The following is a 144,179-nucleotide window of genomic DNA, read 5'->3' on the forward strand; positions in this document are numbered from 1 at the left end:
TGTCAAGATCATGACCCTCTTTTTCAGTACACCACCTTGACATGAGTGAAATACTTCCCACATTCAAATAGACAGAAGCCTGTGACAATCAGCATTAGAAGTCACAGTAAGATGCCGGGCAGAGGTGGTGCATGCCTTTAATCCCAGCACTCAGGAAGCAGAAACAGACAAAGCTCTTTGAGTTGGAGGCCAGCCTGATCTACAGAGCAAGATTCAAGACAGCCTCCAAAGCTACAGGGAAACTCTGTCTTGGAAACCCCTTCCTCCCCCCCCCCAAAAGTCACAGTAAGACAGTTTCACTTAGTGTAAATTTCATCTTGTGCCATATTCATGAGATATAAAGATATATCTGATTGACCAGAATGCATCCTGTTAACGTGGAGTTCAAAGAGACAGCCTTTTACTGTCTGAGCCCAGAGCAGTTGAAGCAATACTTGTGACAACCTAAATGTTGGAGGGGAAAGAAGGCAGGGGAAGAGCTTAAATGTCCTTGGAGTCCTTCGTGGGAACCATTGTGTTGTCAGAATTCAGAAATCCCTCAACAGCTGCTTGGGATTGCCCCAGAAGTTCACTTGTAAAGCTGAGCCCTTGCTGAGGTTCGTGCATGAATTTGGAATCAAAACAAGGATGTCCTGGTATAAGTGTGGCACACAGATGGAACCAGATACTCTGTATTTTTGAAAGAGCAGAACATATGCAAGGGCCCGTGAGACTATGAGCCCCGAGGAACACAAAGCCTTGCAGGGGCCTCACTGTCAGTACACAATATTGACACCCCCCTAGAGTCCAACAAAAATGGCACAGTCAAGAGGGATACATTATGACACACCATCAAAGGTATCTCTGAGCAGAAGAGGAATATCATCACCCCAGCTGGGTCAGGCTCCTGATGTGGGGGACAGCCTCTCCCAGCCTGGGAAGCATGTCACCCTTTGGTGTCAGGTCCATCAGTCTTACCTATGATTCATGTTTACATCAGACAGTTATTGGTAGTTGCAAATGAAATGTGGAGTGGTGTGTGTGTGTGTGTGTGTGTGTGTGTAAGACAGAGGCTCTGTGACATCTGTGACCACACGGTGTTTTCTCCAATTCCAGAGGACCCAGTGTTCTAGCCTCTGGACACCAGCCACATACATGATGAACATATACACATGGAGGCAGAACATTCATACACATAAAATTAAAAGAAATCTTTAAGAAAGAAAAACATAAGAAAGACTTACATATACTGTTCAAATTCACAAGTTCCATGTGCTTCCTGTGCAAAACTGTTTGCTTGAGCAACTCATTTTGTAGTCCAGGTGTGTGTAAGCGTGCATGTGTGCATGCTCACCCAGATTGGGCCAATCATACAGGTCAGTGGCTTAGGCCATCCATGTCAGGTGTCTCCTCCTTAAATAACTTTCTCAATGGGACAGAGAATGGAATCTGAATTCCCTCTACTACGGTGGATTTTTGTTTTTAAAGTTAATTTACTCTTTACATCTGCTGCTCACCTGTAAGTAACAAAGGATGAGCACAGTAAAGCTATAGGCAGTTTTGGAAGTGCTGGTGACAAGACTTGCAGCATGGCTTCCAGGGACGCCTATGAGGATTGAAAGCCCTGCAGAGCTTGCTGGGGGCAGGGTAGGGATGTGGAAAGGAAAACACATCAAAGTGGGCTGGACTCTCCATAATGAACACTTTTTGCAGCAGGTGCTGCTGCTGTGGTCTCCATAACAAGCACTGAGCTATTAAAACAAAAGTGAATGCAAATACAACTGGCTAAAAAGCAGCCCAAACCTGTCCTGGGACATAATTTGTTTTCGCTACCACAAAGCATTTGTTGATTTTTCTGTGTTCAAGTACTAGACAAAGGAAGGGAGCCAGTGGTGGTCGTGGTGGCTCATAGGAGGCAGAGACAGGTGGATCTCGAGACCAGCTTGGTCTACAGAGTGAGTTCCAGGACAGACTCAAAAGCTACACAGAGAAATAAATCTTGTCTCAAAAAAAAAAAAAAAAAAAAAAAAAAAGGGTACACATTCGATCTCTGGTCACCCCAAAGCTTGCCAAGAGATGCAGAAGAACACAGAACAGGAAGGAAAAACAACAACAACAACAAAAAAAAAACCAAAAAAAAAAAAAAATCAGAAATACAAATCAGTGAGATAGATATTTATGGTTCACTTGGGGACCAACAATGGCCAGTTGTCAGCTGTGTGGGAGTTTCAAAAATGAGAAACGAGAGTTGCTTACTCCCAAGGAGACCACCACCCCATCCAGAGGGAGTTAGTTAGGGCATAATCAGACAGACAGTCATCAGAATTCATCTTCACAGGGCCACTCTGAGATGCTGTTACCTTTTCTGTATTAAGAAGTGATCTCAGGGCCATTTCGTGGACGCCAGGGAATGGAGAGCATCTGCTAAAGCAGATCCTGAAGTGTGGGGGTGGGCCTGACGTAGTGTTGGGGTTTGAACCTCGGTGTTTGAACCCAGGATCTCGAAATGCATCGTGATTCCTGTCCACTAGATTGTAAGGTGTATGTAGGTAATCTTGGAAACAATGGGAAGACTGAACTAGAGCGGGCTTTTGGCTATTATGGACCACTTCGAAGTGCGTGGGTTGCTCGGAACCCTCCTGGCTTTGCTTTTGTTGAATTTGAGGATCCCCGAGATGCAGCTGATGCTGTCCGAGAGCTGGATGGAAGAACACTATGTGGCTGTTGTGTGAGAGTGGAACTGTCGAATGGTGAAAAAAGAAGTCGCAATCGTGGCCCGCCGCCCTCTTGGGGCCGTCGCCCTCGAGATGATTATCGAAGGAGGAGTCCTCCACCTCGGCGAAGATCTCCAAGAAGGAGAAGCTTCTCTCGAAGCCGGAGCAGGTCACTTTCTAGAGATAGGAGAAGAGAAAGGTCTCTGTCTCGGGAGAGAAACCACAAACCATCTCGGTCTTTCTCTAGGTCTCGTAGCCGATCTAGGTCAAATGAAAGGAAATAGAAGACCAGCTTGCTAAAGAAGTGGTGTACAGGAAATAACTTCATTTGACAGGAGTATGTACAGGAAATTCAAGTTTTGTTTGAGACTTCATAATCTTGGTGCATTTTTAAGATGTTTTAGCTGTTCAAATTTGCTTTGAACTTTAGTTTTTCATAGACTGAAATAAACCTAGATCCTGCCCAGTTAAAGTGCGATGTGCTAATGATACAGAAACCACTGATAGAAATGGAATAAAGCTCTAGTTTGTCTAGTAGCTGGGATATGGTGTGGAGCTGTGGGTAAAATGATTGGCAGTCTTTAAAAACTGTTAGTGAACACCAGCTAACAGGTAAAGGATGGGAACTGCACCCTGAAGGCTTTCAGAGGTTCCTTACTGATTGCTATATATGGACGCATAGCTGCAACATTCTTTATTTGGAAATGGAAGACTTTAAGTTACCAGTGTCCTATCAGTGTAAGGGTACATTGTAGAGCTGAACCTTTGAGTTACTGTGCAAGATTTCTTTTTCATGCTGTCATTTATAATATGTTTGTGAGAATCCTTGGGATTAAAGTTTTGGTTACAAATTGTTGTTTAACTTGAAAGCTTGTTTTTCCTTGCACACTCAAAATCTGTGAGCTTGGTATCAAGTCCAAGTATAACATTCCTATTGGAAGCCATACTTATATTTTCTTGTAAAGTGCTTTTGGATTAATAAAATACTAGCATAATTGTGTAGTTAAAAAAAAAAAAGTGATCTCAGACTGGGTGGTGGTGGTCCACATCTTTAATCCCAGCACTTGGGAGGCAGAGGAAGGCAGATTTCAGTAGTTCAAGGCCAGCCTAATCAAGAGAGCTAGTTCCAGGACTCTTACACAGAGAAACCCTGTCTTGAAAAACCAAACCAAACCAAAAATCAAACAAACAAACAAAAAATTCACCATTCACCATTCACCATTCAGAAAAACACTTAAGACTAAGTTTCTAGATTACCACGATGCAAAGGAGACAACAATGTGTTGTGAGGAAATGTTCTGAGCCTACATTTCATAAAAGAATTTGTGGGAGAAATGGGCTCCAGGCTTAGCTTTGGAGATGGGCTGATTGAAACAGTAGGAAGGAAAAGACAAGGCAACCCAGATTAAGGGAACTACCCAAGCCAAGCAACAAGGGTACATTACTGGTAGAAATGAGGCAACTCTGGAAGTGTTAAGTCAAGTCATTGAGAGCCTTGAGCTAGACAAAAGGTGAACTTCAGTTATAACCAGAGATGAAATGGGTCAAGCTAGCATCCATACATAGGAACATTCTCGCTGGGCTTCTTTCTAGCTGAGCTTCTTTTCAGTTGGAGCAGACTCTGAGCACCTCTGGAGACCAGAAAGCATGACAATAGCTAATGATCCTTTAAATTATGGAAGGTGAGAATGGAAATCAAAGGAAGCTTGGAGTTTCTGTCATGTCGAATGGATTCTGAGCTCAGAGGAAGCCATGCCCATGTGACTGGTAGTGGCTCCTATATACAGGAAAGAAAAGGACAAGTGAGAGAAGGTGACAGTGGCTCTGGTGGGATCTCTTCTTCATGTCTGCTGTGGTGGCAGGAAAGAACACTAAAGATAAATAACCTATAGCAAACAGAGATGCATTTGGCCCCCTCTACAAGCCAGAAAGTCCAAGGTTGCAGGACACATGTGGTATACATACAAGATACAGGCCTAACACCTGACCACATAAAAAAATAAATAAACTCTAAGCTAGGCATGGTGGCACACACCTTTAATCCCAGCACTCAAGAGGCAGACACAGGGGATCTCTGTGTATTCAGGGCCAGTCTGGTCTACAGAACAAGACCAGCTGGTTCTACATAGTGAGATCCTCTCTCAAAAGAAAATAAAATCTTACAAATAAGATTTGGCTTTCCATATGTCTTAGTTAGGGTTTCTATTGCTGTAGAGAGACACTGTGACCACAGCAATTCTTATAAAGGAAAACATTGAATTGGGATGGCTTACGGTTCAGAGATTTAGTTCATTATCATCATGGTGGGACATGGTGGCATGCAGGCAGACATGGGGCTAGAGAAGGAGCTGAGTGGACAAGGACCTATGTCTTGATCTGCAGGCAACAGGAAATGAACTGTGGAGACCTCAAAGGCTACCTCACAGTGACACCCTTCCTCCAACAAGGTCACACCTCCTAATAGTGCACTGCCTTTTGGGGAGTGATTTTCTTTCAAACCACCATACCATCCTAGGATATTTTTTCAGCCTTTGTCCAGCTCCACCTAGTCTTATAACTGCTTTTCCAGGTAAACACCCATATACAGTTTTTCCACTGATCTTTTTCTGCAGAACCTAGTCAATGCAGATGATACATTTCTTCCTGTAAAACTAGACTGCTTTGTCCATCCACTGACTTCTAGTGACCTCAGACAACCTGAAACCTCAACACGCTTTCAAGTGAGCATGGATAAAACACTCTGTATCTGTCTCAGCTCGTTGGAAAGAAGGGAAGACAAGGCCTTTCTCTAGGTTTGAGAAGGTGGCTGAAACACCTGTGATGGTTCCTGCTTCCTGGTAACCAGGGGCACAGAGCCCTTTGTCATGATCAGTTGGTACCTTCTTCATAGAATGGTCTCTCTGGTCCTTTGTGAGGTCTGGATATTTGTTCTGCAGTTTTAATTACTGGTGCATTCTGTGTAGTCATCCATCATCAGCTATTGGCAGGAAAAACTCCTACCATCCTAAAAGTTGCCTTGTAATTTTGTTCTGCATGTTGGTACCATGCAGAAACCTTTCAGCTTAGACATAGCCTCACTTGTCTTTGGCCCCAAATACAAAATGATGTCTTTGCTCACATAGGAGAAATTAATAACCCAGCTAGCCATAGTCACAATCATCAGATATGAAACTTGTTCAGGGGAGACTTGGACCCTTGAATATGACTTTCCTTTTCTCAAAGATGTTCAAGATATGCTCTTTCCTCACTCCTGATACAGTCCTCACCTTTCAAGGAGATGATATAATATTAAAAGCATTCATTATAGTCATTACCATGTTATCAGTGTGTCCCACGCAGCTTCACAGACACACAAGGAAGTACAAAGAAGGTTGACAAAGGAAGAGAGGACAGGCAGAGTCTAGGGAAAAAAAAAAAAAAAAAAGGATGTTTAACCAATTTCAAAGCCAAGCGATTTACTGAAGATCATTCCAGAATCTTTTTGTATCTCTAAGGGAACATGGGTTGTTGAAAACAAAGGAATTTCATAGCATTTGGGGATGGCAGGAGGAAAGAGCCACTAGCTAAGTGGTCCTAGATAGACCTAAGACTTAAATATTGAAGGCTCCTTTGCAAATGGCATGAATATATAATCTACTGCCAGACAAAAACATCAGCAAAAATATTCAAAGATACTGGGTATCAGTAGTGTTGACTAACATACTTGGATATTTGTTACTGAGATTTCGCTGTGGAGAATTCTTGGCAACTCTCCTTAACACATCATCTGCAAAGCCTACATTAAAACCTGTTTTCCTTTCTTTTGAGCATAATGTCGTCAGTAGTTATAATGGTCCTGAAAGGCAGACAGAAACCAGTATCTTAGATGCAAAGGTCAGGGAAGGGTTATTGCTTTGTTTGACTAAAGATTTTCATGAGGGCCACTTTCACTGCCACAGATCAGTGTAAAGTTAGCACGAAACTATGACAGAGTAAAAAAATGCCAAGATTAAATCTGGTGGTGGTGACACATGCCTTTAATCCCAGCACGAGGGAGGCAGAGTCAGGCAGATCTCTATAAGTTCAATGCCAGCCTGGTGTACAAATCGAGTTCCAGGACAGGCTCCAAAGCTACACAGAGAAACCCTGTCTCTAAAAAAAAAAAAAAAAAAAAAAAATCCCAAGATGATATTTCAAATAAGTCACTCGAGAATCTAAAAACTGTGATGTGAATAATGAAAATTTCTCAGTATGTCCCTCATCCCCAAGGAGATGGTAGGGGAGGTCACATGGTATCTGCTGACCCTAGCAATCTTGTTGTGAACTATTAATTTGGTGTTCATATTTCTAAAGCTATGTGATGTGAAGAGATCTAGGTTGTAAGAAAGTCTCTAAATCTATTGGAAGAAAAATAGCAATAAATGTGATAGTTAAGATACAGAGGAGTTATTGTGTGACAGGTACTGCACAAAGAACCCTGGAGACTTACTTTTGTTATTCATTGAACAAAACTTTATTTAAACAATCATCTCTACCATGTCCATATTATAGACACTGAACTTGAAGCTTACAGAAGTAGCCTAGGCTGGTAAGATGGCTGAGTGGGTTAAGATACTTGTTGCCAGGCCTGGCCATGTGAGTTTGGTACCCAGGACCGACCCACACGGAGGGGACAGTGGACTCCTGAAAGTTGTTCCTTCTCCACTCAAGGTCCCTGTTAATAAAGATGGTCAAAGTGATTGCACATGCTCACTCATAAAGTCTTCAGGGCCCTGTGAAAGCAGGCAGTGGTTGGGCATGGTCCCACGAGCAGCTCCAGATTCCCTGAACCTGGTGATTAGTCAGAAACCATTAGTAAATGAACTGAAATCCAGCCAAAGCCTGTTTTAACACACTCTTGGCTCCTTGGTGACAACTTCAGCTTCTCAGAAATCATGTTTAGATAGAATAGGCAGCGGGCCATCTTGACCTCTCAAAGTTGAAAGGCAAAATGTTGTACACCAGGGCTTGTATACCATAAACAAAAGGTAAGCATCATGGATGAGCTTATGGACCCTACTTTGAGAAGATCCTCCCACCCAGCTTGACTGCGGGGCTGAGCAGGCCCTTGCTTGGGTTGAAATGGCAAGAGACACTATTCTTTTGTATGAATCCTCCAATACATTAAAAAAATGAAGATCTCCCACAAATCAATGAAGACAAACACTGGTATATTTAAATGTTCACAGTTTTGCAAGCTGACATACCATGCCTTCACAGACACCATGCAAGATAATTATGCCTGTCACAAAATAACCACTGCACTTGGAGGCACAGCTGTATTCCTAGAGGATGGTTGGTCTATGGCCTGAGTCAGGAACACAATGACTGTAGGTGAATCAGCCTTTCCTGAAGGGTGGTCACTACCAAGTGACTGACAGACCCAGTTGGATTAACTCTTTCTTCTCCTTTTAAAAATGATGTATACTTGTGTATATGTGTGTGCGTAACGGAGATGGATGCATGAGGGGGTGACCAGAAGAGGGTATCACATTCCTTGGCGCTTGAGTTACAGCTGATTGTGAGCTGTCTGATATGGGTGCTGGGAACTGAACCTGGGTCCTCTTGCAGGAGCAGCAAGCCCTCTTAAGCACTAAGTCATCTCTCCAGCACCCTGGTTAGTTCTTAAGAGGGGCAAGGAACATGTCATGATCCCAGGTAGCAAGGGAAGCAGATTCTGGCTAGATGTCAACCCAGAGGAAATGTCTTTCTCTGTGGGCCTTAAAAGAGCCCTGAAATCCCCCAAGTTCACTTTAACATTCCTTCCTCAAGGGTGGGAAACTCAGGGCAAGGCCAGATACAAATCTCTCAGCAGGTCCTGTTTGCCTTTTGCAAATTTCAGCAGGCTCTTGGGGGTGGGGTGGGGTCAATATCCCCTTAATCCAGATAGCTTCCTGTCCCTGCTGACCAGGAAGGCACCTCAACACTCCATCAGGGCCATCTCCTTTCTTAACAGAGACCCAGGCTTTCTTTAAAACACCTACTGTTTCCCCTTATTTACTGACTGTTCTTGACCCACCATTCACTATGGAAAGCGATCTTTTGTGGACTCTGGAAGTCTGGTATCTCTGCCTCTGAGAGCCAGGGATATGAATGCTTGTATTTGCTTGAGCGCCTCCTCTTTAGATCCCACACACCCTGAGCACTGCATTCCCAATTTCCTGGGGGAAAGCTGGGGGGGCGGCGGGGGGGGGGTGAGGTTGCCTCAACACCAGATCTTTTGAGCCACTGCTCAATGAAAGTCACCTGGCTGTGTAATTAGCCTTTAGACTCCTGCTTCCTCCTGCCCTCCCAAGGCTGGTGGCTTAATCAAGTGCTTCCAGGTGGAGGGAGACAGTGGGCTCTGTTTGAGAATAAGAGTGTCATTGAAACTTAGGGATGCAGAAGAGACTTTGGCCAGGACCAAAACAAAACATCTCTGAATGGGTCAATGCCAAGTGAACACGGTAGGGTCTTTTCCCAACAGAGGGACAAGGCTGGGATTGTGAGGCTCCTAAATAAATAAATGAGCTGAGAGATGAGGGCTGAGAGGGTTCTGCAACTGGAGAGTATGTCTGGAATGCATCACTGGGAAATAAATGTCACCTTTGTTCCCATGTTGAGTGAGACTTTCATAAACTCTCAGAGGCACAGAATAAACACAGAAGCCCAGGGAGGAAGTGAAGCCCATGCAAACTAAGGCATCAGGAGACATTTTAAGCATCAGAAAGTCAATTTAAGGGCATGGCTTAATCTTCAACTGGCATATAACATTTACCAACTAAACCTTCATTAGAGGAGAAACATTTGTAGGGAGTGAGCTGAAGAGGTAACCAGAGGTACCTGCTACCGTCAGTCCCAGTGTGCCTACTGCTTCCTGTTGAAAATAGCAGAAGTCAGTTAAAGTACCTGGGAAGTTAGGATATTTACTTGCTTGTGTAACTTGAAAAGCCAGAGGTGGATCAGGTTCTAGGATAGGGGGGTCCATATCAATGCTCCTGGGAATTTAGGCTTGCCCCCCCATATTAACTTTATTTATCTTAAGATAAGCAGTATAGATAGCAGGAGGAGGAATCAGCCTCCAGCATTTACTCAAAGTCTGTAGGATTTTCAATATAAAACACCGATTTGGTCTTCAGCTTAATTTGCATTTGAATTAAGTACCACAGATATTTGGGAGAATATCATTTCCACAGATGTGCACAGTAACCGGAAGGGACAGGAACATGACAGGAGTCATGTTCCTGGCTATTTCTTTTTTGGTGCAGTTAAGGCTGTTGTGCCCACCAAGAGACCCTCAAAGCTTCAAGGAGCCAGAGATGCCCGAATGCAAACACAAGAAGATATTTATTTCGAAAAACTAGCTAGCTGGGGCTTTACTCTGTCCGGAGAGTTGAAGCCCTGAACTATAAATGCAAGACGTTTCTAAAGAGCAAAGAGTGGGAAGGGGGTCGTGAGACCCCTGATCTGTCAAAAGGCTTCCATGGTTACAGAGATTTCTTAGTGCACAAGGTTACAAAGTTTCCATACAAGGTACTTGAAAGACAAAAGGTATTTAGCAAAGGAACCTTAACTCATCTGCTCCGACGGGGTTGATTAACACATCCAAGGACAGAGGATGCTGAAGGAATCTTGGCCCCAGAAGCATCTGTCCCTATTCAGCATAAACAAACAAACAAACAAACAAACAAACAAGAAAATGGAATCTTGAAATTCGCAGGCAAATGGATAAAACTAGAAGAAACCATCTTGAGTGAGTTAACCCAGTCACAAAAAGAGGAACATGGTATGTACTCACTCATATATGGATTTTAGACATAGAGCAAAGGGATTACCAGTCTACAATCCACATCACCAGAAAAGCTAGGAAACAAGGATGATCCTAAGAGAGACATACATGGTCCTGGACAAGGGGAAAGGGACAAGATCTCTCAAGCAAATTGGAGCATGGGGAGAGGGGAAAGGGAGTTAGGAGAAAGAGGAGAGAAGAGGAGGGGAGAGGAGGATATGAGGGAGCAGGAAGATTGAGTCAGGGAAAGAATAGAGGAGAGCTAGAGAAGAGATAGCATAATTAGAGGGAGACATTATAGGTTTAAAGAGAAATCTGGTACTAGACAAATGTCCAAGATCTACAAGGATGACCCCAACTAACAATCTAAGCAATACTGGAGAGGCTACCTTAATAAGTGCCCTTCCCCCATAATAACATTGATGACTATCTTATATGCCATCCTAGAGCCTAGTTGATGGAAGCAGAAGCAGACACCCACAGCTAAGCACTGAGCTGAACTCCTGGAATCCAGTTGCAGACAGGGAGGAGTGATGAGTAAAGGGGTCAAGACCAGGCTGGAGAAACCCACTGAAACAGTTGACCTGAACAGGAGGAGCTCATGGACCCCAGTCTGATAGCTGGGAAACTAGCATAGGACCAACCTAGACCCCCGAATGTGGGCGTTAGTTAAGAGGCCTGGGCAGTCTATGGGGCTTCTGCTAGTGCATCAGTATATACCCATAGTATAAGAATGAACTTTTGGAACCCTTTCCACATAGAGGGATACACTTTCAGCCAAGACACATGAGGGGAGGGCCTAGGCCCTGCCCCAAATGATATGACAGACTTTGATGATTCCCTATGGAAAGCCTCACCCTCCCTGGGGAGCACAAAGGGGATGGGATGGGGGACTGTTGGGGGCAGGGGAGGAGGGGAAGGAGAGGGTACTGGGATTGACATGTAAAACAAGCTTGTTTCAAATTTAAATATAAGAAATAGAGTAGCTGGGCAGTGGTGGCACATGCCTTCAATCCCAGCACCTAGGGGACACCATGTTGAGACCAGGAAGATAGGATGAGACAGGCGTTCTTTGTTAAGACCATGTAGAAATACATAGATTCGTCGTTTTGGGTTAATAATTAAGAGAGAGCTAGCCAGTAAGAAGCCCTAGTCATCGCCATCAGTTTATAAATTAATATAAGTCTTTGTGTGTTTATTTGGGGTTAATCGGCTGAAGGACCAGGCAGGACAGAAACCTCCATCTACAGCAGCTTCAACCCTTATCACAACCTACTGTCAGAGGCATAGTTCTAGAAGGAACCACAGGATGTACAGTAGACTGCTGAGTCACACAAAAACCCTTGACTCCTTCCTGTTCTAAGAGAAACTCGCAGTTTTTATCAATGGAGAATGGTGTTCATGACAGCTTTTCATACTTTTTTATGTTCAGACATTTCCCTTTGGTCCTAGTCTTCTGCAAGTTTTTTCCTCTGTATTGAAATCATGAAAGGGTGTGGGGTTTGTCAAATGCCTTGTTTTCAACAAGTGAGATGAGCAGGTGCTTTCTTTTTTGCTTTGTTCTACTAATCTGATGCAGTAACACTGGTTTCTTAAGATGGAGCACTTTTGATAGAGTGGAAAGGATGAGCAGGCAGAACACACAACACTTCAGGGTCTGTTACTCAATATATACAGGTTAATATCTCACATCATCTTGCTATAGCAAACCTTTTGTTAAAATATTGCCTATAATGCTTTGCACTTAAAGTCTGTTTTGTCTGAGTCAGCATGGCTGTTCTTTGGAATCCACAGAGGATTCCTTCCTAACCCCCAAGTCCATGGACACTCAAGTTCCTATCTGAAAGGCTGTGGTGTGCCCAGATCTTGTGTGGTCCCACTACACCATCTCTGTTTCCAAATACAAAGTAAATAGTACATAAATAGTTATACTTCTAAGGAAATAAAGACAAGAAATGGCTGCACACATTCAGTCCAGACACAATAAATACAGGGATGACCCACTAAGATACCTATCAAGCTTAGTTCAATGATCAGGATCTATATTAAGGTTGAGGCAGAAAGCTGTCTCTCACAAATGGTCCTCTGACAAACCACTCCCCCCCCTACAAAAAAAGAAAAAAAAGTTAAAAGAATTTTCATGTGGATTTTATTTTAGGACTTAAAGTTTTTCAATCTACTGACTTTCTAGACATTAAAGTTTCCTGAGAATCAGCTTATTGATGATTCCTTGTATATGACAGGTTACTTCTCCTTCTGTGTATTTTATATAGATATTTGAGTTAACTCTGTTTGGAAGAGGGCTTCTTGGATGCTTACATCCACATCTCTTATGAAATTTGGCAAGTTTTGGGCTCTGCTCATTTAAGTCTCTGAGGAACCATCACTAGGTGGATGAAATGGCCAAGGTAAGAGGCAGAGAGGAAGTCAGAAAGCTACATGATAGATGGCAGTGGTCAGAGAAGGCAACATTTTTTCCATTGTTTTGTCTTTGTGACATGTTTTCTCTATAAACAGCCCTGGATGTCCTGGAACTTGCTTTGTAGACCAGGCTAGCCTTGAACTCACAGAAATCTGCCTGCTTCTGTTTCCCAAGTGCTGGGATTAAAGGTGTGCACCATCATGCCTGCCTTGGGAAGGCAGATTTAAAAAAAATTATTTTACTTGGGAGGATTTGGGGACAGCTGGTGAAGAAAGTTTCGTAGCTGAAGATGTTCATTCTCTGGCTTCAATCATCTTGCCATTGACATCTGAAAGAGTCCCTTGTCCTGTGTAACTGGTGTGACCACCTCCCAAACCTGCAGGCATGTATTCTTAATGATGCCCTTTTCCCCAAATTGGTCAGGATACATGTCCCAGTGTGGGATAATGCTCACTCTGCCTCCCCTCAGCTCTCATCCACACCCACAGATTCATTCTCCTCTGGCACACAAGCTCCCATTCTTTCGCCAGTACATCCAAGCTGGATCTTGACACCTGTGCTGCTTCCGCTCACACATCAGACTTCAGGCATTTCTTACACTATTCATGTTTTTCTCAAGTCTCAAACATCACTTTCTTGGCATCTTCTGATGCTCCTTCTTAAGGCTGATTTCTAGTGGTGGTGGCACATTCCTTTAATCCCAGCACTTGATAGAGGCAGGTGATCTCTTTCAGCCTGGTCTATAGAGTGAGTGCCAAGACAGGCAAGACTATACAGAGAAACCCTGGCTCGAAAAACAGACAGACTGACTTCTGACATTTTCCTTGAGTGTTTGATAGTGCAGCACTCTTATTTGTACCATATGGTTCCATGTCATCTGTCTCCTGCAGCTTCCACAGGAAGCTGGTTCTCTGCCAAGGTCCAATGCACATGGCTATGCCCATATTGCAGCTACATAAGAAATGGAAGGAACAACTTAAGTCCTTTCTACAAATATGGAACTTTCCTGAAGTCTATCAATCATGGGGTTTATGCCCTGAAATATTAAATTGTGACACTTCAGACATAAACAGAGCTCTCATCTTCACTCAGCTTCCAGGGTTGCCATTTGGATTTTCACAGAATACCTATTCATTAGACCAACCCTCTTTGTACTGATCAACTAATTTGTGTGTTGACTGAACAAAGTGAGCGAGGATGAGCACACTTGTGTTCTGGAAACTATGCCTTGAGGCACAGAGTGACCTTTTTCATGTTCCACCTGCCTCAGCTGTTGTTCATTATCCAACTCTCCTGTCAATTATGTGTGTTGAGATTGATCACAGTTTATCTCCTTACAGCATGCCTTGTTTTAAATTTCCTATTCTTTTTGTTCGTTGGTAAGTGAAATTTTTCATACATATCTTAATGGCACCTCCACGACATTATACACACTTAGTCCTTTTTAGAAAACTGAAAACAAGAGGGAGGTCTGTATACAGCAATTTTAAAGGCGTATCTAAAGTTTGTAAACAACAGTCTCACTTTCCTGTTGTAAATTCCAAGCATTCAATACTTCAGTCCCTAAATGCAAGATCACCTTTATGTCTCCCATGGCTAGTGACAATGAGGGATTTCATTTTTAAGTAATAAATGTGGTTCAACACCATGACTTTCAAGAACTCCACTTGCAGAGTTCAAGGAGGCAGGAACACTGAATTTAGGCCCTGTAGTTGTTCAGGACATAAAAGTGGTGATAGTGGTGAGAGCCTCAGGAAACAGGGACACGACTCACTTCTGTATTTGAGTAAGTATTCAATCCTGTGTATAGCTTTTCCCATTCCACAAAAACAAACTGAAGTCTCCATGGTCAGCACAGTTCTTTTGAACAGCGTCAGTTTGAGATGCTATTTGACACCCAAAGTAGATTACCAAACAGACTGTCTCACCCCTGTAACAAGAGTGTGTGGCAGAAACAACCCAAGAGGAAGGCTTTGTCAGGTGTAAGGATGCTTTCTATCATAGTGGGAGGCATGGTGGTAGGAAAAGCTCCTACTCAGGTGTGTGATTGTGAGAGCTCAGGCCTGGAGCAGAGCAGAGCCAACTACCCTGAAGCATTGAACCTTCACCCTAAAGGCCCCATATCACCACCAATGCAGTACCGTCAGCTAGAAATCAAGTGGGGCTCCAACACGTGGGACATTGCACTTAGACTCTGGCAACTTTTAGTTGCTAGGATTAAGACTGTCCTCTGAAATTTCTCTTCTGTTGGAGAGGAAGAATATAGGGTGTGGCTGCTATTGCTATGAAACAGTCTACGGAAAAGCAAATCTGGCAATGGGAAAAGAATGCACTGAGGGCAGTAGAGGAGGACAGAATGGAGTAAAAGAAGCAAAACAAAGCAATGCATGGCAGCCCTGAGAGCTTGCAAGTTGCAGCAGGGCTGGGGTATCTGAAGACAGACACAAGAAGGAAGGCACTACGGTATGTAGGTGCTTGTCAGGTACAGTAAGGCCTTTGCTTTTACGACATGCATCGGAGGGTTATGAGCAGAGGACAGACATGGTGTCAGCATTAAAATGTTCATGTGGTCTGTTGTGTTTAGAAGCCTGTGGGAGATGAGGGAATAGGGGTAGGTTAATGGAGTAATTATCAGTTAGCCACATGGTCACAAGACAAAAGCCTTCAGTGTAGCGTCCTTGCTAAGCTAGGCTGGTTTAAGTATGGTGTGTTCAACGTGATTTCCATGTGTGTATTACTCAGGACAGCTTTATCAGGATGAAATTCAATCTGAGGGCTAGAGGCATCTTTGTTCACACTTCTATCTTTACCACTTTTACTGGGCCAGGCTACAATCACTGCTTTTCTAGATTATCCCCACTGCTGCTCAGTGCCCAGGGAGAGGGTTGTACTGTGAATAGGTAGCCTTGGAAAAGATCCAAACTTGAAATTCAGTTTTATTGAATGCTATCATAAAGCTAAACTACAGACCATACATCTGAAATAGACGTACGAGCATGTGAGGAAAAGGTAACGCTGGATTTTGTCTGGCCCTCTAGTGGGATAGACCCTGGGACATGGTTGAGTATGGAGGATGCAGAGAGTAGAGAGTGGTCTGGCATTTTTGCACTTAGCATAACTAATAGCAATGGATCAGTTAGGACAGGTGGGTTTGGCCAGAAAATGTTGGGATCACAAGCCTAACAAAGTCACAAGCCTGCATGACATTATCCAGGAGCAATATGGATGCAATGTGATAGGAACTGTTCTTAAGAAGCTTCCATTCCATGGGAAAAAGACTTGGCCAGTCAGGTGATAAATGCTACACAGCAAAATAAAACTGAGGTATGGGATACAGTGAGCTGGTATGTATGATCATAAGGAATGGTGTCATCTGTAACCGACACAATTACATAAAGGAAATGGAAGCTCAGAAAGCAAGCAGGCTGAATATGTCAACCTGGTAGCCACCACCATGTTTTAACACAAGATTGGACAAACTCACTCAGGGAGTGAGTGATGATAGGGAAATTCAGGCAATTAAGAACAGCTCCTGGGCATTCTGGCATCAGTGTAGAGCTTGTTACAAAGGTTTTGGTTCTGGAACAAGGAGAAAAAGTTGATGGGTTGTCAGTACAGAAAGCCCCTCCCTCATGTCACTTAAGTGCTGCTGTGGCTCAATCTCTTGCTCATTATGGAGATGAGTGGCTTTGCAGTAGTCTTTTTTTTAAATAAATGTTTTACCCAAGTGTACATAACATGTGTGCAGTACCCATGGAGCCCAGAAAGGGACATCTGGGACTGTAGTTATGAATGGCTGTGATCTGACTTAAGGGCGCTGGACACTGAACCTGGGTCCTCCAGAAGAGCAGCCAGTGCTCTGAACTGCTGAGTCATCTCCTCAGGCCCACAGAATGGTCATTCTTAACACACTTCTCAGACTGACATCTAAGAACTAGGGAAATTTGTTAATAAAGGAGCTGCATTTCCAATCCACCCAAGTCCTACTGAATCAGTCTCTGGAACTAGATCCTGAGGGGAATGTACAGACGGCCCTCATATCCACAGAGCTTCTAGGCCACTTAGCAGACCAAGTGGATGGGACATAAGAAGCACAGTGAGGTAAGGTGGCCAGAGCCACACCATAGTCACAGGAGGCTTTAACTCCATTGTGTACTCAAAGCATGAGATGGCTAAGGAGGGGAGCTGAGAGATCAAAGGCACACAGTGTGGGAGTGAACTGGGGTGAAAAAACTCAAAATGCCACTCCATAGGTGGTGGCGGCATACACTTAAATCCCAGCACTCAAGGATCTTTGTGATTTTAAGCCAGCCCTGGTCTACAAAGTGAGTTCCAGGACAGTGAGGGCTATACAGAGAGACCCTGTCTCGAAACAAACAAAAAGTTGTCAAAATGCCATCCCTTAAAAACCAAACCCCTTACTGTTGTGGTCAGGCATATCAATGTAGTGATTCGATTCCTCGATTGCTGAAATGTTCTATAATGTTTTTACAGGAATGGGTTCAGATTCTGAGAAAAGATCTGTTAGTTTTAAGTCCTCGTCTCTCACCTTGGCGCAGGAACAAAGGGTAAGGGGATGGAGCAGGGTTTCCTTGCATTACAGGCCGAAGCAGCTGCCCAGAGTCCATACCTCAGCCTAACCATCACTCCACAGCACAACCAGAACACAGACATCAACAATACGTAACAGGGAAGAGCCACGTTTTAAAATTACATCAAAGGCTCTTTGTGAGTGTGAAAAATATAGCTGACTCCATACATTGATTTATGAAAAATAAATTTATTACATAACACCTTGTTTTTAACAATGTTCAATTTTTTTATTCAGAATACTTGTGTCATTCATGTAAAATAGTTTGATACAGTACGTTGTATGTTATAGCTTTTTATTTTCCCCTCAAAAATTCTAAGGCTCTCCTACTCCTTTTCCTTTGCTGAAGTAAGGGCACCCTAAAAAAAAATGTGTGAACAACTTTTTAAAAAGAAAGTCAACTGAACAAAGTTTAAAGAGCACTATACTACCCAGCTTTAAATCAGAACAAAAGAATGTGAACTGGATGCCGTGCCTTTTTAAGGAGGTTACCACTCATGCTTTTTTCATCAGAAAGCATGCTCACAAATCAGCAACACCAATGAGAAAAATAAAACACTGTCTGTGACAATCATTTCAGTTTGTTTGCTGAACCAAATAGGTTTATATCAATGACAACATATTTAATTACTATCAAATAGCAGCTTTAAGACCAGTCAAGTCATAGGTTGACAATAAAAACAAACCTCTAAGTTGGAAATTAATCTTTGGGAGTTCTGAAACCTGTCAGTAGAAACTATGCGATTCTTGTGTACTTTCAAAACAATCCAAGCAATATTCTTGGTCATAAAACACTGATTTCTGTAGAAGATGAATCAACCCATTGATAAGACACTAAAAAGAAAGGTGTACCAAAATAATCTTTTAAATTCTGTTATTTTGTTAACATAATCTGTGTTTCAAGTACCAGTTAAACCTTGCGTCTTGTGTGTACTATTGGTCAGATAACGCTGTTACACTGAAAGTCACCACACACAAGGACAAATGCTTGCCTTAGCACATTTCACAGCTTCAACTGCTACAGACTGTCACTGAAAACTATGCTTGGTCAGTCTGAACCCTGTCAAGTAAACTATGGAAGTAGCAAACCCACGACACAACTGTGCTAGCACTTTCTTTTCAAGTCTAACTCCAAACTTAGGTACAACCTGGAAGCTACCATCCCAATCTGTGACACTGGTGGAACTTGGCTACTGGACATTGTGAAGATGTGGTTGTACAGTACATTCGCATGGCCCACACCAGGTTCCCGTAGAATGCTGCAGCCAGCCCCACAGCATGAGCAACAGTGCACTGACAAGACTCCAGCACAGCTCAGTACCGATGTGTCTGATGGGAGTACTGTGGAGGCTGCTGGGAGGTAGCTGAGTATCCCATGCTGCTCTGGGGCTGTGATGTGCTTGGTCCAGGGTTGGGATAAGCAGCATGTGGATTGGAACGCTGGAAAGAAGAAAGGGAAAAATGTGATTCAGGAACTTCTCATTAGCTTGGCCCCATGCCAGCAAGGCTGATGGGATTGAAGCACTGTTCCAAGGAAGCAAAGATGGAAACTTTCTGCTAAAGGTACTAGCTTTAGAATTAAAATAATAAAAGCAAATCAACAGCAACAAAAAAAAAAAAAAAAAAAAAAAAAAAAAAAACCCACAACTGGCCCATACAAAAGCAAATAAAACCTCAAGTCTTCCAACATTAGCTTCTCTTTAGGAAGGTCAAATATAGGACATAAAAGACACTAATTTATATGCTGGGGAGATTTTATCATATCTTGTGACATGAGCATGAGGACCTTAGTTTGGATATCCAGAATCCACGTAAAAGCCAGTAGGTATGGCAGCTATCTGCAATCCAGAACTTGGGAGGCAGAGATACCTCCCTTTTTACATGGAAGACATAGACAACTTCTAGATCTCCTATTCAAAGCTAACCCGAAGTGAGAAGGCTAGGAGTGAAAGTGTCTGCTCTCCATTACGCTTCTACACCATTCAGAAACAAAGTAGCCACTCATCAAGTTTGGCTTTCTGTGCTACACACATCATGTCTAAGAGGACTTTCCAATTTCATTTTACAGGTGAAAAACACTGAAGCCACGTGTTTTCGGAGGTGGGTGGTGTGCTGTGTGTACCGAAGTTGATACTAATTTGATTACTTTCCACTTTATACTGAAGCAAGGTCTCTCATTTGAACCCAGAACTCACTGACTTGACTAGGATCCTGTCTGCCTTGGGCCACCAAGCCATCAAGCACTTACATGGATGCTGGAGTCTGAATGCTCATGTGGGAGTGCTTTGCTTGATGCCCTGTCTCCCGGCCCCAGCAGACGCTCTGTAACATGCCACAGAGGTCTCAAGTTACGGGGCTTTCTACTCTCCATGTCTGTATTCTTCCATACCTGTGACACTCCATGCTGATGTACTTTAACAGGTACACCAAGACTACTTTAGGCCACACTTTAGAAGCCCAGAACAGCAGGTCAGTATGAGACAATTGTAGTACCTGATAGTCGGAGGTCATGATGAGTCCACCTGAGGTAGTGGTAGGAGGGACAACTCTCACTTTTTTCAAGGGGGGCCCTTGTGCGTGGCCGCTGTCCTGGTTCCCCGGATGGCCAGTTCCATTAGTGTGGTTATTGCCCTGCTGCTGCTGCTGGTTCTTCTCAATTGGTTAAACAGAAAACAGTTCAACTCAGAAGGAGAACCAAAGGTAGCCACATCCCAAAGGTCACAAAGGTGGCCACAAAGAAGGCACTGCAAACTGTAATTTAATACTTACTTTGTCTCCTTTGTCGTCAGGTTCTTCTTCTGTTAAAAATTCTCGTTTGGGGTAAGGGATCTGACAACCGGCAAAAACACTATTCACAAGAGAAAAGAAAAGAGCCATCTCACGTGCTGCCTGCTATTTCCCAGTGCTTCGCTTAGGTGACTTTCTAAGAAGCCAGCACTTGGTCTCCATAGCTACAGATACAAGCATCTTTCATGCAAATATGATGCAAAGAATCCTTTAATCAATGACACGCAGCAGGTGGTCTGAAGGTACTTCACTGTAACCATAATCAATAATCACCCAACAGGACAGTTTCATTGGTGCAAACAAAGTTTCTACCACTGCTCAGTGTTTTAGCAAAGACAGTAAAGAGAACATGAGTTTATTTAGGAACACCAGAGCCTGAGTGCAGCCAGTGAGTAGGAGCCACAGCAGAGTGAACCCATCACTAGTAAGTGGCTGACCAATGAAAGGAATCCATTTCAGCATTGCCTTTGAACCACAAAGACCCAAAATGGCACACTAAAGCAGTAAAGCTCAGTTTCTTCGGGTCCCTCAGAGGCAAGGCAACTTAATGTGACAACTAAGAGGAAGAACACTTTAAAAATGCCAACATTCAGGAAGTCAGCAAATCCACTACTTACTCTGACGTGGGTAGTGGGTCTTCTAGGAAGTAGGGGTCCTGCATGGCCTGCTCTGAGGTAATTCGCTTTATTGGGTCCATAGTGAGCAACTTCTGAAGCTGAAATCACAAGTCACAGAATTATCAGTGCATGCTCCCACAAAAACATTAGTGTGCTGCCCTAAGCTTACCCGTTGAGGGTGGCATGTTTCTACAAACTAACACTATAACATGAATGGTATTTATTCTCCCAAATTATCAGTAACAAAACACAATAATTAATGCAACAGCACACAAAATCATCTCATGGTGACTACACTTTCACCTCCTGACGTTCCCCAGGGCTTTCCCCCCTCATTATCCACACAATTTAGAATGACTAAACTTGCATTTCCTACTGCTTTTCTTATAAGAGGAGAAAGTGTTGCAATATAAACAATGCACAAACCACATGCAGCCAGATTTCTATCCAAATACAGCATAGCTGCATTATAATTAAAAAAAAAATTTTTTTTTTCATAGCTATACCCGGTAATCAAGTACTTAAGAGGTGTATGGAGCTCAACTGCTCATTCCAAACCCTGACTCCGAATTTACTGTTTGAGAGTACCTGGCAGGTCAGTTCACCTCTTCATAACTGTATCTGTCCAGATGGAGGAGAATAAAAATAGTACAAACTACCACAGCTTGTTTTCAGTATTAAGTGAATATATGGTTAAGCAATTGTGATAGTTCTTTATAAAGAGAGCACAATGTAAGTGAGTAATGTAGTACACTGAGTGCCGCGTCCTTGCTACATCCAGAGATACCACATTAGTATGGAAATGCAGCGCCTCTAGGTTTCATGCCTTCTGGCAATGTTTATTCCTAATGTGATATAGGAAGTCCTGAAACACCCTGATGTTCAGCAGACTTCAATGTGCCACACAATGGTTGCAAGGATTTTGTTTTTTAAATTGAGAGCTGAGCCCTGTTCTCAAAGTGCAAATGTCACCATGAACAAAACTTAAGTCCAAATGGATCAAAGACCTCAACACAAATCTATCCATCTCTTTTATGAACCTCATAAAAGAGAAAATGGGAAGTAGTCTTGAACACATTGGCACAGGAGACCAGTTCCTAAATATAATACCAGTAACACAGACACTGAGAGCAACAATAAATGGGGCCTCCTGAAACTGGAAAACTTCTGTAAAGCAAAGAACACGGTCAACAGGACAAAATGGCTTCCCACAGAAAGGCAAAATATCTTTACCAACCCCACAACTGACAGAGGGCTGATCTCCAAAATATACAAAAATTTCAAGAAACTAGAAATCAAAACACCAAATAATTCAATTAAAAAATGGGGTACAGAACTAAATAGTGAATTCCCAACAGAACTATCAAATGGCAGAAAGACACTTAAGGAACTGTTCAACAACCTTAGTCATAGATAGGGGAAATACAAATCAAAACATCTTACTCCTGTCAGAATGGCTAAGATCAAAAACCACCAATGACAGCTTATGCTGAAGGGGATGTGGAGAAAGGGGAATAAACCTCCATTGCTGGTGGGAGTGCAAACTTGTACAGCTGCTGTGGATATCAGTATGGTGATTTCTCAGAATATTAGGAATCAACCTATCTCAAGTCCTTGCAATAACATTGTTGGGCATATAACTAAAGGAAGCACATTCATATCCCAAGGACATTTGTTCAACTATGTTCATAGCAGCATGATTTGTAATAGCTAGAACGTGGAAACAACGTAGATGCCCCTCAACTGAAGAATGGATAAAGAAAATGTACATTTATACAAAGGAGTACTACTACTCAGTGGTCAGAAACAATGACATCCTAAAATTTGCAGGCAAAAGGACAGAACTAGAAAACAAAACAAACAAAACAAAAAACAAAAAAACCCATTCTGAATGAGGTAGCCCAGACCAGAAAGACAAATATATTATGTATTTATTCATAAGTGAATACCAGACATAAAGCAAAAGATACCCAGCCTACAATCCACAACACCAGGTAAGCTAGATTCCTCTTCCAGAAACAGATGGAAGAAGATGCAGAGGGCCAAGCTCCTAGAGTACAATCGAAGTGAGGGTGTAAGCAATAATATGAACAAAGGAGTCAGATCATGATGGGAAAACCCACAGAATCAGCTGACCTGAGCTAGTAAGAGATCAGTGACTGTCAGCTGGGGAACTGGCATAGGACTGAACTAAGCCCCTTAACACAGGTAACAATGGTGTGGCTTGGGCAGTGTATGAGGCCACTGGGTCCAAGATCTAACTCTAATGCACAAGCTGACTTAGTGGAGGTCATTCTATATAGAGATACCTTGCTCAACCTAGACACATGGGGTGGAGGTGGAGAGGTGCCTTGGTCCTGCCTCAGCTAGATGATAGGACAGACTTAGTAGACTTCCTTGGGGAGGCCTTACCCTCTCTGAGGAGTGGATGGGAGGAAGGAGGAGAGAGTGGGAGGAACTGGAATCAGAATATAAAATAAATTAAAAAAAAAAAAAAAAAAAAAAGCCTAACTGAAAGAGAACTGAGCCCTGTTCCCAGAGCCTGGCAGACAGAACTGGGCCCTGTTCCCACAGCCTGACAGTGGAGAGCTGAGCCCTGTGCCCAGAGCCCCACAGACAGATGTGAACAGGAACCTAACAACTTATATTTCCAACAAGTTTCCAGCTGCTTCAAGCTGGACTTGGTTTGCAAAGTAAGAAATTAATAGATTCATTGAGATTTACGTGGTGATGACTCATAAAGGATAAAAGGCCATAAAATATTTTTAAATGCAGGGACAGTAAAACTCACTTAATTTAATGATCTTTAATCATTTCCATGGAAGTATATTAGAAAGGAAGAAGTCTTTTGGGTTTGTTCTTTAAGATACCAACATTTAGTCGGGCAGTGGTGGCTCATGCCTTTAATTCCAGCACTTGGGAGACTGAGGCAGGTGAATCTCTTTGAGTTTGAGGCCAGCCTGGCCTCCAGAGAAAAGTTCCAAACAGCCAGGGCAACAGAGAGAAATCCTGTCTTGAAAGACCAAACAAACAAGCAAAACAAAAAACCACAACACTTTCAGTAGGATTAAATCAGAACTTCTGGATGAGATGGAGATTATTAATAATTATGGCAGCTCACACCAATAAAATCAGACAGAACTGGGGTATAGCCTGGAAGTAAAGCATACATACACACATGGGGCCCTGGGGTTAAAGCCCAGAATTACAATAAACAATTAAAAAAAAAAAAATCAATGCATAAGCTACAAGGACAATCTCTCAGGTTCCAGTAGTCTTAAACTGTAAGGAAGGCATGGGACTTGGGGATGAGCATGGCAATCCAATAACACCTTTCCATCCACCAATATTTTGTTAGGATCAATATATCTTGGATCTTGAAGGATTTTACTTAATTTCCCAATTTGGGTCCTGTTGCAAATACATTTGAAGAAATCATCATCATGTGGCAACATGGCAAGTTGAGCACCGCTTTGCAAAATATGATGTAACAGCCAAGGATGACAGAGAAGTAGAAATATTGGAGGGAAAAGAAAAAGCATAAGCAGATCAGGAAGAGCGGTTTGCCCCACGGTTTATAGCTGTTATGAGGAAAGTCAAGGAATCCCCATCTAAGAGTATTCCAGAACACATTTTAAAGAATCTTAGGCCAAGCAAAGCACATGCTTCCCTAAACTTTTTATATGCATTCCAGTTATAGTATCACAATGGACACTTTGCTATAAGCAAAGTGAGCAACAGCTAGATCCAACCACCCTACTAGGGTGCTGGCTTTTTTAGAGTTTAGCCTGTGACTATTTACACAACAACATGCCATCCCTTCAGAAAATGGAATAGCAAAGGGCTTTCAAGACTTAATTTGATTAGGTAACCCAGGATTAAAATTTTGACCATCTTGAAGTAGCTGACAGTATAAAACTATAGGTATTGTTCAACTAAGGAGGACAATGACTTGGATTTCATTCCCAGAAATACATTAAAAGACCTCAAGTGCAGAACAATGATTAGAATGATTTCTGAGTGGCAGGAGTGCTAAGTGACCACTGGTTTCATTCTGCTGCTTTCTCAGGCTTACCAAGTGGAATGCTTTACTATCAGGTTTAACTTTATGCTTTTCCATATACTTGATAAGGCTGCAGTTGGTGTACCTGAAAGAGAAACACCACGAAACATCCACATTAGATCAGAGCTGAGTTGTACATTGGCTGATAGCTTCCCACACACAACTAGTTTGATCATAACCAATAAGGAACACATTATCAAAGACACTTGAGCATCATAAAACAGCAGCATTAAGCCAATTTTAGACTTCATTCGATATCCACACTAGTCTTTGCATGTTTTGGATTTTGAGGTAGGGTTTCATGTAGCTCAAGCTGGCCTCCAACTCAATGTGGTATGGCCCTGAAGCTTTCACCAGCCTGCTCCCATACCAAGTGTTGAGGTTATAGGTGTGCACCACCACACCTATAACGACTTGTTAATTTTTTTCTTTTTCTTTCTCTTGAGACTGGGTAACATGTATCCCAGACTGGTCTCAAGTTCACTACAAAGCTGAGCATGACCTTGAACATCTGATGCTACTGTTGGGATTGCAGGCATGTGCCAGCAAGTCTAGTGCTGGTGCACCTTAAGCAAGCACTATACCAACTGAACCATACTAGTCACTCCAGAATGGGTACTGATGATGGAATTCAAGACAATTTCATGAATACAACGTGGATAGTATTTTTCCTATATGAATTTTATCTTAATAACTATTTTAAATAACTTTTGCACCAAAGGTTTAACTCAGCCTTAGCTGTATAAGGTTAAAATTCACTATATATATATAAATAAATACTGGATTTTGCCTACCCCTGATCTTATAGCTAAGTAAAGTGAAAAACTCACTTTTCCCTAATTAATACTTGCTTTCAATTCTATACACTTTAAATGGGTAGGCAAATGCCCACCAGCAAGGTTTGCATTTTTTTTTTTTTTTTTTTTTTTTTTTTTTAAAGCTGTGGTACTTCCTACTACTATCTGGCTTCCAGAACATAGTGAATATGGAAAGAAATGAACTGATCTTCCCTCATCTCAAAATCAGCTACTGATGAGAGTCCTCTCTCTGTCAAGTTATTATCTTACAAAATGAGAACTAACATCATAACAGTATTTATAAGTAAGTAAAATTCTTTAGTAAACTTAAGTGAGTGCTGTGGCATACTGACATTTAATTTTATTATGACTATTCTGGAAAAGTTAAAATCAACAAAGGGTCCATTTTCTTTCCAACTTACGTATTTCTTCTGAAATCTTTCATTAATGTTGAATGTTCAGGCATCTTTTTTATATCTTCCCAATCTTTATCTGTGAAATACATTGACAGATGTTTATGTTGCCTAAGATCCTAGTCTTAATGTTAACAAAGGCTACCTGACTCTGAGAGCTGCAGCTACACCCTGAGCTGTAAGGACAGCCTGAGGCCTCCCAGCTCTACACCCACTCAAGAGTCAGCCTACACTTGTGGCTCTGTTCCATCATGACCTGCCAGTACCATCCCATCACTAAAAGGAGATAAATCACAAATAAATGTTACTAAATAGTCCTATTGCTACCAGTCAACCCACATTTTTTTCCTCATTCATCAAATTTCTTGGTTCTGTCAGCAAGCACTATCTTTTACTGAGAAACTAAGATCTTTTCTCTGACCAGCTCACCACACTTTTCTAGACTACAGCCCTCTTTCAATCCTTAAAGCTCCTCCTCACATTATCAAGGCAAACAGTGGGACACAGCACAGATACAGTACCTTGGCTATTCCTAGTATTATTGTTCAACAGTGCGGGCCATGGAGACAAGAACAATGCTCCAGTTAGTCTGGGGCAGCAGAAGTGCTGTGGACACATGCTAGCTAAGCTGCCCTTTCTGAAGCTGGCAGTGGCTGTTACCAAGGATCTGCTAGGTGTACAGATTGTACCAGGCAGCTGGGAACACTAGCTATGTATCTTTCACAGACATCACCCAGTGTGAACTAAATATATACTTGAACTTTAAAATGGAATTACCTCCTCAATTCCTTATTTGATCCAGTTTCTTTCCTTTGTCAAGTTCTCAAGCTGAAAATCTTAGGGTAACCATTTAGTTTTCCTCAGTGATATACTTCTTTTAAAAGTTGTATACTTCTCCTTACTATGTCTTTATAGCTGTGGCACTGTTATATATGGCTGGTTTCCTGACTTCAGTTAGTCCACTCTCACTGAAATTTTTAATGTTCCACAGCCACACTGACCATTTTGAAGCAGAGCACAAACTCTGTCTACAATTCAAGTGTCTATTATGGATCCTAGCTAGCTGTTTTCTGGCTTCTCATTAACAGAGCCATCTGAACTATTAAACCCAGGCCAAGAATCATCCCTGACTATGGCCCTCATTACTCCCAATCAGTCCCATATCTCCTTCTCACAGGCCTCAGAAATAGTGATCTAACTTGGATACAAGGAAGAAGAAATTCCTCTTTAGCCATTGAGACATTATTCCACTCAAGCCATGTCTACTTTTGCATCATCCTAACAATGTAAATGTTTAAGTCCACTGTCTGTCTGTCTAATTTTTTTTTTTTTTTAAAAAGACAGGGTTCCTCTACTATGTCGCTTCACTCTGTCCTGAAATTTGCCATGTAGACCAGGCTGGCCAAGAACTCACAGAGATCCACCTGCCCCTGAAGTGATGGAATTAAAGGTGTGTGCCACCATATCAATATATTTTACTCAAGGTAGTAACCAGGTCACAGGAGCACCCCAATGTGTAATGAGTAAATGAAATTCTTATCCCAGTGAGGCCTTTCCAAAACTACCCAGTGATTTTGGAGAAGGGACATCTGTGTGGTTGTTTTGCCTTTGCTGATCATTAACAATCTCACAAGGAACCACTGGGTGCAAGGCCCCAGCTAACTCTTGTTAGTCTTAAGCTGTAGTGACCTAAGGAGTAGCTTCAGTAGAACATGATTTCAGTCACATGTTTGACTAGCCAACATCATTTAGGTGCTTTCCACATATTATTATTAATATTCTGGACCCCTGGGCAGTTTTTGGTGGCTGGTGAATTATTGTTCTGTGGTATAACTAGGATCTAGGATACACCCAGAGATGTTAACTCTAGAGAAGGGAACACCCATACATTTTCTCTCTGCTGTAAAAATCCATGCTGTTTAAGCAAAATGTTAAAAATAATAATAATAATGACAAGAGTGAGGGAGCAGAAGTGCTGTTATTTCACACAGTGTGGTTCTTTCTGCACAGTGCTCTACATAACCATAACCTTACACCTTTGTATTCAAGCAGCAGCTATGACGTGCTGCCAGAAAAAAACCATCCACTGCTTATTTTAGTTTACACTGGCAGGAACAAGAGGTATCAAGTGAAACTGTTAACCCAGTTATTGTAACTATCTCATCATTTCAAATACCAAACAATAAACAAAACAGCAAACCAAAATGAAACAAACAAACAAAAACCTCATCGAGTTCAAAAAACTAAGTATTTTAATGCTGATATTTGAATTATATGAGTTTTGTTCTTTCCATGATTCTTTGAAAAAATGAAAGCCATAAAAACTAAGAATCATGTAATATAAGCTCTCATAAGCCAAAAACACAACCTTTCCAAAGCAGATCCCAAACAACAGTGATTGAGAACAAACAACAAAAGCAAGTGTGTACCTGCAGGGAATCCCATTACATTGAATATTCTGTCCAGCTGGTCATGGTGGTAAGGGTTACTAGTTTTGATGTCCTCTTGTCGACAGTGAAATATTGGTTCTGACGTTAGTAGTTCTGCAAATATACACCCTATAGCCCAAATATCTTTAAAAGAAAAAGAAAAGAAAAACAAAAACAAAAACAGGAAAGAGAAAACAAAAAGGGAAAAGGAAAGGAAAAAAGAAAAAGGAGGAAAATAAAGTGCTTCTTTCCAAAAGAAAATGCATTTTTAATTTAATGGGGAATGTTCTTTTTTTCTGTTTCTTGCACATAACAGTAATCTCTGGGTGAACAAAACCACTAAATACCACAGGAGCCTGCAAATAAACCTCCCACCCACCAAGCTTTCATCCCTAGGATATCTCATCCACCCAGTGACTTCATAGAAGCCTGTTTATTTGCTGGATCTAGGTGAATTCTAAATGTTCAGGCATTATCATAGCTACACAGTCTGCATATGGAACATGGGAACCACAAATAAATGAAACTAAAGTAAAACAAACAGAAAATCCACATAACTCTTGAAATTGGGCACTTGCCAGAATACAGGAACATTTTTCATGATAAAATAACTTTATCTTGTTTCTTTACCTGCTAATTTTTAAAACCTATTAAGTATCATCTGTGCTAACACAAACAAGAAAGACATGTATTCTAGTTCACTTCTTTGCACTACAGCAGCAGCGTCACCTTTGCAAAGTTAATTAGAACACAGGAAGAAAAAAAAAAAAAAAAAAAAAAAAAAACCACAAACCCATCTTCAAAATGGGTTATGCAGGCTAAAATTTAGCAATAATGAATTACAGTAAACAAATTGCAAAGTAAGTTTCCTTCATTCTTAAGACATAAATTCAATTCCATCCATTATAAGTTTGTACCGAAAAGAACTTTTATGACGAGCTACATGCCTTCTTAGAGCATGGAGCTGAAAGCATCTTGCGTTTGGCACAGCTTGTTGGAAGGTGCTATCTTACTTATAATTAGTATAGTGCTGTGCACACTGTAAATGCTCAACAAGTGGTTTCTGAATACATGCACAAAATCTGGGGCAAACGTCAATAACCACAGGGACAAATTAAAAAAAATCACTCTGTATAAGCTGATTACTCAGGAACCTGAGAAACTATTACTTAAGCAGGAAATGAGAAAAAAGTGTTAATTATGAGAATTTCTAATCTTCAACACTGGAATATATTTATTATAACTGATGTTTTTTATATTTTCATACATAACATTTTCATTTCATATAATTATATTTATATTTCAGAATGACAAATTAACCTATTAAATTACTTGTATAAGGATTCATAATTGGACAATAAATTTTTTTAATCATAAATCATATAAGTTTTTTCCTATCAGAAAATCAAGCTGGTCAATACTATCACATGGAGAGCTCCCCACCCCCACCTCCAGACAAGGTTTCTCTGTAGCTTTGGAGGCTGTCCTGGAACTCGATCTGTAGACCAGGCTGGCCTTGAATTCACAGAGATCCTCCTGCCTCTGCCTTCCAAGTGCTGGGATTAAAGGCGTGTGCCACCACCCAGCTGAGAAATTTTTTTAAAAAACAGATTGAGCTATTTTGTTTTAGTACCAGAGGATGCATAGCACAGGAAAGCTAATAATTCTGTAAACATACATACACACATACATATCTACCTCCCCCATATAAGCCTAACCTCTGACCATCTTAATCACTGCCTGGATAGGTGAGCTAAGGAGGGCTAAAACATGGGAAATTTAAAACTCAACTCATAACACACCCAAGACACTATAATGACTCATCTGGTCAGTTACTAAAAACCCTGAAGATGAAAGGGGTAGCTTTTTGATAACAGGTTTTCTCTTTTTGAAGGAAGAGCACAGTATGTGGGAATAACAGCTACTGAATCTTGATCGACTGAACCCTGGTCATTTCTAACTTTACTGCTTTCATCTGTACCAATTTTCTATCTTTCACCTTCACAATCTTGATTTAATCATCAATCACAAACTCTATCATACAATTTCAAAATATGCCAAATCTAACTCCTCCTCTGGGAAAAGTCCACCCACTTCTGAAAATTTCCATCGGCTACATGTAGCTAATGAGATGATGTAACTGTCAACGACCCACAGATGGGGTAGAAGGGTCTGTTAAACACTTCCATCGACAGTGCTGATTCTGACAAGTCGAATGTCCTTTCCTTTCCTTGTTCTAGCTCACTTTCCACTCAGGAGAGAGCTGTGCAATCAGTACGCACTCAGCAACCAGAGGAGGAGAACTTGGGCTCAATTCTACACTTCAGGAGAACCCTGACAAGCTCACTGGGGACTGATTCCACCTCTCCTTCAGTTTTCTCCCTAATTACCAAACAAACAAAACAAAAACACAAACACTCAAGTCTTCGTCTCCTAGATAACTGCTCATTAATTTCTCTCTGATTTAATGAAGTAGCTTTCAGTGCTGTCCACTTGCAGTGGGCGGAATCTGTTTGTAGTGGAGTATAGGAATGTGAGAGTTTGTCACTGTACACTCTCCTCGAAAGTATACATAAAACGTGCCCAATTCCAGCCTTGGACCCCCTCTGAACAGCACTGTGAAGATGGCATATATGCTCTGAGAGATGTCATGTTTAACTCCAAGGGCAGTGAGCTGTTTACACTTTAGCTACCAGACAGCAAAGTCCAAGTGCTAGAGAGTTCTCAGCAGGGATCTTTAAATGGCATGGGAGATCTGAGTACTTCACTGAACACGCCTTGAAGGCTACCAATGCAGGAGTAAGGTGTAGAAATGAAACTGTGAAGTAGACCTGAAAATTTCCTCAATACTCCCTCATTCTTATTTAAAAATACTGAAAAAGGCAAGTACATGATCCCTCAGATACTAACAGCTAAGAAAGACACCTATAGCTCTTTGAGGCAATGTGTTTATAGAAATGAAGTGCTCTCCAAAAGGCATTGTGGCCAAATCAGGTATACATGGGCAGGGATCACCACCACTGAAGAAATGGGATTGGCTCTGATTCCAGTAATCTGTAACCAAGTCAGTTCCCTTTGGGACTCCTACTATAGAAGGCAAATGTTTCTATATAAAGTCAGACAACTTTTAGAGTTAATGGTGATGTAAGCATCTGACTCTAGCTGAATTCTCATTTCCCCAAATAACAGTGAAGGACTAGGTGGCATGTCTGACTGAACACATGCTCCAGGTGTCAGCAATAAACCTACTATTCCTATCAGGGGCCACCACTACTGTCTTTGCTCAAAAACTAACAAAAATCATTCTGTGTATAAATCCCTACTTTCCTCTCACGTAGATTGAAAACTCTTAGGGACAAGATCTAGAATTTGCATTTATATTCAAGTTTATACACTAGCTACTTATTTTTGTGTAGAGGAGGAGGAGAGAGGTAAATACAATAAAAGCTGTACTTTCCCAAGTTAGACTACAGAATGTGAGACACAGATGAAGCCTTAGGTGTTCAGTGCATGGGAACTAAACTTTGGTAATCACATCACAATTTGTACAGTTTATGATCCTACCAAAAGTAACAATGCTTTGAAATTATTACATTCTTTGGTAAGAAAAAATAACTTTCTCATATTAACTGAGAAAGCCATCTTAAATTTGCTTTAAGTGTATTTTCACAGAAGATTCAAATATGTTTAGATAACAGCACACTCTTAAAAACAGTAAACAGTTTAAATATTTTTTTGTTTTTTAAAAAGTAAATATTTTGGAATAATTTTAGATTTATACAAAGCTGCAGGTAGAGAGAATTTTTTCTATCTGTCTTATCTTTATATAGTTGTTTTTCTGTAAAATGTGACCTCACAGCAGACACAGACATTAGTGAACATAAAGTTTTTGCCAAGAAGAGAGTCTCGATGGATTCAAGATGGACTCAGAGGATGGTGGCAAGCATCCCCCCCTTCGACCTGGAGACCACATAGAAATACAACCAAAATCTTAACAAATATAAACCCACACTAGACAAAACAGGTTCACCTGTCAACAGAAACTAGGCACTAGCAGGCTGTGGTGGCAGTAAGGTGAGATCTGTTTGGCTTATTCTGGATACTGTTTAGGCAATGCTGACAAGAAGGTAAGAAGGTGACCCGGCAATGGTGGTGCGTGCCTTTAATCCCAGCACTCAGGAGGCAGAGGGAGGTGGATCTCTGTGAGTTTGAGGCCAGAACTGCAAGGGGGTAACTCTGTTTCAAAAACAAACAAAACACGAAACAACAAAGCAAACAACCAAAAGTTAGTAATGTGATTGGAGTGAGTTATCCCAGAAAGCATGATCCAGGAAGCCCTCTGTGAGAAGACACTATTTTGACTGAAGTTACACATACGCAGCAGACAAGTTTCTGGACCATGCAAGGCAGATGAAAGAGTGTGAAAAAAGACTTCAGTCTACAGCATGGTGCCTGAGCAGCACATTGTTCTACAAAACTCTACAGACATGTCAAACTGTGAAGGACTGCTGTTTCAACAACTAGCTGGCCCTCTCCCCACTGTCTACCAATGCCCTCAGCTGTCTGATATACAGCAATTCGGCCAGAGGCCAGAAGCCTCTTAAGTCTTACTGGCCTCAGAACAGACTCTCCTATGCTGGAGTCTGGTCTCCCTGGGGATGACAGCTGACTATTGGAGAACCTGAAAAGCATAATCACCGACTATGTACCCCATGATCTAACAGAGTACCCAGGTGGCTTTTGCAACTTAAATATGAACAAATAGAGAAAATAGGGATCACCTAAGTAATCAAGGGACACTTACAACCAGAAGAGAAATGAAGATGTAGATAGAGGCTGGAAAGAAAACATGGGTTCTTTCCTCAGGTTTCCAGGGAGATGGCTGACATTCAGACTGAGTGTGTTTAATAACAGCAGCCCATAGATTTTCAAACCATGAAGAGGGGCCTGCTGGAGGAAACTGTTGAGAAGAAGCTTCCCCACTACCCAAGAACATGGGTCTAGGTTTCAAGACACCCAAAGAAGCCACAGAGAACACCTACACAGACAAGAAATGTCTTTCACTGGTGTGGTGACCAAGATAAAGATGCAGAGGCCCGGACTACTTGCTCCATTTGCAAATAAAATCACTTCAAAAAAGTGCTACAAGAACATGCCTGTGCACCTGTAGTCTGTCCCTCAGTCCATCCATGTTCCAGCCCACAACAGACATGCAGATGGGTAAGACAAGAAAGAGCATGACCCTGAGCAAAACCGTGAACTTCAGTATGCTCAAGGCTTCAAGAAGCAGTCCCAGAAGCTCTGAAAGGACCATGGCTGATTCCCCTGAACACAGAACAATTATCTTCCAACAGGTAATAACTCAGGGCACATTGCAAACCATAAACAAATGCTGCAATCCCCGTATTCAAAGATACTAGCAAAGCTTCTCTTTCCATAAACCAATACAAGATGCCACAAAAGAGTCACGGTCACACAAGGAGCACCTAAGAAAGGCAGGAAAGCATCAGAAGAAAAAGCACAGTGGTAAATGCCAAGAGACTCAGCATCTCCTAACAGTACATTCAGGAAGAGAGAAACAGAAAACTTTGAGAAGTCAAAGGATCATATATACCTTAAGAATTGTCCAGTGACACCACATATGAGTTGAATGACTATGTCCCAGAAAAATCATTGCCAAATGTGGAAATGAGAAATGTCATTTGTCTCCAGAAAAAGGACAAGCCTAGGTGATTCACAGTAATCTGAGAAGGCTGGCCTGAGATTGGATTAGCCACAGCTACTTAACGGCAAAAGAATTATCAGAGCACAACTTGATATCTGCAACTTTAAACCACCAAGGGTCTTTTCCAGAAATACTATGGTTTAGGCAATTTACCTCTAAGATAATCTTCCAAAGAAGCCGCATGAGGAGAAAAGAAAAATACAATCGTGCGATGCAGAAAGCACAACAGTCTAGAGGAATAAAAAGGAAAATGTCTTGGGGAGAATAAAAAGGAAAATGTCTTGGGGAGGTGGTAGAATAGGCCTAGGTTATACATCACAGGAGAAGTGGCTGCAAGCCACCCTGTACAACAGAGCAAGCCAAGGGCCATCAACATAAAACAGACGGCAAAGCACACTAAGAAAACAGTACTTCACAGTAACACTCACCCCAGTACGACGAAGCAGAAAAGGACATCAGTCATGGAGAAGCAGCAGAAAAAGGGCTGTGGCTGAGTGTTCCACACACTGTACCATGGGAGCTAGCTATCAACAACTTGCAATGGTAGTCAATGGTAGCTAGCAGAGGAACTGAGAGAAAGAGAGAGAGCTGCTGGTGCCGAGTCGCCACTAACAAGGTTAACAAACGGGGACAGAAGAAAGCAAGAGTACCATGATCCTAACCTTGAAAAAGTCCCACCTACTCAAGTTTTCTTTAATTTTGGAGGTATCTTTTAGAAGTTAGCATTTCTTTTGGTGGCATAAAGAACATTTGTATGAAGTTCCAAAACTTAAAATGTTTAGTTTTCTCTTTTCATGTAAAATTTAAATTTTCATGCAAGACATTCTTAACTTTTTTTTTTTTAAAAAGAGATGTGTGTGCAATTCCATGCTCTTAGGGTGGTGGAATTCTGGGGTTTGTTCTTTTAATTTGGTCGATTATTTGATTTAAACATGTACAAAAATATTTCTCTGTCACAGAAAAAAATTTAAAGTCCTGTAACTTTAATTAGCCCTACTCACCAATTGCTTTGGTATAATGTCGTGCTCCAAGGAGTAATTCTGGAGCTCGGTACCAGAATGTTACAACCACTGGATCCAAATCTGCTAAAGGCTTCAAAGGTGAATTAAATAATCGGGCAAAGCCCATGTCAGCTGTAACAACAACAAGAAAACCACATAAGTAAACAGATAGGTCTACTTTACTTATACAGTTCCATTTGTCAGTGTTATTAACCAAGAGTGTGCTCAGACCTGGTGTAGAGGATAAAGTACCTTACTGTTTTACCTACTGAAATGTAACAAAGCTTGAGATCACAGTCTTTTTGAATAAACTGTCACTCAGCTCTTGAACTAGGTTATAACAAGCTCTGTTGCCAGATCTCCAGGTTAAGGCTGATCCTCTGACAGATCTCTTTCAGAGGGGCACACCTATGGGCCCTCTGAACAGAGTGGGGCTTTCCATTATTTGCATCAACAAGCCTACTCACTGATGTCATCAGAGCTGACAACACAGGACTTTAACACTATTTCCTCATCTACATAGCCAGAGTTTCACTAACTTAATTTTAAAACTCAAAGCACTTTTTAAATTGGAAAAGGGTTTATTTCAGTCTTAAGCTTTTTCACATGAGTCAGAAGTTCAAAAGATCACAAACCCAAGGCCCCAAGTTGGCCCTGAAGAGAATCCATGGCACAAGTACCATGCCATTAAGCTACTTAGGTATGGACTTTGCCCTGATAATCCGTAATCTGGGACTCTGTCTCTGTATGACATCATATGCAGGATCACTACACACAAGACTGGATGACCCCTATTTATCACCCACTAGGAGATATCAAGATTTACAACCATCTGGATAAGCTTAGTTCTGTTCTAACATATTTTTACTGGAGTAGATTCTCCTTTAACTGACAATTATGGATAGGGAAAGCCCAAATTTTGGCAAAGAAAAAAAACTTGAATCAGATTATCAAATGTTTCATTTGAAATGTCAGTGCTTGAAAACACAGTACCACCTAAACCTCCCAACAGCAGGCACCAATATATAGATGTATATAAAGGAGATCTTAAAGGTGCTATGGAAAAATCTTCTTAAACCAGATGGTAAAGGACACATTTAAAACTGCTCGTTAGCTGGGCCTAGTCTATTCTGCATGCCCAGAACTCATTTGAATCTGACACTGTGACATCGGACTGAAGAGGTCCATACCTTCAGAAACTCATCTAAGGCCAAAAGCATTTGGCAGCCCCAAGATAAGCACTGACAGCATCAGACACCAATGACAGGCAATGGCGTATGGTACACCAAACAGCACCACATGTTCTCACAGCTAAGAATCTGCAAAGTCTGTATCATAAAAGAGCATTTAAAAAGTATATTTAAAAGGGGAGAGTGAGCTTTAGGAACTCATGAAGGAGGATGAGGGAGTGAAGAACAGCCAAGTGTTACTGGGCCAGTGAGGAGGAGGTACACAGTTACAGGTGCCTCTCCTTCAGTGGTTTTCAACCTGTGGGTTATGACCTCTTTGTGCATTGAACCCTTTCACAGTGGTTGCCTAAGACCACAGGAAAAAAAACACAGACAGTTACATTATAACTTATAACAGTAGCACAATTACAATTATGGGGCTGGCGAGATAGCTCAGAAGTTAAGAGCAATGGTTGGTTTTCCCGAGGTCCTGAGTTCAATTCCCAGCATGCATATGATGGCTCACAACCATCTGTAAAAAGATGTGGTGCCCTCTCCTGGCATGCAGGCATACATTCAGGCAGAAAATTGAATACATAACATAAATAAATAAATCTTAAAATTTACAGTCATGAAGTAGCCATGAATATAATTTTATGGTTGGGGGTCAACAACCACATTAAAGCGCAGCATTAGGAAGTTATGAGAACCACTGCTCTACTTTGTATCAAACATTGCAACAGAAACTACAGTTGTGTTCTGTGTTCTTACAATTCTGTATCATAATTACACTAATTTATAACTTAATTATAAGTCTTCTACTCTAGAACCAAACAAGTCAAATATGTGACTAACACTGCTTGGCAAAATGACAATGAAAGCAGCAACCAGTTAGAACAGATTTAGATATCCCTACAGATTGTCACCCTGGAGAGGCCTGATGCTGAATGCCATGAATGCCTTTGCCTTCTACAAGGCCTACAGCAGCTCAGGATAAGCCTCGGTCAGCTCCTCGGCCAGAGGATGCATGCACAGAAGAATCAAAGTGGCTGGAGACAGAGGCTACCAGCTCCACAGGCTGTTTAACTAAGGCAGAGGGTAGGAGGAAGCCTGGGTGGCTTATTTTACAACTACAGCATCATTCTCTAAGGATCGCCTAACACTGGGGGGGAAGGTTTTTCCTTTTATGTACATTCTTTTGAAATGTTTTTGACATTTGAAACTAGAATATGTGCACATTGACAGAGAAAACAGTGACACTGCTGCCTACAGCATTTAAAAGTGTACTCAACTATGACTCATCAAAGATATAACATACCAATTTTCACTCTTCCTCGCTCAGGACCTTCACCCATAACTAAAATATTAGCAGGTTTCTGTGGAAACAAACAAACAAATCTTTTCAGTAGACAGTAGTTTTTCTTTAAATAGACAAATATGTCAATATAACATAAATCTACTTAAATAAAAACTTTTACTGAAAAATTAAAATTACAGAAGAAACTGCATGCACATACAGCAAAGTGCAGGTCCCAGTGCAGTGGCAGACAGCTGTGGCTGCCAATCAACGGTTTTCACTGTGGAGCACTGAAAACTTACAATGCTGAGGTTCTCTTTTTTTCTTTCTTTTTTGAGACAGGATCTCAAGATGTAGCCTTGACTAGCCTGGAAGTCACCATGTCGACAATGGACCATGGCAGCCTTAAACTCCCAGTGATCTGCTGGTGTCCATCTCCCACTTTTTGTTTTGTTTCTCATTCTTACTCTGCAGTTCTGGCTGGCCTAGAACTTGTGATGTACACAGACTGGCCTTGTGGGGGGTGACTCTCACTATGTCCTTCTGAGTGCTGGGATTCTGGTAAGAGCCACCAGTCTGACACATGCTTTCAATTATATAAAATATTCTAAGAGTTTAAGGAAAGAATCTCCACAGATCATTTAATACAAAGTGTCAAATTAATTACAGGCAAGAATTCACCTGATATTCTTTTTTGAAAGCCAGGAGATACACACCTATGTTCAACATAAAGAAATCTAACACGGTCTTTTTCTAAACAAGTTGGCATAGTAATAGTAATTTTTCATTAAACTCTTTGTTTTTCATGAGACTCTTTGTTTTTAAATAAAAAGGAAGATAAAGTTTAACATGAGATTTTGCCAAAGTAGAATTTTAGTTTTAAACTCCACAACCACATTCTTCACCTGGGGCAGCTGGCCAAGTGCCAGACATGAGTGTTACTTTAACAATGTTTCTGGTGAGTTCACTCAGTGAGCTGATGCTGCCCAGAGGGTGGAACAGTCTCCCCACACCACAGCCACCACTCAACGCTGGGTCAGTCTCTGTGGAGTCAGGCAGTGATTCCATTCAGTGAGGGAAATTCTGGCCTCAACTCATACCACAGGATATGGCCGTGAATGGAATTCTCTTCTTGGGGTTCTAAGCCTCCTGATGCTTGTCTTCTTCTTAACCTTATTTTGAGTCTCTTCCCATCAAACCCATCTTCTGTACCATTGCTAGGGTTGTCTTTCTAAAAGACAAATGTGATGTCACCTTCCCAGCCTCCCACCACACCCCATTACTGGGATCTTCTACAGCAGCATGATAAAGACTACACAAAGACTAGGAGAAACAGAACACAACACTGCAGACTGTGATTAGAATCAGATGTTATTTATTGGTTTTAGATAGGATCTCATTCGTAGGCTGTCCTCAAACTCATGTAGCTGAGGATATTATATTCCTAACCCTCCCCCCCACACACCAGGTTTATGTGGTAGTGGGCACAGAACCAGGACTTTGTGCATACTGAACACTGGGCAAGCACTCTATCAACAGAGTTACACCCCAACTCCAGAACTAAGTTTTTTTTTGTTTGTTTGTTTAAGTTTCTGTGAATAAAGATTAGAACAAAAGTGTTAAAGTAACAGAGAACATGGATCATTTTCTCAAAGAGCCCTTAAGATAATTTCATGTTGTTGCTATTACAACATTCCTGCAAGGCTACAGTTAAGAGCACTGGCCTACAAGTAGGAAGGCTGGGGTTTTGACCCTGGTACCCACAAAGCAAGCTGGGATCCCATGTACCTTAACTCTATTCCAGAGAGGCACAGACAGGCTGGGGCTTGCTGGCTTCTTATTTATCTCAGAGCAAAGCCCCAGGTTCAGCAAGAGACCCTGCCTCAAAGGAATACACAGAGAATGATAGACAAGGGTACCTACCTGCCACTCTCTTCTGGCCTGCCTCAATCACATGAGCCCACCCCCCCTTCATCAACTCCTCCCTGGATTAGATCTGCCCTTGCAATGGTACACATAACACACCTTCGAGCTGGTTTCTACTATGTATAGTCCACCGCCACCACGACCACCCTGCTCTGTATATCCTCTCTTCTCTGGGTAGACCATGATCTCTCTGATTCCTTCACTGACAGAAATAAAAACATGAATGTAAATAATTCACGCTCTAATGTCACACCGAGTTTAAGTCTCTTTTACTGCCCCTCCTCTACCCACAACAAATCCTACCAGTTTTTCCAAAGCTATAAGCAGATTAACTGCTTTGCTGTGGTGGAGTTAGACCAACCCTAGAAAATTATGTCCCTCCCTGGCGAAAGCAAAATTGTAACTATTCTCCTGTGACTTGAAGTGAAACGGGAAGCCTTCTTCTCTCCATAAACATTTTTCTCCCCGTGTTTAACAGACCTTTGAAGGCACCAGATGGGAACACTGACCTAGTCTGGCACCAAGTAAAAGGGAAAACCTCTTTGCTTCACCTTAGTTTTCTTTTATTCTTTTAAGAACAAGTGCTCTGCCAGGTGTTGGTGGCATACACCTTTAATCCCAGCACTTGGGAGGCAAAAACAGACGGATCTATCTGAGTTTGAGGCCAGATTGGTCTACAGAGCTAGTTCCAGGACAGGCTCCAAAGCAATACAGAGAAACCCTGCCTTCAGAAACCAAAACCAAACCAAAACAAAAAGCTCTCACTATATACAGGCCTGGCTGTCCTGGAACTAACTCACTCTGTAGACCACGATAACCTCGGGATCTACCAGACTCTGCCTCCTGAGTGCCCGGCCCAGCCAGCTTCTTTTTATTCTAAACTTACTGGACTGATCAAGTTTTGAACCTGAGCTTAAGGATAGCTATGGAATAGTTTCTTTTGTCAAGGTCTGACCTGGCATTTGTGTTTGTGGCCAAATTTCTAGAATTGATTTTTTAATTATTTATTTTATGTGTATGAGGATTTTATTTTTTGCTTGCATGTATATATGTGCATGACTGCTGCCCATAGAGATCAGAAGAGATCTTGGATCTTCTAGAACTGGAGTTATAGATAGTATAATCACTATGTGGGCACTGGGAATCAAACCCTGGCTCTCTCAAAGAGTAACAAGAGCTATAAACCAATTAACCATCTCTCTAGGCCCTACTATTACAATTTTCTTTGTTAGGTTATTCCCTATCTGGTTATAATCTGAAACTGCTCTTGGGGCTAAAAGCCCATTTAGTCAACATTTTAGTTTTTCTCACAACACTGTCAGGCTTTTGTGTTTGGGTGCTAGGGGATGGAGTTCTGGTCCTCAAGCCTTAAGATGGTTACTTTACCCTGGCCTGAGAAGACTTTAAACAACTACAGTGTACCTTGAAGATCAGGTTTTCTTTTGTAAATGTTTAGAAATCTGGACTATAATAAAAATCTAAGGTCTGATGACTGCTAAAGTTAGACTGGGTGGTATATTTTTTATGCCTTTTGGTAGCACACTTGAAAACATTTTTATATGCTTTTCTACAGAATGATTCAGGCAAATTTTAAATCCTATTCAGAAAAACTATTTTATGGTATTTGTCTATTATTACTTTATTTCTCTTTTGTAGTAAAGACAAAAAGTCAAGAGAAGAAAGCCTGAGAGCTTACTAATGCATCACAATAGGATCTCAGCAATCTGAGTCCCAGCAAATTCTTGTGTCTAGTAACAAGAACCCACACACACTGGTCCTGTTTTTGGAAACATTACTGACAACTTTTGTTCAAACAATGGGAGCAGTCCCCTAAATTATTTAATAATGTACTCCCACAGGTCATATGAAAAATGGAGAGAAAAATCTTTAACAGGCTGTTAAAGCTGTCACACAGCTATCTCTCCTGTAATAGGGCATGTACACATACCCACAGTTTGTAGCTCACTATGTATGTTGAATGTCAATGTTAAGTACATGTAAAGTACTGATCTAGATACCAAAGTGTTCTTCACATTCAGTCTGCAGATATAGGAGGAAACTGGCTACCTGGTCATTTAAGCAAAATCCTGTTGGCACAAGCACAATACTCATAAACTACAACCATTGCAAACCTCATATTAAGTTTGCCTTCACTATTACCATGTCTGTTTTACCCTTGTCCAAATTGTATAGAAGAACTCATGTTTTACTTGCTACCTAATTAAACAACCTAGAAATTCAGAGTGTAAATCCACGGAATCCCAAACAAATCCCAAGTAATGACTATACCTAACAATTATAGTCTTTTCCTTCCAAAAAGCTGTTTAAAGAAAATGTTTAATGCACTCCTGACAATCTCATCTGTCATAAGGTCTTAAAGGCTCATCAGTATTATATACACCAGAATTTCCCTCCCCCCTTTAGGCTGGGTAATATTCCATTATATGTACATGCTACATTGTAGTGAGGTAGTCCTTCTGTAGCACTGACCACGCCCATTGGGGGGTGGAGCGATGGGCGGAGGTGACCTGAGGAAGGAGGTCGGAGGGGGCCAGGAAGGCGCTCGCTCTTTCTGGCGTGACTCGGACAGGAGAGGATCGGGTTGAATTTCCTGGTGTTCATCTGTCTAGGTTGTAAGTTATTTCTCCCTGAATAAACATCTATTCGGCCTATTTGTTTATCCTGATCCTTATTTACCGCAATACTACATTGCTTTTATGTGCTCATCCATCAATGGACATCCATGTTGCTTCTTTGCTATTATGGATAATGGTTCTAATAAGAATTTACAGGGATGAGGAAATAGCTTAGTCACAAGAACACAAGTTCAAATCCCAGAACCCATATGAAAAGCTAAGTGTGGTGATATGTACTCTTAATTCCAGTCCCGAGATGGTGGAGACAGACCCTGGGATAGCCAAGTCCTGGGCTGATGAGGGAACCAGTCTCCAACAGCAAAGTGGATGCTGGCCTGAGGAAGAGGTAAGGTTGAATTCTGGCTTCCATGAGCACCCACACCCACATCCAGGCTGAGCTCTGGCCTCCATGAGCACCTAAATAGAGACAGGCAGACACAGAGACAGACAGCCACATGCACCCCTGCATGCATGCACAGAGTTTTAAAAAGGCATTTACGGATACCTTTCTGAAACCTCTCTTCGAGTTCTTCTGGGTACATATCCAGAAGTGCAATGGCTGTGTTTTGTGTGGTAACTGCACATTTAACTGTCACTCTTTTCCACAACAGTTAATCATTTTACATTTCCCTCCAAAGTACAAAAGGACTAAACATCCTCTGATAACTGCATGAGAAATTCCTATGAATTCCTCGTTACAGTCAGTCATGTGGAAAGTATCAACCCACACTCCTGCTATCACCAGGTAATGGGAGAGAAACATGGGAATAACTTATCCCAATGACTTCAGCCAGAGCCTCTGGGAGTTTGTTAGTATAGAATATTAACATTTCTGCTGGCTGGGTCACAGTGCCCAGGTGTTTGAGTCAAACATTATTCTAGATATGTCTATGAACTACAGACTTGGAACCTCTTCTGGGAGGTGGTAGGACCTTCCTGTGAGGCCCAGGCGAACCCTTGTCATGGCTCACTGGAAGCTTACTCTTCATGGGATTGGGAGCTCAGCTTCACTGCTTTCTGTAAAATGTTCTGCTCCATTTCTCAGTCTCTATCATTGCAGCATAAAGCCCAACCAAAGGCCCAAAGTTCTGTCTGTTATGAACCGGGAGCTCCAAAACCATGAGACATAGTACATCCTTTTTCCCAGTAAGTTAACCATGTCAACTACTTCACTACAGTGCTGCAAATCCAATACCCTCTGTCCTGTGAATAAGTGTCTAATCAAATGAAGGCTCTAGTTGAAAAAGACTGACTGTGAGCAATGTTTATTCTATGTCAAACTGGATCTCCAGTTTGCAGCCTATCCTGCATATTTGGAATAACTAGGCCTCTAAAATGCAAGAGTATTAGTTGTAAAAGCTCAATGTTCCACGTTTATTTTTGAGAGTGAATATAGCCAGGGTGGCCTCAAAATTGTGATCCTCCTGCCTCTGCTTCTTGGGTGCTGGGATCACAGACATGCTCAAACCAGTATTTGTATTAATGATAAACCTGATTTAATTAAATGGAAAGTTTTGTAAATCTTTGGCTATTATCAAAAGGGTATTTTCAGGGTGTGTATATCAGTTAACCATCTCACCAGTTTCTTGTAGTAAGCTAGAACATTCCACTGACTGGTCAAGTCCTAACATAAGGAATCTACCTACATACATGTGTTTCAGGCATCACTGTCACCATTTATCAACCTTAGTTCAAAGGCACAGAAACTATAATGGATTACGTGTTATATTTGTTCTGATCAGTGTTTCATCTGCATATAATGCTTAAGAATGTGAAGCTAAGCTGTGTGGCTTCTGAACAGCGTCTGAGAGTAAACATCTTATTACCGCATATGTCAGCATCATATGTAGCTATTTGAAGAATTATAGACCCCAAATTAAGTCCAAATTTAAGTGTTAGCTGACAGCAAGTGCTTACACTTTTAGAAATGTAGTCTTTCATTTTGAAAGCTAGGCTTGAGAGGTTGGCACCTGAGCAGTGACCAGCTTTAAGGAACCTGCCATGGTAAGTGTCCATATAACAGCTCTAAGACCAGTATGCCTGGGATACACAGGACATTGATGCTTAATAAGAATAAGGATACCACCAGAAAACACAGAAAACCAAGTGGGTTCATAGGAGCTCACAGACACTGAACTGACAACCAGGGAGCCTGCATAGACTGACCTAAGTCCTCTGTATATATGCTACAGTGGTATAGCTTGGTCTTCTTGGGGGCCTCCGAACTGTGGGAGCAGGGCCTGTCTCCCACTCTATTGCTGGCTTTTAGGACCCTACTCTTCATACTGGGTTGCTTTGTCCAGCCTGAATACAAGCGAAGTGTTTAGTCTTACTACAACTTGATATGCCATGTTTTGTTGACATCCATGGGAGGTCTGTCCTTTTCTGAATAGAAGTAGAGGAGCAGATTGGGAAAAGGTTGCAGAAGAGAGGTGGTAGGGGGAACTGGAAGAAGAGGAGGGAGGAAAACTGCAGTTGGGATGTAAAATAAATAAATATTATAAAAAAAAAAAAAAAAGAAAGAAAAAGAAAAGCAATGATACACCCAACAGAGCACAACAGGGAAATCTCACTTCAAGGAAGCCACAAGAGGAGGTGCTGCCACATGAAGAACATTCCAGATATATGACTAGCCAGGGAGTGTGGTGCATGTAGAAGGGTAATGAACAGTGCCTGGTTAATACCGCTCAACATTGCTAGCATGCAGTGACAAGACCATTAACTTTTGGTACATGTCATTAGTATTTGGACAGCATGTATAGACAATAGATGTTTTTTCTTGTCTTCTGTTAAGGTGCTCTGGTCTCCCAAACCCTTTTTTTCTTGAGATGGTATTGCCAGAACCATCTGAAAGAACCAATTCTTCATTAGCCCAAGTCAGAGAGCATTTCTACATTGCATAAAAGTTTTACCAAAAGAGAGGAGAAACCGGATCTCTAGTTTCTTTGTCACCATTTTTAGTTCATTCTATTGCAAGCAGCCCAGTGACAAACTTAAACACCGATTAAGAAAGCCACTCAAAGGCCAGGTGGAAGTGGCGCATGCCTTTAATCCCAGCACTTGGGAGGCAGAGGCAGAAGGATCTCTGTGAGTTGGAGATCAGCCTGCTCTACAGAGTGAGTTCCAGGAATCCTGTCTTGTAAACAAACAAATAGTCACTCAGAATTTCCTGAATAAACACATATTTTTTAAATGAATTACTAACTGGAATTTTCATTCATGAAGAAAGCTGGTAGTACAAAACAGACAGAAAAAACAGATGTTTTTGTCATTTAGACTATTTCTGGGGTTGAATTTATCTGAACGATTTTTCTATTTTGTCCTGTAAACCCACTGTTTATAATATAAGCACAGTATTTCAATTCTATCAGGAAAGGAGTTAGCATAAGGAAAAGGATTTAACCAAACTTCTTTGTTACTGGCCCCAAAGGTGCTGCAGGTGTGAAAGCCAGGACAAAATGACTCCTGCTCGGTGCTTTGACAGGGATTACTTCAGGCTAGAGGAAAATAGAGGCTGACTGGACACCCTCATCCAAGAAACACTGAATAAACACCACAGGACAGTGGCCCTGGGGTTGGTTCCACTTCATTCTGAATTTATTCTTATGTAACATGTGGTCAGAGACGAAATTCCTGCCCCATGCATGTAGTTGTTTAAAAGAAGAGTGTCAATTTCAGTTACCACCTTTAAAAACAAAAGAACTAAAAAAATAAACAAAACAAAACCCAATTTACTTATGCAACGAGGAAGCAATCCAAGTAATTTGAACCTATGAAGACTTAATAATAATACATCAGATGGGTTTTTTAAAAATCAGACAAGGGCTGGGGAAACAGCTCAATAGGTACATGCACATGTATGAGGATCTGACTCCCAGCACCCATTCAAACCCAAGTGTGGCTGTAATTCTACTGTAGAAAATGGTGGACTTCCCAAGGCTAGATGGGAAATAGCCAGCACTAGGTCCAGTAAGCAGCACTGTCTAAGCTAACAGTGAAGAAAGCTACAGAGGAGATAGCTGACTGCCACCTCCTGTGAGTAAATTCATCCTATGGACGGCACAAGGACAGTCCACATACACACCACCATATCCCAAGAGCTGCAGGCAAGGTTTTCTACAGAGCGGGGAAAAGTGCCCACTATAAACATATTTCCTGGTTCAACCCAGCTGTGGATCAACTCACCAAATCCCTGTGCAACACCCAGTTGGCATGGAGATAGTGAATCCCATCTAGGATCTGGTACAACAGTGACTTCACCATTCCCCGAGGTAACTGAACTGGCTTCTTGTTGGCTTTTGAAGCTCTGTGAAACTTAATTATATGCTGAAAGAAAGAGAAAACCACAAGAAGCTTTACAAATAAGAAGGGGCAGTGCTGAGATCGATCACCCAGGGTGCTGACAACACTACAGCACAGCGGAGCTGGCACGCACAGGAAGCATGTCCTAACCACCAAGGGCCAGCTCCATTCTAAGTCATGTGACGGCATCTCAGGAAATGAAAGAAGGCAGAGAGGCAGGAACTAGCATGCTCTTCCTTTCAAAATATAATTAAAACTAATTACATCTGGGGCACTATGGATCTGTTTACCTGGCAGGATTTTTTTTTCTGTAAAGATTAATTAAAAAGGTGGAAAGACAAAATTATGATTGACTGAACAGCACAGGTGTGGTACCAATTTCTGATACCCACAGGCTACGAAGAGCAAATGGATATTTCAGTAATACACATCCAGTGTATACACACTAAAGAAATGATAACAAATAGATAACCAGCTCAAGCTGGGTACACTTAGAAACATAAAGCATCCAGATGAGGAAAGAGCCTGCCTAGTATCTCGCAAAGATTTCCCTGTACAAGTGACTAGACAACTAGAGAGAAATGAAGTACAACTTTATCAATTAAAAAAGATTTCTTCCTTTCTAATTCTCAAACTCGCAATGAGCTTCTTTACCTTCTATGGAACACCCGTAAATGTGAGGAGCATCTCAGGTCAGCTGTGCCTCCTACACCACTGCACACTCATCTCTAGCACATATGGCACAGGGGCACGGCACTTCATTATACTATACAGAATAGCACACAGAAGAAATAACTAGTAAGCTGTGAACCAAAGAGCCACATTTCTCAAGAGGGAAAATGCAGTAAAACATTTGCAGTGAGAAGAAATGCATACCTGTTGGCATTTGAATAACAGCACCAGGTAACCTTAAGTTTCTTCTCAGTTTTTTACCTCAGATAGTACTTAATAGCTTAGAATATGTAACACCTATCCTAAAATGTGATATCAACTCTATTAGTAAGAAGAAAATCCAACTCTCTAAATGTAATAAAAATAGGTTTAAATAGAGTATATTAAAGAACTAAAAGCTTTCAGGTTCCCAGAATAAAAACCAAGTAGAGGAGGTAAGATAATTAAAGGTGTATTTCTTCAGGGTCACACTTCAAATATTACAGTGATTTCCCCAAAACTAGCACTTAAAGACCCATAAACAAGCAAACAAACAAACAAATAAACAAATGTCTACAGCATGGGAATTTCTTGCCTACATATTCTTCATATTCCAAGGCTAATACACAGTACACAGGCTATAAATCACACCAATGCCTAAAGATTTTCAAAACATCCCTTAATTATAACTTTTGCTGCCTTATGTCAATCAACATATAATATTCCAATTAAAGTAGGAAAAAATAATAAAGTTGTAAGTTTTTGGGAAATGAACTGTCCTGTTTTTATTAAAGTAATGCTAAAAATATTTATTTGCCTTCAGAATTAGAAAAATAATGAAGAAGGCGATGATGAATTACATATGTATGTATATATATAAAAAATTGTATCCAACATAGCTTACATGTAAAGTGCCTTCTACATCACACTAAACACAATATATAACTATTGTCTATGTCTTCAGACAACCCCTTCCTGCTTTTTCATGCCCTATACTGTGTGTGCGTGTGTGTGTGTGAGAGAGAGAGAGGAGAGAGAAAGGAGAGAGAGAGAAGAGAGATTGAGTCACTGAATTTAATTAAGGTTAGGTACATGAACATGGGTGATAGGAAGGCTAATGTTTTTTTGTTGATTTAAGATAAGATACATTTACATTTTTATCGATATAGTATGAGTCTTTCATGGTATTGGCTAAACCAGTAAACTGTAATCACTCATTTGAGAAATTATCAATACACAATTTGGGTCTAAATATGTAAAAATGGGACAGGCCATAAAAACCTAAGAAACAATCCCACAAGAAATGCTACACTCTACTTTTGTACTAATCTTGTTCTGTAATTTGGCCCCATCAGCAACCATTTTTCCCTGTGCAAAAGTATGCCAACTCAAATAGTAAAACACATTGCCAATGAAAATGGAACACATTATATTAAATATTAATTGTGAATAACTACAAAATGATTAATAAGTTTCCCATACTTAGCTCATACAGCTTGTAACAGCTTCGGGACTATTAGGAAGGAGACTTTCCTAGCATCAAAGGACAGGGGCAGGAACAGTAATTAGAGCTGTCTATCCTTTTATAGCACCCGTGCTCACCCAACAAGTACTGCTTCATTTTAAATTCCTTCATACTACAGGATAAAGGAAAATATGTCCTTTCAAAAGCTATAGCAAATAAGGTCACCTTTTAATTAATTCTGTAACTAGGAAACAATGTTCTGAGATGTTCACGTGCCTCATTTCTTTACCGTCTCTTACAAAGACCAATGTGCCAGGATCAAAAAGAAATACTGGCAGTCTCCCTAGCCTGAAGACCCAAAATGCTTCATATTCAGAGCTTTCTGAGAGTTAACATGATTCCACATCATGAAACACTGTTTCACATTCAAAACTATTCTAAATATTATATGAATCTTCCTTCAGGCTGTATGCAAAAGGTAAATATAAGATTAAAGCACAGTGAATTTCAAGGTTAGATATGAGTTCAGCCTCTAAGATGTCTCATGAAATAATGTGAATGAACAGCCCCATAGCTGAAACACTTGTGCTTCCTAGTATTTTGGTAAGGTAGCTCTACCCACTGAACAAAGCCAAAGCTTCCAGGTGAGGTGATTTCTAGTGCAGTGTAAGCTGCAGTCCAAGCTGACTGAAAATAACAGCCCTATCTACCAGCAGTCCACCTTACCCAGAGGTCATGTTCAGCATAGTCAAAGAGAAGCCATACTTTCCGATCAGCATGAGACAGAAACACCTTCTGAAGAGAGATGACATTTGGGTGCTTAAGCTCTCGAAGTAACTACAAAACAAAGGAGATTCATTTAAAATTTAACACAAATACCAAAAAAAAAAAAAAAAAAAAAAAAAAAAGAGGAAAAAAGAATCACAAATCATACATGTACGCATATACAGATTATGAGCATGCCCTGCTATGCCATGGCAGACATTTTCTATGGCTGCTAGGAACTGAACAAAGGTCTCCGATGATGAATGCTGAAACAGAGAGACCACTTGATGCCCGGGAGTCCACAGCCAACTTGGACAACAAAGCAGGGCTCAGTGTTATCATACCCGCCCACCCAGCCACCCCAGCTGCAATTCAAAGGCAACACAAAGCCAGCACTTACTGATATTAAACATTCAATAAACACCCACATAGTGTGATTGCTAAACAGGTGCTTTGTGACAGAAACACCTGCAGGGAAAAAGATACTGAGAAAAGGTAACAGTAAATCTGTCACTTGTTACTTGACTGGTGATTTTAACTTTTTTGGGTTTTTCAAGACAGGATTTCTCTGTATTGCTTTGGAGCCTGCCCTGGAACTAGCTCTGTAGACCAGGCTAAACTCTAAAACTCAGAGAGAGCCTCTGCCTCCCGAGTGCTGGGACTAAAGGTGTGCACCACTACTGCCCAGCTTTAACTTTTTAATCAAAATTACAATTATAGCCATTTTTAAATCCACAAATCGATAGCATTAAATATATTCACCATTATAAAACTTTTTCAACGTTCCCAGCAGAAATGCTGTACCAATCAATGACCCAGCTCTAGGTAAACTCTATTACCTGTCTCTAGGGGTTTCTATGGTAGGTACCTAGTGTTGACTCATAATACCTTGTCTTTCTCATTTGTGTTGACAGGTATGTACCTGTACTCCCTCCCAGTACCAAGGAACTAGCAGGAGGAAGGACAACTTTGGGTATCACTTCTGGGGTGTCATCCCTGTGATTGATTGGTTTTTATGTGTATGCATGTGTATTTGTGAGTCTACTACATGTGCAGGTAGCCAATTAGATGTGGGAGCCAGATCCCCAGGAACTGGAGTTATAAGCAGTTGTGAGCCACTGGATATGGGTGATGGTGATCAAATTCACATCCTCTAAAAGAGCAGGTGCTTAAACACTGAGCCATCTCCTCAACCCATTTAGTTATCTCTGTATCATCTACCTATCATCCATCCATCCATCCATCCATCCATCCATCCATCCATCCATCCATCCATCTTTGAGACAGGATGTATCATTGGCCTGGAATTTGCCACATGACAGGCTGGTTGGTGAGCCCCAGAGAGCCATCCATTCTCACCTCCTCTTTCATGGGATTACAAGCACTGGCAAGTACCACTATGTCTACCTTTTTTGGTAGATCCTACAGATCAAACTCAGGACCCTGAAAGCACTTTATCTACTCATACTTATCCTTTTATGTCTGGCTCATTCACTCAGTATATCTTCAGGGGCCATCCTTGTGGGAGCATGTAACAGGTATTTTTTTTTTTTCCTTTTTATAGGTGAAAACATTCCATTGTATAAGGAGACACTCCTCAGCTCACAACAGATTAACATTCTGATAAATCCTAAGCTAAAAATATCATCATCAAAAAGGCATTATTAAGCCAGATGTGGCAGTGCATGCCTGTATTCCCAGAGCTGGTCAGTGGAGATAGCTGATCCCAGAGACTAAACTGGCCTTCAGTAGAACATTTTTTAATTTTTACTTTTCTATTTGTGGAGAGATGGTTAATCTTTACAAAATAAAAGGTTTAAATGCATTCATACCCACTTTATTCATAGAAACCACTTGTTTTTCCAATTTTACCAGTAGGGGAAATTTTAATTTTTTTTTGAGTATATGTCTACTTTGAATATATTCATTATAAACCTGATTCACCCTAGTTATCATATTTAATTTAAACTTGCAAAGTACAAAAATAGTAATATTTAAAAACATATGTCAATATATGCCACTCAAGAGTGAAGAAGAAAAAGCTAGTTAAGAAAATTTCTAATATTCTAAAAATGACTCTTTTCTTAAAAAAAAAAAATGAGTTTGTACATGTGTGTGCATGCACGTGTGTGTACGGACTAGAGGACAACCTCTGATGTCATCTTCAGACACTGGAGCTTGGAGCTGTGCAATTACAGTAGATTGGATGGCCAGGAAGTCACAGGGAGCCTCCTGTCTTTACTTCCTAGGCACTGGGATTACAAGCATGCCCTGCTATGACCATGGCAGACATTTCTACTTGGATGCTAAGAACTGAATAAAGGTCTTTGTGATTGCAAGGTAAGTACTTTATCAATTAAACCATCTCCCCAACACTGTATTCTAACGTTAGCTGTTCCTAAAAGCAAAACCAAGTTCTAAGTGTACACTTTAATCATGGTAATAGTTAAACTGAACCTTAATTATTCCAAATTATTTCAAAATTTAAATTGAAGAATATTTCTTCAACCAAACTCTTAGAAACTGACTAAAAACAGAGGCTAAGGTTGGAGTGAAGTGCACTGTGAAAGTGGTCTAATCATGACCACCCCATCTATCAGATACTTTCTGGTATGCTGGTGGTGGGCAACTTACACCTACCAAACAGCCAGTACACTAAGCTAAAGGGATTCCAGTCCATAGGAACTATGGAAATGAATATGACAAACAGCTCACAGCAAAATGAGAACTTTGCAACATCCTGGCTTTGGAAGAACCTCTCAAAATTCTCTCTTCCTCTTTTATAAATGCTTCCTGAGGAATGGTTGCACCACATCTAGAACATGCTGAGGACATGTGTCACAGTCCAGCCTGGGTAGGAGTGACAACAGATCAAAGTGAACAATAGGAAGTCTAAGCTTTTTATTTGTAATAAATATTATTTAAGAAACAAACTGAGCCAGGCAGTGTTGGTACATGTTTTTAATTCCAGCACTTGGGAGGCAGAGGCAGGTGGATCTCTGTGAGTTCCAGGCTAGTCTGGTCTAAAGAGTGAGTTCTGGGATAGTCTGGGCTACACAGAGAAACCCTGTTTTGAAAAAACCCAAACCAAACAAACAAACAAACAAACAAACAAAAAAAAACTAAAACAAAAAAAATTTCTGCCCAAGTTAAAAATGTAGAATACATTGATAAGTATATTAAATAAACACTTTGTTATTTCTTTATGTGTAAATACATTTACATTTATTGAGATATGGGTAAGGGTAAGCACATCTGATCCAAAATTTAATTGAGTTTATCTACAAAAACATTTTGTAGCTGGCTATGTTGGTACAAGCCTTTAGCCCCAGAACTCAGGAGGCAGAGTTTTGAGATCAGCCTGGACTACATAGAAACTTCCAAGATTGCCAGGGCTACATAGAGACCCTGTCTTAAAATCAAACAAACAAACAAACAAACAAAAAAACGTTTTGTCATTTGTTTGGTAGGGGATATATACATAATACATACTTGATAGTGAGTGTAAAATTTAATGTGAACTTTCACACTTTCTGTTTTAAATGCCAATTCCAGCTACATGTAAGTTCATTAACTTGTATAGATTTTGGATCTGGTTAATTTTAATGTGGTGTTTTTATTTAACTAGAAGTGAATTTCTAAAATGTAATAAAAAAAAAAAAATAAATGCATGCCCATGAGATGGTTTAGCAGGTTAAAGGCACTCATCACCAACCTGAAATTGATTCCTGGGTCCCACAGTAGAAGGTTAAGAACCTAGCCCGGCATGGAACAAATAAATATGCGAACCACAAATGCCAAATTTAATCAATTTTCACATATTAAGCCCTCGGAACCAAATTCACATCAAAAAATAGCCAAAACATTATCAGCACTCTAAAAGCTCTTCTTGTTCAGTCCAGTCACTTTATTCCCATCAACAGTCGTGATTAGCCTAACTTTTTCTATCACCACAAAGGTTTGAATGAATTTTAGTTGGTTAAGATTGACCTGTGTAAATAGCAAAGAATTTGATGACTATTAATGATGCAATTAATGATGCATAAAATAAGTTATCTCAAGAGTCATGAGTGGGAAAAAATGGGCTAGAGAGGTGGTCCAGCTGTTAAGAGCAAAAGGCCACTCTTCCCGAGGTTCATGGCAGCTCACAACTGTCTATAATCCAGCTCAAAAATCATTAGAAAAAACAAACACAAAGAGTGGGGAAAATAGCTGATTAAAATACACCTAGAATGGAGAAATGGAAGCTTAGAAGCCACGGTGGAATGAGTCCCTGCACACTATCAGGGAAACAAAGGATCCAGATGGTTTATACTCTGTCAGCTGCTTCTCCAGAGTCCACATGATCCACTTGCCAACTGCCCCAACAAACTGGTGGGAGATAGGTTTTGGTGTTCCCTGTGTATTCCTCCACTGTTCCATGTTGATTACACCTGTCACATTCTCTTAGAGGTCCTCACAGCCACACTTATGGAGCTGCTTGCCTCTGCCCTAGGAGCCATTCATAGATGAAAGTACCTCCATCCTTCCACAGTTGCTTTGAGCAAGCTGCCACTGCTGCCTACTAGCTAGGTTTGTTTGGTGCCTGAAGCACTGTTTGGAGCCTGTATGTACTTGATGCTATTTCTAAGTTTCTTGTCCACATGCTGAGGACTTTGTGCTCTTTAGTAATGTAACATTTGTATACTTTTAGGAAAAGCCCTTTGGGATGGTCTGTGCCATCATCTACTGCCATCCACAGTGTCAGGACAAAGAGGGAAGGATTAACCAAAACTAAGAACGCATAAAAAAGCCATATAGAAACCTACTTTTTAGTTTTATTACAGAGTATAATTGAAACAGTTATACCCATTTGCCTATGCCCTTTGGCCTTGGGATAAGCAATTAAAGGTCAAATTAAATAGTCCAAAACTAAATTTTTTATGTTTATTATTATAAATTTCAGTCTCATGTTTAAAATGTTCATGATGCTCAGATACATTGTTAAAATATATAAATGTGTACAAATTAGTTTATTTATAATAAAATAATGTCCATGAAAATACAACTTAAAAAACCTATGTAATGGAGTCACCTTACTTGAGTGGATTAAGCTCCTCCCAGTGCCAGTGGGGGGGCTCTAAAATAATTCAGGCCATTGCTTATTGTGGAGTATTACTTCAACTATGTAAAGGTGTGTTACATTTGTTTATGCTGCATTTAATGATGTAGATGTGTTGCTTTGTCCACCTAAGGCACCTTGGTCTAATAAAAAGCTGAATGAATGGTCAATACCTAGGCAATAGAGGGACAGGCAGGGCTGGCAGGCAGAGAGAACAAGGGAGAAAGAAAGGGATATGCCTACGGCCAGCCAATTACCTACCAGTCAGCCAGATATAGAGTACATATAGAATGAAAGAAAGGTAAAAAGCCCTAAGGCAAAACGTAAATAAATGAGGAAAAACAGGTTAAAATAAATTATAAGAGCTAGAGGGACAAGCCTAAACTAAGGCTGAGTATTCATACTAATAAGAAGTCTCCATGTCTTTATTTGGGAGCTGGCTGGAGGTCCTAAAAGAGCAATTGCATTGCTCTGGGTTGCTCAAGAGAAATGGTTAGGTACTATGGCTGAAGACATGGTGGAGTTACGATGCCTTGCCAACTCTCTACTCATTCTTTCCTTTTCCCATGTATTTCTATCTTGACACCTGGTTCACTTATTTGTACTGTTATAAGATTTATGACTCCCTTTTTCTAACAGTGTAAAAATACTCAGACACAGACACTCAAATTTGTGTATCTTCATTTTTCCTGCTTTAATATCCTGTCAACAAATGGCCTGTCCTTTGAGGATAACATTAGCATGAATCTGTTAAATGAGTGTGAATATTAAATGAGCATTTCTAGATTATAGAAGCAACATTTATGTACAGACAGGAAAACTAAAGCAACAACAGAGGCAGAGACTGTGATACACACCCATGAAAGTCTGATTATAGAGTCAGGAAACAACATTTGGAACCACATTTTTTAAAAAAAGTCGTTGTCATTGTGTATGTGTTTGCATCACGGCATGTGAAGGTCAGAGGAAAATTAGCAGGAGTTGGTCCTCTCATTCTACCACGGAGTTTTGGAGACTGAACTCAGGTCATATATATAGCTTGGCAGTAAGCACCTTTACCTACAGAGCCATATCAGTAGCTCAGAGCCACAGTTTTATAAAAGTAAAAACTCAAGTCAATCTCAAGGATGCAATATTTAGTTTAAATGTATACACAATTATTAACTGTATTAATATGAGAATACTTCCTTTGGAGTAAGGAAATTCTAATCACCACATGGAAAGCTGTGCTTCCAAAATAAAATTGAACACACGGTGATAATAAAAAAACAGAATTTCAATTTTATCTGGTATACATTAAGACACCAATCCCACCCCAGACATAGAAAACTTAGCTTTATATAGTAACTGACTGTCAATGACCAGACTTGAGTAACAACAGGAATTTTAAGAATAAGTGATGTTTATTGGGGGAAGGTGTTCATATAAACAACTGAAATTAATTTTACCCAAAAAAAATGCCACTTTCACTGCTTAAATTTTTTTTCTACTTTATACTTGTTTAGAAAAATATTTTATCAGCTTTCAATTCATATGACGGCAAACATAGCAGAGACCTGCAAAGTTGACACTCCTAAGTCAGCTGACATGGTAATAACAAAAATTTCACTTACTGCTATTTCTCTGCATGCTGACATAGAGATTCCAGTTCCTTCTATCTGTTTTAAAGCGTAGTCTTTATCGTCCTTCCTGTAAAAACAAGGTTATTTTAATATACAGATAGCTCTATGTTTGCATGCACTCTAGTAGAGTACTACATAAAAACAAAACCATGTGTTTAACACCAGTGTCAGGGAGGAAAATCTTCTTAGATATGTAGGTAAAGGAAATTACTTATGGAGGGGTATTACAGCACCAGAATATAAAGACTTGCCCAGGACTCCAGTTTCTTGTTTGGGACACAGTCAGACATGGAGCTCCGAACTCCTATGGACAAGTTTCCTTCTAATTATGAAATAAAGCTTGATTTGTAAAACCAGTTTACATATCAGAGGATCAGAAAAGCTAATATACAAAAATAATGCACAAAACGATTGTAACTTTAAAAACAAAAACATGTTATAATCATACTCTCATAATGTATAACTTAGGTCACACTCAAGTACCTTCGAGAGACATTCTCTTAGCACCTACTTCCAAATATTACACATCAAGAACTGTCCTAAAAACTGGGCACACACGAGTTCTACCTACTACAGAGTTGCATGTATCTGCTGCCTTAAATGACTAATCTGCTATGATACAATTCAAGTGCTATAGCAGGCCAAGTGTAAATCCAGGGATTTTCTGACCCAAGCAGACTTCTCAGAGGTTATCATCTAGCTGGGGGAATGGCTCAGGCAACTCTACACCTTTATTTTCCTGGATGTTACTGAGACCCTGAAGAAGATCAAGATACAGAAAAGTTGAAGAATATTCCACTCTGATGACTTGTAAAATGAATATAAGGTCATACCTTAACAGGAAATGTAGGGGTGAGTACAAAGGGGGACTGATTGAATCTACCCCATGTAAAACCAGTTAAGGTTACTTAAGCCTTTTTTTTTTTTTTTTAAGTTATTATTAAAACTTACAGCTGGGAGATGGTGGTGCACACCTTTAACTCCAGCACTTGGAGACAGAGGCAGGTGGATCTCTGTGAGTTTGAGGCCATCCTGGTCTACAGTGAGTTCCAGGGTAGATTCCAAAGTTACAGAGAAACCTCGTCTCAAAAAAACAAAACCAAACAGAACAAAAGAAGACAAAGAAAAATTACATTTTTCCTTTTACAACATATTTCTACCAAGTCCTAAGATAAACAAATCTAAGTATTCAATTATGACAGTATTTCTCAGGGTGAAATTGTTTTATGATAATGAATTTTACAACATACTTTATAGTAAAAGTAGTATCAGACAGCCATCTCTTACTATTGCTGGGAGTATAAAGTTATACTTGGATCATCAAGTGCAGAAGAAGGTGCTATTCCAAGCCCTTGTGTTGTCCAAAGATTTAACACTAAGGGGCTTCACAAGTGCCTACTGGGGAAGAACAATGTGCTACTTGGAAACAAAGGGTAATTTGGAGAACTTGGTTCTCCATGCCAGTTTTGGAGCAAGTCCTGGACTAATTCTAAACTGTGTGAGATTATTAAAAAAAAAAAAAAACCAAAACAAACAAAAAAAAAAAAAAAAACAAAAAAAACAAAAACAAACAAACAAACAAACAAAAAAAAAAACAACTGAGGACTCTAGCCAGGCAGTGGTGTACACCTTTAATCCCAGTAGTCAAGAGGTAGCAGCAGATGGATCCATGTGAGTTTATGGCCAGCCTGGTCCTGAGTTCCAGGACAACCAGGGCTACACAGAGAAACCCTGTATTGAAAACCCAAAAGCCAACCAACTAAACAACAACAGAAAACCTAAGGGCTCTCCTCAGATGTAGTATGGACCTGAAGTTTTGTGCACAAATAAAGAACCATCAACTATAATGACAGACAATAGAATATTCCTTACACAAACACACACACACACACACCCTGCACAACTCCACACAGCTTTGTTCATTCTCTTGATATCAATTTCCTTATGTTTCCTTCCAAAAGAATTAAAAAGTATTAGAAAAATAATCTCTACCTGCCCCTATCTATATTAATTAGTTCATAGAAAATTTAAATACAAGACATCAGTTAAAGAAAAAATAGGAAAAGTCCATAGATTACTTGAAAAATCTTAATTTTTCTAGGAAAGCAAAGACGTTTGGAAAAGCTACAGATTTTGTGTGTAGCTTTTGGAAGATCAAGACCCACACTCTTCTATGTGAACTGCAATACTCTAATTCAAGAGTTTATTGAGGCTCTCAGGGCAGTGCTGACAACACCCTTGGACAGCATTCAGGAGCTCTTGAAGCAGATGTGGCCACACTTTCCTGTTACTTTCTGTGAAGTAATAGAAGCCAAAAATTACAGCATTCCACAAGCAAGGAAAATCCAGGCTGGAAACTGGTTTTCCAACAGGCTGCCAACAGAGCCTCCTCATTAGGCAAAATATGAACAAGCCACTGACAGCTGTATGAGTCTAACAGTGAGATACCAATGCCACAATGAGACAAACAGTACTTAGCATTAACTAAAAAGGTACAGGGGAAAAGTGACCCAATGACCTAAATGCCCCTTTAATTCTAGTATCACAAAAGAATGTCTAAAAATATTCTTCTAGTTCCTCTCCAGATAAAATCTTCAAGGTCACCCTTATTCAATAAATAGGCCATACCTAATTCAGACATTGTTTATGGATGCCTTTATTTAAATAAAATCTGACTTTTTGTAAACAAAGGGGGCATGGAGATAAAAACACAACTCTCACCTCAAAGAAGGTTAAGAGACAGTTTATTCTAGAACCAAACATTAGTGACTGTGTCTTGGGAAAAGACTCATGTGACCCTGAGTGCCAGTCCAACCCCAAATCAGTTCCATGAAGTTTTATATAACAAAACAAATTAAATAATAAACTATGGCACTTTAAAAATACATTGGTGGAAACGTCAGGGAGGAGGGTTACTGCAGAGCTGGGGAATCTCTACTATAGCTACCTGATGCTGTCTGAAGACATTCTTGGGTTTGTAGAAGCTCGGGCAGAGGTAGGCAATAAACAGCTGGGACAGAGGGTTAAAGTAGCCTGTTAACTTTGGCTTTGGATTTCTAATATTCCAACCTCTTCGCATCACTGAAGTTCTAATCAAGTCAATACTTGTAGTTACAGCTTCTTTTCTGAAACTTTTTCCAGAGGGAAAAAGATATACTAATAATTGTACATTTGTTAAGACTGAACCTAAACACCTGCCCTCTGGAAAGAGAAGCTAACAGAAGACTGCAGACAATGGAAGAGGAGCAGACTCAGATCTCAGGGCCTTGGCACCCCTGCTATCCTGTAGACTCCAAACCCAAGGTTTTTGTTTGTGGAGACAGGCCTTATGGTTGCTCATACTGTCCTAACTCACAATGGAGCTCAGACTGTTCTCAATCTCTAAGCAAGGCCCAGTCTCTTAAATGTGGAATTATAGGTTATACACCACCACGCCTGACCCACACATTCTTTACCATTTCCTGAACGCTGAAGGCTGCATGTATTTTCCCGATTATCTTCTTTGATGAGATCTCCCTTGGGGAGTGAGCAGTTCCTCAGGATAGCTCTGCTCTGAGATTATCCATAAGCACCCTCCATGTTTTCAGCAAGTCCTGGAGCAGATCCATCTCTCTGGCATCTACTCCAGTGGACCATCAGATGATGCTGTCTGAAAATAGGAATAGGCAGACCCTCACACTCGTGCACTTTTCTACCTTAGCTCAGAGAAGACACAGGCAATCTGAAAAGCTATACCCCTAGTATACATAATACATACGAGATAATCACAAAAGATCCACTGACCATCAGAGGCAGAAGGCTGCCATCATCCCATAATGAGTGGGTAGTAAAGGGCTCAGTCAAGTTCTGGATACCCAAGTCTCTTTCCTGAGACTTGATCTTTTCTAATTTAAAAGAGAATTCAGCAGTTTCCTTCTCTGAACTTGTCTAATTACCATAAGACTTTCCAGCTACTCACACACAAAATATGAACAAAGCCTTGGTCAAAGTTTTGACATTGCTTCCTGGGAATCAGAGATCAAAAGCATTATGACACAGGGGCCAATAATGTCTACCCATTTCTTCTGAGAAAGTCAGAGTACACCCAACTAACGAGGCTTCTATTGACTTGGTTTCTTTCTTTCTTTTTTTTAAATTATATTTTATTTTTAGTTACATATATGTATGCATAATGTCACATGAGTGCAGGTGCCAGCAGACCAGAAAAAAGGCATCAGATTCCCTGGAAGTGGGGTTGCAGGTAGATGTAAGCTGCCTGATGTAGGTTCTGGAAACTGAATTCCAGTCCTCTGGAAGAACAGTAAACACTCTTAACCACTGAGGCAACTCTGCAGCCTGGCTTACAGTGTTTTAACTCCAAGATGATTCATGTTTTATAGTCTTCGTTGCTCACTGAAGAAAATACGCAGCAAGGATGCCTCTCTCAGATAATACCCTATGACTTTAATTCTTTTGTATTTCCATTCAGGCCATGTGTCATGGGGCAGCAAATACAACGACTTGCCACAAATCTGCATCCTCTGAGTAGGAGCCTCAACTGAAGAAGTGTCCTGATTGCCTTAACTGATGAGGGAAGACCACATATGGGCAGCACCTTCTTATAGCAGCCCACACAAAGGAGGACTGCAGCACAAGGAAGATCATCTGTCTTGCCTTTCCCAAGCCTGGCCCTCCCTGTCACAGTGTTAACTGACCCTGTGGCTGCCACTGCAGATACTGTCACTTCAGAACCAGTACTTCCATTGTTGACTAAAGACCTGGCGCTCTCCAGGAACCTTCTGAGGCCAGATTGGAACTGCTGAGGCATCCACCATGTGAACGAAGCCAACTACTGGGTTGTTGACTTTCCCAGTGAGAGACAGCCACTGTGTGAGATGACTCTAACCACTGACACACCAAGTGTCAAGGACCAAAAAAACTACTGGTTCTCAGCCTCATATATGAGACAGCTACTGTTAATATTTTAACTTAAGCTGACTTAATAAATTCTGTATTTCTTTTTATCCTATTAATTTTGTTCCTCTAGAGAATGGTATTACAGCAAATTAGTGTTCAAGAATTAAATTCAGTACACGGCCCATTAATATACTATCCACAAGCTATGTAGGTTTTTATTTTTTTAAACAATGGCTTAAAATAAACCCACCTATTCATCCCACAAAAAAAAAAAAAAGGGAGACTACATGTGACCCACCAAATCTAAACATTTATTCTCTGGCTTTCTTCAGGAAAAGTTTGTTGATCCATGCTACTCTTCTATTTCCTAAAAAGGGAGAAACTAGTGTTGATAAACTATGCCCTAAATAGACACCAGAAACACTAGAAAATTCACACTGGGTTGGTTGATAGGTCGTAATTTAAAAACCAAGTAAGAGAGCTAAGCCTATAGCTCAGTGCTAAGTACTTGTCTAGGACAGCCCACAGCCCTGTCCCTAGCATTACAAAAAACAGCTTCTGGTGATCTCAGGGTGGGTCCTTTTTTGGCACCTGTGATTTAGAAGCTGAATCTGAAAAAAAATTTTTTGTTAAAATTATATACTCTGGCCAGGCAGTGGTGGCATACACCTTTATTCCTAGCATTTGGGAGACACTCACAAGCAAAATGACTAAGATAATAAAGGTCTCTGGGCTTTAGTGGTGCAGCACTCAGGAGGCAGAGGCAGGAGGATCTCTGTGAGTTCAAGGTCTACAGAATGCATTCTATGACAACCAGGGCAACACAGAGAAATCCTGTCTTGAAAAACAAAAACAAACAAAAAAGGATAAAGGTCATTCTGCCAAGAGTCCAAATGCCAAGGTTTTTCCCAAGACAACTTATGTTTTCATATAACTAATCACACACAGACACACACACACACACACACTTGTAGTTGTCCCGGCTACTATTTTCATTATTTTTCTGTTAGGCTTAAGTCTTCTGTTGCTGGAACTCTACAGCTCAAACAAGAAATTGTAAAAATCAAAACAAAAAACCCACTGACTCACTGGCCAGGGATGTGTGGTGCAGGGCTAGAACTAAAGAGTGTGAATAGGAAAATTTAGAGTTTGAGAATGGCCTATGTGGCACAGTGAGACTTTGTCTAAACAAAAGGGGAAGGAGGAAGAACCCTTACCCATTTTGTATTCCCACTTGAAAGGCAATCCTACCCAATCATTTTGCAAAGCACCTTCAATATTCTGGAGAAGAAGAAATAACAGGGGAATTCTGAGACAACTACTTGTCAAGTAAGTATTTAGAGGGTCAAGACTTTCTAAGGCTCAGTCACACCCCAATTAAGAGTTAGTACAGGCTAGTCACATTAGGAATGTTATCTTCAATTATAGACTCCAAGCTATCTAGGGGTTCACAATAGTCTCAGGATTGGTGCACTTCCGGGCTTGGGTGACCTATCCTGTGTTGACTGGTCAAAACTGGTTGCTATGCTCTGCTTGCCACTGATAGGCCACTACCATTAAGTACGTGCAGAGCCTGCCAGGTAACTTCTGATAGGTTCCTTGCCATTGGAGGGTATCTGACCTCCTAGTGATTAGGAGCACAGGCAAGGTCAGGAAGCTCAGAACATTTTGCTGAGTCAGAGGCCTACATCTTGCTGGCTCTTTCTGCAGCCTGTCATGGCTACTAAAACAGGGGGCTGCGTGAGGGTCTGGTCCCTTCAGGTGATCTCTATCAAGACACTATTTATGGATCCTTCCTGGGGGCTAGCTTTGTAACTTAACTCACAAAAAGAGACCTTACTGATACTGAAGACACTATCAGCAGCTCCTGCTACTCTACACTTCCCTGCCATGAAGAACTGTAACCTCAAAAAAAAAAAAAAAAAAAAAAAAAAAAAGGACTGTAACCTCAAACAAAACAAACCCTTCCTCCTTCCCCTCTTAAGATGCTTTTGCCAAGCTGGGCGTTGGTGGATCTCTGTGAGTCCAGCCTGGTCTACAGAGCTAATTCCAGGATAGGCTCCAAAGCAATACAGAGAAACCCTGTCTCAAAAAAGAGATGCTTTTGCCAGTCTATTTTATTAAAGCAACAGGAAAGTAACTAATACAATGCATATGTGTTATCCACAGTTACTTACCTTTTTATATTATGTATAGGACACCAAAGTGAATTATAAATGCTCATATAAATAAAAGTTGCTAAAGCAGTCCAAATTCCTTTTATATCATAGTGGAAATGGGTCTTAAGGGGGAAAGCCCCCATCTCCAGCAGCCCTACAGGCTAAGGTTGGCCAACTGCCCCAACATACTAATTAAGAAGACAATCAATGGAAAGAAACAAAAAGAAGAGATTGAACGAATGCAGCCACACCGAGGGAGCGGGTACACAGATCACATAGTCCTGAATCCATCTTTAGGATAAAGAGGCAGGTTTTGGACTTAGAACTGGGACAAAAGGCAAAAGACACACACCAAGCCAAAGTGTGGTCTTGTTTTATCTTTTTCTCAGTTTTGTTCTACAAGATAGTGCAAAGAAGACCCCCACTGCTCAAGGGGACAGATTGGCTCCTAGAAGATGACCATTCCTGCCAAAGATAATCTCCGCCCTGATGCGTAAATTCAAGTAGACATATAAACAAATAAAGTAATAAATGAATGCATCACATGTCTAGGCTCACCAGTGTTCAAAGGCAAAACACCCACATATACTGGTTTGGCAGAACTCCTTGTGCTTATTCTGTACTTATAGCTCATTAAGGTCAAATTGGTCCTAGACATAATGATGGTTCCTGACATTTTATTATAAAACGGAATGGGTAGGACCACATAAGTCATTCCCTTTCACAAAACACACAAGAGAAAATGTAACTAAAAAATTTTAATCCATACTTCAAGATTTGAAGCACTGTTGGAAGTATTTACTGCATCCTCCTGGCTACAAAAGTATTTATCCTACAAACAGTTACTGAGGTGACTGAGCAGTAGTTGGTTGGAGAGATCAGGTGAATATGGTAGAGAGACTTTTCTTCATAGCTCCATTTCTTTACTGCCTTTGCAAGGTGCAGCCTCCTGGGCTTGCCATGGAGAAGACCCAGCCCTTTCTGAGGATGATGCAGGCTGCATGGTCCCTTCATTCTCAGTGCAGCTCATTGATCTGCTGAGCATTCTTGCCCGATGGAATGAATGCTGGGATTCAGAAATTTGGATCAGATCAGCAAACAGAACACCAAATCATAACCATGAACCCTTTTTGGTGTACGGTTTTTGGCTCTGGGACATGTTTTACAGTTTCTTTTCAGCTCAGTCACTGAGCCATCACTGGTGGTTGTATATAATCCACATTTTGTCACACATCACAATCTAAGAGAACAGATTCATTGTTGTATATAGTAAGACAGGAAAACAGTTCAAATGACAGTAGTTTTGATTTCCGCTCAGCTCATGAGCACCCACTTATTAAGCCTTCCACTTTCTCAGTTTGCCGACTGACTGTTGACTGACTGTTGAATGGCACATGCAGAGTGAGCTCCCTGGCTACTTCTGTAGTGGCGAGAGGACCGGCTCTGGTGGCCGCTCTCACTTGCTGTCAGCTTCTGACGGCTGCCACGGTGCTCTTCGTCTTCAGGGCTCCTGCTCCTCTGTGAAGACTCTTCACCCAGCACCGCACTGTGCGCTCCATAGCAGTTCCTGGGCCACATGAGCTGCTCCTGTCGCAGGTGTCTCTCTCTGCTGGGTTTTGATCCATTTTAAACTAGAATAAGAAAATCAGTTGAGCCAGGTGATAGTGGCGCACACCTTTAATTCCAGCACATGGGAGGCAGAGGCAGAAGAATCTCTGTGAGTTCAAGACCAGCCTGGTCTACAGATCAAGTTCCAGGACAGACAGTCAAGTCTACACAGAGAGATCCTGTCCCGAAAAACCAAAAAAGGAGAAAATCAGTTGAATTTGTTTTTGTTGTCTAATACCAGATCCATAGTCTAAAATAGATACTGAATGTCATAAGCAAAAGAACAAAGTGACACATTTAAGTGACACATAATATAATGACATTAAGAATGTGTTCCAGAATCAAACAACAAATTTCACAATACAAAATCTGCAATTAGCGCTGTACAAGCCAAATGGGTAAGCATCCTATTTTGGATCAATGTCAGGAACCCAGGCACTGGTATACCAGAGTCCACGGCAGCAGCATCCACAAAATCAAAGGAGGAAGACCCAACTACCACCAACGAGTGGAAGAGTGAACAAAAAGTAGTACACACTACCCAACAGAAGGGCCTCAAAAGGGTTACACAGGGCAAGAAGATGCCAGCCAAACATCACACCATGTACTGTTTATGTGAAGTTGTCCAGATAAACAAGTAGACTGAGGGTCACCTAGTTATAGGATTAGAGAATAAGGGTTTCTGTTTTGGAGCCAAACACTTGAAAATTAGATCACAGTGATAGCAGCAGCTTTATGAGTACATGAAAAGGCATCAAACCGCACACCCTAGAGGTATTATTGAATTAAATCCCAATAAAGCTCTAGAAGAGCTTTATGAGCAATATATTTATTTAGATATAGCTTTTTTGCAGCATTTCTACAGGTAACATTTTCTCCATGGAGATATAAGATTTAGCTTCCTACTTAGTACAGCGCAACAAAAGCAAAACTATATTTTAAATACTTTAAGGTAAACTAGTAGCCAATGTTATGTTAGATCCCAAAGGGTGTCGCCCATAACTGTAGTATATCTTTCTTAAAGAACTACAGGCAGTTGTGGTACATTCTACTGTGAGACTGACAAGCACAATGAACTCGGTGAGTAGTCACTAGTGGAACACAAACAGACAACACTTGTGCTTGCTTAGGATGTGGCTGAAACATTTAAGCTTTTAAGAGCACTAAGCTGAGCGTTTAGAACTGAAAGCCCCATCAAGAGATAGGTGAGGCTTAGGTGGTCATCAACAGGAAAATGGGAAAATAAAATTCACAACAGATGGCTCAGAGGTTAGGAGCACTGACTACTCTTGCAAAGGTCCTGAGTTTAATTCCCAGCAATCACATGGTAGCTCACAACCATCTTTAATGAGATCTGGCTCCCTCTTCTGGCCTGCATGGATATATATAGGCAGAACACTTACACAATAAATACATTGAAAAAAAAAAAGAGGAAAATCCACAACAGAATTCATTCACTGGTAGAAAAATGGAATTAGTAAACAGATGGAATTAGAAATTGTCATGCTAAGTGAATAAGCCAGACTCAGACAAATATCCAAATATCTCATGTTTTCTCCTACGTGGAAAGTAAACGTGTGGTGGGGAGATTAAAGTAAAAGATGTGTGAGAGAGAAGAGATCTAAAAGAACCAACAAAGGGAGGAGGCACGAAAGAGGGTAGGGCTAAATAAGAGCAAATGATAAATAACTATATCAAAATGTCCTAACAAATCCCATTTTGATTGTTAAGCTTAATTATAAGAACCATCTGAAGTTCCTTAGAAATAGTGAACTTTCTGCTCATCAGCCAAGCTATGACATCAGAAGGGGCAAGAAAGGCTAGCACTAAATGCAACTAGGAAAGGAGATAAGAACAAGGCCAAGGCTACAAGCAATATGAATCAGAAATGTCAAGAGGAAAAGGGAGAAAATGAGCAGGTAAGTCATCACCGGACACAATCAGAGCAGAACCAAAGCCAAGCAACAGGAGAGAGAGATATGACCCAAGAGCCAGGGAACTAAGAGTCAGCATTAAATAGAAGTAGATAAAAGTGGATCACTTGGGTATCCATCGTTTATGACAGAAATGAACTATAGGTAGCAACAGTATGAAATGAACTATAGGTAGCAACAGTATGAAGTCAGAATCAGATGTGATGAAAGCAAATACAAACTAAGATGTGAAAATAATGAAATGATAATAAGTTTAGATATCAACATGGCTCTTTATCCAAAATAGTCCCCCCCCCACCCCCCACCCCCCCCCGGTCCTGCACAATGTCCCCCGGGCCTTGGTGAGGTGACATTAGCTTATCCTATTTAGGACTACACATTGGACCACTATGCCACGCCAACAGCCTCTGGCCACTGTACCTCTCTCTCTCTCCACACTGGATAGACTCTTAAGGCTGGCTCATGTAACATGGCCTGGCTCAGAACCAAGGAGGAAATGGGGTCATGCTCTCTTCTGTACCTGCCACTAGAGTCAACTCCCTGGGTCTGATAAGCCACAAACTGGCATAAGACCCAATACCTGCTCATGATCACACTTGGCTGCTGATCTGGGGGAACAGTTTCCACTCCTAGTATACTTCTTGCAGGCAGGAAATGTACACAGCACATCTCACCCTGTTCATCCTTAGGACAAGTGCAACCACTTTCACCTGCATTCTGTTTTAGCTCCACCCATCTATTAGTACACGTGATGCTCTGGGTGACCACCTGAACCCAAGGCGCACCTGCTCCTGCATCTAACCAAGCCTAAATGTTCTGCACATTAGTGCAGGACCAATAACTCCCTTGACTGAACAGTGCATACCTGCACAAACCTTGGCCACCCCATCGGGAGAGTGAATGGAGCAGCTCCTGACCCAACACAGCAGACAGAGTAGGAAACATATGTATCTCTTTCTCTTCCTGCAGCCCAGAAGCATAACACTGGAGTCTTGTCAATTTACCTAGGAACTTCAGCTACTCACATATCTGCTTTGAGTGACCTAAGCAGGACCTTTATTTCCTTTCCTTTTCTCCTCTCTGCTTGACAGCTTTAGCATTTTACTGTTCCAATTCAATGCCAGGGTAAGTCTCACAGATCCTCTCAGAACCTTCCCTTCTTTGTAAAATCAAGACCCACCATGGGCCCAAAGAGCCACAAATGTCCCCTTATGTGTATCAAGGTTCCTGCTTCATTAGCTTCCTCCTGAACTCTCAGGTATCAGGTAAACAATGTTTTTTTTTTTTTTTTTTTTTTTGATTTTCGAGACAGGATTTCTTTATGGCTTTGGAACCTGTCCTAGAACTTGCTCTGTAGACCTGGCTGGCCTCAAATTCACAGAGATTGGCTTGTCTCTGCCTCCCAAGTGCTGGGATTAAAGGCGTGGGCGACCACTGGCCAGCTTGAGAACAGTGTTCTTACTGGGTCCAGGGAACTGGGCACCACATAAAGCCTCTTTCATACTCAGGTACTCATTACCATTTTCATCTTAGCTTCTTTCTCCTCACTGCTTAAATATTCCCACTGAGGCAAGTAAGAAACACAGAAATTAATAGGGACATGAGAGGAAAGGATCTTGTCAAGCTAGAGTCTAATTAAAGGTTCCAGCCATCGGAGAAGCCGAATGTTCACGCACAATTAGATTCCTTTCATATATAGACATTTTATGTTAAAACAGCAGCTAGCCAAGGCTAAGTATTTGTGACCTTAAGTAGGGTCTCATCCCTTTCTCCAGACAGTGTTGTTAACAGTAAAGATATGCCTCCTCCCAGTATTCCTGGAGGCTAGACTTTTACCTTGTTGACTGCAATTATATCAGGTGTCCCTCAGGAACCACTCAGTAGTTAAGACAGTCCCTCTAAGCCTCACCATAATCCTATATATACATGCACTGTAAAAACAATGAGCTGCAATTCTCCCTTGAAGAGCCGCTACCCACATTTGGATATGTCTGACTTTCTTCTGAACACCCTTATTTCCCAATCCTTTTACTTAAACCTATACTACCCTATTTTTAAGCAAATCTCTAACTCTGCTTTGCTTCACACTGGCTACTCCTAAAATTATTTTCAGTATCATAACCATGAATACTAGTTTGTGTCTAAGCTGAGGGGCCTAAAGCTCTAGGCAAACTCCTTGTTCTGCTGAGTGACAGTGGCTAGCTGTGCCTCCTGTATCTCTACCCCAAAATGCTGACACTGTGTATTCCAAGTTTTTGGATCCCAGGAGGAGCTGCTCAGCAAATGTGTAAATCCTTTCTTATCCACTCTTAGCTTAAGAAATGGCTTATTGGGGCTGGAGAAGTGGCTCAGTGGTTAAGAGCACCAGCTGTTCTTCTAGGGGACCTGGGTTCAATTCCCACCATTCACATGGCAACTCACAAATGTCTGGAACTCTAGTTCCAGGGAACCTGACACCTATGGCAAAGACACCAAAGCACATAAAATAAAGTTAAATAAAAAAATAAATTAAAAAAACTCATGTTCTTGTTGATTCCTCCATTTCATGAGTAAGCTCCTTCTGACAGACAGCTGAGACTTAGTTGCATGCCTTTTCACCATTACCCATAGCTGAAGAAGCAATGCAACTGCTGCCAAGACTTCTTTAGAATCCCATCCCACACGTCCTAAGCACTTTCACTGGTTTCATGTTCTCTGGTCCACCAAGCATCACAAGCTTGACATTAAGAGGCTTGACAAAGAGGCAAAGGACCCTACCTGGTTTTCCCCGTTTCTTGACATTCATCTGCTTGTCTTCATCACTCACAGTAGGGGCTATTATTGCAGCAAGAAGGGACAGCACTGTATATCACATGGAGGAGAGACAGTGCTGTTTACTCCCTCAGATGCTCAATCCTCAAAACATCTTAGTGTTGGATGTTTCATCCCTCCAAGAAGAAAAGCCGTGATCCTCCCAAACTGACCTTGGTTTATATCCAACTCTTCTAAGCACCAAGAATGACAAGACTTTTCCTAAGAAGTCTACTTCTGTTTATTCCAGACAGAAAAGGCAACAACAAATCAAAGAAATTATCCTACCCAAGTGTAGTTTGGTAAACTAACAGTTTAATTGGGGTTATTACAGGCACACAAAGCAGTTTACCTGAAGCTGTACTGCTCAAGAGCCTACCCCCAAGGGCAGGGAGAGGCTCCAGGGCCATCAGAGCCCTCCTCTCCTACTAGGCGATCTCCAGAGTCCTGTGTCATCACAGCTGTCCTAACTTCAAGTAAGTCATATTCAGAGGACAACAAACACCATGAAAGACTGAAACACCCTGGACAAAACACAAGATGAAGATTATTATGTAAACTTTAGTGTCCAAGGATAGATTCATACTGGGTGCTTTTCTTGCTCTACTCTCTAAGCATTCCCACTGTCATTTGAGGGCCCTATCTCTGTTCTTTAATCCAAAGTCTATGTCCAGATTCCTCTTCGGGCACTGAATGCACCTTTCTAACAGATACTTCTTCTTGGATGTTTGACAGGTACCTAAAATTCAACATATTAAAACTCCACTCACTATCTTTCCTCACAAGCTTTATCCTCTTCCTATTTTGGCTAACCATACCCACAGCCTTATCCTTGATTCACCTCAATCTATCTACCAGATCTGATAAATCAATTAGTGCTACTGGTTATTCTCCCCACTCCCTACCCAAGTCATCATCTCCCCACATCTGGATTATTAGTTTCATTTTGATTGTATTACCAAACCATCTATCTCTTTAAACTGGTTATCACTCTCTGCTTAAAAGCCCACAAATGGTCCTCACTGCCTGAGAAGAAAGTACAAAGTCCAGAACACATTTTCCTTTTAAATTATTCTACTCCCATATATTACTTCCCACCTCCTCCCAGCTCTATCCCACCTCTAGCCCAGATCCAACTCTTTCTCCTTTCCCTTCAGAAAAGGCCAGGCTCCCAGGGATATCAACCAAACATGGCATATCAAGTTATAGGCACATCCCCTCATACTAAGGCTGGATGAGACAACCCAGGAGGAAAAGGATCCCAAAAGCAGGCAAAGGAGTCAGAGAGCCCAGGCTCCCACTGTCAGGAGTCCCACAGGAACACTAAGCTACACAACCATAACATATATAAAGACCTAGATTAGATCCATACAAGCTCCCTGACTCAGTCTCTTTGAGCCCCTATGAGCCCAGGTTAGTTGATTCTATGGGCTGTGTTCTTGTGGTGTCCTTGAACCCCGTTCTTCTGCAGGATTCCTTGAGCTGTGCCTAATGTTTGGCTATGGGTCTCTGCATCTGCTCCCATCAGTTGCTGGATGAAGCCTCTGATGTCAATTATGCTAGGCTCTAGTCTAGGAATTTAGCAGAGGATCATTAGAAATCATTTCATGGACTTTTTATTTTTGATGGCTGTGTTTGGTTCTATCCTAGGTCTCTGGGTTATCCAGATTCTGGTTGAACATATAAAAACACACTTATGTCTCCAACAAAACAACCCAATTCATTTATTTTGATTTTATGTGCATTTGTGTTTGGCCTGCACAAGTCTGTGTGATGGAGTAGGATTCACAAGAACTTGAGTTATAGGCAGTTTGGAGTTGCTGCATGGGTGCTGGGATTTGAAACAGAGCCATCTGGAAGAACTATCATCTCTCCAGCCTCTCCAACTTTTTTTTAATGCCTATCTTCCCACCCCTTACTCCTCTGTGGGACTGGCCTTGGGATTCTATCCATTGCTTCACTTTACCAAGCAACCCTTTCCCTCACACTTCTGCACATGCTACTTTAGCTTTCTCCCTCCTACTCGGGACTCACAAGATCCCTGAATTACCTCAAAAAAAAAAAAAAAAAAAAAAAAAGAAATCATGTAGCAACTTAACTAGTACAAAGCACTGTGCTCCCTTTCAACCAGACTGCAACTCCTTCCATGTGAAGAAATTCTGAGTGAGGCATTGCAGCACACTCCTATAATTCCAAAACTTGGGACAACAAGACTGGATGAATGAATGGGAGATTCTGGAGGACTGGGCTATGTGGCAAGACCTTGTTGGAAAGCAAAGAGTAGGTCGTTGGCAGTGTTGTACACCTTTAATCTCAGCACTCAGGAGGCAGAGGCAGGCAGATAGCTGAGAGTTCCAGGACAGCCAAGGTTGCTACACATAGAAATACTCTAACCCTCTGTCCCCCATAGAAGCAAAGAGAAAATAAGAGGAGAGGGAAAGCTAGAATAGAGAAACCAAAAAGAAAAAAAGGAGGCAATGAGGGAAAGAACTAATTCAAGGGCCACAAATGATGCCACCTGTCTAGCTACATTAACTTTCCAATCCCTATTCCCATATAGTCACTGTCCATCCACAACGATGCCACTAATGACTACTCCCCACTAGCATAATTTCTAATTACCTTCCAAGTCTCACCTGAAATGTCACCCTGAACCCCTAAGAGTAGATTGGGTACATCCATGACAACCTGTTTACTTACCTTTTTTTGCAGCTTTACCCTAATGTAATTGCCTGAACTCCTCAAAAGTCTGTAAGTTTCCTAAAGAGTTAAATCACAGGCTGTTAAAACAATAACTCTCCCGTATCTGACACATGCATAGAACCCAGCCAATAATTGAGCCTTTAAACAGCTATCAAATATATTACAGGAACCAAATTTACAGAAAGAACTATAGCCAAAGAGAAACAAAAATGAAATGCCAAATAATTAACTGATGTAATTTTACAGTTAAAATAACTGTCAGTGAGCAAAGTGTATCTGGCTCTGTGCTTGACATCTTCTTTGGGATCAGGTAGAAATGTAATTTTTGGAAACTGAGTCATCTGTTAAAGCACTAGGTAAAGCCACCACAGTGAAAACAACCATTAGCAAGTGTATCCATCCTGTAATTTGAAACCTCCATGATTCACTGACTTTCTTTAGAACACAAGCCTTCAAATCATAAAAATGCTTTACTCTACTCCCTATCTTCTTCAAATATGACTATTTAAATAGAAATCACAGTACTGACAAGTTTCCTTTCTATTAAGCTCCCTTATCACTCTAAAAAGCATATCAATTCAGGTATATGCAACATGCTAGTGGCATCACAGAGTTCCTCTTATAGCAGTAGTTGTTAATTCCAGGGCTATAATGATGTTACAGATTTTAGAGAAATGGGTAACTGAGTAGTAGTTAACGTATGAGGAAAGTAAGCCACAAATTCCATGCCAATGTGGGTTCAGAGATCAGTTATAGATATCTCTTAATTTCAGAAGTATGGGTTCAATCCTCACTTAAGCAAACTTGTTTGTAAAATGTATTTCAAATCACTAAGTTCTCAGTGGCTCCATTTCATAAAACCTGAATAACCCACTTGGATTCCACCATCTGCCTTTGCCATTGTTTCTTCCAGCTCTGTTCAGGGTACTGATCCAGCCAGCTCAGCAACCTTTGCTTCTTGTGCTATTTTTTTTAGAAGGCACTGCATATCTACTCTCCTATATTATGTATGCCTCAAGTTCTTTGTTTGAGACAGGGTTTCTCTGTGTAGCTTTGAGCCTATCCTGGCACTCGTTCTCTGTAGAAGAACAGGCTGGTCTCGAACTCAGAGACCAGCCTGCTTCCTGAAAGCTGGAATTAAAGGCGTGTGCCACCACCTCCCGGCATGCCTCAAATTTTAATTGCAGCTACATCCAATGATTTGCAACTATGAATTTCAGGTGTACACACATACACCTGTCAGCATTTGGCAATATGCCAGCAGCTGAAAGTAACTGCTGCCCTAGAAATCTATACCCTCTCAGCCATAAATACTCACCAGAAAAACCCAAAGAACATGCAAACATTAACTACAGGTACAATGAAGTAGTTACATAATAAACCAAAGCAGGACAAACTATATTTTGTGGGGTAATGAGTGAAGAGATGTTGGACTTTCATATCAAGACAAAATAGGATTTCTGAGGCTACACTTTAGAGCCATTTCAGCCAGGGGGGTAAAGTTCCAGGCTCAGAGATCAGAGTGGTCCGAACTGATAGAAGCACTTGTATAGATTTAATATTTCAGAATATTAAATGTGACAGACCATGGTGTGAACTCTGCCCTAGACTAAGCCAACCTAATACAGCCTTGCACACAAAAACATAGACACTGGTCCTAAACAAGTTACTACAGATACTTAAAAGCAGTGTTCAGCTGCTCTGGATGACTCAGAAATTCCAATCCCAGGTTTATACCTAAGAGAACTGAAAACACATCCACAGTAACTCAAACATGAACGTTTAAAATAACACCATCTGTCACAGCCCCAAAGTGAAAACAATCCAAATGTCCAACTGATGAATGTGGTATATTCACACAATGCAGTGTAACTTAACCCCAAGAAAGGCAACAGGAGTTAGAAGAGAAGAGGTGGGATAACTGGTAATGGGCACTTAGCTTCTTTATTGGATGAAATGTTCTGGAATGGACAGTGTTAACAGCTACACAGCCAGAGAATACAGTGAGAAGGTTGAATTTTATAGATTACATCAGGCAGCTTATGGCAGCAGGGGCTCATTTGGAGACCTTAAATTTTTAAATTTGTATGTGGGCATGTGTACGTGTGCGCATGCATTCATGCTTCATGTGGAGGTGAAAGGGCAATTTGAAGGAGTCCGTTGTTTCCTTCCCCTATGGTCTACAGGTTCTGGAGATGGGAGCTTAGGTCAGGCTTGCACAGCAAGCACTCTTACCTGCTCAACCATCTTTGGCCCAGTTTGGAACTTCTGATAACTGCTTTAAAGCACACTGAAAAATCACTGACACCAAAAAGTATTAAGGTCAAAATAGCAGGTGAGAGGGCTGAGAGATGAAAAGGTGAGAGTGAGTAGTGCTCCTGCAAAAGGATCTGGTACATTCCCAGCACTATATGGTGGTTCACAAACACCTACCAGCACTCATGTTTACATACTCACCTACACACATACATGTAACTTAAAAAAAAAAATTTACAACAGTAAGTGAATGCCATCAATTAGACATAGCAGACACTCCTTAGGAAGTGACAAAGGAAGTATTATAGTAACTTCCACGTGATGAGGAGATGACCAACATCTCCCTTAGCTAATATGAAGGAAAGAACAATAATAAGTATATTTAATTTCTAGCAGGAGCTAAGGACAGAAAAAAGTAAAGCAACTAGAATTGGATTCAATAATAAAAATGTACTTCAAAGAAAAGGTATTGCCAACCACAAGGAATAAAATGTCGCCAATTTGGCATATATCATTCCCATTAACATATATACTACATTTCAAATGTTTGTAAATCATAATTCACAATTAAAAGTAATTTTTATATGGTCTATAGTAATTTATCATTTTTAAAATTATTTCTAATTTCCTGGCTGAAATCCGGTATGGGAGAAATCCAGTCCCTACCTTGTCTCTCCACCCATCAGAGCACCAACCAGAGAAATTCCACTGTTTCCCAAACCTTTTCTTCACCCAATGTATAGTCACTAATGTTTCCTCAGAGCCCTAGCTCCTGCTCTCTGTGAGGCCAAGCCAAAGAGGAACAGTCAGCCAGTTGGAGCAGCAGGCAAAGTTGTGTGTGTCAGCTCCTTATGCAAAGAAATTCCTAAATCAGATGCCCTGCATCTGAGAGGCCACCTGGACTACATGGTCAACAGTGCTTTGATGGAAAGCTGCTATAAACACACAGATAAGCTGTTTGCTACATGTAGATAAATACAGCCCCACTGACAGAGAGACCTTATCATAGTACTTCACACACAGCAAGGCTCAAAAGAAACTAAGTCAGAAAGGCATGTCATTTGAGCCTATACCCACAGGGCTTTGCAGGAAACAATAAAAAGCACTTTCCTGTTCCTCACAGAATGACCTGACAAGCTCTTCTCATCTTCCAAGAGCCAATCAAATACTACCACTGTGAAGAGTTTTCCCATAAAATCCCCAAGTAATTCAGCGCTTCCTTTCCCAAATTACAACATTACTATAGTACTTATTAAAATTGCTATAATTTTTTGACAAGTTTGTTTTCCCAGGAGACACTTCCTCAAATAATGTAATGTTTCATTTACCTTTGCCTTCCCAAAGAGTGGCTAGCTCAGTGAATAAGTTTTTCCTTAGACGTCTCAAAAATAATCGCTCACATGAAAAGTTCCAAATGACTTTTTTTTTTTTGGTTTTTCTGTGTTGCTTTGGAACTCACTCTGTATGTACAGTACAGCAGGCTGACCTAGAACTCACAAAAATCAACCTGCCTCTGCCTCTCCAGTATTGGAACTAAAGGCATGTGCCACTATCCACCAGCCCCCAAATGACTTCTTAACTTGCCAAACCTACAAGTAAGAAGCAAGCAAGCCTGGTGGTGGTGATGGTGAACGCCTTTAATCCCAGCACTGGAGAGGCAGAGTCAGGTGGATCTCTGTGAGTTCGAGGCCAGCCTGGTGTACAGAGAGCTCCAGAACAGATTCCAAAGCTACACAGAGAAACCCTGTCTCCAGAAAAAAACAAAAAGAAGCAAACAAACAAAAAATAAAAGAAAAACATGGATTCTAAGCATTAAATTCAAAGCTGACCTAAAACAAGAGCTAAAAATGTACTTCTCAATGCCACATGGGCAAGACAGGCACCATAAATATTATGATTGTCCCTTCCCATTACTCTTCTTTTTTTTTTTAACCCCCTCCTGAGACAAACTCTGTGTAGCTTTGGAGCCTATTCTAGAACATGCTCTGTAGACCAGACTAGCATTGAACTCACAAAGATCTGCCAGCTTCTGTGTGTGCCAACATCACCTGACTCCCGACACGTTTTTAAAAAGGTTGTAAGGAACACTCATTAATGAACATCCAAACTATCCAAACACTGAATACTACAATAAACATTGAATCAAAAGTCCCTTGTGCTGGCTCCCCAATAACAGACAACCATGGGAGCAAGTACTAACCCAACACCAAGGTGACAAAGCCAATCTTGGGTAGTTTTTGCATCTTTGCATCTTTGAGATTTGCCCAATTTCTCCTTTCCTTCCTCTTCTTTAGACAACTGATGAGAACCAATGTTAAGCATGAGTAGGATGGAGAGAAACTCAGTGGTTAAGTTTACTTGTAGCTCTTGCAGAAGACCTGGGTTTGATTCCCAGCACCCATATTATAACTCACAACCATCCATAACTTCAATCAATCATATATGTGGTACACATTCATATACACAAAATAAAACTAAAAAACAAAAGAGGCTGAAGTAGGAGGACTGCTTAAGTTCAAGACCAGCCTAAGCTACATAGAGTGAGTTCCAGGTTATCTTGGGCCCTACGAACCAGCAGATTCAATGGTATCTGAGGTATCAATGGCAGACAGGGATGCTGTCTGGAGTCTTCATGTTAATTATATGAAGTAAAGTGGTTAAGGGCATGGGCTCCATTGTAGCCCATGCCTTTAGTCGTAGGACTCAGGAAGCAGAGGCAGGCAGAAACTCTGTGAGTTCCAAGACAGTTTGGACTACAAACCAAGTTCCTGAACAGAAAATTCTTTTGGGGAGGGGGAGGGCAAGGGATGGGCTCCTGAGTATATACACTGCAAGGACAGTCAGGTCCTACACTACTACTCATAAGACAAATCTGCTTACCTTTCAACAGCTTAGTTCCTCCTATATGAACCAAGCACAATAGGATTGAGTGTTCTTATGAAATTAAATCGATAAATGTAGAGAGCTTCAGCCAGGACCGAGGGCTTAATTATCCAGCAATTTTTGCTATCATTAGCTCTATCAACTAATTTCTAAGTTTTCCACAAACACGGCTTGAAGTTTACTGTTTCTCTCTCCCTTTCCAATACTCTTTGGCCTACTGACTGTCACTATAACAGATTAAGAATACTTTTTGAGGCCAAGTACCATGGTGTCCCAATTGCCAGCACAGAGGCGAATGGATCTCTGAGTTTGAGGCTGGTCAGTGGCCTACAGTCAAAGCTATATAGTATGACTCCTGTCTCAAAGGGGAGTGGGACCCCAATAAATCCCAAAAAACTAAAAATGAGTACGAGAGAGAATACTTCTGTGTTTTCCTCCCAGACCTCTTGCTCCAAGTTGATCGTCTTATTATAAAAGATTAAAAACAGCCACAAATTTTATTACTATAAGATCAAACAACCTCATAAATACAACGTAGCCTGGCCTTATGGACAAGCCAGACTGAAAAATATTCCTCATGGAAAACAAACTGTTCTAATTCTAAACTTCCATGACATTTGATTCACTATAAAAATTAGCAAAGTTCATCATGATAAACAGAATCATTCAAGGCTGCTGGAAAACAAACCCAAAGCATAAAAGCAAATAAATAAATAAACCCCCCAAATGCAAATATTCATCATAAGTGATTAAGAAATACTAACACCAGCCTCTTTTTTTTTTTTTTGAAACAGGGTTTCTCTCTATTGCTTTGGAGCCTGCCCTCAAACTGACTCTATAGACCAAGCTGGCTTCGAACTCAGAGATCCTCCTGCCTCTGCCTCCTGAGTGCAGGATTAAAGGCGTGCGCCACCAACAGCTGGCTACACCAGCTATTTTTAAGATATGTAATTTCTTCTGAAATTATTCTTAACATCCTAAATGAAAACCTACTATCAAGATGTAAAAGGTATTTAAAACACCCCCCTTCATACACATCATATACTTAAAAAAAAAACCCCAATCAAACACATCTGGATATTTTATTGGCTGAACTTTGCAATTTATGAAGCCAGAATTGGCTCCTCTCACAGGGATACAAAAATCACTAGCATTCTTAAAAATACGACAGATTAGTCAATGTACTACCATATCAAATGTCTTGGGAGTAGAGATGTTATGACCATGTTTCAAACTATGTGATATTGAGGGATGGAAGATGCTTTAACCATCTTGAAAAGAATTTGCAGTAAATTCTGATGATTTCTTTAAATATAATCCATTATTAAAATGTTGACAAAACAAGTCTAGTTAGACAAGAATCAGCAGCAAGGGCTCTGGATGTCACTCATTGCTATCCATTCTGCTAAAAAGTCCATTTAAAGCCATACAGCACCCAGAGCATCAAGTTTTCCACCCCTACCTTCTGACAATATCTGCATAGCTTCACTGTTGCACAAAAGCACTGAAATACATTGAAAGAAGGTTTAATAAGGAGAAGAGTTTAATAAACTAACACGTCCTTTTCCATTATCCAGACTACTAAAGTATTTATAAACAAGCTCCCTTGGAAAAGAACTCCAGGCAGCTTTACTGGTTTCACTTTGTAGTGCTAACATAGTTCTGAATATGCACGCCTGTGAATATGAAAAAACATTGTTGTCTAAGTAGCGAAATAGCAACTAGTCAAACAAGGGATGCTCAGGGAAAGCTGTTTCCAATAAATCGCCAAAATTATATAACAAGCTATGACAATCTCTCCAATAATTTCCTAGTGTCAAAGGCAAGAGGAAAACGGAAATTAATAAATTTCCTCCCCAACTAAGAATTTCCCTTTTGTTAATATTACAGAGCAGTCATCTACTGACAAAGGGGGAAAAATGAGCGCTTCTATTTACTGTTAAGAAGCCAAATTGAGAGCACTACCGGTTATAGGTTTAATTCTTGTTTCTAGGGGGTAATATTTGAAGCAAAAACATTAAAGTTCACTGACAGCTGACAAATTCTGGTTAAAGAGCTTGCACAACATAGCCCCGATTTATCTGTCACTTGTTTCCCCCCCCCCCCACACACACACACCATCCACTCTGCTCCAAATCCCCATTGTTCTATGTAAAACCTCACAGCTAATGATACCTGAAGAGCAACTGCTACATTTACATTACAGATGATCCTCCATGGAACTCTCCAGACCCACACTCACTCGCTGCCTTCTTTCTCCCATCAAATCCAAATTTGGTCATCAACTGTTCACAATTGATAAAAGGATCTTCATTTCTCTTCCAGACTGATGGATATCACTCCAGAGGTGGGTGAGTTAGTTCCCAAAAGGTTACCGTGATAAATCGCCCAATGAAAAACAGATATTTAAACTGCCATTTTATAACGATTAAAAAAAAGACATTGTATTGAAATCCATAAAAAAAGGTGCACTGCCCATGAAACTGACGGTTCTTGTCCCCTCTTGCACGCAAGGTTTCTTGTGGGTTTGGCTTCCTGGGACACCACTTCCTCCCCAAAGCAGGCTGCCCGGGACAGAGGCAGAGGTAGTGGGGACCAGGGCACCCTGGCTGGCCACCTGCCTCTCAGCCTCAGGGACACCAGCAGCGACACCCACACTCACCCATCTTTCCTCTTCGCCTTGTAGACGTGCCCGTAAGTGCCTCGACCAACTTTGCAGCCCTCGTATTCAAACAGGTCCTCGACCCGCTCCCGTTCGCTGCTCAGCTTCACTTTAAAGTCATAGTCCATTGTCACAGCCTCCGAGGCCGGGGTGCTGGGGTGGGGGGCCGAGGGCCGCGGTGGAGACTCGGCCGCGCGGCAGCCGCAGCCCCCGAGCTACACCCGCCGGCCGCAGCACCAGTCCGCCTCACGCGGCGACGGCAGGAGGCCCCGCGCGGGCGCCGGGGACATCCAGGGGAGCGCCGGGCGGTCCCCGCGGGCGCGCGACAGCCGAGGGACGCGCTGGGGGCGGGGAGCAGCGTCCGCCCTTGTCCCCGCGCTCCCGGGGCGCCGGCTCGCGCGCGGTTGGCCGCGCGTGCTGCTGCCGGCGCGGGGCGGCCACGGCTGGCTCTGCTCCTCGCCCACGCGCGCCCGCGCCTCACCTTCTCCCACACGCGCTCACGCACACTCAGGGTGCCATCAGCCCCGACAGACCAGCGACGCCACACAACAGCCGGTAGCTTCTCCGAGAGAGGAGGAGGGCGGGCGGTCGGCCGGTCGGGCGCGGAACACGGCAGCCGCTGTCGTAAAAACGTTGTGAATCCTCGCGCTGACTCCGCCCCACCTGCGAGCGGCTCAGGAGGTGGCAGCCACCCCTTCTGACGCCGGTACGCGAAAGGGCCTGGCTCAGCGGCCGTGCGGAGCTGCTGACAGACTCACCACGTGGACCAACCCAGTCGGTGGCCTGGCCAGAAACTACAAGGCTCAGAACGCACGGGCGGCTGCTGTAGCCGCCTCTTCCTCGACGCCGCGAATTCAGAGCGTTGCATGACGGGATTGGTAGTCCATCTCGCGACGAGTTTCGGCGGCATGGAGATTATTTTTTTCCCAACGCTTTATATCTACAATCTAAATTAGACCATATAAATTTAGCAAAAGACACTCGTTATTTTGTATTGGAGTCACTTCTGAACTCCAGGATTTAAACGGCATTATTGCTGATTCTCCCCCAATCCTCCAGGTTTTTCCTATAATAGCTTCTGTCTCTAATGCTACAATAAACTACGTAATTGTATTCATGGCTTGTCTTCCTTCACCTGACTGTATATTTCATGAAGTCCTCGGGGTTTGTACATGCCAGGCAAGCGTACCCTTACACCTCCAGTCAGGTAAAGCTATTTTCACTGCACTGAATGAAGATTGAACCCTAATTTTCATTTAAGTCTGCTGATAAAAATACAGTTTTCACCTCAAAGAGAATAAGAGTTTATTCTAGAACCAAATATGAGTGGCTACAGCTTAGAGACATAAATTTAAATTACCAACTTGCTAACAGTTTAATGAAAAATTTATACCAAAAGAACCAACAGTGAAGGGAGCTGGGGGGTGATGGTAGATTGACAAAATGTTTGACACATGTTGTAGTTTGATTTCTGTTACTGAGATAAACACCATGTCTGCACACAACTTGGGGATGAAATGATTTATATCAACTTACAGGTTAGTCTATGATCAAGAAGCCAATGCACCTTTTTGTTGTTGTTTTTAAGCCATACATGTTTATGTGTACTTGTAATACTAATGCTAGGGAGGCAGAAAAGGCAGGATCTCTATAGCAGGATGGCCAGCTAGTCTTACTGAAATGGTGTGCTCAAGGTTCCATGACAGGCATCAACCTCTAGCCTCCAGACACACATGCTGATACCTGTACACATATGTTCATACACAAGAACACTTACACACATTGGTAGAAACATAAAGGAAGCTGGTGATAGAAAGCAGGGATGCATCTGCTATAGGTCTTACATGTCCTCTAATGGCCAGCTCTTAGCTTTTGGATTGGTGGGAGTTAATGGTCTGTTTGTGTATCCCAGAAAGATTTAACCAATATGAAGATGCAGATTTGGGGAGAGGGGGAGGCTTCAGTTCACAGCTTCGCCTACTGGCCAAGCATCACACCTTTGTGTACGTGGAGTCCTAATTTATGATGCTACACACGGAGAGGAAGGTTTGTCTATAGAATCTGATAAGGATGAGGATGAGTAGGCAAGGAAGGCAGGATTCAGGAGAGACAAGCAGCTAGTAAAGCCATTAAGGAAGCAACAAAAACAAACAAAAAACACCTGGATAAAATCAAGTCACATCTATTATAATGATCCAAATCTGATTTCCCCCCTCCCCCTCCACATCTGACATATGTAAAATATAATAGGGATAGTATACCTACAATTGAAGTAACCCAGAATGGGACTGAAGTGGTGTCTCAGTGGTTAGGGGTACTTACTGCCCTTACAGGACCCAGGTTTAGTTCCCAGCATCCTCATGATATATCACAAATGTTTGTACTACAGTTCTAGGGTTCCAGCACCCCTTTCTGGAACTGACACACATGGTGCACTTATATAAATGCAGGCAAAACACTAATATAAAAAATGAAAATCAAAATTTTTGTTTCTTGTTTTTTCAAGACAGGGTTTCTTTGTATTGCTTTGAGTCGAAAATCAAATATTTTTTAAATAATAATTAAGAACGCAGTATGAGCTGGGCAGTGGTGGCGTACACCTTTAGTCTCAGCACTTGGGAGGCAGAAGCAGGCAGATCTCTGGAACTTCCAGGCCAATCTGGTTTACAGAGCAAGTTCCAGGCCAGCCAGGGCTACTTTGATAAAACCAAATAAATAAATAAATAGAGAAAAAGGTTAGTTCTCATTTAGGAGAGATTGGTCTTAATATCTAAGTTACTCTTTTTATTTGTGGGCAACAATTTGATCTGCCCAGTTATCATGGTATTGGAGCAAACTTTAATTTGGGGAAATGGAAAAATCACATTACAGGTGAAATTGGACAATAATATAATAGTAACTAAAATTCCAATTTAACAAAATTGTATGGAAGGCTGAGCAGTGGTGGCAAATGCATTTAATCCCAGCACTTAGGAGGCGGAGACAGGTGGATCTCTGTGAGTTTGAGGCCAGCATGAGTTCCAGGACAGCTTCCTAAGCCACAAGGAAACCCTATCTCGAAAAACAAACAAAATAATGTATGGAAGTTGGGGGATGTTGCCGCATGTCCAAAAATAATGTCAGACTTCTGAGAACTCAGGATTCCAAGGATTTTGTAAGTGTAATTAAGTACTTTTTAATTTAAAAAGTTTTATTTATATAGTCAAATCTTTCTTATTTTATACTAAAAAGAGGGAAAGATATTGTAATATTGTCCATTAACTCTGTTTTTTTTTTTTTTTTTTTTTTTTTTTTTTTTTTTTTAAAGAGACAGGGGTTTTTAGTTTAATAATGACATCCTGACACTCACTCTGTAGGCCAGGTTGGCCTGTGACTCAGAGATTTTGCCTGTCTCTGTCTCCCGAGTCCTGGGATTAAAAGCATGCACACAGTAGTGTCGATTCACTTTTTATCAGCAAAATATGTCTTGTTTAATTTTTAAAATTCCAGTTAATTTTACTATAGTGAATCTTAAATATTCACCAAGAAGCCCAGGTGCTTGGGGTAGAGAGATGGCTCTATGGAAAAGAGCACTGACTGCTCTTCTAGAGGACCCAGATTTGATTCCCATCACCCACATGGTGACTCATAACCTATAACTCCAATTCTAGGAGACCTGACACACTTTTCTGGCCACTGTGTGCACTGCAACACATATTGATTGCACATACACTCAGGTATACACACACACACACACATGCACACACACATACATACACACTATGTATGTTTATTTTAAGAATAATAAGGGTTGGAGAGTTGGTGCAGAGGCTAAGAGCACTGGCTGCTATCCAGAGGTCCTGAGTTCAATTACCAGCAATCACATAATCATGGTGGCTCACAACCATCTAGAATGAGATCTGGTGCCCTCTTCTGGCCTGCAGGCATACATACAGGCAGAATGCTATATACATAATAAATAAATAAATAATCTAATAAAAAATCATATAAAATTTTAAAAAGGACTTAAGAAATACAAAGCATGGTTATCCTTAATGTTGTCAAGAGGTTTTAAGTTTAGACACATGGGGTACTCTCCTGTCAATGCAATTGAAGATGAGAATCACCTGTTTTCTACAGTACTGAACATGCTTGCAGGAGTTGGCATTAGTGAGAAATAAGAACAGACAATTCAGCTGGGCATTGATGGAGCATGCTTTAATCCCAGCACGTGGGAGGCAGAGGCAGGCAGATCTCTGTGAGTTCGAGGCCAGCCTGGTCTACAGAGCTAGTTCCAGGAGAGGCACCAAAGCAACACAGAGAAATCCTGTCTTGAAAAACAAAAAACAATCAAACAAACAAAAAAAATAATTGACAAGTCTTCAGGCAATTTGCAGCACAGGAAGCAGTTTCAGGTTCCTGAAGGAATCCTTTTACAAAGGCTATCTTTTTTACTTTTTTTTTTTTTTTTTTTTTTTTTCCTACTTGTTCATTTCCTGGGGCCTCACTGTGGGGGAAAACAAAATAAAACAAAACAAAACACCAACTCTGTAACTAATGCTTAATTTTCAGTTATCATGTTTAAAAGTTCTCTGTAATGGTATATGGCTCACATCAATAGAGAAGGATGACACAGATTTTATTTAACTTTTTAGAGGGCACCCAGTACTTAATTCATAAGGAGATAATTGATGTTTCCTAAAAGATAGATCTCAGATTTAGAAGAATGAATGAGAATGTCTCAGGCAAAGGAAGCTAAAAGCTTTGCAAATCTTGACAGTTGTAATAATTTGTTTGTGATTTAACAATTAAAGCTTGCCAGAAGATCAGAGTCAGAGTGTGGATCTAACCACACTAGTTAGCCATAGATGACTGACACAAACATTTAATCCCAGCGCTTGAGAGGCAGAGGCAGGATGATCTCTGTGAGTTTGAGGCCAGACTGGTCTGCAGAGTGAGTTCCAGTACTGCCAGGGTTGTTACACAGAGAAACCCTGTCTTGAAAAGAAAAACAAAACAAAACAAAACCAGCAACAGCAGCAAAAAAATAGAGTTCAGAAGAGTTTGATTTCTGTTTATTTTGTTTTTGTAGACCACACTGGCCTTGTACTCAGATATCCACCTGCCTCTGCCTCCTAAAGGCAAGAACCACCACTGCCTTGCTTTCCTATTGATTAACCTCAATATAGTTTTTATAATTCATCAATGTTTGTTAATACCAATTTCATCACTTCTTTCCTACAGAAGTTTTGTTGTTGTTGTTTTGTTTTGCTTTGCTTTTCAAGACGAGAGAGGCCTCTGCCTCTCAAATGCTGGGACTAACAGTGTGTACCACCCACCACCCGACCAGAAGCTTGGTTTTTAAATCAAAGCAGATTGCCTATTCATGATTTTTGATTCTCTTCTCTAGGATTTCTAGGGGTGTGTGTGTGTGTGTGTGTGTGTGTGTGTGTGTGTGTGTGTGTATGGCAAAAAATTAGGATCAAATGTTTTCCACGAAGAAAACCATAAAACTAAGTTATCTTTAGATTTTCTCATTTTCCAAATACATATAAGTTAAATTAACACAATTATCAAACATAAAGCCAGCTGGAGGACCAAATGGCAACTTTTCTCCAAACATTTCCTCCTTCCCTGAATTAGACATGGAAGGAGTAGCAGGAGAAGCAAACAAACAAACCAAATGTCCTGAAAGCAAACAAATCAAAAAAAAAAAAAAAAAAAAAAAAAAAAAAAAAAAAAAAAAAAACAAACCGAACAACCAGAAACCAAACAAAAGGGATGACTTAAAACAAAAAAAATGCTCGATGAGCAAAGTCAAACTATAATAAAGTATCTAGACAAACCAGCTCAGAATAAACCAAACCAAGGGAGGCCCAAGCCCCAGAAAGAACTCACCAGCATTCAGGTGTGGAGTCAACCAACACCAGACAGTCTGCACAGGTGGTCTATCCTGGCACCAGTCCAGTGACACCTCCCAATGAAAGTGGATCATCCTTGGGACTCTACATTCAGAAAAACAAAACAAAACAAAACCCTCTTAATGAAAAAACAGCTCTTACCTTAAGAGAGTAAGTGATAGTGTGTTCGGGAGCCAAACATGGATGACTTTGGTTTGGAAGACAGGGTTAGATTACTCCAAATACCATGTTCTATGGTAGTTATCAGATTCATGAAGTTTTGTTTTTATAGTAACAGAACAAAGAAAATAATTCAAGACACTGTAAAAATACCTCGGTGGAAAAGCCAGGTGTGGTGGTACTTGCCTTTAATCCCAGCACAGGAGGCATCAGCAGGCAGATATCTGAGTTTGAGGCCAGCCTGGTCTACAAAGCTAGTTCCAGCATAGCCAGGGCTCCCTGTCTTGAACAAAAAGGAAGGAAGGAAGGAAGGAAGGAAGGAAGGAAGGAAGGAAGGGAGAAAAGAAGGAAGGAAGGAAGGAAAGAAGGGAAGAGGAAAGAAGGGAGGAGGGAGAAAGGAATAAAATACATTGGTAGAAACAGGCAGGTAGCTTACAGAAAAGCAGGGAAGTGTCTGCTACAGCCTACAGATGATATCTGCTAGCATTATTCATCTTCATGTTGGTGGAAGCAAGGGGCCATTTTGTACATTTCAAAAGGCCAAACCTATTAGTCACAAGGATGTTAGGTTACATGAAGTCATGGGCAATAACTGGCTATGGGGGGTGGGGGGAGATAACCGAGCATAATTTAGCTTCAACCTGTAATACAATTATGCAGTTTTTTTTTTTTTTTTTTTTTTTTTTTTTTTTGTTATTTTGAGAAAGGGTTTCTCTGTGGCTTTGGAGGCTGTCCTGGAATTAGCTCTTGTAGATCAGGCTTGTCTGAAACTCACAGAGATCATCATGTCTCTGCCTCCCAAGTGCTGGGATTAAAGGCATGTGCCACCACTGCCGGGCTACAATTATGCAAGTTTTAATCAGTCTATCAGCCTTACAGAATGTTTAACATAGGTACAACCAGAATAAGGGAAAACAGACTAAATCCCAAATTGAGACATAAAAGGAAAGCTTTGGAAGTTCACGAAGCAAAAGAATACTGGAAAAAAAAAACAAAGACAAGCTATGCAGAGAACTGAGTCTAACCCTACCCCAGCCATGAATTTTCTGGTGAGGTAGGGGTTGGGAACTCCAAAACTGCTTCCAGAAGGTTAAGTCAGAGAAAGTCAGGCAGTCTGATCCACAAAACACCAATGTAGAAGGGATATATAGACATTTTTGGACCAATAGTAAAAGAGAGGAAAAGGAATTACCAGGCAGGACACCCTAAAGCCAAATGTACCCCCCCAAAGCCTGTGGTCTCTCCAACTGGGGGGGGGGCACTTTTCTAACAGAGAAGTCTGTAACACTTGCCAATAAGCCTCACTTTTTAACTTGTGCCGTTCTCCTGTATTTTAATTATTTAACGGATGAAGAAAAAAACAAAACAAAAAACCCACCTGCTAGCCAGTATTACCTTCTACACCAGTACCTTCACCGATTGATGCTAAGGCTTGCTGCACCCTGATAACCAAACATCCTACAAAACATAGAGATCTAGCAGTCCCTCAAACACTCCCTAACACGATAGCATATTCCTGGTCAGGCCCAGTAAGTTCACCATTTAAAGGCCTGCCTGGACTATGAGACCCTGTCTCAAAACAAAACACATCCATGAGATAATAAAAGGGAAGAATCAACGAGTCACAACACTCTACGCGCATTAAAACATGACTAAGTCATTTGGCTGACGGGGGTGTCAAGAAAGAGCTCTGCTGGGACCACAAGTAATGGTTAAGTTTGGTGAAGGAGAGAGAGCAGAATGTAAGGAAGAATGAAAAGGAAGAAAGAGAAGGGGGGAAGAGACGGGGAAGGGATAGTGGGAGAGGGAGTGAGACTGGTTAATATTGGGAGTTTCAAAGTGCTTTCTAGGTACAAGCGCTTGAGTATATGGTTCCCTCGACCCAGTGAATTAACAAGGGACATGCTAGAGTTGGGTAGTAAACAGTTACACTCAAGCATTAAAGAGAGACAGTTAGGCAGATGCACTTTTCGCCAGACTTTGTCAAAGGGCACTGAAACATGGAAGGAGAAACTGGAATTTGCAAAGCGTGGAGAGATTCCACCTTCGGAACTGGGAGCAGCCATAAGCGCCCAGAGCCTAGATAGCAGCCCGAGACAGCCGGATCTGCGCACTGCGGAAGCGGAACTCATGCGCCGCGGCTCGGCTTCCGGCGGGCGCCGTTTCCAGACGCACCGGCGAGCTCTGTGCAGATGGTGGCGCGCCTCTGTTCTCCTAGGTGGTGAGAAAAGGCCCGACACCGGATGGTTCTCTCTCTTAGCTTTCTCTACGGCGGGTCGACCCTGAACAGCAGCAGAGATTCTGAGCTTCTAGCCTCAGGGGACGATTAGTGGGCGTAGCGGCCTTCGAAGGCTCGGCCGAAACCTTCCGCCTCCGCACGGCCTTGGAGAGGACAACTGCGGGTCGTCCCACTGGAGGTGGGGTCGGGGGGAGGGGGCGCCGAGTACAGGGGGAAGGGTCATCTTGTGGGTCTCACTACTACTTCCGGGAGACGCCTCGGAAAGCAGGACGTGCTAGGGTGGGTGGGTGGGAGCACTTACCTTCTATCCCATTGGTTAATTGCTTGCTGGTTGAGCTTTTCTAGTTGCTGATTGGCCCAAATGCCAATCTAGGTCGCCGGGGAAGCGTTACCCGAGGCTAGATTGAGGTCGGGTTCCCGAGTCCAGTTTGTGTATTGGAGTGGGGACTTCCTTCTACTCCCACTCCGGGGCCTCTATTAACAGGGTAAGAAAAAGAACCGGTAGCGGGATGCTTGGGGGCAGATGACAAGAAAGTGAAGGTTTAGAAGTGAACTATCCTAACTTCCTCACCTAACCCTAGCTACACCCAGCTGGGAACGCGATGGGAAGGCCTTTGGGAGAGGAGGAGGCCCAGTCCTTGGAACAGTGACGGTGTTGGAGGAGAGGCCTTCTGGAAAGTTTTTGTTACTTAATTGTATGAAGTTCTAATTTCCTAGGTGGACTTATAACAGACCTTCGGGGAATTTAGCTTTGGCCTTGCAGGGCAGTTGGGCGACTACCAGGTGTTCCCAGGTTTCAACAGTTAGTTACTGAATAAGTCACTTTTCTTTTTATTACTTCAGATGAGCTGTTCTCAAAAAAGACACAAACAACAGAAGAATGGACACAGTCTCATATGTTAAAAGAATGTTAAAAGGAAAATAAGGTATTTGCTTTGGTTACTTATAGTATTATTTATGGTTAGTTACATAAGAGTATTGCCTTGGAGGAGGTCTTGGGTTTTGAATATTATTTAAGGGGCTTGGTATATATGTATGTATTTGGTCAGGTTTCTACTTTTTAAACATCTATTAAAAAAAACCATGTGACTGCTGTAGCCCTTTGCTAATTACCCTGATTACTCTGAAAATAGAAAACAATTAGTTTTAATTTAGTGAATCTTGCCTTTTAAGTTTTTAAAGACAGAGTTTCTCTGTGTAGCCATGGCTGTCCTAGAACTCACTCTGTAGAGCAGGCTGGCCTGGAATACACAAAGATTCATTTGCCTATTTCTCCTGAGTGCTGGGAATGAATGCAGGTGCTACCATACCTACCCAGCTTTGCATTTTAAAATTAGGCTTTTTTTTCTTGTCTTTTTTGTGTTGCTTTGTTCTTTCTTTCTCTTCCCTTGAGACAGTGTTTCTCTGTGTAGCCTGGCTGTCCTGGAACTTGGGAACTTGATCTGTAGACCAGACTGGCCTTGAACTCAGATATTATATTGATCTGCCTCTGCCTCCCAAGTGCTGGGATTAAAGGCCTGTACCACCACTACCCAGCTAGTTTATTTATTTTTTAAGTGTATCCAGTACTCAAATGCATGCCAATTTTTTGTTTTGTTTTATTTATTTATTTTGGAGACAGGGTTTCTCTGTGTGACAGCCCTGACTATCCTGGAACTTACTGTGTAAACCAGGCTGGCCTCAAACTCACAGAGATCTACCTGCCTCTGCACCCCCCCCATGTCAAATTTTATGATGATGAGCTCATACACTGATACATAAATAACAATGACAACCTCACAGCTTTTAGGAGTTAATACTTTACCTAATGCTTAAAAGTTAGCGCTGAGTCAGACACAGTTTGGCACACACATTTTTCATATCTGAGTATCAAACTGAATATTAAAAAAATTTTTTTTGATTCTCAAAAAAGTTGGATATAAAAGCCATGATAGTGTTAAATTTTTATTCTTGAATTTTGTGTGTTCTTTACTTAATATGCAAAGGGTTGTTGCATGTACCCCAGGACACTTAGGAATATAGTTCACCACATTTTTCTGTCTCTGTACCAGGTACAGTCCTTCAGCCTGGAATGGTTAGTCCCAGGAGTTTTTGAATGTGGGGGCTACCTGTAAGTGCTGTTCTTGAGAAACAGAAACCTACCTTGATGAGGAGATCAGGAACGGTAACCCTGCTTCGCAATCTTAGAATATAAGTCTCTAAAGGTAGATATGAATCACAATCAAAAGGAATTTTAGTGGCCTACTTAGTGAATTCCACACCAGCCAGGGCTACATAGTAATAGCTCGTCTCAGTAAATGAACAAACAACAGCAAAAACAACAAAAAGCGCCAGCTATGTTAGCCTAAGATTAATACATTGAATTTGTGTATATTCTTTGAACAGGAAACTAGAAGTCTCAGCATGAATCCATCTAGATCTAGATCAAGTGGAAGCGGAGAAGAAATCTCATTTCAGGAAAATGAGAGAAGATGGCAGCAAGAGCGTCTCCACAGAGAAGAAGCCTATTATCAGTTTATTAATGAACTCAGTGATGAAGACTATCGGCTAATGAGAGACCATAACCTTTTAGGCACCCCTGGTAAGAAATGGGCAAAAAGGGAAACACATTTATTTCTATCATTAAAGGAGGAATTTCAAAGTAAAGAGGATGCTTCATTTTGAGCACTATTTTGTGAGTGTAAGAATTATTCAGTATAACAAAGTCACTGTCTTCTGGACATATGGATTTATATGCAGGCCAAATTTAAAGGTTAATGTACATAAGCATTAAGTGTTTTTGTGGTGCCAGGCAGTTGTACATGTCTTCAATTCCAGAATTTGGGAGGCAGAGGCAGGCAGATCTCTGTGTAGTTTGAGGTCAGCTTGTTCTACAAAGTGAGTTCCAGGACAGCCAACACTACACAGAGTAACCCTGTCTCAAGAAAAAGACCAAAACAAAACAAATGTTCCTGTGTATTATTCTCTCCTGTAATGCCATCCTCCATGTTGATTTGAGTGGAATTTGAACCTAGGGTTTTATATATGCTAGGCAGGTGTTCTACAATTGAACTGTACTACTAGCTCTCCATTTCTGTTACATAATATTTGTATAAATAAAATGTTATTTAAAACTTAATTCTTAATTTGTGGTGTAAAATTTAGCTAGATATTGACTACCCAGAAGGCTTGTGTCCTTTCTAAACTTTTTTTCTCAAATTCACTTACAGTAAACTATCTGAAATATGTGTTTGTGTGTATTTGTGTGTTGATGGCTCATAATAAAATATTGGGGTAGAATTCAAGCACAAAGACTTGAACATTTTCATAAAACTTACTCCTTTCTTAATTTCTTTTTAACTCCTAAGGGAAAAATGCATGTAATTGCCACTTATCCTTTCTTTGTTGTTTTAAAGATTCATTTTATTTTTAATTCTCTGTGTGTGGTGTGTATATTGGTTTGTGTACATCAATGTATAAGTGCAAGTGTCTGAGGAGGCCAAAAGAGGCCATCAGATCCAAGATCTCATCAGATCTGGAACTGGCAATTAGAGGTAGTTGTGAGTTTATGGGTGCTGGAAACTGCTGAGCCATCTCTCCAGCCTTAGCTTATAGGTTCTTTCTTACTGAGTTTTTTTTTAAACCAAAATAATTCAAATTATATCTCAATTTTAATGATATATTAATAAATGAAATGAACCTAGTTGGTGTATATTTTTGTCAAATATTAACTGTCCAATTTATAGATCATGTGTTCTGTAGGTTGTTAATGGTTTTTAAATATTTTTTTATTTGTTTGTTTTTTCGAGATGGGGTCTTTTTGTAGCTTTGGAGCCTGTCCTGGAACTTATTCTGTAAAACAAAATCCACCTGCCTCTGGGCCCGGCAGGTTTTTTAATCTTTAAATTACATTTTTTTTTTAAAATCCATCTTTCGTGCATGCTTGTTTTTGTATGTAAACGAAGGTGAGTGTGTGTAGGCCGGAAGAGAACCAGAAGGAATCTTCCTTCTCCTTCCACTATGTGGCTTCCTGAACTCAGGTTGTCAAGTACAGCAGTAAGTGCCTTTACCCACTGAGCTGTTTCACTGGTCCCAGCTACTTACTACAGCTTCGATTTCATGAGTTGTCCTAGAACTGGGTAATTTACATTTGTAAATTCGCACTTTTTTATTGTTTCAGGAGAAATAACATCAGAGGAGCTACAGCAGCGCTTAGACAGAGCGAAGGAACAACTGGCATCCCAGCCTGGTTCGAGGAGTGGGACAAATGACGGAGGTAGTGTGGCAGTCACTATATAAAGGCAGGCTTGACTGTTGCAGTAGCAGCAGTGGACAAACTGTCTTCCAGTGTAGACCTGTTGTCAGGGACCAGAGGTCAAAAGAATGAGTGGAGTGTTTCTGAGTGGAGTGTTGCTCACACATAGATTGCCTTCAGGAAGTTTATGTATACAAAATAGTGTATACACATTTACCCTTCCTCCAACCCCCTGAGAAGCCAGGGCTTTATATATACTTGATAAATATTTTCCCATTGCGCTACAACCCCTAGCCAAATAAAGTTCTTTTTAATCTTAGCATATACACATTACATTTTTTAAAAAATATTGATAGGACTTAAAATTTATATTCAGTATAATAGAGATTGACAGTTGGGAAACTGTTTTTGTTACTCTGTTCTGTTGGTTTGTTTGCTTGTTATTTTACAGAGCACACCATAAACCATATATAAAAATTCATGCAGTAAGCAAAGTACTAATGAAAATCACTTCAAACTAATGGAAATTGTAGAATTAAAAGCAAGCCCAAGAGACATCACTCACAGTTTTTGGCTCCAGTCAGCTGACAAAGACTTTTGCTCTATGGATAAACACTGGGTATTTTCCTAGTTTTGTGTAGAGGTAGCTAATGTGATTTTAATGTTAGATGCAGAAAGTGACATTTCTTAAGAAATCGCCTCCCTGAAGTTTTTCTGCCCCTATTATTTACTCTGCTTACATTTTACCTCTGCCCTCTTACATTCTCTGTTTTAGGCTGTCTCCCTTCACCCTCCCAATGGCTCCTTTCCAGTCTCTTGGCTAAAGAGAGCTAGGATCTACATTCATGATATTGGAGGCTCAGTAGCATGATTTACCTGTTACTCTCAATAAATAGATTTTTTTCTTTAAGTTTATGATGGTTTTTAAGTTCCATGTTTAGAGTTGAGTGGTCTTTGATTAAGCCTAAGAAAGCCATGAAGAGAAATAGTGGGAAAATTGGATTATTACTTGTTCCTTTAGCTCTTAAGGCAACTCTAGTGGTTCAGATATAGGAAAATTTTCAAGAATTCAGATATTTAACCTATTATAAATAAAAATCTTAATTTTTTTCAAATTCATCTCAGTATTCAAAGCATTATGTGAATCTTTAAAACACCTATCACTTACTTCAAGAAATAAATCAGTCTTCATAATGCAGTTCTGAAAGCTTCTCAAGGAAAAGCTGCCAGCACAGAAGGTAGCAGGAGAGGGGCCTTCTTGGGGCCTTTCTAGAGCCTCTGTTGGGAGCAAAGACCCAGCTCAGTTGTGCCTCCATCAGATACAGTGAACGTCTCTTTCTCATAATGAAACTCTTATAGCCTTGGTCTTTTCAGGTAGAGCCTTTGAAATGGTACTATTTTGTAAACCTTGGTGTTTGTTGTACCTAACAATAAGGATAGTGGAATTCAGGTTCCCAGTGTAGAAGCAGTAGCTGTGAGCACCAGCAATACACGTGATAAAAGATTAACAATTAAGATGACAAGATAAGGTTAGCAAAAGTGTTGCTCCTTCAGGTTCCTGCCCCATCAGTCAAGGCTGAGGAGAGAGACAACCTTTGCCATTATGTGTCTTTTGGGGCAGAGTCAGTCCCAGTACTGTTCTGCATTCAAATGAAGCAATTTTGGGGAAAAAAAAAAAAAAATGAATTGCTGGTCTTAACCTTCCTCGGATTCTGTCAGTGCTGTTAGCTTATCACTCTCCATAGTGCTTACTATCCTAGCAGGCGGGACATTGAGAGTGGCTTAAAGCGCTCATCCATTAAACCCAGAACACAGAGATCACCTCTGTTCAAGAACACTGTCCTCCCTGTCCCTTTGGCAAGGGACCAGATGGCCTTAGAGTAGAATGTAACCATTTTGAGTACTATTTGTGCCTTCGTTCTCTTTTGTGTGTGTCTTTTCTTCTTTTGGTATCAGAATAAACTGGCTTCATAAAGAGAGTTTGGGTGTGAATTACCTCTGTTTCCTGGAGTACTCTGAACTTTGAAGGACTGGTAGAATTCTGTAGGTCCTGGGTTTGGTTTTGGTTTTGATTTTTTAGTTGAGAGGCTTTTAATTACTACTTCAAGCTCATGGCTAGTTATATATCATTTCATATTATTTGTGTCATCCTGATTTTTCTTGGACCCATTCATTCATCACTCAGTGTCATGTTCAGTCTCCTTGAGTTTGTACTTTGTGCATTTTCCTTGCTCTTGATGCCCAGCTTTATCTTGTGGTGATATAGAACATAGATGTTATTTCAGTTTTCCTGTTTTCACTAAGGCTTGCTTTGTGTCTTACTGTCTGTACTGTTTTGTGCAAAGTACCAGGAGTTCCTGAGAGGAATGTGTGTTCTTCAAAGTTTGGTGGAATGTTCCATAGATGTCTGTTAGATCCATTTGATTTATGATGTTATTTAACGTCAGTGTCTCTGTTTATATTTTGTCTGGATGACCTGCTTGTAGATAAGAGTGCATTATTGAAGCCTCCCACTGTTAATTGTGCTGGGTTGATATGTAGCTTTACATTTAATAGTGTTTGTTTTATGCAATTGGGTACACCTGTGTTTGGTTCATGTGTTTATAATTATAGTATCTGCTTGGTAGGTTAAAGAGTATGATGTGAATTTTATCTCTTGTGCTTTGTTTCGGTTTAAAATCTATTTTGTTGTCAGGCGTTGGTGGCACACACCTTTAATCTCAGCACTCAGGCACTGAGGAGGCAGAGGCAGTGGGATCTCTGTGAGTTTGAAGCCAGCCTGGTCTACAGGGCGGGTTCCAGGACAGGCTACAAAGCTACACAGAGAAACCCTGTTCTGAACCCCCCTCCCCCAAAATCTATTTTGTCAGCTACACCTGTTTATTTTGTAGTTCCATTTTCTTGGGTTACTTTTCCCCATTGTTTTACCTTAAGGGGATGTCTATTTCTTAAGGCTAGGCATGTTTCTATGAGGAAGCAAGATGAAACCCTTCTAATTTAGTCTGGTAGTGAACTGAGACCAGTTTAACTTTATTATTGAAGGGTATATTTTAATTTTTGTCCTTTTGATGAAGTTTTGGTGTTAAACATCTTTTGATTAATTATCCTGGTATCATTTATTTATATCCTCTGACCTGTGGAATGTGTGTATCCTCCAGTCTGAAGTATTCCTTCCAGTATCCTCTGTAGATCTGACATAGTGTTTAATCTGTTTCTTTTATGGAACATTTTTATTTTTCATTTATAGGAGAGTTTTTCTGGCATTTATGACCTTTCAGAACTTTGGTAATGTTTTTCCTAGATTTACTGGCTTTGATGGTTTCTATCCAATATCCAGCTGTTACTGTGGTGGACCTGCCTTTATGTGTTGTGTCACTTGTCTTCTGCTTTTGCTGTTTAAGGCCATCTCTCAAGATCTGGGAAATTTTCTTTTGAGATTTCACTGAAAATGTTTCTCAAATTTGTGATCCTCCTGCCTTCGCCTCCTTCAGCAAATCCTACCAGTGTGTGCTACTACAACCAGTTGAAAATGGTTTCTATGCCTTTTATCTGGAGTTCGCTTTCTTTTATCCATAATTTCTAATTTTTTTTTCATGGTATCCAAAGATCCTGTGTGTTCTGATCATACTTTTTTTTTTGACTGTATGAGACAATCCCTTTAGTCTGCCTTCAAGTTTTGATGTTACTGTGTCATCTAAATTGACTAATTTTTTATTTCTACTTTATTTCAGATTAGATTTTAATATTCTGTCTTTTTCACATTCTATTTTCATGTTGTCATTTAGCTATTTGTTTATTCCTGCTCTAATAAAGTTCATTCAGATGTTTATACTTGTCCTCTTTAATCTTTAAATGCTTTGAACTCTTTGATTGTGTTTAATTCTTCTTTTGACTTCTGTGCCTGAAATTTTGTCCTAAGTGGTGGTCCTCAGGAGCATTTCATTGATGGGATTGCTAGGTTTTTTTGTTTGTTTTGGTTTTTTGGTTTGTTTGTTTTCTTTTCAGACATTGCCTTTTTTTTTTTTTTTTTTTTCTGCAGTTTGTTTTTGCAGTGAGACCTGGGCATCTGGAGTTAGGTTGTTAGATGACTTTTACTGTGGGTCTTCAGTACCCAAGGCCAGAATCCCAAGTTGATCTGAGTACCCATGGGAGTCCTGAGGGGTTGGAGCCAAGGGGATGGGCCATCTGCATGGATGGAAGTGTCTGGTGGGGCTCTGAAAGCAGGAGAAGGAAGGGGTGGAGCCAGGTTGAGGGCAGAATTAGTATTACCCTGCTGGGTTACAGAGTGGGACCGATGGCTAAGGGGGAGATTGCTTTATGGGGTCCTCATGAGTCTGGGATGGACCTTGTATGTAGAAGGTACCAGTTTGTGAAAGTTTTTGAGTCTAGAAAGTAGACTTTTTCTTTAAACATAATTGTGTATGTATCAGAAGACAGTTTGTGTAAGTGGTTCCACCATTTGGGTCCTGGGTCTCTGACTCAGGTCAGTTAGGCTTGGTAGCATGTGCTTTTACCTATTGAGTGATATCATAGGCCTGCATTTTAATTTCTTTAGTGTGCTTTAATATACTTTTACAAAGTGATTTTTTTTTATTCATTGAAATAATGCAGATACTGTTAAATTCATATAACTGTCTTTCTTGCAATGCCTAAATGAAGATAAGGTCTTATCATTATAGAAATTGACTTTAAGTTGAATTGATTTACTTTCCAGACTCAGAAAACCTTAGAGAAAATTCAGATGAAGATTCTCTGCTACGATGGCTGAACACCTTTCGGCGCACTGGAAATGTGACTCGAAGTGGACAGAATGGGAACCAAAGTTGGAGAGCTGTGAGTCGAACAAACCCAAACAGCGGAGAGTTTGGGTTCAGCCTGGAAATCCACATAAACCCTGACAACAGAGGCTCGGAAGCTCATGGAGAGGATTATACAGACACCCCTCTGTCAGATGTTAGCAGAGATCCTAGGCAGCAAAGATCATCTAGTCCTGTGGCTATGCGAACGAGAAGCCAAACCTCCCTGAGTTCCAATGGTCGTGACTTCAGTGGTCTAAGGGGTAGGCGTGGTGCAAGGGGGCAGGGCTCAGTTCGAGGAGCATTCTCAGCACGGGGAAGGTTAAGAAATGGAATTGGAGGAGCCCTTGGTGTTCCTAGAGTTAGTGGCCATCGCACTAATGTTATCCACACTCAGACCAACCAGTCAGATGGTAGCAATCTCAGGCAAAGGGAACGGCAGCGGTTTGGAGCAGCACATATTTGGGAAAATGGGGCTAGAAGTAATGTGACAGTGAGGAACACAAACCAAAGATTAGAGCCGTTAAGATTACGTTCTGCTTTCAGTAGTCGAAGCCGGTCCCCGATTCATAGACAGAATGGTATTGTTTATCATAATTCCCAAAGGCAAACTGGTAGGGTCAGGTCTGTTCAGCATAGAGGTGTAACTCAAGTCTTTTTAGGACAAGATAGAGCACGCAGAGGTACCGTTTATATGCCGCTGTCCAATTCAAGACTTGTGTCAAGAATAACAGTAGAGGAAGGAGAATCCAACAGGTCCTCGGCTGCCACACAGCGCCATCCAGCAATCACACTAGACTTGCAAGTCAGGAGGATTCGTCCTGGAGAAACTAGAGATAGGGATAGCATTGCAAGTAGAACCCGATCCAGGGCAGGGTTGGCAGAGAGTACAGTTGAAAGCAACAGCGGGGGCTTTCACAGAACCATTTCTCATTTAGAGAGGTCAGGTGTCCGAACCTATGTGAGCACCATAACAGTTCCTCTTCGGAGGGTTTCTGAGAATGAGGTGGTCGAGCCATCCTCTGTGGCTCTCAGGTCAATTTTAAGGCAGATTATGACTGGGTTTGGAGAGCTGAGTTCTCTAATGGAGGTGGAGCCTGAGTCAGAGAATCAAAGAAATGGTCAGGGTTTACCGGAGCTGTACCTAGAACTGAATAACATGGATGTGGCTAACAACAGCGCTCAGCAGGGTGGAGGTTCCTCACAAGCCAGGCAGGCCCAAGAAGACAATGCTGAAATGCTAGATATAAGTGAACCCACCTTGCCACAGGCCCGCAACGGTGGCAACAGGAATAGAAGGCAGTTACGAAGGGCAGACAGTGTAGTTGAGGCTGGAACATTACCCATTCTGCGCCTTGCTCATTTCTTCTTACTGAATGAAGGCGATGATGATCCAATTCGTGGTTTAACCAAAGAGCAGATTGACAATCTTTCTACCAGGAGCTATGAACAAAACGGGGTTGACAGTGAGTTAGGTAAAGTGTGTAGTGTGTGTATCAGTGACTATGTGGCTGGGAACAAGCTCCGGCAGCTGCCGTGTCTGCATGAGTTTCACATTCACTGTATTGATCGTTGGTTGTCAGAGAACTGTACTTGTCCTGTCTGCCGGCAGCCTGTTTTAGAATTTGGGGCTGCAAACAATGGGTGAAATGATGGGATTGGTCAGCACTGTATGTTACTGGAGCCACATAGTCAACACTTCTTGCGTTACTTGTGATGAGGTAACCAAGATGAAAAACCTGTCAAATTATAGTTTGCACTATTTTTTGTGTGCTTTTTTTTTAAACTTGTTACAAAGATGTTGTTTATATAAAATTTAAAAATGCAGATATTAAATTATCCAAAAGTAAAGAATAGTTAATATTGCTAGAACCAAATAACCTTCAAAATGTTTTTATTTTGGTAATTTTGTCATGCTAAGCACTTTTGTATCTGCACAACTCAGTATGTTAGGAATCTTGATTCTTTCTCTTAATACTGCAGTAGGTTTTACTGGGGTTTTCCAGTTTCAGCTCAGTGCTATGTTTGGACACTACTGTCTAAGTCTTTGTAGACTGTTGGCTGAATGTCTGCTAGATATACTTAAGTTACTTGAAATAATTTAACACGTAGCACACTGTATGTGTGTATGCAGATATGTAACTATGGTGAACATACCCATGATAAAAACTACAAGTTTGAAACTTACTTAAGCTTTGGGGCTTAGATTGCATATGACACAGGGTTAACATTGACAAGATCATCTCTAAGAGGAAGTGAATTAAGATCCAGGTTTAAAATAGAGATTGTTTACTGAAGCGTGTCTGACAATCTGACTTACTAGAGAATGAGCGATATATAATAATGAACCTAGTATTCATTCGTAAATGGAATGTAGAAAAGTTTATGACATAGTTTAAGTTCGTCTTTTTTGTGACTTTTTTAGAAGTACAAACACTTCTCGGGGTTAGGTAGGGTTTACAGCATGTGTGATTTCTAAAATTTAGTTTTGAAATTTAAAATATTTTAAAATCTGTTAAGTAGTGAAATGCATAGAAAATGTTAATTTGGATGCCAAAAAGCTCCAAATAAAACAAAAGCCTTTAAAAGAACGTAGAGTTTATATAAACAAAGTATGCATTAAAAGTCTATTTCTACCAGTAAATGTAAAAGACTGTGTGAACTCATTTCTCTCTGTTGTTCCATTGTGACTCTTCTCCTTGAAATACTTAATTCCACACTGGGTGGCAGATGAAGTGACAGACAGACCAAGTCTCTGTCTTCATGGAAGAGACATTTGCTTAGAAGGAACAAATCAAGTTTTACTTTGGTATTTGCTTATGAATAGATGACAGAGGTCTCTTTCATGTGTGGGGTACCACTTGCGCAAACTGAGAACATACTTGATGTCAAAACCTGAGAGTTTAGAAATGACTTTTCTTTTCGGTTAGTGGTTATGTTCAATTTGTAAGGTTAGTTGTATGCCCAGAAATACAAAGGGCTCGTCCACCAAAGGGAAAGGTTTCTGTCAAATCTTTGGGGTAAATAATTTATGTAATCTTTAGGGTAAATAATTTATGCATATTTATTAATGGTCAAAGAATGTTGATTAGGGCCTGTTTTGAAGGCCTTTATGGGTCAGACTAATTAAATAAGAGATTACATTTCAATTTGAGCTGTTATATGACAATTATCCCTTAATGGTTTCAGGGACAAGTGTCAGGGTAGCTTTTTTTTTTTTTTTTTTTAAGTATTTGTTATGTATGCAATATTCTGCCTCCATGTATTCCTGCAGGTCAAATCTCATTATAGATGTTTGTGAGCCACCATGTGGTTGCTGGTAGGAGCTTCTCTATCATGGATGCTTTTATTCTCAATCATGGATGCTTTCCTTACCTGGCTTTGGTTTTCTGCATCCTACTTGTTGATTGTGTAAAGATTCCCCTTGGTGGACTCCCTACACCCAGGCAGGCAAGACTGCTTTCCTTGCAGACACCTTCCCTGTACTCCTGGATCTCATTTGAAGTTAACATAACTTGCTCTCCCACTATAACATGTAGACACCTTCATGTGCCCTGAGCAATGATTGTAGAGTAAATGACTCAGGAAGGGAATGGAAGAGTGAAAACTAAGATGGAAGTCATACTGGTTAAGACTGGAACACTTTAGCCTTTTTTATTTTATGTTCACTGTTGTAGGACAGGGAGGAGGTCAAGATGGATCCCAAAAGGAAAGCATGATCTCTGCTCTAAACATCAGGTAGAAATAAAACAGACCTAGTGAGAAGAACGTCACCCATCTTAGTTATTTTTAACTATTTTTATTTTATGTGCATATATGCCCCTGGAACTGGAGTTAATTAACAGTTGTGAGCTATTGTATGGTTGCTGGGAATTGAACCTACGTCCTATGGAAGAGCATTCAGTTCTTAACTGCTGAGCCATCTCTCATTTTAGTTAAAAAGCTTGAAAATTCAATAAACTGTAAATAAAACTTAAAACAATGTGTCAAATCAAAGTGAATATCTATCACCAAACTCTGCAAAGTCAAATGGAGACCAAAATAGATGCAAACAGGGAGTGACTATGATCAGAAATGCTGGTTCTCATTTTCATGGACTCGGTTTTAGTGTCCCCATTGATGTATAGGAAGAGATCACATATTTTTGGAAAGATGATTTCTATTTATAATATTATAAACAACATTTGAAACAGATTCATTTCCAGAATCACCACAGTATTTCCTATTTCATTGAAAATGAGAAGATTATAGAGAAATGCTTAGTAAAGTCAGAATACAGATAGCAAATGAAGTTCAATGGGGATGGTCCCTTTAGAATTGGAGAGAAATTTTTATTTATTTATTTATTTTTTCCTACAGTATGTGTCTGGATTTTACTTTTAAGATAGTAACAGGGCTTAGGGATCATCAATAAAACTAAAGCTTGGAGCAAAAAAAGGAAACTACATGTCTCCCTCCATTTCTACCTTTCCATATACATCAAACTGTTCAAAAGCCCGGGTAAAATCCAGCTAAGGAGTCTCTTTGGAAATTGATTCCAGATGTTCTGGCTTTCATAGCTGGTAATTCTGTTCCTGGATTTTTATGGTAAAATGGAGCATGGTGCAAAAGTATCCAGAGTTCAGATGGGTTCCTGCTGCAAGAATTCTTAGACAAGTCCCAAGGGAAGAATAATTAGAGTGCCTCAGGCTGTTAGAAATTCTTGTGTTTCCCTCATTGTAAAAAGCCTTTCTGTAAGTGGATTTGACTGATAGTTTGTTCATTAGAATCCACTCTCCATGAGGGTGGGAGTTTTGTCTTGTTTGATTTTTTTTGAGGGGGGGTTGTTTGCTTGTTTGTTTTTGACATTTTGAGACAAGATTTCACTCTGTAGCCCAGACTAGCCTCCAATTCATAAGACTCTTACCTCAGCCTTCCAAGTGGTGGGTTACAGTCATGAGCACATTCATCTGGGATCTCTGTTGCTTGCAGGATGGTCAGCAGTCACCAAATACTGAATAAACAAGTGAAGGGAAAGTTTAGGGCATCAATTCCAAGTGTCCAGGTTTGGGGTCATTTTGTAAAGACAAGGACAATGGCATCATCACCTCTGGTGGCAATTACCTCTCAAGAGCTGGCGACTCTATTGCTACTACCTTTTAGGGATGTCTCACATTCTTTCAAAAATATATTTATTTTTAAAAACAAAAATCAAGTAAGCTTTCTACAGTCCAATTTTCCAGAAACAAGCCAGAATTTGGCTTCTATCTTATCAGAAAAGTTGAACAGCTGTAACTTCATGAATACATTATTTCTCCCTGCAGGAGACAAAACATTCTGCTTCGTTGTACACACTTAATTCTCTAAATCTGTTCTGTCATCATTTTATTACATTCCAGAGGTCTGGCATTAGAGAGAATCCATCTCTAAAACTCAAAGTTTCTAAACTGAGATGTGCGGTTGTTGGGCTTAGGTTGGGGTTTATAACCAATGTGATCATTAATCATTTGTTCACGTCTCTTGGGGTCACTGCTGAGCCCAGTGACCCCTTCTCCATCACTGGTTCCTACACCTTCCACATCTTCCTTGTGTTTCTTATGGGTCTCCAAGTCCTTTTGAATGCTCTCAAGCTCTTCAATGTCATACAGCTTGAGCTCCAGGTGTGTTGGAATCATACCCAGTGAGCTATGGTCAATTCACATGATCTGTTGAGGTCATAAATGGGTAAATTGTTCATTAATCAGATGCTTCCTGTGCTGTGCTAGAGACGTTCAAAGTCACTGTCAGTACCTCTTTTCAGGCCTCTGCAGCTTTCCAGAACCTCAATTCTCACCAAGAAGCCATTGCTGTGCCCCCTGAACTACAGAGAAAAATCTTTATATTTATCATCAACTTAATTATCTCCTTTAAATTACACAATATATGATGCTCAGCACAAACACTGAGCATGATCCGGTGAATTACCTAATCATTAAGGCAATTAAGCTGATTCATTCATAGGCAAATTAGATTCTCTGATGTTGTGTAGCACAGCCTCCTTGAAGAACAGCAGAAATCTTGAGGGAAATCCATGCTCTGTTTGTGGTTTTATCTTGACCCAACTTTCAGGATGATGGGCTTTTCTGGGTGAAAAATTGTTTTGTTTAATTTCAAGGTTATCTGTGGTAGTTGAAGAGTCACATTAAGAAGCAATGAATGAACCAGCAATCGCAGAGCAAAGCAGAACAAATTCATTCAGGACAGTGGTACTTTATATGCATCAAACACTGTTGGCTTCATGTGTCTTAAATTCTTTGTACATACTTCTTCATTAGGATTGGGGGTGAAGACACTCAAGCCTCTCTGTTGGTGTAAGAAAGTCATTGTGTAGTAACTGTTGTATATAGAACCCAGGGTGGGGGGGGGGATAGAGGATGGGGGCTAGGGGGTGGAATATGTTGACTTGTGTTCTTCACTGATTGGAATTGAAAAGTGAAAAGGCTGACTTTAAAAAATTTAGATCTCACTTGAAGTATGTGGAAGACTGTTTTTGATCGGCAGTATACAGTTAAAGTGACATTGTTGGTGCTTACAAGGTAATCCTGACAGATGGCTAACATTGCACCTCTATGGGCCCGACTCACCACCTCAGGCCAGCTGTGCATGTTCAGTTTAATAGGGGGCAAGAACTGCAGGGAGCATTGAGCCTTGTTTCCTAGCATCTCTTAGTCCCCAATCAGTGTGAATGCTGAACTCTGAGTCATTCAGGGTTCTGTCCAGTCATTTTGTCTCAGTCTCTTCAGTCTTACGGTAGAAGGGAAGATGCCAACAGAGTAAGCTGGGCTCAGCAGAGTGTAGGAAAGCAGGGTATCAAGGAAACTGAAGGATGTCAGCTTATGGGTGACTGAAGCTGGAGACCTGCCGCTTTCCAGGTTCAAGTCTCTGTCCATCTTTCTCAAGCACTACATGCATATACAGGATAGCTACACAGCTGCCCTGGGTGACAGATAAGGTGATAACTTCCTCTCTCTAATGACCCACACAGAAAGCACAGTTTATGGGAGGAGCTTCATGCTACATACATGAGTTTAGAAATAACCTTACCATTCATGGCATTATTTAAAGCTAAAGACAGTTATTTAAATTTATGAAGGGGGCAACATTTTAACTTCTCTAACAGTATTGTTTGTTTTTTAACAGTATGCATGCATTTTTTTTCCAGAAACACACTCACAGAAAGATAGGCATATATGTACATGTATGCTTACACAAACAAGAGTTTAAATATAAAAAATAAAAATTGATTAAATATATACTTTAGGTGCCCAGAACAGTTTTAAAATACTCCTTAAAATATATTTGAGATACATCCTTCCCAGCAAAGCAGTCTTGGTAAAGTAAGTAAGAAACAAAATCAGGTGAAATTGAAAGACATAATTCTTCAATGCAGAGAACAAACTTGGGTGCATTGACTTAGTGATGAACAGAGCCTGCAGAGAGCATTAGAGAGGAGTAGAAGGGCTGTGGGCAGTTAGTCATCTAGTTCAACTTAAAGTGTGAGGACAGAAAGAAGCGGCCAGATGCAGAAGACAGACTTAAGAGAACAAGAGTCTTCATGTAGCACAGCCATGAAAGTGTGAGACCAAGGGGTCAGGATGGCCCGGAAGGGTTGACTTTCTTTATATACTGTAATAGTGCTTGGATCGGTGTGCACTGCAGCCACTATGGATTTCTGAAGCCACGTTCTGGGTAAATCATTTCCGTGTATCTGACAACTAGGCACAGGCCCCTGACTCCTGGGAACTTAGCTCCTGGCGAAGCCTGCCACTCACAGACCACGGCAAGGAGACCATTCCGCGCAATAAGAGTGTGCAACAGTTTCCCGTTGTCAGTCACACAGTCCAAACCTGGACCTGACTTCAGAGACACTATTCTTAGTCATGTCCTGGGGATCTGCATGGACTCTAAATGATTTCTCTATTTGTGCCTTTTCCAGACACAGACTTACTGTTCTAGAATGGAAAGACCTCAAGCTCCTGGGTCAATGTTACTCAAATCCTTTATTCCATACAATCCATCATAAAAATGACGATAATTTTCCCTTTCTGTGGGTAAAACTCTAAATGAAAAAACAAAACCCTCCCATTAAAACCAGTCTATAGAGAGTTTTCAGCCTCACCTGCGTTTCCTCTCAGGGATGGAGGGTGAAGTTCTGCAGGACCCTGATGACAGCCAGTTTCATGTTGATGAGGGCAAACCTCATGCCAAGACAGTTCCTGGGCCCATTCCCAAAGGGCGGGTAGACATATGGATCAATGCTGCCCTTGTTCTCCTTGCTGAACCTAGAGCCACAGCAGGGATGAAAATGAGGCTATGGAACATGCAGGACCACGAGTTCCCTGTTCAGAGTTCTCACTCCTCTCAACAGAATGGCGCAGCATACATTTGTGGGCTTGCAACTGAATCTCTGCTGTGGGTGTCTTGTATTGTAAGTCAGGAGCTGGAGGGATGGATGGCTCAGCAGTTAAGACCATTCTTCTACAGCTGGCCTGGAGTTAATTCCCAGCACAGCTATCTGACGCCCTCTAATGGCCTTTTCAGGCACAAATGTACACATGTGCTACAGAGACACACATGCAGGAAAACACCAATCCATATACATAAAAATAAATACAAAAAAAAAAAAGGTGTAAGCCAATAGTCTTTCCATGCCCATTAAAATAGAAGGGCCTCTGGTGTTGAGGTGAGCTGAGCTAAATGCTTCTAGAGAAGAAATGTATCTTTAAATACCAAAATTCTATCTGGGATGGATATGTGTGCCCATTCTGAAAGTGGTCTTAATTTGAAAAGTATGCTACTGCCTCATCCTTCAAGAAGGCAATTTCTTTCTTTCGGTCTTTTTTTTTTTTTTTTTCTTTTTTTCGAGACAGGGTTTCTCTGTGTTGTTTTGGAGCCTATCCTGGAACTTGCTCTGTAGACCTCACAGAGATCCTCCTGCCTCTGCCTCCTGAGTGCTGAGATTAAAGGCGTGCACCACCAATGCCCGGCTAAGAAGGAAATTTCTAAACAGACAGACTATGGGAAAAGTTCTTAAAGTCATCGGCAAATTTAGGGATGGGCACAGAATACATGAAAAAAAAAAAAAAAAAAAAAAAAAAACAAGAATCCTACAACTGTAAATTCGATATCACTTATATCAACTACTGCCTAGTCACCAAATAAGACACACATGTATATGATAAGGTGTGGTCCATAGGTTAGTATAGCAGGCTTTTTTGTGGGCCTCCAACCAGCTCCCAAATCATGACACAGAGACTTATTAGTTATGAATGTTTGGCCATAACTTATGCTTGTCCTATTAAGTCTTATAACTTAATTTAACCTGTTTCTCTCCATCTATGTTTGCCTGAGGTTTTTCCTCTTTCTTTCATCCCAATCTCCCTCTCTCTTTGCCTACTTCTCTCCTTTCTACTCCCCTCCCGTCCCCCTTCTACCCGAATCCTTAATTCCTCCTCCTCCTTATTCTCTCTGCCTGCCAGCACCAACTGTCCCTCTACTGCCTAGCTATTTACCACTCAGCTTTTTATCAGACCAGTCAGGTACCTTAGGCAAGCGAAGCAACACATCTTTACATCATTAAACAAATGCGGCCTAAACAAAGCAACACACCTGTACATAGTTGAAGTAATATTCCACAACAGGCTAGTGTTTAAGTAATTAGTAATTGAAAATACAACTAAAATACACCAGATTTTGCAAAACCTTTACATGCCTACAAATAAATCCTTGAGGACATATTTCACTATTAATGGCACTAATGTTAACATTTTGAGACTCGGCATGAATGGCATGAATACCATTTTTTTTTTGCAACACCAATAATTGCCATTTTGTAATTTTAAAAGGTTTGATTTTTATAACACAGATGGAAAGGGATACAAATCAAAAATATGCCATTTCCCGTAGGCTGTGTAATACATTTAATTTGCTTTCTTCATAGTGGGGACCTCTTCCTGAGGTCTCTGTACCTTTCAGGGTGGAAATCTTCAGGCTCTGGCCAGTACTCAGGGTCCCAATGAAGAGGATAAGTTGGTATCATGACTGCAGTCCCTTTAGGAATGAACACGCCATTGATTTCCACATCTTTCTTAGAGATCCTGTCTAGCCTGTTAGCAGCCGAGTACAATCTGAGAGTTTCATTTACTACCATGTCCGGGTACTCCATGCCCATCAGGGCCTCATAGGTGACAGGTGCCTGGGAAGAGGAAGCATGCTTTTGATGAGGTCTGGACTCCTTCAATTCATTTTGTAGACTTCTTATATGTCAGAAGCTCCAAGGGCTAACTTCAATTAGTAGAACTTAGCCTTAATAAATCATTCTGCACTAAGATGACCTTTGCTCTGATTATGACCCATTAGAATGAAAAGTATTATTTTAGCACAGAAGCCATTTGAGACACTCCCTTACAGATCCTCTCATCCTCATCATTCCTGTGCTCTGGTTTCTTTACTATGTGAGCACACATGACCCATATATTATGACAAAGTGCACTGAGGTCACTGGCTAATCTCCAGTTGTGTAAAGAGGGAGGGTTAGATGCTTAGGAGCTTAAAGCCCATGGGGCAGGAGGCTGAGGAAATAAAGTGTACAGAGGAGAGTGTCCCCACCATCGATTTTCCTGGCCAGGCCTCCTCTACTGAGAATAAACGCAGACTGACAGCCCGGAGCCCAAACTCACCAGGTGGGTCGTCTCTGCTCTAGAGCCCCTAGAATAAAGCCCTAGTACAGTCCTTGATACAAGCACAGCTGCATTCCTCCAGCAGGTGGCCAATACTCAGGTGTGTGGGCACACCACTTGTGCATATCTGGGTGCATTCTCACACAGCAGAAGCTGAAACATTAGCCACCTCAGAGAGTTTGACATGGAGACTCCTCCCTAAGAGAACTTGACTGTAATGCAAGCTACCGTCAGCAGAGGGCACTGACGCTCCAAGAAATATGAAAGTGATGCTAACTGCACTCAGGGCTTCAGATGGGAAGTAGTCTGATACACTATCAAAACCACAGGAAAGAAAAGACCCACCTAGTTGGCTCACACACCCACATACATAAATGACATGCCATTGGACTGGACAGTAGAGCCAATTTGAGTAGTGTTGTGCCAGCCTGCTGACACCAGAGAAGGCCAGCCTAGCACCATAGATAGCCTGGACATCAGCACAGATAACAGTCCAGACACCTAATGGACTGGTGCCTATCCTCAAGTGTCACACATAGATTCTGGTGTCTCTTACTTGGTTTTATTGTCATAAGAGATAACAGGTACACCACAGCCAGCACTGTGTTAAAGAATGTGTACCCATCTCCTGTGTCCCTCACTTTGTCTTAGACTCATGCTGGGTGGAAGAACTCTGTAAGCATTCTCATTGCAAGTGATGAGACATGTTCTTGCTAATCCTTTACCTCTGCCTTTCCTTTCTGGGTACCATCCCCTCACCTTACTGGGTAGAAATCTGACAGTCTCATCCTGAAGTTTCTGCTCCCCTTCTCTGGGTACCATCCTCTCACCTTATTGGGCAAAGCTCTGTCAATCTCATCCTGAAGTTTCTTCTGTACATCAGGGTGGGTGGCCAGTGTATATACATAATGAAGGTGATGGACGTGCTTGTAGCTTCATAGTGAGCTAAAATGAAAACAACTGACTGGGCTGTGGTCTCCATGTCAGACAGAGCTAAAAGGAAAAGAACATTGTAGATCAGGAAGATCAAAGCAGAACATCAGAGCTGAGATGAGAAGAAATCCAAATGGTGCCCCCAACTGTCTAGGGAAGAACAGAGAAAGGTGTTCCAGAGTCAGTGAGACTGAGTTCCACTCTGGTGCCCACCTGTGACCCACTGTCCTGTTATAGCAGACTCACCACCGTGCATGTATAGTTCAACCCATGACACATTGCCCTCATACATACTTATAAATTTAAAAGAAATACAGTGGTTAATGTTGACTGGATCTAGGATTGCCAAGGAGACAAGACTGGGCATCCCTTGAGGGACTGTCTTCATGGATGTGGGAAGATGCATCTTAACTGTGGGTGGTACATTCCATGGCCTGGGTCCTCACTGAGTAAAAAGAAGATGGTGAGGTTAGCACCAGCATTTAGTTGTCTGCTTCCTGACTACCAATGCCATGTGACCAGCAGCCTCTCTTTACTGTCCCCAGAACTTCCTTGGCATGATTAACTGAACCACTAAACCGTGGGTCAGAATAATCCTCTCCTGGAGGTGTTTTGTCACTGAAGCAGCATGAATAACTAAGACAAATACCTTACTATAAGTAAACATCAGATGATTTTCTTCAAGGGAAAAAAGTTAAATGATTATGGCTAAAAAAAAAAAAAAAAAAAAACAAAAAAAAACAAAACAAAACAACACAACCCCCCCAAAACAAAAACAAAAGGAGGTGAGTAATGGTTGAAAGTTTATCCTGCAGATGCTTAATTGTGTGGAGGAGTATACACAGAGGTATACAGGGAATCTCTATACTTCCCCAAACTCTGCTTTGACCAGAAAAGAAACTCTAAAATTAAAGTCTCTTTTAGCAATGGAATATAAGAACAGTCGATGCAAAGACCTCAGGAAGCCACATAAAAGGGCCCTGAGTAAACATGAATGGTGACTTGAAATGCAAAATAACTAATCATAAGAAGGAACCAACAGTGAATGCAAAGGGTCACGATGTTAGAAACAAATATATATTTTTTTAATTTTTTAAAATTTATTTTATATAACAAAGTCCATTTAAATGAAAGCAAACATTTATAGACAATATTTGGGAATTTGGGTGTTGTTCTTTCCAAACTACTTCCTGCTGGTAAGGGGCACGCACTGTCATGGAGGATTCGAAGAAGATTCAGAAATCCTGACTGTAGTCTGTAAGGCTGCTTTGTCCAGCTGTTTTGAATGTAGGATCACCTCGTACTCTGTTTCAGGCGGTCTGGCTTGATCAACCACATTAGTCTGGAAGGAATCCACATCTTTTCATTTTCTGTGGAAACAAAAATAGAAATCCTTTTCCCCAGTAACTTGTCCTTCAACTTAAATTTTGGAGTCAAAGCATTTTTTTTTAATTTATTATTTTACATGTCAAACCCAGTTCCCTCTCCCTCCCTCCCTCCCTCCCTTTTACCTTCTCTGCCCTCTCACATGCACTCTAACCACCCTCCCCTCTCATCCCCCCACCCCAATTCCATATGTAGGGGAATGCCATCCAGTTGGAGTCATGTAGATCTGACAGGTCATGTGAAGTAGGGACTAGGGCTTCTCTCCTGTCTCTAGATTAAGGCAGTTATCCCTCCATGGGGGATATGTTGGCAAAGTCCTTTTGTGCACCACAAAAGGCTGCATCCTGGCTCCACTGTCTGAGGTCCCTTAGACTGCTCAATCCTGGTTGAGACCCATATTCAGGGGGCCTGAGTCAGTCCCATGTTGGCTTCCCAGCTATCACTCTAGTGGCCTTTAGCTCCTCCTTGTTCAGGTAAGCTGTCTGTATGTGTTTCTGCCGCCTGGTCTTGTCCTATCCATCTGATCTGGGTTCTAGTTCGACTCAGTGTTTATGTATGGGTGTTTGCTCCTGTTTCCAACAGGCATTAGTTGAGGGCTCCATGGATAAGTTAGTTGTTGATCTCACTATCCGGGAAGGGCATTTATGATAGCCTTTCCACGGAAGCTCAACTTGTTAGTTGGCAGCAGTCTTGTAGTTCTCTAGACCTTTCTTTGTGTTCAATTTTATCTTCAAACCAATATTGGCTCCCTCTTTTATGTTCTCTTTCTCTGTCTCTGTCTCTCTCTCTCTTTCCTGTCTTCTATTCCTAACCAGGCTCAATCTTCCTGGTCACACATGTTTTCCTCTCCTCCCCCTTGTTTTCTCTACTTCTCTCTCCATTTGCTGCCCCTCCCACTTCCTCTGAGCTCTGGGGGACTTGTCCCTTCCCAGTTCTGTAAGGGACTTTATATGAGTCTCTTAGAATACACCTTGTATCCTAGTTCCTCTGGTGGTGTGAATTATAGGCTGGTGATCCTTTGATCTAGGTCTAAAATCCATATATGAGTGAGTATATACTGTGTTCCTTTGTGACTGGGTTACCTCATTCAGGATGGTTTCTTCAAGTGCCATCCACTTGCCTGCGAATTTCAAGATACCATTATTTTTTTCTGCAGAGTAGTATTCCATTGTGTAGATGTGCCACATCTTCATTATCCATTCTTCAATTGAGGGGCATCTAGGTTGCTTCCAGGTTCTTGCTATTACAAATAGTGCTGCTATGAACATAGTTGAACAGATGTCTTTGTTGCATGGATGTGAATCCTTTGGGTATATGCCTAAGAGGGGGATTGCCGGGTCCTGTGGCAAACTAATTCCCATTTTCCTGAGGAACGGCCATACTGATCTCAAAATGGCTGTATGAGTTTACACTCCCACCAGCAGTGGAGGAGTGTTCCACTTTCTCCACATCCTCTCCAACATGAGTCATCATTGGTGTTTCTAATTTTAGCCATTCTGGCAGGAGTAAGATGGTATCTCAAAGTTGTTTTGATTTGCATTTCCCTGACAGCTAAGGATGTGGAGCATTTTCTTAAGTATCTTTCAGCCTTTTTTATTTCTTCTATTGAGAATTTATTCTTCAGTTCTGTACCCCATTTTTAATAGGGCTATTTGGTGTTTTGTTGACTAGTTTCTTGAGTTCTTTGTATATTTTGGAGATCAGCCCTTTGTCGGATATAGGATTGGTGAAAATCTTTTCCCAGTCTGTGGGCTGCCATTTGGTCTTGTCCACTGTGTCCTTTGCCTTACAGAAGCTTCTAAGTTTGAAGAGGCCCCATTTATTAATTGTTTCTTTCAGTGTCTGGGCCCCTGGAGTTATGTTCAGGAAGCGGTCTCCTACACCAATTTGTTCAAGGGTACCTCCTACTTTCTCTTCTAAGAGGTTCAATGTGGCTGGATTGATGTTGAGGTCTTTGATCCATTTGGACTTGAGTTTTGTGCATGGCGACAGACATGGGTCTATCTGCAGTCTTCTACACACCCTCATCCAATTATGCCAGCACCATTTGTTGAAGATGCTGTCTTCGCCCCAATGTATAATTTTAGCTGTTTTGTTGAAAATCAGGTGTTCATAGGTGTGTGGGTTAATATCAGGATTTTCAATTCGATTCCATTGGTCTACCTGTCTATTTTTATGCCAATACCAGGCTGTTTTCAGAACTATAGCTCTGTAGTAGAGCATAAAGTCAGGAATGGTGATGCCTCCTGAAGTTCTTTTATTGTATAGGGTTGTTTTGGCTATCCTGGGTGTTTTGTTTTTCCATATAAAGTTGATTATTATCCTTTTAAGGTCAGTGAAGAATTGTGGTGGGATTTTAATGGGGATTGCATTGAATCTGTAGATTGCTTTTGGCAAGATTGCCATTTTTACTATGTTTATCCTACCTATCCAAGAGCATGGGAGATCTTTCCATTTTATGGTATCTTCTTTAATTTCTTTCTTTAGAGCCACAAAGTTCTTATTATATAGGTCTTTTACTTGTTTGGTAAGCGTTACACCAAGATACTTTATGTTGCCTGTGGCTATTGTAAACGGTGATGTTTCTCTGATTTCTTTCTCTGTCTCTTTGTCATCTGAAAAAAGTAGGGCTACTGATTTTTTTTTGAGTTTATCTTGTATCCTGCTAGTTTGCTAAAGGTGTTTATCAGCTGTAGGAGTTCCCTGGTAGAGTTTATTGGGTCGCTTATGTAAACTATCATATCATCTGCAAATAGAGACAGTTTGACTTCTTCCTTTCCAATTTGGATCCCCTTGATCTCCTTTTGTTGTCTTATAGCATTAGCTAGAACTTCTAGTATGATATTGAAGAGATATGGAGAGAGAGGGCAGCCTTGTCTTGTTCCTGATTTTAGAGGAATTGGCTTTAGTTTCTCTCCTTTAGTTTGATGTTGGCAGTTGGTTTGCTGTATATTGCTCTTATTATGTTTAAGTATGTTCCTGTTATCCCTGACCTCTCCAATACCTTTATCATGAAAGGGTGTTGAATTTTGTCAAAGGCTTTTTCCGCATCTAGAGAGATAATCATATGGTTTTTCTTTTTCTGTTTGTTTATATGGTGGATCACGTTGATAGATTTTCGTATGTTAAACCATCCCTGCATTCCAGGGATGAAGCCTACTTGGTCATGGTGGATGATTTCTCTGATGTATACTTGAATTCGGTTTGCCAGTATTTTATTGAGTATTTTTGCATCGATGTTCATCAGGGAATATTGGTCTGTAGTTTTCTTTCTTAGTTGTGTCTTTGTGAGGCTTGGGTACCAAGGTTATTGTGGCCTCATAAAAAGAGTTTGGCAATAAACCTTCTGTTTCTATCTTGTGGAACAGTTTGAGGAGTAGTGTTATTAGTTCTTCCTTGAATGTCTGGTAGAATTCTGTGCTGAATCCATCTGGCCCTGAACTTTTTTTGGTTGGAAGGCTTTCTATGACGGCTTCTATTTCATTGCGGGTTATAGGTCTATTTAAGTTGTTTGTCTGTTCTTGATTTAATTTTGGTAAGTGAAAGTTATCCAGAAATTTGTCCATTTCCTTTGAATTTTCAATTTTTGTGGAATACAGATTTTCAAAATATGACCTGAAAATTGTCTGGATTTCCTCTGTGTCTGTTGTTATGTTCCCCTTTTTGTTTCTGATTTTGTTAATTTGCATGTTCTCTCTGTGCTTTTTCGTTAATTTGGATAAAGGTTTGTCTATCTTGTTGATTTTCTCAAAAAACCAACTCTTTGTTGCATTGATTTTTTTGTATTGTTTTCCTGGTTTCTATTTTGTTGATTTCAGCCCTCAAGTTGATTATTTCCTGGCGTCTACTCCTGCGGGGTGAATTCGCTTCTCTCTGTTCTAAGGCTTTCAGTTGTGCTGTTAATTCTCTTATGTGACTATCATCTATTTTCTTCATATGGGCACTTAGTGCAATGAACTTCCCTCGTAGCACTGCTTTCAAGGTGTCCCATAAGTTCGGGTATGTTATATCCTCATTCTCGTTGAATGTTAGAAAGTCCTTAATTTCTTTCTTTATTTCTCCTTTGACCCAGGAGTGGTGCAATTGCACACTGTTCAGTTTCCATGAGTTTGCAGGTTTTCTGCTATTTGTGTTGTTGAATTCCAATTTTAAAGCATGGTGGTCCAATAAGATACAGGGGACTAATCTGTGAGTAACACCACATTTTACCTTCTGATTTGTTTCAAGGTGATTTTGCTTCATCTTTTTTACAAATTCATAGAAAAAGTCCATTAGCCAGTTTGGAAAAATAGAGATACTTAGCATTTCATACATTGGCGTAAGGAATGGAAACATAACTACAGAGAAAAGCAGAGAAAGTGTAATGAAAATCTGCACAAAATTCTTATTCACTTATCAGAAATCAAATACATCTACAGCTAAGTTCCCAGATCCTATTTCCATTTAACTCAAAGGAAGGTACTGAAGTGATGAGACAAATAGTTATCTTTATAATACATGAAAATGTAAAACATTCAAGATATGGGCAACCAAAATGGCCAAGTGCTTGAGAGTATTTGTGACTTACAGAAGACCCAAGTTCAGGCCCAGTAGTTGGCATTGATTGGTTCATAACTACAACTCCAGCTCTCAGGGATCCAACTCCTGTTACTGGACTCTAGAGATACAGCACTCACATGTGTACATACACATTTGTACACAAAATTAAAAGAAACAAAATTTAAAAAGTAATATAAGAAGAAAATCTTATTATTTGATCACTTTATACTTAAAATGAAGTACCATATTTACCCTATTACCTATATTCCCTCTCTGGCTTCTCCAGAATCCCCCTCAAGACATCCCTTTCACAACTTTATGTTGTTTATTAAGATTCTGCAGTGCTGCCCTCAAGTGCATGCATGTTGGACCATTCAGTGAACCATGGGAAACTGACTAGTGACCACACCATCAATGAAGAATGTTTCTTTCTTCCCTAGCAGATATCAATGCCAATGTTCCTCAGAAAGGGGTGACTCCAGAGAGCATCTCCCATATATGGAGGGAATATTGGTTGGCTTGATCTTGTGAACTGCCATGAGGTTTAAAGTGTCCAGAAGATGATGTTTCTCCTCATCTACCAGCATTTACATTCTTTGTTCCTCCCTTTAGATAGAAATAAATTATCAGGTGGTAGTGGCACACACCTTTAATCCCAGCACTTTGGAGGCAGAGTCAGATGGATCTTTGTGAGTTCAAGACCAGCCTGAACTTCACAGTGAGTTCTGTTAGAGCAAGCGCTGTTACACAGAGAAACCATGTCTCAAAAAAAGCAAGATAGGAATACATTTTATGATGGTGTACACAATTTAACTAAAAGTGGGTCAGAGATCTAGGTCTAAGCACAAGCCTTTAATCCCAGAATTCTGGAAACAGAGGCAGGTGGATCTTTGTGTGCTCAAAGCCAGACTGGTTTATATAGGAAGTTCCAGAACAGCCAGGTCTACATAGAAAAGAAAAAGGTTTAGGGAATGTACTACCCATAATAATGTTCATAACCTCAGTTCTGACCATGTGATTTAGAGATTAAATTACAGCACAACATAAAATACATGATAAAAATTTTAAAGTATGTACTTCAAAGGATCCCATAAAGAAATTAAAATAGAGAAAATATGCCACATATATATCTTGGAAGTGATTGTTATTCATGATACACATGCTATTCTTACAAAACAATAACAGCACATAAACTGTTCATCTACACAGGAGCAAAGGTTGAACAGATGTTCATCTAATAAAAACAATAATGTCTTCTAAGTGGGGGAATAATGTTATTACTTAGAAAAAGCACAACCACACACTCATGGTTCTATACTATTGAATTTCCATTAGGGAGGCTGGAATGAACATCATGAAACAACAAAATCCAAAGTTTCAAATGGGAGTCTTCATGAATTCCTAATGTGAACATAAAATGCTGCATCTATCAAAGAAAAATCTTCTCAGTTGCTCAATAAATCAAATGCAGAAGTCCTATGTTATTTACTAATTCCACCCCAAGTGCCCACCTAGAAAACTTGAAAACAAGTGTCCAATCATAATTTCAGTTGCCAATGTATGTGACAGCTAATTTGCCACTTCCAAATCTGATAATAACTTGATGACCATCAGATGGTACAGAATTTGACTTGTCTACATAACATGGGGGTGGCAACAAATGGTTCTGTTGGATTTATTATGTTAAATGAAAGGAGCTAGTTGCGAAATTTTGCATATTCTGTGACATCTTTATGTTGTATTTTTATGGTATACCAGGAATAGGCAGATCTACCGTACAGTGAGCTGGTGTTTCTTATTGCAAGGAGGGATGGAAGACAGGAATGAGAAAGTGCAGGTTTTCTTGAATAAAATGTTCCCTGACTTGACAATGGTGATGGATACACATTGTATGAGCAAAATTTGAATTACACATTGTAAGTGGGTACATTCCCTTTATATATGAATTGTATCTCAGTAATGATGGATGTTGTTATTTTGATGGAAGAATATGAGGGAGGAAGAAAAACAAGAGAGGAAGTAGCTACTTACATACAGAGAGAAGGAATGGGTCAAGAAAATCCACACGTGTTAAGATCTTCTTGGCTTTCTGCACAAAGGGATCATCTGGGTTGTTGAGGGAGTCGATGTTCACTCCAAATGATGTGCCAGTTATCACTTCCATGCTATAAGCTCCAAGGATGCTGAGGAGAGAGACACAGTAATCAACATCTGCTTCTGAGGCAGCTTATATTTCCAAGATACCCAGGCAGGGAAGCACAGAGTCAGAACCACCTGCTGAGTCATCAGTGGGGTCAAGGCTCCTATCACACTCACACATGGGGCCTTTACCTGTGGTTGGTTTGCAGATGGCCTTTTCCTAGAGTTGAGGGGACACTAAGGGACTTACAGTCCCATCAACTCCACCACCACTTACTCTTTCATATTGATAGGCTTCCCTTTCTCTTCTTCGCGTCTCAAGTTTTTCACCAATGTATCTCCATACTGTCCAATGATGGGGAACATCTAAAACCAAAGCACAGCATCTGTAGCTAAATGTGGAAACTCAGGCCCCAGAAAGATGACTCAGCCCCATCCAGGAAGCAAGGGTGGGATATGGGATGTTACAGTGGATTTTATAATGTGTTCTGGGCATGAAGACAAAAGATCATCTTATACGAATTATAACTCAGAGGACCAACCCTAGGAAAGGGATTGTGGGCTCATTTTCTCCCTGTCCCCGATTCATCCCATAATTAAATGCCCTTTCCATCATCACCTCCTTGAGTTTCTCACTGGTGAAAGTTGGAGACAGCAGTGTTCGATGTTTCTTCCATTCTTCATCCTCAAATATGGTGATGCCCCCCCCACCCTTTAAGCTATAAATCCTACTGGACCAAAAGTCTAGTGTTCAAATTGAAAGTCAATTTTCTTGTAGAAGTTATGTATATGGCCATAGGCACAGAAAATATATCAAACAAATATCACTTGTTTAACAAGTATCTACTGGTCTTAAGTGGCAGGCCCTTGCTTGTTTATACTCAATACATTTTCATTGAAAGCACCATATAACCTATATATAAAATGGGTGTCAGCTATCCACAAGGAATGGGTTCAAGTCATTATTTCAGAGTCTCTTCTTAAATGGAAACCTTTCTTGCACAGGGAAAAACTGTTCTTTGGTGCAGGTTGTGGCACAAGGGGCAGCGTCGAGTTCTGAGCCGAGGGTGCTGTGGTCTCAGGGGTGCTGCTTTGCTCTTGCTTTAGACGCAGTTATAGAACAGGGAGTTTTCTGCTTATGCATCCTTGGGGTAATATATGCATGTTTCAGAGAGAAAACTTTGAGACTTGGAGTCTTAGCTTGAGAGTCACAGAGGAAGTCTGACCTGTACCCCAAGGACCATAGTACCATTAGGTTAGATTCTGAGAAATTTCTGGCTTGGCTCTGCTTACTAGATGTTACAAGTTTATCCATTGCCCTATGCTGGAGCATATAATGAGGGAATAAGAAACAACGAGACACCATAATCTTCCTTTCTGGATACATACTGAAAACAACACGGCACTACTATAAAACTATAGAAAAAACAAGACAAAAAACAAAAAAATGCTATAATCTGCCACTACATGCTTATTATGAGATATTTTGTAAAGCTTGTATTTTAGAATACAATTCTGCACGCAACTTGGTTAAGGGAAAATTAATTTCAGAGTGTCTAACATGTAACTGCATGAACAGTCAGCCTAGACACAGATTGTAGAAACAAAATCTCCTATGCTTTGCAGACTCTGAAAAATTTGTCATGTCCTGATTTGAGTAATGCTGTCCAAAGATATTGTTTCAGGTAAGACTGTCTGTTTTCACCCTAGACACATAATGGGGAAATGAAAAAGAGAGCCCATGATTTTTATCTGAGCCTTGATTGGTCCATTGCATGTGACATCACACGGAGTCCTTGTGAGGTGTGCTAGATACTAGCCAATGAGCAGGCATGGCCTGAGGCTGCTTCACCCTGTTCTTCAGAGAAACAGTTGGTTAGTGGGAGAGCAGTTGGCTTCAGTTGTTTCCCCAGACAGTTGGCATTTCCTCCAACCTCTTGGATCTGGCCATGGTGAGTTCGGTTTTTCAGTTTGGGCTTTTATCATTTGTCATTTATTTATTTCATTATTTATATTATTGGCATGGGTTTTAATTTTTTAGGTCCATTTTCTTCATTACAAGTTATGATCCCTTTATAAAGTTTAATTTTTTTTCTTATTTTACATATCAATCCCAGTTCCCTCTCCCTCCCATCCTCCAATGACCCCCAACCACCCCTCCCATCCCATTCCCCACCCACTCCACAGAGAGGGTGAGGCCTTCCAGGAGGGACCATCAAATTCTGCCGAGTCATTTGGAGTAGGGCCTAGGCCCTTCTTCCTGTTTCTAGATTAAGGGATGATCCCTCCATAGGGAAAGTGCTCCCAAAGTCTTTTTGTGCACCAGGGACACATCCTGGTTCCACTGTCAGAGGTCCCATAGACTGCCCAGACCCTCCAACTGAGACCCACGATCAGGGAGTCTGAGTCGGTCAGATGATGGTTTTCCAGATATCAGTATGGGGGCCCATTATCTCCTCTTAATTCAGGTCAGCTATCTCTGTGGGTTTCTGTAGCCTGGTCTTTTCCTCCCTCTCTGCATCTGGATTCCAGTTTGGCTCAGTGTTTAGCTGTGGGTGTCTGCTTCTGTTTCCACCAGCTATTAGATGAGGGCTCTAAGATGGTAGATAAGTTAGTCATCAATCTCATCAGGGAAGGCCATTTATGGTAGCCTTTCCACTGTTGCTCAAATTGTTAGTTGGGGTCAGTATTGTAGGTCTCTGGACATTTCTTTAAAGAAACAAAGATTTTCCTATATAGATCTTTCACTTGTTTGGTTAGTGTTACCCCGAGATATTTTGTGTTGTTTGTGGCTATTGTAAAGGGTGATGTTTCTGTAATTTCTTTTTCAGCCCCTTTATTGTCTGTATCTAGTAGGGCTACTGATTTTTTTTAGTTAATCTTGTATCCTGCCACATTGGTGAAGGTGTTTATCAGCTGTAGGAGTTCCCTGGTAGAGTTTTTCAAGTCACTTATGTAAACTATCATATAATCTGCAAACAGTATAAGTTTGACTTCTTCCTTTCCAATTTATATCCCCTTGATCTCCTTTTGTTGTCTTATTGCTATAGCTAGAACTTCAAGTACAATATTGAAGAGATATGGAGAGAGAGGGCAGCCTTGTCTTGTTCCTGATTTTAGAGGAATTGGCTTAAGTTTCTCTCCATTCAGTTTGATGTTGGCTATTATTTTACTGTATATTGCTTTTATTATGTTCAGGTATGTTCCTGTTATCCCTGATCTCTCCAAGACCTTTATCATGAAGGGGTGTTGAATTTTGTCAAAGGCTTTTCAGCATCTAGTGAGATGATCATATGATTTCCCCTTTTCAGTTTGTTTATATGGTGGATCACATTGATAGATTTTTGTATGTTGAACCATCCTTGCATCCTTGGGATGAAGCCTACTTGGTCATGGTGAATGATTTTCCTGATGTGTTCTTGGATTTGATTTGCCAGTATTTTATTGATTATCTTTGCATCAATGTTCATAAGGGATATTACTTTGTAGTTCTCTTTCTTAGCTGTGTCTTTGTGTAGCTTGGGTACCCAATTAATTATAGTCTGGTAAAACGAGTTTGGCAATGACCCTTCTGCCTCTATTGTGTGGAACAATTTGAGGAGTATTGGTATTATCTCTTCTTTGAATTTCTGGTAAAATTCTGCACTGAAGCCACCGGCCCTGGGCTTTTTTTGGTTGGGAGGCTTTTGATGACTGCTTCTATTTCATTAGGGGTTATAGGTCTATTTAAATTGCTTATCTGTTCTTGATTTAATTTTGGTAAGTGATACCTATCTAGAAATTTGTCCGTTTACTTTGAATTTTCAAGTTTTGTGGAATGCAGGTTTTTAAAGTATGACCTGAGGAGTCTCTGAATTTCCTCAGTGTCTGTTGTTATGTCCCCCTTTTCATTTCTGATTTTGCTGATTTGCATGATCTCTCTCTCTGCTTTTTGGTTAGTTTGGATAAGGGTTTGTGTATATTGTTGATTTTCTTTATTGATTTAAGCCCTCAAATTGATTATTTCCTGGCCTCTACTCCTCTGGAGTGAGTTTTCTTCTTTTTGTTCTAGGACTTTCAGTTGTGCTGTTAATTCTCTAATGTGACTATCCTCCATTTTCTTCATATGGGAACTGTTTGAATTGTTTCCTTTATCTGTTTGATTGTTTTTTTTTTCTTGGCTTTCCTTACTTTCTTTTTCCTTCCTTCCTTCTTTCTCCCCCCCACCCTTTTTTTCCCCAAGACTGGGTTTCTCTGTGTAGCTTTGGAGGCTGTCCTGGAACTCCCTCTGTAGACCAGGCTGGCCTTGAATTCACAGAGATCCACCTGCCTCTGCCACCTGAGTGCTGGGATTAAAGGCATGTGCCACCAACGCCTGGTTTTCCTTACTTTCTTTAAGAAATTTGTTCATTTCTTGCATTTTTTGCTTTGTCTTTTCCTCAATTTCTTCCAATTTTATGTTCGTTTTTTTTTCTTCCATTTCTCTCACATCATCTTTGAGGGCCTCTATCATTTTTATGAAGTTATTTTTTAAGTCGTTCTCTTTTCCTTCACCTGCTTTGGCGTGTTCAGGTCTAGTTGGTGTACAGTCCCTAGATTCTGGTGGTGTCATACTGGTCTTTCTATTGTTGGTTGGTTGTTTTCTTATTGCCTTCTTCCCGTTGCTTCTTCTAGTGGGTGCAGGTGGAGTCTCTCTCTCTACCTTGCTCTCCCGGTGGATGTAGTTGGGTTGTGAGTTTGATGTTTGTAACTCTGGATGATCTGAACTCTCTTGGAGGTCTTTCAGACAGAGGCCATAGCAGGGCCAATTATGTGGGGAAGGCAGGCTTAGGATGGTCTCAAGAACTCAGGGCAGGCTTAAGGGCCCAAAGATCAGGTGAGTGCAGACTCAAGGTGATCCCGTGTGGATAGGTGTGTTCAGTATGTGCAGAGCCAACCCAGGAAGTTCCATGGAGGTGGAAGGGGTGTTAGACCTGCTCTCTGGCTAAAGGCTCACCCTGAGCAGTGAGGACCAAGGGTATGAGGGGAAGGCAGGCTCTGGGTGGTTTATGGACCAGAGTACCAGGACAGGGTTATAGTACTCAGGCCAAGTTTATAGGGGGGAAGTGAGATGTGGTGGTAACCCAGGGAGTTCCCAGGAAAGGATGTGGGGGGTATTTTGCCTGGGCTGGTCCCAGACTCTCCTCAGGCAGAAGGCAAATGAAGGGGCTACAAACTCCTTTTCTTTGTCATTTTTGCCTGTGCTCTTGTGTATTTTACAAATTTATTGATATATAAAGTATATAGGATGAGAAATTTGATCATGACTTTTATATTTGCTTTACTCTATTTTGTTCATATTTATCTGCTATATTTCACTTCCCCAGACATTGATTTGATAATTCCCATTATTTAAGGCTATCTATCTTCCTGCCTGCTCATGATCTTAAAAAAAATGTGATTTTTGTGTTTGTGGAACAGGCATGTTTGAAGTAACACTTTCTCTAGTCTCAAGCTTTTTCTGGAAAAAGATATTTCATGCCCTTGATGTCTGATTATAGGACTTACCTCAGTGTTGTGTATAAGTTATGCTCTGTGACAATTTGTATACATGGATGAATCTTTTGTGTTTCTGGTTAAAGGCATCTTGATCATGCAATGCATGGTCTTATCAATGTGGTGTTCAATTGGATGTGTGCTGTATCTTACTCTTATTCAGGGTTTTCCCATCTGTCAGTCAAGGATATTGCGTGATACTAGGATCTGTTTTGAAATGTCTTATATGGTTTGAAAATAATTATTTTATGGAAAGAGTTTGAAAGTGTCCCTTCCCTTAGTTTTATTTGTGGTGATATACTGTTTATGATTTATTAAAGCTTGCCTGAGGATTCAGAATGCAAAGTCAACACAAGCCATAGAAACCAGCACACAGCTTTATTCCCAGCATCCAGAAGCTAGGAGGTGGTGGTATACACCTTTAATTCTAGGACTCAGGATCAAGAGATAGAAGGATCCCTGTGAATCCAAGGTCACCCAGATCTACATGAGTGATTCAGTCTAAAAGAGAATTATAACTCACACCTTTAATCCTAACATTAGGGAAATATATAAGACAGAAGCAAGGTCTCAGAGAGGCATTTATTCTCCAGCCACACTAAGGAGAAGCAGCAGTTTGAGGGACTCAGTGAAGAGCTCATGCATGGATTAGACCTTTCAGTCTGAGTGAGAGCTACTTTGCTTTTCTGATATTCAGCTTGAAGCTTGAACCTCAATATCAGCCTCTGAGTCATTTTTTTGTGTTACATTTGTGGATACTGAAATACTTGTGAAACATTGCTGCTATTTATTGAGATTGTAGAAGCTGATTTCTAGTTTGTTGGGTTTGCATCCTGGGATTTAGGTTTGCTGTTTTATATTTACATTTAGGTTTTCCTATTTATATGTTCTTCTTGCATGTAGTACTTCCCGACTGTATCCTCCCCACCCCCCCACCTCTGCTTTTCCCCAGATCCACTGCTTCTCTATTTCTCTTTAGAAAAGAGCAGGCTCCCTAAGGACAGCACTGAACATGGCATAACACGATGCAGTAAAATTATATTTAAATGTGTGCTTTTCCTCTAGTGGCCATTGTGCTCATATTTACCTTCCATCATTAAAGATTAATCAATTGTCTTCTCTCTTCCTTTTTTCTTTGTTTTTTTTTCAAGACAAGGGTTCTCTGCGTAACAGTTATGGTTGTCCTGGGACTTACTTTGTAGACCATGGTGGCATGGAATTCAATAAAAGCCACCTGCCTCTTCCTCGGAAATCCTGAGAGTAAAGGCATGCAACATCACTGCCAGGCCCAACTTTAATTCAGTCTTTTATTTCCCTTTGGTTCCTTTTTTCTTATATAAAACACATTGTCATAATTGTTAGGCTAAATATATATACTTTATGTACAGTATATAATTCTCACGATAATTGTGTATATTATATATGCTACTGATGTAATGTACTAGTAATTCTACTAGTTTATTATTAGAATTTGTTATACTATATTATTTACTCAATTATATTAGTCACAATAATATAATAAGTATATTACATCACACTAAATATATAATTTATATACAGTACACAGAAGCAGTTGCATGACATTTTCCATACATGTGTATGCTGTATTTATCCTATCTCCTGTACTATTTCAGTACACTCACCACATCTTTATGACTTTTACCAAAGTTCAGCCCCCCCTTCCTCATGACCCAGAGGAGACAAGGAAGATCCTATTTGTGTTTGTGGACCTTCTGTGTTTCAGGTAAAACTATGTCTAGTGTCATCCCTTTCCTTATAACCCAGCAGTTGATCAGTCACTGAGCTGAGTGTGGACTCTTCCCCACATCTTCTATGCTGTGCTGTTGTTCAGTTTGTTACAAGTTTTACCTCAGCTCCTGGGTGAGGCCATTTTGACTGCAGGAAGGCTCTTCAGTGTGGTCTTGAGATGGACATGAATATCAGGGACTCTCATCAAGGATTCCACATCTATGCACATCCAGGAAAGGAGTTTAGCCTTGCTCTACTCATTGAGCTCATTTGTTTGTGGGATGGTGGTATTGCTGGCACAGGGATGAGTTTGGATGTCTTCCTTTGCTTTCTCATTTATTTATTTAATTAAAAATATTTTTCACTAGGATCCAAGGAGGAACCCTAGATATTTATACAAGGTCCCTCACAGAAGGGGAAAGGAACAGGATTTCCTGAGCATATTGGGAGTGTGGGGCAGTGAGTAGAGAGGGAGTCCGAAGAAAGAGAAGGGCAGGGGAGGAGAACATGTGGGAGGGAATAGGAAGATTGAGTCAGGGGATGAATAGAGTAGAGGCAAAAAAAAAAAAAAGAGAGAGAGAGATACCATAAAAGAGGCAGCCATTATAGGTTTGAAGAGAAAACTGACTCTAGAAAAATGTTCAGAGACCTACAAGGATAACCCTAACTAGCAATCTGAGCAATAGTGGAAAGGCTACCTTAAATGCCCTTCCCTGATAACGAGATTGATGACTAACTTATCTCCCATCATAGAACCCTCATTTAGTAGCTGATGGAAACAGAAGCAGACACCCACAGCTAAACACAGAGCAGAACTGGAATCCAGACGTAGAGAGGGAGGAGAGGGAGGAGTGATAAGAAAATGGGGACAAGACCAGGCTACAGAAACCCACAGAGTCAGCTGACCTGAACAAGGGGGAGCTCATGGACCCCCAGACCAATAGCATTGAACCTACTCAGATGCCCTGAACATGGGTCTCAGTTAGAAGGCCTGGGCAGTCTAAGGGACCTCTGACAGTAGAACCAGGACATATCACTGGTGCACAAAAGGTCTTTGGGAGCACATTCCCCATGGAGGGATACTTCCCTAACATAGAGGCAGGAGGGAGGGCCTAGTTGCTACTCCAAATGACTTGACAGATTTTGTTGATCCCTCCTGGAAGTCATCACCCTCTCGGTGGAGTGGGAGGGGGAAGGGGATGGGAGTGTGGTTGGGGAGCATGGGAGGGAGGGAGATTGGGAGAGAGGGAAGGAGAGGGAACTGGGGTTGACATATAAAATAAGAAAAAAAGAAATAGGTATAGTAAAATGAGGTGAAAAATATTTTTCATACTAACCATAGTTCCCCCTGCCTGCATTTCTCCCATCTGCCACCCTCATCCCACCCCCATCCACTTCTAAGAGGGGGTAAGGTTTCCCTTGGGGAGTCAACAAAATCTGGCATAAAAAGTTGAGACTCAGCCCTTATCCCTGTATCAAGGCTGAGCAAGGTATCCAACCATAAGGAAGACCAGAAAAACATTTCATGCACCATAATAAGTCCTGGACCCACTGCTATTGCCACCCCCAACAGATCAAGTCACATAACTGCCACCCACTTTCAGGTTCCCTAGTTTTGTCCACGAAGCTTCCTCAGCTGTAGTTCAGTGTCTGTGAACTCCCACTAGCTCAGGTCAGCTGTCTTTGTGATTTCCCCAGTCACTATATTGACCCCATTTACTCCTATGATCCCTCCTCCCGCTCTTCAACTGAACTCCAGGAGCTCAGCTCCAGTGCTTTGCTGTGGATCACCGCATCTGTTTGCAACAGGTACTAAATGTAGGTTCTATGATAACAACCAGGAGAGTCACTAATCTGACGGTGGGGAAGGGCATCTTCTCCACTTTTGCTAGGAGCCTTAGGTTAGGTCATCCTTGTGGATTCCTGGAAATTTCCCTAGCACCAGATTTCTCCCTAACCCCACAGTGAGCCTCACTATCAAAATATCTCTTTACTTGCTCTCACTCTCTATCGCTCCCTCAACTAGGCCAATGCATGTTCTTTCTCTTTCTTAAAGTATTTTCTATAACCCCTGTCTCCATTCTTCTGCAAAGTTTGGAATGATGCTGAGAATCTGTGGGATCTGGGCTCTGCCTTGTTTGGAGCTGTTTTTGTTGCCACTCTAACATTGTTGCTTATGACTCATGTGTTTAGGGTTTTTTTGTTTTTGTTTTGGTTCTCTGAGAGAGGTTTGGAGGCTTTGGAGTCTGTCCTGGAACAAGCTCTTGTAGACCAGGCTGGTTTCAAACTCACAGAGAGCCGACTGCCTCTGCCGCCCCAGTGCAGGGATTAAAGGCATGTACCACCATGTCCGGCTTGTGTTATTTATTTATTTATTTTATTCTATCTTAATTCAATATTCACACATATTTAGGAATTCCTTTCACATTTTCTAATTTCCTGAGGTATAAAAACTGGAATATCCCAACAGGACCCTATGGATTTCTTTCTATCAGTTACAACATCAGTTTCCTGTAATATAAATTGAATCTGATCTCTCCAGATCAGCGTTGTTGAGGGTTTTCATTGTAGCACATCCTTGAAAATAAGCTCATTCTGTCAGGGATCTTAGTATTTTCCTTCCCATACCCACTTCACTGATTCCAACTCTGACCTTTCTATGATTCTTCATCTACTGCTTTGGGTTTGGGTTCTTCTAGTATTTTTATATCATTGAAGAGCACCGTTAGGTTGTTTAGGATATTTCAGATTACATGACAGAAAATTCAAAGATATAAACTTACCTTCTAAACCTGAAATTCTTTTAGGATTGTGCAACTCTGAAAAATCCCACAAAGTAAAGTGGTTGAAATGGAGCAGAACAACATGGCCAGACACAAAGAAGAGGAGATTCTTGAAAAGGATTTCAAGATCTTACTGTCTCTAGGTTGTGGTACATTTGGGGAGGTGAAGTTGGCCTTCCACCTCCCCACTAATACTCAAGTGGCTGTCAAGATCCTGGAGAAAAACACCAACAGTGTGGCTGACATCAGCACTGAAGTGAACATCCTTCAGTCTGTGGAGCACAGGAACATTGTTCGGTTTTTTTCACATGATTGACACACTGATGACCACTTATGTGATCATGGAGTATGTGGCAGGAGAGGATATGGAGAGCTGTATCAGGGCACTGGGCTGTCTACAGGAGGAGGAGGCTAGACCGATTTTCCGGCAGGTCGTGTCAGCAGTTCACTTCCTCCACCAAAGACGCATTGCACATCGTGACATTAAATTAGAAAACATCCTACTCGATGGAGCAGGGAATGCAAAGCTTTGTGACTTTGGTATGGCAATTAAAATCACAGAGGGGCAGATGCTGGAGGAGCTCTGTGGTTCCTTGCTCTATTGGGCCCCAGAGATCTTGGCAAAGAAACCGTATGATGGAATGGCGGGTGATATGTGGAGCTTGGGTATTGTCCTCTTTGTCCTTGTCACAGGGCACTTTCCATATGTAGAAACCACCCTTGATGGTATGCACAGGCTCATCACCACCACGATGTGTCCCATTCCCTGCCACTTGTCAAAATCCTGTCACATTGTCATTGCACGATTACTCATGATCCCCACCTGGTACAGAATAACAATAAGTCAGCTTGTGCAACGACCATGGCTGGGCGACATGCAAGAACATGTACCACCTGCCACTAAGGAAATCCTTCCCAGGGTGGTGGACACTATGTGCACCATTGGCTACACCTGTGAAGAGATTATCTCATCCCTAAAACACAGGCAACTAAATAATGTAACTGCAACCATAAACATCCTCAAATACAAACTGAGCTGTGAAGATAGCCATGAGAAAGCTAAGTCCCAGCTAAACACAATCCCTGCATGCCCTCTTAGCCTCCCCCTCCTCTTGAAGAACAGAGCTAGTGAACCAACTCACTTTCACAAAGAGGGTGTGGAAGAAAGAGCCAAGGGATGTAGAAGCTACCCCATGCTCAACAGATGCTCCTGCCTGGAGGTGATGGCCTGGTCAGATAACGAAGGCTCAGAAAGAGGTGCTTCCGTGGCTGATGCCATCAACACTCCTACAGGGGACACGGATTCAGTTCATAATCTGCCTGGCAGCCTCTCCTCTACTGAATCAGCCTTGGATAGAACACACACTGGGTTTGAAAACTTGGGCTTCTCCATAGAGGAACTATCCACGGGGCCAGACATTCCCAGGGAGCAGGTCCAGGTGGCACCCACAACATCTGGATCCAGGTCATTCAGGGGCTGGAGACTGACGAGGAAGCGAATGTCCCATGCACTGAGAATGAAGTGCTGTTGCTGCTGCTGCTGCCAGCCCACCCCAAGGTGAGCCCTGGATCCTTGTGTCAGGGACTTCAAAGAAAGAAGGGACAATGGAGTCCTACATGGAGCACAGATGGTTTGGTCCACTGTATTTTCAATATGTTATTTTAATATCATTTTACATGACAAATTGTACCCACATAGAGGGCAGAGAATTTAAGATGCCTAGTACATTAGATGGCACATTTACACAGCTTGCTGTTCATGTAAGTGCCTGGAACATAAATTCAAATGCAGATAGCATAGCATGGGGACCATCGGGTGGGAAGGAAGGGAGGAGAGTATGGCTAAAGGGGACAAAGTTTCAGAACAGAGGAATCAGGAGAACTATGTCACTGGCTGTTTATCTGTTAAAGTCACTAATATAGGTATTTTCATGTTTCTTTCTGCTTTGAAGTGAGGAACCGGAAATGACCTAATAGAAATCCACCCTGGTGAGGTGTGACAGCCACTGGAGGCAGTCAGGACAGATCTCTGGAGTGCCAACTCCCCCCACCCCAGAGCGACAGGCTCCTGCATCCATCCTTCAGCTATTGGGTCTGGGCTTACATCTTCTTCAGCTTACTCCAGCTCCAGCACTGCGGTTGTACTAAGAGGCGGGCACAGGGCACATCTACCCAGGGACCCTCGACCTCCATTGCTTTGGTTGTGCTCGTAGCACCACTCAGCTGCCTCTACAGCCAAGGATGCCTTTGTGCCAACCTGGGCTGCTCAGCCTCTGGTCACTTTAACCACTCCAACTTATTCTGAGACTGTCCTTTGGAAAGGACAGGAAGACCTCTGTGAGTCCTCTGGAGGGGGAGATGGATGAAATGAGATGAAGGGGAGTCATTGGGAACAGGAAAAGGGGAAGTGAAAGGTGGTAAGGAGTGAGGAATACAGTCCTGAGAACTTCCTGCCAACAAAGTAACATGAAAACAGATGAGTGTGTTGACCTCTGTCAGGGGCCCTGGACAAGCAAGAGCGGGAACAAATCTCCTCTAAAGTGCATATTGGGAAGGGGTTAGGAATAGCCAGCAACAAAGAGGAGAGGGCCTGCTCTGAGGGTTCCTAGCATGTGGCAAGGCACACAAGTAGCATAGCGTCTTGTTCTTACCCACAAAGCTAGGGCGTGGCAGGAGAAAAGTACAGGCCTATTGGTCAGTGGAGTCCCATCTTCCTCAGTGCTCAGTAAGTCCTTTCTGTCAGAGTCACTAAGAGAGGCACTTTCCTTGTCCTTTTGGTATTTATTTGGGGAAAGTAAAATGGTCCCTTGAAATACTGTCTTGGTGTGTAACAGGAAGGAGCCAGGTCAGAATCCTGTGTCTACTGCAGCAGTATATCAGGGCTCCGGGTTCTAGTATATATCCTGTAGCTGTAGACTCTCAATTCCCATCCCAACCATTCACCAAGCTCCTGTACTGTTGGACTTCCCTACATAGTCACAGGTAACATCAATGAATGTCTACCTTCATTGTTTCATGGTTCCTTTGGGACCAGGCATCCATAGCATCTAAAAGGGCTGCCTCTGTGCACAGGACAGACTTCAGGCAGGTCTCAGGATTCACCTCCCCTTTGGTCACCCCATCACCTCTAAACTGCTTTCTCGATGTCTTTTGGAAGAACTGCAGCAACTGTAAAGCCAGTGTGCGATGGGAGAAGAAAGAAAGTGGCAGGGGGAGGGGGAGAGGACAAAGAGAAAATGAGAGGACCTGGAGCCTGAAGGATAGAGGTGTCCTGAGGAGCTTACCTGAAAATGAGTCAGGAGAAAATGATGCTTTGCTGGAGTAGTGGTCTTGAAGTAAGACAAGGACTAAATGTCTCGGGCAGAGCAGAGTTTGAACACTGGTTTATTGCCAGCCACAAGTTTGGAAGGCCCTGCTCTCATGGTCTCTGGCAAATGTCAAAGTAGAAAAGTGTGAGGCTCCTAGCAGACACAGCCTATGCAGATCTGATGACATCTTTGTCTTTGTCCCCCATATCCTCTTTCCTCCAGGCTTCCCATTTGCTTCCCATCTCCTGATCCAAGAACCAGGCATACATTTACCTTATATTACCGTTGTTCTGCTCCAGTGTCGGAAGGTAAGTAGGCCTTGCCAGGTCTGATGCTTTTATAAGGCCAGCAGTCATGTGACTTCTCTATGACCAATGCCCACCACAGGGGTCAAACTTACAAGGTGCCTTGACCATGGTGGAGCTGGTGATGACAGTCACTGGTGCAGTGTGGTGTCTGGGCTGTTTTCCAGGACACCTTCCATGTAAGCAGCAGTGCCCTGAGATGGCAAGGGGAACTGAACTCAGTGGGTTATCCAGGGCCCTAGTGTGTGTGAATCACCACCAGAAGGTAAATTTGACTACAGTAATTATCTGTTTTGGTTAGAAGAGGAATTCTTCAAGTCTAGTGTTGATGCTGTGAAGAGAAGGATCACAGGAGGTGGCCTATGCCAGCCCCCCTGACACAGAGGGAACGTTACCATTGACTTGCTCGACTGAAGAGCAGTGGGAGTCTGAGAGTGCAGAGGTGTGGCAAGGGACGAGAAGCAATTTCTGTTGTAAGCTGCATCCAGCTTCTCTTCTGATCATCTGACCCTAGGCTTTTAGCAAACATCGGTGCAAACTGAAGGCTTTGTCCAGATCTTCTTCCCAGCAGGACGACAGCTGGCTTGTGCTGTCACTTACTTTCTAGATCCCTGGCCATCTGCTGAGTCCATGTGCACAAGCAAGAGCTGCTTGGTTAGGGGGTGAGAGCGATTTTCAGTTTGTGGGTACCACCTGGGATCAGGCCCTCTTTCAGTTGCAAATCAGTGATGCTCAGGCTGTGGAATGTTTGACTGTTCTGTTGAGTTCTGCAAATCTGATACAGTCATTTCCAGAATCCACATTTTATATTTTATGTTTTGAATATCCCAATGACCCTGAGACTGTCTATGTAGAACATACAGATCTCAAACACACAAATTCATACCTGTCTCTGCTTCCTGAGGGCTGTGATTACAGATATCAATGCCATGGCAGGCTTCAAGGACTGTATACCATGAATGGTAAATTCCCCCAAACACTTGAGACAGAATTGTACCAATTTTATGCTTCTTCATGTTAACAGGGTAGGGATTTAACTGAGTAAGATAAACTAGAGGCAGGGTACAAACTCCAAATCTAATCTTCAGAATAGAAGTCTATGTCCACCATGAGCAGACACCAGGAGGAGAGAAGAACTGTCATGAATCCTTTAGACATAGGGCAGTGGGCTGGAGGAGGTGTGCCCTAGCTGGTATATCCTTTGAAATAATGCACAGGGTACTAAAGGATACACACTAGCCCTGTTTCCACAGGACCTCCAACTGCAGATCAGGAACAAGTCACATGATTTCACTATGACCAATCAGAAGAGTCCCAATTGGCTACCTGGTCTGATTGATTGAGTTCTTTCCACTTGGGCTATCAGAACAAGTCTTAGGACTCAAGGTGGGTCACTGAAACATTTGGTACCTGTTTTAAAGGTAGAGCTGTCACTTCAAGGACACCGGTGGTAGAGGCAGGGCATGAAGCCACACATTATAAAGAGGAACTTCCATTTCTCCTCATCCAACACTCAGATACAGTCTGCTTGGCTGCTGTCTTTCATGGCTAGTCTTGCACATGGATTTCCCAGTGCTGTCTTTACTTGTCAAAACCACTTTGGGTTGTTTGTTAGGCCACTGAATCTTGTTCATACATGCTGGCTAATGGGGAGCCCCAGGCTGCAGAGGCCCTGATACTCAAACACCTAGGGCTCTCTTCAGCACAGTCTGGACTGTCTGTGCAGTCAGAGGGATCATTTCCCTCCTCAGAACATTGTGGACCATCTCATGAGACCACTGACCTTTGCCTTGTCCTTAGTGTCCTGCCATTTGTGCTCTTGCTCTTTCAAACCTCCAAATGTTTCAAATGAGAGAAAACAGAGTGGTTTGGCTTCCAGGTCTTTCTTGTCCAACACAACACAGTCATCTTAAGATGAATATGTGTTCTGGAACATGCCAAAATTTCACTCTTGATACTATGTATGTGCTCTTTCCCTGTATTCTCTTCATATATTTATTTCATTAGTTTTCTATCTGACACCATCATGTGTCCTTTGCAATTAGCACATTAACTTGTATCCCTGTGTGGATATGCAAATTTACAAATGTGAGTTCAATATCACCAGTCCCACAGTACTCCCTCTTCTACTGACCTTCAGACATGCATGTTTGAACTGGTCTGAACCGGTTCGAGCCGGTCTTAACCAGTTCCATCCTGTCTGAACCGGTTCCATCCAGTCTGAACCAGACTGAACTGGTTTGGTCCAGTCTGAACTGGTCTGATCCAGTTTGAAATGGTTTGATCAAGCTTGGAATGGGTCGATCCAGTCTGATCTGGTCTGAACCGTTTTGATCGTGTCTGATCCGGTTTTGATCTGGTTCAAACCTGTTTGATCTGGTTTGATCTGATTTGATCCGGTTTAATCCAGTTGAAAAAGGTCTGGACCAGTTTGATCCAGTTTGAACCGGTTTGATCTAGTTTGAACCGGTGTGATTCAGTCCAAACCGGTTTGGTCCTGTCTGATTTGGTTTGCACCAGCTTAATCTGGATTGGACTGGTTTGATCCGGTTTGAATCAGTTTGATTCTATTTGATCTGGCTTGATTGTAGGTGCACCTGCTGCTCGATGCTGTGATGGATGTCCACTCTGAAGGGGATGAATGCCTAGGTTCATCTACAGGAAGCACATGGCTGAAGACCTCATTGAGGCTACTATGTGCCTGCCTGTGGTAGATGACAAGTGTTTGGTTTCTGGGATAAACTTGACTCTCACTCATAGGTTAGGAAGCATGAGGCTGGTCAGGCAGGCTATCCCCAATTCCAAGGGAATGTGGTCATTGAGCTCGTTTTGTAGAGTACAATAAAGGCAGAAGGAAAGCAACAGCCTAGACATGGCTTCAGAGGGATGTTGATAAAACTTGGTGTAGGTTGTACATCTCTCTCATTAAGGAGGAACAGTTTGAATCAAAGAGAGTGAACATCTTCTCACATGTGTATATTACAATAGCAACAACATATGATACATATGACATTATTCTGTCACTTCCCAGTGACTTAGTCTATTTTGGGTTTCAGGAACAGGAGCATGAAGGTTCACACATCCTAGCTAGGAAACTTTCCCAGGGACAAAGAACATGCTGGTCCTCAGCACAGGGCTGGTCTGTCTGGCAGTGAGTGACCAGTAGGGCAGACTTCAGTCCTGATGAACTTCACGAAACCTCTGCCTGGCCAAGGAGACATGGGTGTGTGGCCAGGTCATGGAATCTCACAAGAGACAGCACAAGTGGACCTGAGACTCCAGGCCCATGTGTTAGTCTCTGAGAATATGAATCTCACAATGCAGACATGATGCCCAAAAGGCCACATAATGAGAACTTTTTTATATCAATGGCCACCGGAGGCAGCATGTTGTGGCCTTAGACTGTTATATGAGAAAAGTCTGCAGATTAGGCTCACACACTAAATACCCTTTTTCCTCACAGCCTGCCTGATGGAGGAAACAGGAAGAGGTGCTGTCAGTACTAATCTGTTGCACCCACCTCTCTACACACACTACCCCGCATTGCTCAGTACTGTTCACCTCTCAGTGGGAAAAAGTGAATCCCAGAGATGCTCAGTATCTTGCTTTCTTGGAAAGAGCATGACTGGTTGCAACACTGCTTAAATTCCTTTACCCAAATTCCATGGCAATTGTGGATACAGCTGGGTCCCTTGTAGTCTCAGAGGCAACTCCAGAATGCTCATTGACCATCTTTCAATCCTCAATCTCAGGACATTTTCTGTGACAAAGTCCATTTTCACTATGTGTGCCTCCTGTGTCAATAAGACAACTGTCGAATGAAATGGGGTGTAGGAAGGACGGTGCCCAGATACAGACATGTTGATGGGAAACTTCTGCTTGTCCTTGATCCTAGAGCCTTTGAATGGACAGTAGCAGGGAATCCAGGGAAACCAATCTCTGAAATCAGAGCTTCCTGAGGAGACCACACTGAGCTTTCCCTCAGGAAGATCTCATCAGAAGGAAATGGACACTGACCCTGCATCACTTGGTCCTGAATTCCACAGAAAATAATCCTGACATTATCTGAAAGCCCATGGGTCTAGGGCTGGTGAAAAATCTTTCTGACAGCCTCATCATTGATCTAAAAACCAGCCTTCTCTTGTAGGTGCCTGGCCACATCCTGAATCATGGACTCCCAAACTCCTGACTTGAGAGGTGCACACTTGGCATTGGTGACATTAAAGATGAAGTGTGCCTCTTACCTCTCCTTCCCTGGAAGACTAACATGTCATTGCCTGAGCTCTAGAGGAGCTCAGATGCTCCATGGGGGCATTATGAGGACACGCTGTGGAGGACAATGAAATGGCCACTCTTCTACCTTTCAACCTCACACAACCACCAAAATCACCAACAAGATCTGGGAATAAACAGGAGGATCCCCTTTTGAAACCCTCCCAGTCGGTAAATATTGAATCTCTGCCCAAATTTTGTATTTTGATAGTGCACAAAGTTATCTATGCCTTTCTGTGCTCACAGGGCAAAGTGTCAGATCCTGCTAGGTAAACCCTCCCCACAGCCACCATTCTTCTTACACAGCTTGATATCAGGTCCTCCAAAGGATTCCTTACCTACAGCTAAACCCCTCCAGTGTGGATTAGGTGTCACTCCTGCCAGATATTAAGTATAAAGACCCCCACATCTAAGAGACACAGGACTAAGTGTCATGTTCATATGTACTCCACCCCCCCCCCAATAACACAATTAGTGTCAGGATCTCCTAGGTAGACCTCCCAACAGTCAGTTTCATATACATGGTTATGTGTCAGGTTCTCCTCAGAAACACCTTCCCTAGAGGAAAGCTTCAAATACACATGCATGGCTATGTGTCTTGTCATGCTAAGACTCTCCTCCCCTACAGCTGGTTGTCTCTAAGGGAATGAGAAATATATCAGGACCTGACATCTGTGTGTGTTGATGAGGGTGTGGGTGCTTTACCTATGGGGTGGAGAAAATAGCAGATCTTGATACCCACCCTCCAGCCAAAGTTCCTCAGACTCTTGCATGGCTAGTTTCAGGTCCTGCTAGAAAACCCTCAGAGTGTCATGTAGGTAACCCACTACGCTACAAGCAAAGGCTCTATACATGCCTAGGTCTCAGATCTGCTTCAACAAACCCCTCCCATAAAGCAGTGTTTCAAATATAAAGCTGTTTGTCACATCATGCTAGTATCTTTGCACCTACATCCAATGATATATACATATAATCTGGTTCATGAGATCAGAGTATGTGGGATATTCTGAACCTTTCCCTACCACATATCCTACCACAGTTCCTGAAGCCTGGTTTGTTTTGTCAGAAGGGATACCAATCTTAGATCATCCAACATCAGTCACCTTTCCCATCAACAATCCGGCTCCACAAGCAAAACACAGATGAGCCAAGCACAACCACATTAGGAACACCAAACGCTCCCTGAACACAAAGGCATCAGAAACACTTAACCAACAAACTAAATCCAAATGAGCAATCCTCTTTACAAAAAAAAGAAAAAAAAAATTACATGAAAAGCCCAGGGCAACATGCCTCTCCCCAAAATTGCCATTCCAAAGTAGTGACAAATAGTTAAGAGTGACATAAATAAAATTCAAGGTAAAGTATCAAAAGAATGATTTGAGGATGTTCAGAAATATTCATCATTGAATTTATCAGGGTACAAATAATTTCTTGCATTAATTCAGAAAACAAAAAAATTAAACAAGGGAGGCATTCAAGATACGAAAATAAGGATAATTGAGAGACAGAAGAATAAAATGAACTGTGCTTGAGAGATAGCTCATAGGTTAAAAGCACTGGCTGCTCTTCCAAAGGTTCTGAGTTCAATTCTCAGCAACCACATGGTGGCTCAAAACCATCCATAATGAGATCTGGCACCCTCTTCTGGTGTTCAAACATACATGCAGGAAGAATACTGTATACATAATAAAGTCTTTTAAAAAGAATAAAACAATCCTAGAATTTAGAGACTTAACAATCTTACAAAGGAAAAATACGCGAGTCTAACTAAAAGCACAGGGGAAAGCTTCAAAAGTAGAATGCATTGTTTGGGAAACTGGGCTACAAGACAAGAGAAATTTAATCATTCAAATAAAAGTCTGGTAATATTACTAGTATTAAGGGAACATGTGAATTCTTTGGGAATCCATGAATTATATACCAACATGAATTAATGGGAATAGAATGAGATGAATCCTCATGGAAAATATGTTCAGCAAAAACACAGAAGAAAATTTCCAAACACAAGGGATGGAGATAAACAGACAGGAGACATACCAAAACACAGAAAAGCCACTTTCCTGTTCAGTGGGCATTCCCCAGAATCACAGAAATGTCCTTACCCTAACCCCAGAAAGAGGCCTTTATCCCCTGCACATGGAGGCTGTATGTATGTCTGCCATGCTCCCTCAGGGACCTGGTACTCCCCAAGGTAAGAACAGGGAACAAGGAAACACAGAACTCATTTCCTCCCTTGTGGGATCTCATGACTGAAATCTCATGGGTCTCATTATTAGGGGCTGTGGTTTGTTGGGATTGGTGTGGCCTTGTTAGAGGAAATGTGCCACTGTGGAGGTAGGCTTTGAGATCTCATATATGCTCAAGCCACACCAGTGAGACAGACTGCTGCCTCTTGCCTACACAAGTTGTAAATCTCTTAGCTACCTTTCCAACACCATGTCTGCCTACATGCTGCCATGTCTCACCATGGGATTGAATCTCTGAATTGTGAAGCCACACAATTAAATGTTTTCCTTTATAAGAGTTGCTATGCTCATGGTGTCTCTTCAAAGCAATAGAAACCTTCAGACTAAATGTAATATATATAATATATGCACATACAACTTGTGGAATACATTTTTGTTGTTTGTATGTATATGGTTTCAGGATTGACCACTCTGCATTAGACAAGAAGGGGATGCAACCCTGGGAGAGGCTAGTTTCATTCTCTCTGCAGCCATTGGTTGTCCGTATCTCTTTGAATAGGGGACACCTTCTACATTACATGTCCATTGATACTGTCATTTTCTTGTCTTATTTATAGATCCATTTCTTGAAGAAAGTGTTTCAGAACAAACTTCTTGATATTCTAGCTTTTCCAACTTCCTTCCATAATGGTACCTGATCATAGACACAGGATCTGTGATGCCGATATGTCCATTGGTGCTGGGGTTCTCACAACTCTGGTTTGTCTCTGCATTGTGTCCAGTTGTGGTTTTCTGTGATGGTCTCCATGTTCTGTAAAAGCAAGAGTCTTAGATTAGGGGTGGTAGCTTCTTCACTTATCTGTGGGTATAAGAATGAGATTTGTATTGTAGGAAGCATTTATGTTGGTCTAGAAAAGTGATGGCAGTAGATTTATTTATTTTTATTTTACATATCGAACTTAGTTCCCTATCCCTTTCTTCCTCCCTTTATCCCCCCTCCCATGCCCGCCGACACCCTCCCATTCCATTCTCCCCCCTCAACATGTAGGGTGATGCATCCCAGGAAGGGTCATCTAAACCTGTCATTTGGAGTAGGGACTAGGCCCTCCTTCTTGCCTCTAGGTTAAGGGCGTATCCCTCCATGGGGAATGTGCTTCCAATGTCCTTTTGTACACCAGGGATACATCCTGGTTCCATTGCCAGAGGTCCCTTAGACTGTCCAGGCCTTCTAACTGAGACCCATGCTCAGGGGGTCTGAGTCAGTTCAAAGCTGGATTCACAGCTATCAGTCTGGGAGCCATTGGCTCCTCCTTGTTCAGGTCAGCTGTCTCTATGTGTTTCTGCAGCCTGGTCTTGTCCACCCTCTCTGCATCTGGATTGCAGTTCGGCTCAGTGTTTAGTTGTGGGTGTCTGCTTCTGTTTCCATCAGCTACTAGATTAGGGTTCTATTATGGTAGATAAGTTAGTCATCAATCTCATTATCAGGGAAGGGCATTTATGATAGATTTCTACTGTTGCTCAAATTGTTAGTTGGGGTCAGTCTTGTAGGTCTCTGGACATTTTTCTGTAGTCAGTTTTCTCTTGTAACCTATAATGGCTTCCTCTTTTATAGTGTCTCTCTTTCTTTTTTTTTCTCTCATCTATTCCTCCCCTGACTCAATCTTCCTAGTTCCACGTGCTTTCCTCTCCTCCCCTTCTCTTTCTCCTAGTTCCCTCTAACTCATTGCCCCCCACCCAACTCCCAATATGCTCAGGAGATCTTGTCCCTTTCCCCTTCTGTGAAGGACCTTACATGAATCTCTTAGAATCCTCCACGTATACTAGTTTCTCTGGCAGTGTGAATTATAGGCTGGTGATCCTTTGCTCTATATCTAAAACCCATATATGAGTGAGTACATACCATGTTCCTCTTTTTTGTGACTGGGTTATCTTATTCAGGATGGTTTCTTCAAGTTCCATCAATTTGCCTGTGAATTTCAGTATTCCATTGTTTTTTTTCCCCCCAGAGTAGTATTCCATTATGTAAATGTGCCACATGTTCTTTATCAATTCTTCAGTTGAGGGGCATCTAGATTGCTTCCAGGTTCTTGCTATTACAAATAATGCTTCTATGAACATTTCCCTGATAGCTAAGGATGTTGAGCACTTAAGTGTCTTTCAGCCTTTTTGATTTTCTCTATTGAGAATTCTCTATTCAGTTGTGCACCCCATTTTTTAATAGGGTTATTTGGTGTTTTGTTGACTAGCTTAGATGTGCTCCCTTCTCGTGAAGGTGTCACACCACACAGCCGACCTCAGTCAAGAGATTTACTGGGAGGAAAAATTCCAGAAGGGTGGTTACCCCTAGGGTAAGAAGCAGTAGCAAATTGAACAGGTACAGGGTTTGTATAGGGTTTTTGGGATGGGGGGCAGAGCTTTTGGGGCAAGCTCAGGGATTGGTGGGATTTCAGGTCCTTGGCCATGGTCTTGGGATCAAGCCATAGGGTATTTTTCCTTGGACATTTTACTCACAGGGATAAGAGATAATTTATTACAGGGCCAAATATGAATGACCACAAATGAGGAAGCACACTTCTTCACTCTGCAATATCATTCACTTCCTCTGATCTCAACATCACAGTCACTCAGGTAGGATTAGGGGAGTGGACAGTTTATTTAGTGTGTAAATACCCAAATACCCATAGCAGGAGACCAACAACTCCTCATAAAGCTTCCTGTGTTTCACTAGCTAATGTGCCCCTTCTGGATTTTATTTTTCTCTCATGTCTCTAGATTCAACAAAAAGAACATGGGCAGCATTGATCTTTATGCATGGGCCCAGGGACTGCTTGGCATGAGGCTTGCTCTCATGAAACTTGCTCTCAACAGGCTCCTGAAGAACTTCTCCTTCCAACTTTGTGAGGAAACCCAGGTGAGGGAGAAAGCTCTCTGTACACTTAATATTCTGTGGAAGGTCATTTCTCTCAACTAAGTATTCTCTAATAAAAATGTAAAGAACAGACCCATTCAGTGCTTAATAATTGACTCCAGGCAAATGGACTATCTGGAGCCAGGTATGAGCTGAGGGGCCTTTTGTCTTATCTGCATAGTTTTCAAAACAGTATGCATTTAGATCCATAATATCCACTAAGCCTTCCCTTTTGCTTGTATTTTAAATCAATAAAGATAAAAATGAATAGTGACTGTGATTTTCTTTATTAGGCCCTATAAATATCAGGTGCTGAATAAATATTTTACTAAGGAGTTTATGTTCCAAAACACCTAGACTCAAATTTACCTTTGAATGAAGGCAAATTACCTTCTGAGTAAATTACCTAGATGAAGACATGTAGTGAGATATTCACTTTGCTGGCATCTGTGGCACTGACCATGCCCATTGTGGGTGGAGACAGGGGCGGAAGTGACCTGGGGAACTAGGTCTGAGGAGGAGCCCAGGAGCACTCTCTTGCTGGCGGAAGAGCATCCAGAGGCATCCTTGGGACCAGGAACCTGCTAGTGTTCACCTGACTATTTTTTTTGTAAATTATTTCTCCCTGAATAAACATCTATTCAGCCTATTTGTTTATCCTGATCCATATTAAACCACGATAAAGACAGACTAATCCACTGTCCTTGATGAATGGTTAAGAATTTCCTACATTCACTGAAGAGACTCAATGTCTGTACATAGTATATCTCACAGTGTAACATAAAGGAAATCATATGCTTGTGACTGAAATATGGAGATTTATCTTCTCTGCCATCGGATTCCATTAATTACATGGAATTAAGTGAATGGTTGTCTATAATTTCATCAATTATTTAAATAACAATGAGAGGTACTATGGAGACTGTAGTCATGCATGGGCGTGGAAGTATTTATTGTAGCAATGTGGCTTAGATTTGTTTTGTTTATCCCCAGGAGTGAGCGGTATGGCAGCTCTAGTGTTTGTTGTTGTTAACCTCCTACGTTGGTTGATCTCCTCCCTCAGACTGGCTGCATTTGGAACCACTTGGTGTGTCTGTGAGGCTGTTTCCAGAGAGGTTTAACTGGGGAGGGAAGACCCACCCTGAGTCTGGGCAGCACCATCTCATGGGCTGAGGGGCCTTGCGCTTTAAAAGTGAAATGGAAGCCAGGCAGTGGTGGCACACACCCAGCACTTCCTCCCAGTACTCGGGAGGAAGAGGCATGGTAATCTCTGTGAGTTTGAGGCCAGCCTCATCTACAAAGCTACACAGAGAAACCATGTCTTGAAATAGAAAAAAAAAAAAAAAAAAAAAAAAAAAAAGGGGGGGTGTAGGCCAAGCATTAAGAGACAATGTGACCAACCACTTCAGACACCTGTCCCCATGCCTTCCCTTAGACAGGAGCCCAAAGATAACCATCTTCACTCAAGTTGGCTTGTCAAGTATCTTGTCATAGCATTGAGAGAAGTCACAACAGCTCTCCGTATTGATTCCGTGGCAGTTGAACCAGTGGACATTCTAACCAGCACAGTATCAGAGTTCCCCCATCCTCCCTGGTGACGCTTGTTTCCTCAATATGACAGTTCTGACTGTGGTAAGGTGGTACTACAACATGATTTTAATTTACATTTCCCAGTGTTCTGTGGTATTGAACCTTTTTCAAATGTGTATTAGGTTTTGCAGTTTATAGAAGCCTCTGTTCATTTTCCCTTGTTGATTGGAAGATTTTTTTTTTTTTTTTTGATGTTTAACTTTCGGAATTCATTATAGATCCAAGATATTAATCTGTGTGACTTATGTATAGCTGGAAAAGATTTTCTCCCCTTGCTGGTCTGTCTCCTTACATTGCTGACTGCTTTCTTGCTAATGAAGCATGGTTTTCATTTCATGTAGTTCTGTTTGTTGATTCTTTTTTTTTATTTTTTTATTTATTATTTTACACGTCGATCCCAGTTCCCCCTCCCTCCCTTTTATCCTCTTTGCCCCCTCACATGCACCCTGACCACCCTCCCCTCCCATCCCCCCACCCCAATTCCAAGTGTAGGACAATGCCATCTAGATGGGGTCATGTAGATCTGTCAGGTCATTTGAAGTAAGGACTAGTACTTCTCTCCTGTCTCTAGGTTAAGGCAGTATCCCTCCATGGGGGATGTTTCGCAAGGTCCTTTTGTGCACTAGGGATACATCCTGGTTCCACTGTCTGAGGTCCCTTAGACTGAGGTCCCTTCTGGCTGAGACCCATATTCAGGGGGGCCTGAGTCAGTGCCATGCTGGCTTCCCAACTATCAGTCTAGTGGCCCTTAGCTCCTCCTTGTTCAGGTAAGCTGTCTCTATGTGTTTCTGCCTCATGGTCTTGTCCTCTCCATCTGCATCTGGGTTCTAGTTCGACTCAGTGTTTATGTATGGGTGTTTGCTCCTGTTTCCAACAGACATTAATTGAGGGCTCCATGGATAAGTTAGTTGTTGATCTCACTCTCTGGGAAGGGCATTTATGGTAGTCTTTCCACAGATGCTCAACTTGTTAGTTGGCAGCAGTCTTGTAGGTCTTTAGACCTTTCTTTAGGTTCAGTTTTCTCTTCAAACCAATACTGGCTTCCTCTTTTATGTTCTCTCTCTCTCTCCTGTCTTTTATTTCTACCCTGACTTAATCTTCCTAGTCACACATGTTTTCCTCTCCTTCCCCTCTCTTTCTCCTACTTCTCTCTCTATTCACTGCCCCTCCCCCTTCCCCTGTGCTCTGGGGGACTTTTCCCTTCCCCCTTCTATGAGGGACTTTATGTAAATCCCTTAGAATATACCTTGTATCCTAGTTCCTCTGGTGATGTGAATTATAGGCTGGTGATCCTTTGATCTAGGTTTAAAGTCCATATATGACCGAGTACATACCATGTTCCTCTTCATCCTCTTCATTCAGGATGGTTTCTTCAAGTGCCATCCACTTGCCTGCGAATTTCAAGATACCATTATTTTTTTTTCCGCAGAGTAGTATTCCATTATGTAGATGTGCCACATCTTCTTTATCCATTCTTCAGTTGAGGGGCATCTAAGTTGCTTCCAGGTTCTTGCTATTACAAATAATGCTTATATGAACATAGTTCATTGAACAGATGTCTTTGTTGCATGGATGTGAATCCTTAGGGTATATACCTAAGAGGGGGATTGCCGGGTCCTTTGGCAAACTAATTCCCATTTTTTCTGAGGAACCGCCACACTGATCTCCAAAATGGCTGTACAAGTTTGCACTCCCACCAGCAGTGGAGGAGTGCTCCCCTTTCTCCACATCCTCTCTAGCATAAGTTGTCATCGGTGTTTCTAATTTTAGCCATTATGGCAGGAGTAAGATGGTATCTCAAAGTTGTTTTGATTTGCATTTCCCTGACAGCTAAGGATGTTGAGCATTTTCTTAAGTGTCTTTCAGCCTTTTTGATTTCCTCTATTGAGAATTCTTCCTTCAGTTCTGTACCTCATTTTTAATAGGATTATTTGGTGTTTTGTTGACTAGTTTCTTGAGTTCTTTGTATATTTTGGAGATCAGCCCTTTGTCAGATGTAGTATTGGTGAAAATCTTTTTTTCCAGTCTGTGGGCTGCTGTTTGGTCTTGTCCACTATGTCCTTTGCCTTGCAGAAGCTTCTAAGTTTGAGGAGGTGTCATTTATTAATTGTTGATCTCAGTGTCTGTGCTCCTGGAGTTATGTTCAGGAAGTGGTCTCCTATACCAATTTGTTCAAGGATACCTCCTACTTTCTCTTCTAAGAGATTCAGTGTGGCTGGATTGATGTTGAGGTCTTTGATCCATTTGGACTTGAGTTTTGTGCATGGTGACAGACATGGGTCTATCTGTAGTCTACACACACTCATCCAATTGTGCCAGCACCATTTGTTGAAGATGCTTTCCTCCCCCCATTGTATTCTTTTAGCTGTTTTGTCAAAAATCAGGTGTTC

General features: G+C 41.3%; 3 protein-coding genes and 1 pseudogene across 8 annotated transcripts; 2 read left to right on the forward strand and 2 right to left on the reverse strand.

The window, feature by feature from the left end:
* The first annotated feature begins 2,447 nt into the window (after positions 1-2,447).
* LOC127237179 (serine/arginine-rich splicing factor 3-like) lies at positions 2,448-3,688 on the forward strand. The gene has a single exon (XM_051205284.1). It carries the CDS (start codon positions 2,486-2,488, stop codon positions 2,975-2,977), a length of 492 nt encoding a protein of 163 aa, XP_051061241.1. The 5' UTR covers positions 2,448-2,485; the 3' UTR covers positions 2,978-3,688.
* A 13,973-nt stretch (positions 3,689-17,661) lies between these two features.
* Cdk8 (cyclin dependent kinase 8) lies at positions 17,662-80,735 on the reverse strand. 6 transcript variants are annotated; one of them, XM_051205519.1, is made up of 13 exons: positions 80,150-80,735; positions 56,250-56,325; positions 49,536-49,607; positions 46,538-46,678; positions 37,812-37,869; positions 35,325-35,456; positions 28,599-28,742; positions 26,179-26,248; positions 24,972-25,044; positions 20,897-20,994; positions 20,262-20,340; positions 19,986-20,144; positions 17,662-18,932 (listed from the first exon to the last, which is right to left on the reverse strand). In XM_051205519.1, the coding sequence occupies exons 1-13, from the start codon at positions 80,275-80,277 to the stop codon at positions 18,807-18,809; spliced, it is 1,356 nt and encodes a 451-aa protein (XP_051061476.1). In that variant the 5' UTR covers positions 80,278-80,735; the 3' UTR covers positions 17,662-18,806. The 6 variants fall into 6 exon arrangements, with proteins under 6 accessions (XP_051061476.1, XP_051061475.1, XP_051061474.1 ...); XM_051205518.1 differs by having other exon boundaries at positions 28,599-28,712; positions 49,497-49,607; XM_051205517.1 differs by having other exon boundaries at positions 28,599-28,727; positions 49,497-49,607.
* An 8,555-nt stretch (positions 80,736-89,290) lies between these two features.
* Rnf6 (ring finger protein 6) lies at positions 89,291-100,121 on the forward strand. The gene is made up of 4 exons (XM_051205431.1): positions 89,291-89,373; positions 90,833-91,028; positions 92,607-92,702; positions 97,396-100,121. The coding sequence occupies exons 2-4, from the start codon at positions 90,851-90,853 to the stop codon at positions 99,123-99,125; spliced, it is 2,004 nt and encodes a 667-aa protein (XP_051061388.1). The 5' UTR covers positions 89,291-89,373; positions 90,833-90,850; the 3' UTR covers positions 99,126-100,121.
* A 3,422-nt stretch (positions 100,122-103,543) lies between these two features.
* LOC127237071 (cytochrome P450 3A25-like) lies at positions 103,544-118,486 on the reverse strand (annotated as a pseudogene).
* Between the last annotated feature and the right edge of the window lie 25,693 nt (positions 118,487-144,179).

This window comes from Phodopus roborovskii, unplaced genomic scaffold, assembly GCF_943737965.1.
Source record: "Phodopus roborovskii unplaced genomic scaffold, PHOROB, whole genome shotgun sequence".
NCBI classification, from domain to species: Eukaryota; Metazoa; Chordata; class Mammalia; order Rodentia; family Cricetidae; genus Phodopus; species Phodopus roborovskii.

Coding starts and splice junctions, on each gene's coding strand:
- LOC127237179 (XM_051205284.1), top strand. CDS start 2,486: ATGCATCGTGATTCCTGTCCACTAGATTGTAAGGTGTATGTAGGTAAT.
- Cdk8 (XM_051205515.1), bottom strand. CDS start 80,277: ATGGACTATGACTTTAAAGTGAAGCTGAGCAGCGAACGGGAGCGGGTC. Junction 46,679..49,496: donor ATGCTGAACATGACCTCTGG/GTAAGGTGGACT, acceptor TCTTTCTTTCAG/CATATAATTAAGTTTCACAG. Junction 20,995..24,971: donor ATAGTAAAGCATTCCACTTG/GTAAGCCTGAGA, acceptor TTGTGATTTCAG/CTTCAGAAGTTGCTCACTAT.
- Rnf6 (XM_051205431.1), top strand. CDS start 90,851: ATGAATCCATCTAGATCTAGATCAAGTGGAAGCGGAGAAGAAATCTCA. Junction 91,029..92,606: donor TAACCTTTTAGGCACCCCTG/GTAAGAAATGGG, acceptor TTATTGTTTCAG/GAGAAATAACATCAGAGGAG. Junction 92,703..97,395: donor GAGTGGGACAAATGACGGAG/GTAGTGTGGCAG, acceptor TTTACTTTCCAG/ACTCAGAAAACCTTAGAGAA.